We start from the raw sequence: 144,179 nt of genomic DNA on the forward strand, positions 1-144,179 counted from the left end.
ATCACCATGGGGTCAAACAGGTTGCTGGGGACCAATTCTCACCTAGAATCACCATGGGGGTCAAATAGGTTGCTGGGGACCAATTCTAACCTAAAATCACCATGGGGTCAAATAGGTTGCTGGGGACCAATTCTAACCTAGAATCACCATGGGGGTCAAATAGGTTGCTGGGGACCAATTCTAACCTAAAATCACCATGGGGTCAAATAGGTTGCTGGGGACCAATTCTAACCTAGAATCACCATGGGGGTCAAATAGGTTGCTGGGGACCAATTCTAACCTAGAATCACCATGGGGTCAGAAGGTTGCTGGGGACCAATTCTAACCTAGAATCACCATGGGGTCAAATAGGTTGCTGGGGACCAATTCTAACCTAGAATCACCATGGGGGTCAAATAGGTTGCTGGGGACCAATTCTAAGTGTTTCTAACTGGGGTCGACTGTTTCCGGAATATTAGTCAAGGCCTGAATCCGGACACATCTAAAATTCAGTTGATGATGTTAATTCTTTTTCATTTTCGGTTCTGGTACATGAAACAGATCATGGAGTGTCAAAATGCGCAATATTGTCCCTTCACAACAGCATGTTAAAACATGTTCTGCGTTAACATCATATTTACACTGCACAAATCAAACCATTCCTATTTCCAGCCAAGGAAACATATTCTCTTACAGAAATATATAAAGAATATTTACATACATCATGTACAAGGCAAAAATAGAAATGATTAATCGAGAACATTTGCATCTGGAGCAGTAAGATGATGCCATTTGAATTTACAGGTTAAAAGTACACACACAGTTTGGAGCAAATTGGAACTTGGAATGTACATTTCACAATAATAAACATCCAAATTCCAGAACACTGATCACTTTGTACACATTATAAACAGCTACTTTACACACAGTTTTAATATGACATATCGATCCAGTGCCAGGGTTTAAAGCAAAGAACTGAGCAAGTTTCTTGAGACGATGATGATGTTCTGCTGATAATAGCAATTAAACACTCAAGCAACTTGTAATTTATGTATACATGTAAAAAAAAAAAATTAAAATCATCCAGGTCTGTTTTTCACAACTACATTTGCTAGGTCACTTTCAAGAATACATGTATACCGTCTAATGTTACCACTGCATGAGCAGTAGGATTTTGTGGCTACTACCCACATTGATCAAGATGTCAATATTGGAAATTTGTGATCTTCAGAAGGCACAGGAATTTTCCAGAGAAACCTTCTTTTCAATTCTGATGCCTAAGCAAATGTCAAATCTCTCAAGCTTATTGTGAGAAACTCATCTCACTGATCAAAACTAACACAGTTGAGGGATCTTGGCACAAAAAGAAATAAAACGCCCTTATTCACTCATCCATCAAACCATGGTTGTTTAGGTAAACTCACAACTTTTAAATCTCTTTACAGTTTCTATTTCTCTCCAACTAACAAACCCACACATCATAATGAAATCTAATTTCAATGCCATCATATAACATCAATTTCAAATTTCATTTTTATATCTGAAAACGGTTTCGGAAAAAGATGAGCTAAGTATTCATGAACTGAACAGTCAACCCTTCTTGTTCATCTTCTATATGACAAAAAATGGTTATAAAAGATTGACATTGTCAATGCATGAGAATAGCTAGTCTTAATTAGCTGCCAAAACAGATTCTATTTGATGGAAAGGGCAAAATACCTGTGAAACTACAGGATTGGACTACTGAAAATCAATGATGACAACTGGTGTTTGGTAAGCATGTCTTGCCCTACAGATGGCACCCACCATTCACACATCACACAATGTGGATAAAAATTTAAGCATTTATTGCCTCATGCTGCACAGCAGAAACACGAATAAGGCCTGAATTCATGACTAAATTTCTAAAAAAGCAACAAAATATGTGAAACACTGGATCACGTATTTGCAAAGTTCAGTGAACCAAAAGGCAGATCTCAGAATTACATGTTCAAGACATTTGTTTGTTTGATGTTTGACACCACACTCAGCAATATTCCAGCTATATGATTGCGGTCTGCAATTAATCACAACTGGACCAGACAATCCAGTGATTGACATCATGAGCATCGATCCACACAATTGGAACAAGATGACATGCATCAACCAAGTCAGCGACCCTGACCATCCGATTCCATTAATCGCCTATTACGACAAGCATAGGTTTCTGAAGACCAATTCTAACCCGGACTCTTCATGGGAATGTTCAGAAATTAGTTACAAAGAAGATCCTCTTAGAAAGAAATATTCTAAATGTTGATGGTAACATGCATGGAGTGCTATTTGTGTCACACTTCCTTCATTAAGCATCACTGTACCACATTCAACATCCCTAGCACTGTGTTAATAAGAAACACACAAAAAATCTTACATTTTTCGTCTTTTGTCATTTTAATCTTTATCTCCCAAATGGACACTGCTCAGATCAGGATCATTGATACGGTCTATGTTACTACCATACACTACAGGGTATTAGTGAGAATGGAAAATAGGGCGACCCAACGATACCCTTGAGATCACCAACAAAATGGCTTGGAGAATGGCAGTCACAATAAACAAAATACGGTCCTGCTGGAGATGCTAGAATTCCAGCTACAGTGACACTGCTTGCTTCGTCTAGTCTTATCACAGCAGACAATCCCCTGCTAATCCAAGCATGATATTGTCTAATACTATAACAGCAGGAATGGCTAAGCTTCACTAGATAACATTTTGTAAATTAAGCTTATTATGATGAATATAGAACATCTGAAGTAGCTTGTAAGAAGACAATAGATTCAAATACAAGAAGCAAAGAGTCAGCAATACAACAACTAACCATGTTGACATAACCTTTAGCTCTTCAAGCAGAAAACACATGTTTATCATTATGCATTCAAAACAAAGGAAAAAAACACACCATGTCAACTGATTCAGACAAACTGCATAATTAGTGGACTTTTTTATAATGAGTGGAATGCTTATCAAAACACACTAATCTACCCATTTGCACATCTATATAACCATTTCCTCACTGAATATATTTAAGTTTACCTGTTTGGGACATACAGAATAGAAGTGTGCCTTATCACTCAGACCAAAGGTTAAAAAGCAACCAAATGAAGTTCCATACACACAGTTTGTGAGCATCTTTTGATACATGGTGATGTAGCTACACTAACAAACCTTAACGTTCTCCAGCTGAACACTCTATTGGACCCTGTAACCTGTGGTAGCTTAGCCAGCACTGTTGATTCAAGTCTGGTAAGTCGTTCTCACTGTGGGAGGAATGTTCTCAATCCATTCTGCACATGCATCACGTTAACAGGACCATAATATTTCACTTTGATCTAAACTTGAAGAGAGATAATTGCTCAGTGATATTAGTAACACAATGTTTACAGGCCAGCAGTCAGTACATAGGACGGCTGTGATACTAAATCAGGTCAATACAAAACTATAAACTGACTGATCAGATGCAATGATGTAGCCAGAGTCAGAAATGGAGTTGATGTTCTAGTACAGATGCTGGCTTGTTTGTTTCCTCTCTCAGCAATATTCCAGCTATATGAAGTTGGTGTGTAAATAATCAAGTCTGGACCAGAAAATCCAGTGATTGATATCATGAGCATCGATCCACGCAATTGGGATACAATGACATGCATCAACCAAGTCAGCGAACCTGACCACCTGATCCCGTTAGTCGCCTCTTACGACAAGCATAGTCGCTTCAGATGCTGGTGCTTTCATCAAGCATATGTACAGCATCTGTACAAAACATGGCGCCGAACATGAATAAAAAAGTTGACATCCATGAGTCAACTCGTCATTGCTTCTGAACTGCTACTCAAAGATCACATATCTCTGTCGTCTGGTGATCAATAAAGCTCAGGTTGGGCCTACTTGCGCAGAACAATCATAGTCGAAAGACACTGATACTTCAACTTAATACTAATAAAACAGCTTTGTAGAACGATCTGGTTATGATCGAGATTACATAAACTTGACCCTCCACATTGTTGAGAAATAATCGTTGAGGGAAAACATTCCTGAAGGTCCCTCGCTGACTGTAAACTCATACTAATTCTCAGTTTCCAGGACATAGCAAAGTGAAGCAACAAAGTGTCAACAATAAAAATGTGACACTGACCTCTCAGCAGAAAATAATAGTGAAGACTCCTTCACTGTTGATGGGCTGCAAAATTGATGATGATGGTTTCCTATATGTACAGGGGGCATGCATATCTTAAGTAACTCCCTTATGTTCTCAGTCAAGTTGTAAAAATATATCAACATATCAATTTCCCAATGCAGAAAGGGCTGACTACCTTAGAACTACAGTACAGGTGAACAGCCGCTGTCCTGTGTCCGGGGTAGTGAAACAAACAACCACGGAAACCAGGCAGCTGCTGTTCCAATCACTGGAATTCCATCAATCTGTGAAACTGTCACTCCTGAAACGGCTGTAGCTTCTTGTTTGAGAAAACAGTATAGATTAGTATTCACAGAAGTAACGTCAGATGATATTTATCACATTTCTTCGTCATTGCCATCCTGACCATGGCACTGGGTTCAGTTGAGTCAGTGCCATGTATTCTATCAGAGCAGTTGCTTCCAATATTATGCATGCATCTTTGCTGAACACACACAGCGATGCCATCACGCAGGGTGAATGTTACTGGTTATATTCCCTTGTCATGGTGGTTGTCTCGTCTTGTCTTCAATTCTTCACACTGTGGAAACATCAGAAACTGCCACTTTCAAGCACATGGAAACCAGTTCTGTTGAAGAAACCATGTTTGTTTAGTAACCTCCATTTATCTGAAGTATTCAACCATTCATCAAAAATGATTATGATTATTATAACAATGAAAGGGTTAATATATGTGATATATGAATATATCAACATGAAATATCTTATTCCTGTGTTTTTGGCCAACAAGTTATTGCCTGAGAAGCTAAAGTCTTGTCATGTATTTGACCAAGTATTTTAACCACTTATGTCAGTTCTTATTGTGTTTAAGTTTGAACTATATAAGAATTTTACTTCTGATGACAACTCTTCCATCAAGTACAAACTGTAATGGATTTTAAATACACAATAGAATCAACTGATCAAATTTCTACAAACAAAACCCTTTTTAACATATTACCTTCCTTTCTAAAAACAAATACTATTGAGTGAGTGAGTGAGTGAGTGAGTGAGTGAGTGATCGAGTGAGTGAGTGAGTGAGTGAGCAAGCGAGTTTGGTTTAACTCCACATTGATCAGTACTTCCACCATATCACGGCTTGTCATCTTCATGTCAGAGGAAAGCCTGAAGTGATGCAGGACTCAGACACTTGTCAAACCCACAAGCATACCTTTTGTTCTGGTGCTGACAGACCGAGAAACATCATCATGGCAAACCGGGATTCAAACCCATGACCATAGGTGTCGTGGATGTCTAAGGGAAGCAACTCTGCACAGCCGTGCCCCCACATTAGTACTGAGTATTATACATGATAAGTGGAACTATGGAGTTATTCACCTGATGGCACTAGACATTCCTGTATCCCACGGCCCGCATAATCTCCTGTTTATATCTGTCCTTTTGTGTGTTGATAGTGTTGTCTCCGACTTGGCCATCTTCATACCTGTAACATATACACAATACATAGCAACTAATGTCACCGTTACTTAATAGCCTACATACACAATCACATTATCTCTTATGGTGGCTTGATAAATCTCAGACTTGTCTCCTGCATGAGTACACACCCACATGCGAGTAACTAGTTTTCCTTTTAGATCAAAATTGTAGCTCACCTGGATAGGTCGACAATAGTCGAAAAATTGTGACAAAGACAGTCAATTAACAGAAGTGCCCTTCAGGTTTAGAAAACAAACAGGGACAACCTTTCATCCGACCAATCAAAGCGTCGCTTACCAGATCATGAAAGTGACGGTGGGAATGTGTTTTCTAATCATGCAACCACAAAATGTAACACAGTGTATTCCGAATGACAGTTACAGCCAGTACGACTGATTCCGTCAAAATTATTGTATATCTCTCACTTTCGTGGGATAAACATTTGAACGGAGTAGGCGTTGCACAGTATGTGGGAAGAACCGCCACACATTCGAAACTATATATTTGACATCCAGAATGTTCATTTATTCAGTTTTCAAAATTTTAATCGAGAACTGTATCAACATATTTTTCAAGCTTAGTCTGAAATGGAAGTCGCCAGGTTGAAACAAGTGCTGTAAAGCTCAAGAAAGCTGCTTTCTAATTGGCTGATGTCGACTACTCGTTCACAAAGTTCGCAAAAGGTTGTTCTGACATGACCCATAAAGGGATGTCCTCAGATCTTTGTTTAGCAGCAGCGAGAACTTAGATCTGATTTGAGTGAGATTGGAGAACTTTAGACTGTGCATGAAAAATGTAACTGCAAGTAGAATGTTCTGTGTGTTTGAGATCTTGAGCTATAGCTGTCAATGTGGCAACGTGTTTCAAATGTTTTCCCAATTATGGGACTTGGAATGAAATGTTGTCTTAAGCAACATACCCTATTCGACGTAATAAGCGCCCCGCTCTAATAAGCGCCCACAGCGATATTTGCTGATATATTGGCAAGTGAACAATCCCAATTAGCACCCCTTCCGATTGATCAATGTACACAAGACTTATTTTTTTGCGTATAATACACACTCGTGTGTTATATGCACCCTTAATTATGGGCAATTAAATTCTGGAAAAATATATCTGTCGTACATAAACATTTCAGACTGTCACTATAAACCACGAAATTTATCTTTCAACTCTGTTTTTTTCACCAACATAATATTCTAATAAAAGCCCCCTGTTTCTAATTTTGAGAGTGCCCTGGGCGCTTATAACGTCGAATACGGTATTTAGATATTACACACATCCAGTTAGCTTAATCCACAATTGGTGGGAAAAGTTGTTAATTATGTATTGTTGTGGGTAAATTAAAGGCTTGAATCGTTTAAAAAGGGCTATGTTTTATATATGGGGTTTTGACCTCTCCATTTACTTTGGAAAAATAAGGTTGTCTGAGCCTTGGACCCATCAGACTGACTCTCTACTGGTCTTTTCCATATGTAACAGGATTGTGTCAACTTGTCTTTTTCAGATAAAAACATGACAACTTTGCGAAGACCAATTGTTTATAGCAACTAGTGAGTGAGTGAGTGAGAATGGTTTTACACTGCTTTTAACAATACTCCAGCAATATCAGGGCGAGGGACACCAAAAATGGGCCTCACACATTGTACCCATGTGGGGTGACTAGCGATTGCTTTAACCACTAGGCTAACCCTCTTTATAGTAACTAAATTACAAATCAAATACTTAATTTCTAATCACACATATATAGACTACTAGATGAGTGTGTTTCCAAATAAAAAATATCATATATGAGGAATATAAATTGTACTGAGCAAGCCTTTGACAAGGATAACACATATTTTTTATTCCTAAAATATTTGTTTTTTTATGATATGATAACACACAAACGTAATAACCTCTTTATCACATTGTCATATGTACAGTAATCAATGCTTGAGTCACAATTTCTCTCTATGAAGTTACACTTTAGAAACTGAGAATGAATATAGTGTTTGAGTGAATTGCATAGTGCCAACGGACTTGCACTATGTTTGTCATAATCATCCAAACCTCAGAAAATCACAATCAAAACTTATTGGAAACATTTATCATTAGATATTGAGCAAAGCAGACATCAAATCGATGTATGGAGATTAAACTAGTTCCTGCTAAGGGACCTCATTGGCATATTTATCAGATCATGATACCAAGTTTATCAGATCGGTTTATTGCATTCATAACACCATCCATTAAAAGATAAATTAATGTGATGTTTCACATGAATACTGTGGGCAAGAGCACCACACACTGTTCTGCTTCAGATTGGACCATTTAGAATGTATAAGTGTGCATGGTTCAACTTTTTGCCCTCAGTAATACCTTGTGCCATCTCATTTACTATTCATCAGTAAGATGATCTCAATTATCTGAAGTGTTAAGGTTCCAATGCTGCTATTTTGATCACAAACTGAAAGTTGACATTTATTTAATTCACTCATTATAACGGTAACTTACAAATGCTGACACATCTCACACAGGAGAAGAGTGCTGCAGACTCAAGTTCCCCATCCTAATGACCATTTCTATAACGGCAGGAATTCTCCCCTTCCACTTGTGTAATGAATCCAATATCAACCCCTGGGCAATGCATTATTCAAGAAAATCTTTTTTGTTTCTAAAGACTTCTTGCAGGTTGTTTTTTTCATTTTCAGCTTTGTCTTATTTCTAAAGCATATTTCACAGGTGTCAGAAATCATTGAAAAAATGTCAAGGCACTAATGCTCACCTGGCACAGCTGAAAGTTGTTTCAAGTGAAACTTTTAGTCATCAACAAGAGAATAAACAGTCTTGATTATCCAAAGAAAAAGATTCCATTAGGAATAAAAGGAAATTAGAGACGAAAATTAAATGACAATGGGTGTTTGCAAAGGTGTAACTCTCGAGTAATGGAATAATTGATGTTATGTTATCAGTTGAGTAATTTGAGCCGTTTGGTCGGTTTGCTTTGAGAGGACAAAAGGATCTCAATGAAATATTCTTATTCTTATATGATCTCAAACATTCATGTAAAGCCTAACTACATTATGTTCTAAGATGGAAAATATTTCATGTTTGCAACATCGTGAAAAAAGGTCACAGTTGAATGCAGATGATAGTGCCTAAATGAAATGCATACCGTATTCGACGAAATAAGCGCCCACGAAGACATGTGCTGAGATATTGGCCAGTGAACAATCCCAATTAGCATCCCTTCCGATTGATCAATGTACACAAGACTTATTTATTCGCGTATAATACTCACTCGTGTGTTATATGCACACTTAATTGTGGGCATTTAATTCTGGAAAAATATATCTGTCGTACATAAACATTTCAGGCTGTCCGCATAAACCACGAAATTTCTCTTCCAACTCAAATAACTTTCAACTTTCAAATAAGAGCCCCCTATTTCTAATTTTGAGAGCGCCCTGGGCGCTTATTACGTCGAATACAGTAATCATTGTTTCTATCAGCTCCATTACTGTGATATTCATAATTTTTTTCTAAATCTTAAGAAATTGTGTTGTCCTGCTACATATCAGCCAAAATATCAACTCTCTGAATCTTTTGATTTCTGAAAACATGATGCTATTAGTGTTTTCAAATCGAAAATATTTAAAACATTCAATTCTAGGCCATGAGCAAATCAAAGGTCTGTCACTGTTTGTTGGTTCAGAGAAGTCAACTTAACAAACCAGAGATGGACAGAGTGAGTGTGTGAGTTAGGATTTAACGCCGCTTTTAATAGTATTCCAGTTATATCACAGCGTGTCAGCTTAATGTGGGAGGAAAGCCCGAAGTGATGCAGGTCTCAGACGTTTACAACGAGCCCAGGTATGGTGCTGACAAACCTAGAAAAAATTGGGGCGAACCCGGGTTTCGAACCCACAATCATAGGGTTCTGGCGTGTCCAAGGGACACAACTCTGCAAAGTGAATCACGGCACCTTAGACGACTTGGCCACCCGTGGCCCCTAGAGATGGACAGACACACAGAGAACTAACCAGGTTCCATGCTGTACGCACACTTGGACCTTCAGTGATGCAGTGAGCTTAAAACAAAGCCATGCAACATGATCAATTCAGGACTACTTTCCATTCTTCTTCACTGATGTATTGTATTCAAAGCAGATAATGCATATTGAATATGAAATTGAAAACTATCACCTATTAATATTCTAAAAAACTATTCCCACAGACTTCTGTCAAGCATGATGGCATACATTCCTCAAAGTCTAGATATAATATTGTTGAGCCTACACATCTGATCATAAAAGTTTACAACACCATAAAAAACTTTTACTTAGGGTTGAAAACAAATATCCTACTTGATCAGCCTCTCTACATGCTGACACACAAACACTTGACAGAAGAAGACTCAACGAGGCTGACAAACTGACCCACTTACAGTAACCTGGCTTGGAGACGGGCATAGCTCTGTTTATTCTCAGCACTTGTGACTTATTCCACAGGGAGGGATCTAAATAACAGCTGCCCTTATGTTATGATGCTAAAGGGGAAGTGGAGGGAAGAAAGGGTGTTATTACAATCCGGATAAAGACAATCCAGATAAGGATCGTGCATCCTTGTCCAGTAATAACAGTCATGAACACCACTTCCTGATTCTGTGCGGGAAGATGGTATAAGACATTAGGCTGAACATATGAGCAGTGTTCTGCCAAGCAGGTAATCTGGTGTGGGGACAATGAGAAGGGAGCAAAGATTTTGTTTGTTTGTTTGTGTTGTCATGAGGCTAGATGTACTATTATAGTTATACCAATCCTACAACATAAGAATGATAATTTGTTTCCTCATTGTGAATATCTTAAAGGTTTGTTTGTTGGTTAACGCTGTTTAATACTCAACACTATTCCAGCTATGTGATGGCAAGTTTAAATAACCAATTTTGGACAAGACAATCTTCTCAGGCATCTATCAGACACTTCAGAAATTTGTTTTTTTTCAGTTTTCAAATTCTGAATCAAGAATATTTTCCAAAGCATAGTCTGCAACAGAAGTCGCAAATTTTAAACTAGTGCCATAAAGCTTGATAAAGACGTTTTCTGATTGGCTAATGTCAACTACTTGTTAGTCATTTCATTTGCTCAGTCAAAGTTTGCAAAAAGTCATCCTGACATGACCTGTAATGGGATATCCTGAGATCTTTGTAGCGGTAGAAAGCATTAAGGTCTGATTTTAATGAGACTGAAATATACTCTTCTTCTGTTTGATGGATGCAACATTTTTTGTTTTTTGCATTTTCTGCAGGCATCAGGTTAAGTTGTTGGTCTAGCATCATGATACATCGAGCTGCTTCATTTAACATTCTTTGTTGCATTGAAAGAAATCTGATTCATCATAAAGGCATCATCAATACTCTGAAAGAGACTACAGCATTAAACCCATCATCAATACAAAGATATGCACTATTATGAATCTAAATGGTAACAAGAAATAATTCAAAAACTCAATGTTTGAGATTAACCATTTAAAACTGGGCAATCTAGGTCAAAGTACTGAAGGAACGAGCTGCTGTCTGACTAACAAGTTTCTAATGAAGAGAATGTGACAGTGATCCCCAGAGTCAGAGAGTCTATGCAGTACAAGAAGGTTACAGCAAAACACAAGAATGCAACCTATTATTTGCCTATATGTCAGGAAATGCTAGCTCAGCAGATATATTTGACCAGTCATGTTTGATTAACACTGGATCTTGTGAGTGACTCCGGCTGGCTTAGGCTGTCTACCAAAGCCACAAGTCTCCTACTAATGAACAGGTTTATGAAGTGGCTGTAAATAGATAGCACTGACCCACACAAAGGAGTATTATTGGATGCACTGATGCAGCAGTGTTAAACACCAGTCTTGCACAGAGACAGACAGTTTGATGATAAGGTCAAGTAACCGATCACTACCGATTTAATTGAGGCAACAAATAAGGTTTGACACACATTTCTGGTATTTGCAGTAGCATTAATCAGGAAAGCTTGGAAAATTGTTTCCCCTCTGAGACTAATGAATTGTTTTTACATCTTTCTTATTTCTTCAACAATAATCACAGAATACCTTAAATGCGAGTTTTATCTTTTTCCTGAAGCAAATAAACATTGAGCTTAATTTTCCTTTCTATTTTTTTCCTGGCCAGGGAATGCAGGGCCAGTGTAATAGAAACAGAAGCAATCAGAGTTTATGGAACTAGATGGAGCATATGGACTTGGCTCAATACCACTGATCTTAGTCCTTATTCCATTGCTGCTAAGGGCATGTGTATTTTATAGGGGTGAAACTTTACTAAACAAGTGCAAAAGTGAGCGTGGCTCACTAATACCCCCGACCTGCCTAGTGTGTCAGTAGTTACAAATTAAATAGCAGGATAGGGTTAGGGTTTGAAAAATTTATAAAAAAATGGACAATTAATAAAAACAATTTTTTTCTTTTGACTGCACCCGTCCATATGACACAGATTATATGTACTAAGTTTGAGATAAATCCACTGAATAGTTTAAGAGAAATCGTGCGGACAAAGTTTCGGACGGACGTTTGGTTTGAAAAATCATTTTAAAAAATGGAAAATTAATAAAAACAATTTTTTTCTTGTGACTGCACCCCTCCATATGACACAGATTATATGTACTAAGTTTGAGATGAATCCACTTAATAGTTTAAGAGAAATTGCACGGACAAAGTTTTCGGTCGGACGGACAGACAGACAGACAGACAGACGGACGGAACCTTGGTATAACTATATACCCCCGACATTTTGTCGGGTGTATAATTATCTGTGGGTCGGTCTGACTGTGACTCAGGCTTTCTTACACAATGACAGCATATGCTGATGTCTTTGCACATAACTCTGGCGTCATCACACATAAGCTCAGACACCTCGGGAAAATAGGAGGCAAATTCGGAATTAAACCATATCTGAAAGTAACCACTGCAATAGAACACCGCAAAGCAGTTACAAGGCTAAGACTCAGTGCTCACCACCTCCAAATTGAGAGAGGAAGATACTGCAACATTCCAACAGAAGAAAGATGAAATAGAAGATGAGGAACACTTCCTGTTACAATGCCTTCTGTACAAAGACCTGAGACAGGAACTATACTTATCACCCACCTTGGCTATGCACACAATATCTCTAAAAATACTTTTAAATCCACCAGAGCCTTTTGCAAAAATTATCTCCAATTTCATTCACAAAATGTTTAGGCAAAGAAAATCTGCATCTCCTCTGTAGCAATTTAATCATAGCAATATTTGGATTCTATTGTGTATGTCAATGTTTAATTAGTCATGTTCATGTTTTGTACCCTGCCCCCTGTGGGTGTTTATGTACAATAAATAGTATTCTTCTTCTTCACAATGTCTTTCCAGGGGTCTGTACACGAAGTAGACACTTCATTTTCTTTGAAGTTTGCCTGTATACAGATTAAAATAAATAAATGCAGCAAAGAGGGTTTGGGTGATACTGGCTTATGATTATTACTATATTATTAAATGTATTGATTTTTTTAAACTATTTAACATTGACATTTCTGAGCTAATTTGTTATTCATTTGGAAAATTTACTTTTAATAAATCACATTCTGTTGCAAAAAAGGACTGTTGGATGTCAACTGACAGACTACATGGTGACTGATTGACACGGAAGTCAGCTATTTATTGAATTCTCATGAAGAAGAAAAAAATTTACTGATAAAATAATGTGCAAAATTAAATCAAAATCATTTCACACAAAAATGCTTCTTTTCACTCTTGATCCCACTTCTTATTTGAAAAGGAAATCAATAATCATGACACTCACAAGCATTACAGCTCATCATTCCATGTACAAGGAAACATGAATTTCCCTATATAATGAAACTGAGAAGAAAGAGCTGCAACCTACACTGCATCAATGACAGGCCTGCACTACCACAGGACTCTTGGGGACAACAAACAGGGAAAGTATTAATAACCTGGAATTAACTGTCAACTATAACAATTGCATTCAACAACCTCCAGCCAGTCGTTGCTGGCATTTAATCCCCATAAGTTAAAATAAGAAACTATTTCAGGCATTTTTCAAAAGAGAACCTCATAAATTTCTGACATAAACTCAGATCATACATGTCTCCCTCCCTCCCACAAGCCTTTGTTTTGAAAGACGCAAACTAAATCTACCGCCTTACTGTCTGTAAGGCTGAAGCCGTCATCTGAACAATACATTATCCTATTTCGGGCTCATTGTTGATGAGGAAGTAGCAAATAATCATGTAGCTGACCTGGTTATATATTCTTTGCTAGAAAACCAGCTGCTTCAGTTTCTGTTAGAATGGGGTTCGCTCACCTAACTTGGTGGCAAGCGTATTATTTACTAATTAAGAAATAGGGAAAGTGTGATATTCCCTAAACTATTGGCATGCAAGGTAGAGTCCATTCTCCAACATGAGATACACATAAAACTTGTACCGTGGGTTAACGTGTTATTGACATACAATCAAGTCCTGTTAATGCGACATGATTGGTTGCATATGATTATGCCGGATTAATGAGTATGTCAGATAAACAAAATTAAGTTGTATCAACGTTAACGTTCGTGATCGAAAATCGGACAACTACACAATAGATAACACTATAAACCACGTAATCAAAAATATCTGATCTTCATGAGATTGAGGTATTCTAAGCATGGGATTTTTTAAATTATGTTTTGTTTATTTAAAGCATTAATTGTTTATTGCTAAGCAAGCTAATCTGTGCAGCCGTTGTAATATGCAGCTACTAGCCATCAAAACACGGGGCAGTGTACATGCGGGCAGATGACCACGGAGTACGCTGTGTCGGATTAACGAGACTGATTAATGAGTGATTTCTGTAATTCATTACAAATAAGGTGTGTCGGAGTCAGAATGTGAGACTGTCGGATTAACGGGTCTAAATAGCACTGATTTATTTGGTCCCATCATTTGTGTCGGATAAAGCCGATTGTCGGATTAACGAGTGTCAGATTAACGAGACTTGACTGTAATTGCTTTCATCCGTAAATTACAAACCAATATAAAAAAACAGTCAGATGAAACACCTTGTCTGCAACATATCCAGTGAACAATCTGACCTCTCCTATGACTTACCCTGGACCTACCCCATGTAACAGATAATTGCTTGACCATTAGGAATAAACTCTGTTAACGTTTGCCATGGTGCAATGAACATCAAGCACAAATTGCACCATATTTATAGTCATTTACTGACTACATGTCACTAAGATTACTAAAAACAATGAATAACATTGTGTACTAAAACTGAACTGCAGCTCACTGGACATGATGAGTGAAGTATCTGTAAGAGCTTGATCCCTCTAATACTACACCCTAATACACTCAGCAACTGTGTTTGATCTAAGTACCATTCAGACCGACAAATGTTCACCCAGACAGTACAGATAACCCCTTTCTATCCTGGGCAAGTGAGGTATAGCTGTTAGAATCAATTTTAAGGCATGTGGTATTTTTATCTGTTTTTATCGATAGCTCTTGAACAGATAGATACGAAGTTCAGATAGCATTATCTACATAACAGTTGAAGGTTATCATGCTGCCTTGAGAAACTGTCCCTTCATCATTATTACAGTTTTAAGTGTGTGAGCTTTTTCAGTTCCAAGTTCTTTGTTAAAATATATTTTGGAAACTTCATCATGATGATAAATACCTATGATGAATTTCAGCACATTTGGGGCTGACAGTGATGCTTTGAACTCACATGAAAGTCCTTCTAGACATTGCTATTCACTCATTTTGGAGGTTTTGTGGATGGAAATGGACAAAAACACATGGCATATATTTTAATCTACCATAGCAAGGTTAGCTTCAAACTTTATCAAAATGCTTCAGAAGACTATTGGCACTGCAAAAGTTTGAAGAGAAAATTCAGTTGGATACTAACTTACACACAAGAGGTGAACAGTCTAAGCATCAGACCACCTACCACCAACACAACATGGCTGCCATCAGAAAAAGCTATAGAAGCCAGGTGTTCCCCCAGGAGAATGTGTTATCCATAGAGACACCTGTCAGGTGTCGTTAGCTTCTCAGCAGATAACCCTTATTCTGCCAAGGGTTTCTCACACATCAGAATAAAATACTCCTGTGCATTTCGCAAGGAATGCTGCTATCCAAAATGATTTGGGTTAGTAATAAAACTGTCATCAGTTCATCAGCAGTCACTAGCCCATGGTCAGCGAAATGCCAATGTCCACTGGACAATTCACAGGTCTCATCTTACTACAAACAGCTGAACTCTAGCTTCATGGTGCTGATTAGCCTTGCTCTAAGTCTGTACTGAATGATACATCGGTGGATGTATAGTCATTCCATCCTTATATTGGGCAAGTCTAGATCAGCTGACAGTATGCAGGTCTTTTACAGGGACCATGTCTTCGTATTATTTCTATGATCTTGGAATTATTATTTAAAGTAAGACTTGTGTGAGTCTAGATGCTGATCTGCCCCATGAATCGTCTTTGTTAAAAGTCAACAAGTACAAAACATATAAAGAGAAGTCACATGTAACCCATACACACTAAAAGGGATAGACATTAATTCAGCTCGTGTTCTTACTTTCTTAAATTTAGAAACTTTTAAATTTAGAAAAATGCAAGATGTGGTTGCATCACATCTGACTGTCAATTGCCATGCATGCACTTTTCCTTACACATATTTTCAAAAGATATTGAAAAACACTGAAAATTAATTAAAAAGGGGGGAGATCCCCCTGCAACAATGTAATTTTTGTGGCAGACGATTTTGTTTCCAAGTCTGATTCTTTTCTAGGACAATTTGTTATTTTCAAGAAATCTCAGGCAAAACAACACCCCAAATATCCTATTGTCTGTCCCTAATCCCTCTACAGATTTTATTTTTCTCATGATGACGTTGTGTACCTATTGCAGCCTCATCACTGCAGCCTACGGACAACCAGCTCACTGTAGTAACACGTCTGTAACCATAGCAGTGTTCTACAGTTGTGACGAGGGAGCTCTGCTACCTCTGCTAGTGTCGTACTGTTGTACTGGAGAACCACTGTTGTTGTACCATTGTTGTTTTGTTGTTTAACGCCACACTCAGCAATATTCCAGCTATATGCCTGTGGTCTGTAAACAATCGAGTCTTGACCAGACAATCCAGTGAATGATATCATGAGCATCAATCTACGCAATTGGGATATGATGACATGTATCAACCAAGTCAGGAAGCCTGACCACCAGATCCCATTAGTCGCCTAGAACGACAAGCATAGTAGCCTTTTACGGCAAGCATGGGTTGCTGAAGACATATTTTAACCCGATCTTCACGGGTCTATTGTTGAACAGGAGCATACCTACTGTTGTACTCGAGAACCACTATTGTTGTACTGGAAAAACACCACAAATGTCTTTTCAACAAACTCAAGCCTACGCTTCATCCTGACATGCTCAGAGCAATGATAATTCCCAACTGGAAACATCAAAACTAAAATGCATACACAATCAATATCAAGATAATCCTCCTAATATTATTTTGTTGCATGTGTGTCTGCACACAACCTAGACACTGTCTATGAAAATAAATTATTTCTGACCATTCTGTTCACAAAGCCATCAAAATTGCATTTCTTTAAATCAAGCTCCCTATAACCAGCCGTTTAGGCACCAATGTTCATGCCCCCAAAGTGTTTCCTTCATGTGATACAGCATTCTTACAACCCAACTGGACAGGTCTGCGGAGACATGTGGCTCGTGGCTGAGAGACAGCAGGAAGCAAGGCACTACCTAATATGCTGATAACGATTTCTACTAAGCTGTCAAGAGTAAGTATCAGTCATCAAAATCTTTATTATATCCTGTCGGTGTAATGGATGAGGTAATCCATTCTGTGTGATGTCGTGTTTTTTTCTATTATCCTTTCATAAAGCCGGACATCAAACGGTGTACGATGGAGTGATTTTTCATCACCATGATTGAGCAACAAACATTATGTACAATTATGATAGAGAAACACAATTTCCAAACATGTTATCGCCTCCCAAATCACATCAAATGAAACAATTTATACTCAGATCCTAGGTATATTGTCTGAAAATATGAATGAGAAACTGCTTATTCAGCAAAAGCTAGTTATCCTTGTGTTTGCAGAAGGAGGGGGATGGGTGAAGAGGGAGGTGGTGTTTGTGTGTTTTCTCGCCATACTAACTGCCTGGGTTTATTTCCCCTACTGGGAAATCATGTAAATGTTTTGCCATTTCCATTAGGCTCCGAGATAACAGGAGGTGTTTGCGGCTACTCGTGAAAGCAGGACTGTTTAACAACGGTATAAGGATCTGTACCGAAACGTCAACTTTACAGTAATTAAAGAAGTTGATATCCATAAATTGTATCCACTTTGTCATCCGTCAACTTCTAAGTAATGCCTATCAAACACAGGAGAACCCCCTTCACAGCCATATCCTCCAAGATCACAAAATGTTATCATGCCAAGCACTTCCAAACCGAACACATCACTCGTTGACTTGAACCTTAATCAACACCACTTCTTAAGATCCAGTCTCAGGACAGTAGAAGTGCAACAGTAACTGGCAATGAATGATGCAACCATGCTTCATAATAACCTCAAAAAACGACCTTGACCTTTGACAGACTGGTCACAAACATTGCATGGGGTAGGATTTCTAAAGATATATGGAAGCATAATGTTTCATGATGTAGAAGCAACAATGACTCGAAACTGATAAAACATGAAAGTTGACATATAGTACGACTTATTTTGACCCAAACCTTTCCAAAGCATCCTCAAACAGGTACAAATTGAGTCTAGTGACAAATACATTAATACTTTTTGAGAAAGTATATACATAAACGTATTAGGGAGATATTTCTATCTCATGTCCTTGACCTTCTCATACCATATGACAAAAGAATTCCCTGAGAAATAAGTCCCTTATAGGATATCCTCCGATGTCAATAATCTTCAAGAGAAAGTATGATACATTGCACATTTACCTAAGAGATGACCTTGACCTTTGACATATGCAATTGACATGTGACATGGTGGGATTTGGAAAGAAGGTTGTACATATTAAAGTTCCTCCTTAGAGGGAAGCATGTCTCAGCAACTGACAATGACATAATCATATTTTACAAAATCATGAAAGCTGACTTGGACCTGTTACTAATTTAAACCAAAACCATTTCATAAATGGACTAACCTTGAGAAGTTTAATAACAAATGCTTCAATACTTTTTGAGAAAGTGTAACCACAAACCAACTTTTTCTGCCTCGTGACCTTGACCTGGATATAGAATCTGTAAATAATAACAGTGTATGGGGGAAATGCCCTAAGTCATAAGACAGATAGGGATGTTCATGTCATTTCCCAAATGAAGCAATGGTAGTGAATGTGTAGTTGGTTGGTTGGTTTGTTGTTTAACGCCGCACTCAGCAATATTCCAGCTATATGACGGCGGTCTGTAAATAATCCAGTCTGGACCACACAATCCAGTGATTGATATCATGAGCATCGATCCACGCAATTAGGATCGATGACATGCATCAACCAAGTCAGCGAGCCTGACCACCCGATCCCGTTAGTCGCCTTTTACGACAAGCATAGTCCCCTTTTAGGGCAAGCATGGGTTGCTGAAGACCTATTCTACCCCGGAATCTTCACGGGTCGAAACAATGGTAGTGAATGTGTCCTGGGTATATATCATAATAGAATGGAGACATTATACATTGGCTATTCCGGGATGGCACTGTTATTGCATTAATATTGCCAAAACAGTGTAAAACCCTAGTCACTCACTCACTCACTCATTCAAGGCCAGCATCTGTACTCACACAAAGAAGAACCTGGTGCAGACATGGTCCATGCTCGGACACACCCAAATGTCATTGTTCTTTTTCAGGTTGGATGACGTCAACACTGCAATAAAAAACAAAATGTAATCATCATGTTTGAAAGTTTGACAATAAATTTTAATCCTTAATCACCATCACAGATTGAAGACCTCACACTTCTACTGGCATTAACAAAACTGAATCCTATTGTGTTCCTAATCCAGGGATCCAGAAATATGTTTTTGCCAATTGGACATTTGCATTTTGGTCACGCCCACCTCATATCTTTCACTCTCATAACATATATACATGATATATATACAATTTATTAACAATCCAACAACACATAGATCTAATATATACAATGTCAACCTATTGGGATGTTGGTTTTGCTAACTTGGCTATTGAACAGTTTCCACTGTTTAACTGTCTGTTGCGTCTAGCTTTCCAGCATTGCATCATCAGTGTTGAGTTAAAGTCTGTCAATTTTGGTTCACAAAGCCATGAGTAAGTCTGTCCAGTGTTTAGGACCTAAACATCATATTAATTATTCAAATTCATAGACCTTTCAGTTTCTTAAGAAAAGTTCCTTAGGCTTTTTCAAAAATTTACATTTTGTTGATTTAATTTATTTCTGAGTCCTGTTATTGTGATAGACCTCCTTCTGAGGTCTCAGAATCATCCCTGCAGCCGTGACGGAGTAGAAGTCAAAAGTTGACAAACAGACGACAACCAGACAACAGATAATAACCTGCCATAACCTCATTTGGAACTTTGGTTCAGCAAGACTAAAATTTACACTTTTAAAAAGGACAAAATGTCAATTAAATGCTGAAAATAAATATAAGTACAGCAGACTCTGTCTAAGCCTGCATCACATGGGACCAGCTCTGAGTTTGTCAATTTCAAAAGAAAACATCAAAAACATTAAAGAAAAAACAACCTTGTACCACATTTCTTATGGTGTTCAATTCACATCTGTCACCTGCATATTGTATATCTTTAATTCAGGGGTCATTTTAGTGAAAAGTTCTTGATTTTGGCTTGTGATTTTCTGGAATGCTTCTAAAGTGCACATGATTAACTTCAAACAGTGCAACTCAACATCACAAAGAGTTAATACATGGCTTTCTCAGCTTTCGCGATGACAGGTCCCCAATGATCTTGTTTTCCCAACTGACAGTCTAATTATATACAGTAATCCCCTCAAGCTGGCAATCATCTCGTCAGAAAACAATGCCGGTATATAAAGAGGAATTGGAGATTAGGACCAATATTCAGTGCTGGTGTCCTGAATAGACCGATGCCAGAGTACTAGCATCTTCCCGAGACAAGAGAATTAACTGACTTAAAAAGTCCAGTGTCCACCCTTGCTGAACTAGGCTGGTATTATGGAGTTATATTTTGGCTGGACTAACAAGTCTATGCATAGTCCAATCAAAATCACGTAACGAAATCCGGTTCGTAAACTGTTGTGCAGATTTCGGTCGATTGCAAGATTTGCAAACATGTGTACTGCCAACTGAAGGCCAACAGATATTTTCAAAATCTTTTCATGTTTTTAATCAATGTGCTCACATGATTTGATGCACTCTGTGATGTAAGACCCGTTTTAGCACAATAATGATCTTTATTATTGATCAGATCGTCTTGACTGGGTGTCGCCATTTTGTTTGAAGCAAATGTAAGTGATATAAGAGGCGGAATCTGATTGGTCAGTAGGAGAGGCATAGAAGGGAAACGACTCGTAATAACCACTGGTGGCGCTACGATCGAGCCAAGAAATTCCAGCTTAGTTCAGCAAGGGTGGAAACTGGACTTTTATAGTCAGTTAACACCCTTGCCTCGGGAAGATGGATTACTAGTGATGTTTTAACTAAGTATTGCCAAGCTCTGAAATGAATGCTGGTTAATTGAGAGCCCCAGAGCATGCAGATGCGGGTTTCGACAGAGTCCACCTAAGAAAAGATGGTGCTGTAATAATTTTTACAATTTGAATAATATCATTTCTAATTTATGAAAACATAATCATTTTTGTTAATGCTATGAACAAACCCAGTCACATTATCATGACTACTGTCCTACATAAGTTCATAAAGCATTGCCACTGCTTCTCAAAGTCTAAATTTTGAGGAATTTTACCTATTCTTCAAACAAGAAAACTCTTCTTCTAAATGTCATGAACAAGCCCCAAAATATTTCCACACATGATATAAGGAGTCACTAGGTCTTGTAGTTTCAAAGAAGAAGATTAATGGCCTGAATAAATCTGAGATCCCCCCAACAAAGATTCAGCTTCATCATTGTCAGTTCAGAGAAGTTGAAAAGTTTAACAGACAGGTGAAGGACATACCTTCATAAGCTAACCTTTAATGTTTTTTTAAGTCCCTTGACTCATTTCCTACAAAAATAGCATCAGTATCTGATATTAATACCAACCTTCACACAGCGCCACGCACGTAATGTTATCACTCATGAGGAAGCGTGTCTTGGACTGAAACAGAAAAAATTAGACTTCATGACATGTCCCTGGAATGCCGTGACCCAGTGACCCCTCTGACAAAGGCTTTAGCCTGATGACCCTGCCACCAATGTTAATTACCGATGTCACAGTCTAGTGACCCCTTGCATACCAATGCCATTTTACTACGACCAGTTTAACCTCCGCGTACAGGAACTAATTCCCATACTGATTAATAAGGCATAAGAACTAGGTCAATATTAGAACAGGAAAAGCCTAATCAATATCGGAAATAGAACACGAGCTTAAAGTTGAGACCAGGCGAAATGGGGTTAAACGTTGCATTCAAGATACAGTGACATGCATGCATACACGTGCGTGCATGTGTGGTAGTAAGGAAGTATGCCAGTTTTATAGTTCTAACCCACTGAGATACCATGCCGCAGTTGAACAAGGACACCCCACTCAGACACAGTATACTGACTCCGAGCCCACCCGTCTTTATTTGTGTCCTTAATGCTGAGTGACAGGCAGGATAACAACAAGTACTTTTTGTCAACGACTATAGGTATGATGCGTCCAGGAATCGAACCACGGACCTTCCACTCTCCGGTCAGATGCTCTATCCACTATATCACTGTCCTCATCAGGCTATTACCTCTGATAGTCTATTTGTAGGACATGTGGAATGAGTTACCATCCCAAGTTGGTTGGTTGGTTTGTTGTTTAACGCCGCACTCAGCAATATTCCAGCTATAAGACGGCGGTCTGTAAATAATCGAGTCTGGACCAGACAATCCAGTGATTGACATCATGAGCATCGATCCACGCAATTGATCCCGTTAGTCGCCTCTTACGACAAGCATAGTCGCCTTTTACAGCATGCATGGGTTGCTGAAGACCTATTCTACCCCGGATCTTACCATCCCAAGTGAATTAATCTGTACAATACTCTCTACACTGTTAAAAATTAAGCATGCAAGTCAAGGGTTAATGATGACACCAATGTCAACAGATTTAGAGGGTCCATAGATTCAAGTACAGCCAACCTTATGAATCGATATGCTTCAATGCTGTTGTGCTGTGTTTTATAACAGTAATTCTCAATTATACATTCAATATGCTAGAAACACTGATCTCCTACATAAAGATATTCCACTTTATTTCAAAACTGAGACAGTTCCACAGAACAACTTGTGCAATGAAAAAATCATTTTGTCCCAACTGGGTCTAATTGGAGAGTTTAAACAAACAGCTATCAGCTAATTTGATAAGATAAACATTTAAATTCAAAGGCAAAGGAGATATTCTCAATTACAAACACCATACAAAGAACACTGCTATGTGTTATACTTCTATCTCAACCAGAGTAAGCTACAGATCTAATATATCTGTCAAAATGTTTTGTACATTAATCTGTTACCATAAAATTGCATAAGCTATGCTTTTTTGGGTACATACAAATACATTTAATCACATTGAAACATGGAAATGGATTTGAATAATGCCAATGTACAAACAATTCATGTGAGTTGAGAAAATTATTTTTTTCCGGGAGAGGGAAAAATGAATAATTCTTCCAAAACTATGGAGGTGCTTACATTACATGCAACAGCAGAAGCAGAAGAGACTCATCCCAAACTTTTCCTGAGTGTCCCCAAACATTTCCTGAATGTCCCCAAACCTTTCCTGAATGTCCCCAAACTTTTCCTGAATGTCCCCAAACTTTTCCTGAATGTCCCCAAACGTTTCCTGAGTGTCCCCAAACGTTTCCCGAATGTCCCCAAACGTTTCCTGAGTGTCCCTAAACTTTCCCACCATGTATCACCAAGATCATCAACCATTTTGACTCCACCAATCATGCAGGGAACAGCCAACTCAAAAACATTTTTCTGTACTTATCATTGATTGCAAGTGCTGTCTAAAGCTTTTTGTTTGTTTGTTTGTTGTTTAAAATCACACTCAGCAATATTCCAGCTATATGACGACGGTCTGTAAATAATCGAATTTAGACCAGACAATCTAGTGACTGACATCATGAGCATCGATCTATGCAATTGGGATGTAATGACAAGCATCAAACAAGTCAGCAAGACTGACCACCCGATCCCGTTAGTCAATTCTTACGACGAGCATAGTTACCTTTTACGGCAAGCATGGCTTGATGAAGATCTATTCTCCCCCGGATCTTCACGGGTATGTCGGAAGCTACCTAGTACCTTAATCATGTTAATAGCTAAATTATTACCACTTCTTGTTTGGAAACATCAATGACAAATGCAGTACAACAATGACATGCATCAACCAAGTCAGCAAGGCTCACCACCAGATCCCGTTAGTCGCCTCTTACGACAAGCATAGTCGCCTTTTACAGCATGCATGGGTTGCTGAAGACCTATTCTACCCCGGATCTTACCATCCCAAGTGAATTAATCTGTACAATACTCTCTACACTGTTAAAAATTAAGCATGCAAGTCAAGGGTTAATGATGACACCAATGTCAACAGATTTAGAGGGTCCATAGATTCAAGTACAGCCAACCTTATGAATCGATATGCTTCAATGCTGTTGTGCTGTGTTTTATAACAGTAATTCTCAATTATACATTCAATATGCTAGAAACACTGATCTCCTACATAAAGATATTCCACTTTATTTCAAAACTGAGACAGTTCCACAGAACAACTTGTGCAATGAAAAAATCATTTTGTCCCAACTGGGTCTAATTGGAGAGTTTAAACAAACAGCTATCAGCTAATTTGATAAGATAAACATTTAAATTCAAAGGCAAAGGAGATATTCTCAATTACAAACACCATACAAAGAACACTGCTATGTGTTATACTTCTATCTCAACCAGAGTAAGCTACAGATCTAATATATCTGTCAAAATGTTTTGTACATTAATCTGTTACCATAAAATTGCATAAGCTATGCTTTTTTGGGTACATACAAATACATTTAATCACATTGAAACATGGAAATGGATTTGAATAATGCCAATGTACAAACAATTCATGTGAGTTGAGAAAATTATTTTTTTCCGGGAGAGGGAAAAATGAATAATTCTTCCAAAACTATGGAGGTGCTTACATTACATGCAACAGCAGAAGCAGAAGAGACTCATCCCAAACTTTTCCTGAGTGTCCCCAAACATTTCCTGAATGTCCCCAAACCTTTCCTGAATGTCCCCAAACTTTTCCTGAATGTCTCCAAACTTTTCCTGAATGTCCCCAAACGTTTCCTGAGTGTCCCCAAACGTTTCCCGAATGTCCCCAAACGTTTCCTGAGTGTCCCTAAACTTTCCCACCATGTATCACCAAGATCATCAACCATTTTGACTCCACCAATCATGCAGGGAACAGCCAACTCAAAAACATTTTTCTGTACTTATCATTGATTGCAAGTGCTGTCTAAAGCTTTTTGTTTGTTTGTTTGTTGTTTAAAATCACACTCAGCAATATTCCAGCTATATGACGACGGTCTGTAAATAATCGAATTTAGACCAGACAATCTAGTGACTGACATCATGAGCATCGATCTATGCAATTGGGATGTAATGACAAGCATCAAACAAGTCAGCAAGACTGACCACCCGATCCCGTTAGTCAATTCTTACGACGAGCATAGTTACCTTTTACGGCAAGCATGGCTTGATGAAGATCTATTCTCCCCCGGATCTTCACGGGTATGTCGGAAGCTACCTAGTACCTTAATCATGTTAATAGCTAAATTATTACCACTTCTTGTTTGGAAACATCAATGACAAATGCAGTACAACTTTAGAGCTAAAGGTTCTATGCATATAGCTGCCATAACAAAGTTAAAAACTTTGAAAAGAATTTATTAAAATGATTAAATACGAATTAATGAGAAGTCATAAGCAGTTCCCGTCTAAAGATTCTGACCTTCAGTCTTCGCTGTAGTTTGGAAGTATATACATATGACCTATACACTTGACAAGTATAGAAGAAAGTACTTGTCGGGTTATTGATCATTGAAAAATAATCCGTATTAACATGAATTCAAATATAATATTTCATAATTTGGAATGGAATGTCATTGATAATCTTCTAACAAAACACTCTAGTGGTCATAATATAAATGCTCAAGATATTGTGTACATAAAGATTTTGGGATATCTACTTAACCTTGACCATCAATGTCATCCAATCACATGCTATAACATTATTTGTTGCAAATTTACAATGACGTGGTGTTACAAATGTAAGGTATCATACTGACAATATTTTCTGCTGAAAACTTTCTACATGTCATTTCATGAGTGAATACCTTTAATACTATCTGACATAACAATCATGACATATGACAAGTGATATGATATGATATGATAAGTGTTCAGTAATTTACTTGGAGCTTGTTTTAACTCAAAGGAAAACATTTTGATTTTTCATGAATTCATCCGAAATATCATAAAATTTGAAACATTTTTCATAAAGTGACCTCTTGTGACCTTGACCTTACACTGATCACCAAAAAGTTGAGGCTTTCGAGACCCTGACCTAAAGATTGTGTATACCAATTTTAATCAAACTTCCATAATACTATAGTATACAATATACACGAACATTATTATACCTAGTTCATACCAAGTGACCGTGACTTTTAATTGATCCAACTATAGGTCAGAAAAATGTTCAAGACATAAATAGGAAATACATCCTGTATGAACTCTCTGACATCTGCCTGCAGCACATGGTTGGGAAAACTAACTGCAGTTGCAGCGTCAGAGGTCAAATTGAGCAAACACATTAAGCAGCTCCAATTACAGGGGTGTAACTAATAACTCTCAATACAATTCTCAATATTTTCAAGGTAAAAAACTCAACCGATATCTTAAAAATAATTTATGTGCAAATAAAGTCAAAACCTATTGCAATATATTTGTCATTAAGTTAGCTTTTATTGCACTTTGAATAGTTTTTCAGTTATACGAATGGTGACAGCTGAAAGGAAAGCTCCTTGCGGACTTTTACCACTTTGGAGAAACACATGAGCATGGGTATTGTGCAGATAAAACAAGGATCATTAAAGGCCGACCTTGGTCTAACTTTCAAACATCTGAAGCAAGCAGATATTATCAGTTTTATCATTAGACAGAAGGACTTTAGTTTACATGTATCCACAAGAAAACTGTGTTATTACTATCCCCGCCATCAGGCACATCAGACTTGGAGTTGCTAACCTCAACCTTCTAAAATCATGCACAGCAAACAGGATGCACAAAATCTAAAACATGGAGAAAGGGTGGGTAACCCTGGAAAAAATAATGATTACGGCATCAACTTACTAAATCAGTCTTGACAATTATGTCTGAGATAAGCACGTAACATTTCATCCATGTAACTTAAGTAGTTTCGGAGAAAATACATCACTAATGAAGCCACTATGCACAAAGTAAAACAAGGAAACACAATTATATTATTTACAGAAATATCCAAACATCAAAAGTCACCAGTTCTGCTTGTATTTGATACATTTGCAAAGTTTCATAATTTTAAATTACAAGGTTTCCAAGTTATGCCCCGGAAACAAATGCCACACATATTTGAGTCTAGGTTCAGTTTGTCGCCAAGGAAACACAAAGAAATATTTTTTGTAAAAAATACCAAAACATCAACTAGCCCCAGTTCTGCGTGTGTTTAATGCATATGCAAAGTTGCATAATAAAATATTAAACGGTTTCCAAGTTATGCTCTGGAAAAGAAACATTACTTGGGATAAGTAGCCCTGTCCCCTGGAGGATGTCACTCTGTAATATTGTCACTGTTGGTTCTAATGCTTGGTTTATGCAACCAACAAAAAGATAGTTTGATGAATATATGAATGCATTACAACTTCATAATATAAAATATGGCATTTTTAACAGCTTATTTAATAGTGAATCGAATATATAAATCACACTGTCACTAATAAAACCAAATATGCACCTCTCTCATGTACATTGATTATATCTGTATTTGGGGGGAACAAACAAGAAGCCAGATGTCTTAGGCTGTCAATTATCTCTCTCCAACCACAAATCAATGAACTCCGAGCTAGACAGATCAGACACTCCGAGAGACATTGCGTGGGGACAAGACAAAGAAAGATAAATGATAACATTCAGTAGGAGAGGTAACCAAAGCAGTTTTCCATGACCTTGTCAGACTGGAATTAATTAGGTCTGACTTAGTTGATGCAAGTCACCTTATCCCAATTGTGTGGATCAATGCTCATGATGTCAATCACTGGATTATCTCATCCAGACTCAATTATTTCCACACTGCCGTCATACAGATGGAATATTGCTGAGTGTGGCGTTAAACAACAAACAAACTATTACCAACATTGCGAGTCAAAATGTCATTATGTATCTATTACATCTGTAACTGAATCTACATAGTAATGATTCTAAATAAGACATTGAACTATCATAAAAGTTGTTTGAAAGCAATCAAAGTACCCACGCACTATGACCAAAGATGGAGCTTATCATGTTTTGCCTGTCACTGTACCCCACTACTGATGTGACATGTAAGTGTGTCCTTTCATTGGTCATGTGGCGGTGATAAATGCAGCAGTGACTCAAGTGTCCCTGTGTCTGAACAGATGCAGAATGTTCTCAGTTCTCGGTTGACGTCATGCAACAAGCACATCTTGCCAACAACCAATTCCCCACAGGCCTCATCAATTGTGTACAAGATGACGGCCTGACCCGAGGTGTTATCTTACATTAATACCACTAGGGTGCGTTATGTCCATTGTTTCAGAAGGTTGTTTTTCTTTGTAACGATCCCACACATGCCATGTGCCAAGGTTGGATGGTTTTAGTTTGGATGAGAGGTGAGCAACCCTTGGCTTATAAAGCGCATCATGATGCCTTGGCTTATAAAGCACATCATGATGCCTTGGCTTATAAAGCACATTGTGATGCCTTGGCTTATAAAGCACATTGTAATGCCTTGGCTTATAAAGCACATCGTGATGGCTAATAAAGCGCATCGTGATGCCTTGGCTTATAAAGCGTATTGTGATGCCTTGGCTTATAAAGCACATTGTGATGCCTTGGCTTATAAAGCACATTGTGATGCCTTGGCTTATAAAGCACATCGTGATGCCTTGAGCTTTGAAATTCATTTCACCTTTGAGGAGGGCGCTATCCTATATTATAAACCTCTAATGGCGGCACGGTACAGTAACAGAAGGTTCTTCTAAATGTTAGTACCAGGGAACTTCCAAGGTGGGCAATCATACATTTTCAACCAGTCTAACCTGGAAACTCCACAGGGGACAGACATTAATTTCAGGGGACCTAGTCTAACCTGGAAACTCCACAGGGAGACAGACATTGATTTCAGGGGACCTAGTCTAACCTGGAAACTCCACAGGGAGACAGACATTAATTTCAGGGGACCTAGTCTAACCTGGAAACTCCACAGGGAGACAGACATTAATTTCAGGGGACCTAGTCTAACCTGGAAACTCCACAGGGAGACAGACATTGATTTCAGGGGACCTAGTCTAACCTGGAAACTCCACAGGGAGACAGACATTAATTTCAGGGGACCTAGTCTAACCTGGAAACTCCACAGGGGACAGACATTAATTTCAGGGGACCTAGTCTAACCTGGAAACTCCACAGGGAGACAGACATTAATTTCAGGGGACCTAGTCTAACCTGGAAACTCCATGGGGAGACAGACATTAATTTCAGGGGACCTAGTCTAACCTGGAAACTCCACAGGGAGACAGACATTGATTCCAGGGGACCTAGTCTAACCTGAAAACTCCACAGGGGACAGACATTAATTTCAGGGAACCTAGTCTAACTTGTAAACTCCATGGGGAGACAGACATTAATTTCAGGGGACCTAGTCTAACCTGGAAACTCCACAGGGAGACAGACATTGATTTCAGGGAACCTAGTCTAACTTGTAAACTCCATGGGGAGACAGACATTGATTCCAGGGGACCTAGTCTAACCTGGAAACTCCACAGGGAGACAGACATTGATTTCAGGGAACCTAGTCTAACTTGTAAACTCCATGGGGAGACAGACATTGATTCCAGGGGACCTAGTCTAACCTGGAAACTCCACAGGGAGACAGACATTGATTTCAGGGGACCTAGCCTAACCTGGAAACTCCACAGGGAGACAGACAGTGATTTCAGGGGACCTAGTCTAACCTGGAAACTCCACAGGGAGACAGACATTGATTTCAGGGGACCTAGTCTAACCTGTAAACTCCATGGGGAGACAGACATTGATTCAAGGGGACCTAGTCTAACCAGGTAACTCCACAGGGAGACAGACATTGATTTCAGGGAACCTAGTCTAACTTGTAAACTCCATGGGGAGACAGACATTGATTCCAGGGGACCTAGTCTAACCTGGAAACTCCATAGGGAGACAGACATAGATTTCAGGGAACCTAGTCTAACTTGTAAACTCCATGGGGAGACAGACATTGATTTCAGGGAACCTAGTCTATCCTGGAAACTCCACAGGGAGACAGACATTGATTTCAGGGGACCTAGTCTAACCTGGAAACTCCACAGGGAGACAGACATTGATTTCAGGGGACCTAGCCTAACCTGGAAACTCCACAGGGAGACAGACATTGATTTCAGGGGACCTAGTCTCACCTGGAAACTCCACAGGGAGACAGACATTGATTTCAGGGGACCTAGCCTAACCTGGAAACTCCACAGGGAGACAGACATTAATTTCAGGGGACCTAGTCTAACCTGGAAACTCCACTGGGAGACAGACATTGATTTCAGGGGACCTAGCCTAACCTGGAAACTCCACAGGGAGACAGACATTGATTTCAGGGGACCTAGTCTAACCTGGAAACTCCACAGGGAGACAGACATTGATTTCAGGGGACCTAGCCTAACCTGGAAACTCCACAGGGAGACAGACATTAATTTCAGGGGACCTAGTCTAACCTGGAAACTCCACAGGGAGACAGACATTGATTTCAGGGGACCTAGCCTAACCTGGAAACTCCACAGGGAGACAGACATTGATTTCAGGGGACCTAGTCTAACCTGGAAACTCCACAGGGAGACAGACATTGATTTCAGGGGACCTAGTCTAACCTGGAAACTCCACAGGGAAACAGACATTAATTTCAGGGGACCTAGTCTAACCTGGTAACTGCACAGGGAGACAGACATTAATTTCAGGGGACCTAGTCTAACCTGGCAACTCCACAGGGAGACAGACATTAATTTCAGGGCACCTAGTCTAACCTGTAACTCCACAGGGAGACAGACATTAATTTCAGGGGACCTAGTCTAACCTGGAAACTCCACAGGGAGACAGACATTGATTTCAGGGAACCTAGTCTAACTTGTAAACTCCATGGGGAGACAGACATTGATTTCAGGGGACCTAGTCTAACCTGGAAACTCCACAGGGAGACAGACATTGATTTCAGGGAACCTAGTCTAACTTGTAAACTCCATGGGGAGACAGACATTGATTCCAGGGGACCTAGTCTAACCTGGAAACTCCACAGGGAGACAGACATTGATTTCAGGGGACCTAGTCTAACCTGGAAACTCCACAGGGAGACAGACAGTGATTTCAGGGGACCTAGCCTAACCTGGAAACTCCACAGGGAGACAGACATTGATTTCAGGGGACCTAGTCTAACCTGTAAACTCCATGGCGAGACAGACATTGATTTCAGGGAACCTAGTCTATCCTGGAAACTCCACAGGGAGACAGACATTGATTTCAGGGGACCTAGTCTAACCTGGAAACTCCACAGGGAGACAGACATTGATTTCAGAGGACCTAGTCTAACCTGGAAACTCCACAGGGTGACAGACATTGATTTCAGGGGACCTAGCCTAACCTGGAAACTCCACAGGGAGACAGACATTGATTTCAGGGGACCTAGTCTAACCTGGAAACTCCACAGGGAGACAGACATTGATTTCAGGGGACCTAGCCTAACCTGGAAACTCCACAGGGAGACAGACATTAATTTCAGGGGACCTAGTCTAACCTGGAAACTCCACTGGGAGACAGACATTGATTTCAGGGGACCTAGTCTAACCTGTAAACTCCACAGGGAGACAGACACTAATTTCAGGGGACCCTGGATGACTCAGAATCTCCAATGGGAGGTTAGTATCGGTTACTGCAGACCTAGGCTAACCCAGATTCTCCATGCGACGACTGACATTGGTTTGAGGGGACTTTGTCTGACTCAGAATTTCCAACAGGAGATTAGTATAGGCTGCTGGGGACCTAGGCTAACTCAGAAACTTCACAGGCAGTTTCACAATCACCACCGGACTGTCAGCATAACACCAACCAAATGATGGCAAAATGAGTGTAATCACAACATACCTGTTCTTGTTCAGCAGGTTTACTTTTGGAGTTGTAGTATCCGTATCCCATACGAGAGTAGCCGAAGGACACGCTGGAGGAGGGGCTGAGGTAGATGCCCTTGCCGTATGCTGCCCCGTTCATCTGGAACATGGAGGATGCACTCAGTCAGCTTTACACAACCACCTTGCAGCCCAATCACAGCCACAGGCCAGTTCCATGCAGGTAACTTAGTCTGGTGACTGTCGCTGCTTTACCCAGACTTATGATAGTCTTAGCAATACGATCATTTGAATGAGACTAGGGGTGACTATTGGTCTGGAAATCACTATTGCGATAACTATTGATATTGTAAGAAACAATTGCGATAACTATTGATATTGTAAGTAAGAAACTATTGTGATAACTATTGATATTATAAGAAACTATTGTGATAACTATTGATATTGCAGTCATTTTAGATGGATTTTAGAGTTGAATTAAACCTTGCAACTGAAGTTTCCCTTGAATCTGAAATCCATAACAAAAATAAAAAGGAAAGTTTGAGATATGACTGATTTCTTTTTTATTTACCCTAATAATTTAAGAAAAAGAAACTTACTACCACTCATGATCAAAAGAAAAACAAATTTGAACAGCATTGCATGTATTTTATTGATATGGTAATTACAATAGAAACTATCAATATTCCTAACTGAAATCGATACTATTGATCGGAAACACATTTAACAATCTATTTATTGACTTTAAGTACATACCAATAGCAATATATATATATCGATATTTCGATTTATCGTGACACCCCTAAATGAGACCCTTGGCTACAAGTGATCATGATGTTTCTACTGTCGTTAGTCTATGTTAGAGTACAGTCTATAATGAAATATAAAGTCATAACACTGATATCACCTTCAACAAGGTCCAGGGCCCCATTCCACTAAGCGATCTTAGCGCTAACATGATCGTAACGCCGAACATTTAACATCGACTTACGACAATTGTAGCGCTAAGATCTCTTTATGGAACAGAGCTCAGGTCAGTTAGTTATGTCCTCTGTGTCAAACTACCAACCTTTTTATGAGGAGATATAGAACAAAAAAGATCCTATTGTTTGTTATATTCAGTTTTTCTCAACACAAATGCTGTGTTGTATGATCCTATCATCACAAGGTTGCATACACTACGTTCCTTCATCACCTGCGAATATATCAGGCCGATATACAGTGTGGTGGTGATATATGACCAGTCCAATCAGCCAATGAAATAGGGCCGTGAATAACACTTGAAAGTCAAATGAGCCCTACTATGTGCATGACCTTTGTATGACCCCTATCATTGCCTGACAACAAAACAAGTGTAGAGCAGATAACAGAAGTCTATGGCACATCTTGTACACGATGTCAGGCAACACATACCCTTGTGCAATGTTAACCGAGTACTGAGTGAGAGAGTGAGTTGGGTTTAACGCCGCTTTTAACAGTATTCCAGTTATATCGCGGCGTGTCAGCTTAAAGTGGGAGGAAAGCCCGAAGTGATGCAGGTCTCAGACGTTTACCACTTCGATGAAACTCACGAGCACGGGTATGGTGCTAACAAACCTAGAAACATAATCGGGGCTAACCAGAATTCGAACCAACAATCATAGGTTTCTGGCGTACCCAAGGGACGCAACTCTGCACAGCCAATCGCGGCGCCTTAGATGACTGGGCCACCCGTGCCCCCTAACCGAGTACTGAGCCACGTGTAGTTGCATGTGGTCTTGTGCACAGGTCACAAATCAGGTGAAGTTAAGCAACGTCGGTCACGGAATGTCCTTCAATGGGTGACCGTGTTTGGTAGCTTGGCTCTAAGTTTCTAGGGCTTCAGACCTGCCCCACACTGAAGCACATATAACACATGTGGTGTCTCCTTTGGCAAGTGACTTTGTTCGAATTGTGCCTCTGTTCACCCAGCAGTGAATGGGTACCCGGTAGGATGAGATGTCAATGTGGTTGTAAACATCTAGTGCCTAACAGGCAGGTTGGGTTGTGTATTCACAAGTGATGGAGGAACGAGGTGCTTACATACCTGTGAAATATTGACAATTAATGGCATAAAGTAAGCAATAAATTATATAGTAGTTATTTATTCCGATATCCAAGAGCTGTGATGGTTGAGATGTTACCTGCTTGGTGGTCCCTGATGCCACAATGAGTCCCTCCCTGATGATGGAGTGCCAGTTCTCTATACTCGACCCACTGCAACACAAGGTCAACAGAAATAACACATATGGAAAAGTCTGAATAACAAAAGGAACTTGATCATGTAGGATATGCAAATGTGCTAAGGAAGCCAGGTGTGACACAGGGAAAGATGAAGAGAGTTTGGTCAGATATGATGGCAACCTGTCAATTATTGGACCAAACAATCCAGTGATTGATACTATGAGAAATGATCCACATTGTTAGGTGAGTGAGTGAGTATGGTTATTTGCCACTTTTAGCAATATTCCAGCAAAATCATGACAGTGGCTTCACGCATTGTACCCATGCAGAGAATCCAACCCGGGTCTACGATGTGATGCGCAAACACTTTAACCACTAGGCTACCCCACCGCCCCAACACATTGTTCGGGTAAAATGACATGTACACAATAAGAAAGTCACCAAGCTTGTCCACCCACTCCAATATGTAACCTCCGACAAGCAGCACCAATTCTTAACGATAATGCCCACAAAGATGACGTCACAGGAACAAATCTCATGCCTATTGAAATACCCATATATATCCCTATATACCAACCATCAGATATGAGATTCAAAATACACATGTAAGGATGCATATTTAATGCATGAATAAGCAACCCATTTACTGTGGCTGAGTAGAAAATATTCTAATTTTTATCCTACAGTAATGAATACACAGGCAGTCACACTATTGACAATCTCTATTTGGGGCATGGGCAAGCGGAGCTCTACTGAATGAACCTGCTTTCTGGAGCAGATGTAACAACTTCATGTGTAACAATGTTTGGGTAATTTAATTTTCAAGACGTCATGTTTTGTGAAGGGTTATTACAAACAACACAAATATGGCATTACGATTTTGTAGAGAATAATTAACTTTAACACATTTCCTCTATTAGAGGACCAGGCAACTATTAATTTCGCACAAGCCGTTGACCCGGCGTCTATTGGAGGCCAGTGTGTATTAGAGGCCCGGCGTCTATTCTGTTTATTTGCATAGTGGCAACTCAATACCTTTCCAAATCCCAAGTTCTACACTCACACATAGGGTACATCTGCAGGAAACATTTATTATTAATCACCAACATATCACAGAATTAGAGATCCAGCTTCTACAGAGGACCAGCTTTGAAATTTCTGGACAGTGTGTATGAGGCTGGGTTGTATTGGAGGTCCAGCGTCTGGTAGAGGAAATATGGTAGAAAGTTTCAATAATAATGTTCCATTATGCACTCAGAAGCTGGAACTAATCCTTAGTGTTTCAACTTGTCAGGGGCTGCTCAGGTCATTCAGCCCTGAAGAAACAAATGACCTTCCTCTTCTAATCAACATGGGTTCCCTGGTCTCATATTTCGTATGCCTATATCGATACTATTACCACGAAAAACCAGGTCATGCAAAACATTTCCATCAATCTGAAGCTGATAACCCACTTACACCAAGTGAACCTACAGGTGTTTCAAATATTGTAAAAGGCACTGTCAAATGCGTCATTAAACACTGGAAACTATATATGGCATGAAACATGCTCCTTGACATGGGAGTATGACTTACATAAGCAGCTCTTTAGCTCTTATACTCTTAAACTAGGGGGGTCCTCTATCTACATACTCACTGGAAAGCGAAAGTGCTGCCATATTTGACTTTCTCCTCTCTGAACTTGGCTTCCTTGGCTGGCGGACTGCTCATCAACAGGAACTGATGGGGCGTGTGCATGAAGCTCAGTTGCTGTAACAAACAAGGTCACTCAGTTTCTGGCAGCGATCAGTGTCTACAGGACAAGGTCACTCAGTTTCTGGCAGCGATCAGGGTCTACACGACAAGGATACACACAACGACACATGCCATGAACATAATATATCTTATTCTGCATACCACACACTTGCTGCATATATACTTTCATAATGATACATACCATTAGTTTCTTGATTGTTTGTTGTGTAACATTACCACTCAACAATAAACAAGCTATATGACAACAATCTTCAAATAACCAAGACAGTGAGCATTGCCAAACGAGCATGGCCAAATGTTCTTGTTATTCGCATCTTACTACAAGCATGGGTTGCTTAAGGCAAATTCTAACACAAGATTTTATTGGGGCATACATGCAGAATAGATGAGCAATGGCCGAAGATGACATGTTCAAAATGTTTAAAATATGAAGGGAATTCTGTGACTTGATAGATTTTCCACTATTTGCACGCGTTTCTTTTTCTGACTAAGCATAAAAAAAAGACTACTGACTAAAGGTCCCCACTTGTACTGAATACTAGACCCGTGACGATCCGGGGTAGAATAGGTTTTCAGCAGCCCATGCTTGACGTAACGGGATAAGTTGGTTAGGCTCACTGACTTGGTTGATGCATGTCATCATATCCCAGTTGCATAGATTGATGCTCATGACATCAATCCCTGTAGTGCAGCATTAAACAACAAACTGACTACTGACCTATTACCACCCTCATCTGCTGTAAACAGCTTGCTTTAAATTTCCAAATATATTCAGTAAGCCTTTAAAATACTGTCAGTAGATACAGGAAGAAGATTTATGGTTGTCTAAATCTATTTTCACGAACAGTCATATTCCTGTATACCACCACAGACACGCAAACACAATCAAAGGGAGGCTACTCTTGTTAACAGCAGCTACTCACTCTGTCAGGTGGCAGCTTCACTATGTGGGAACGGTTGCTTGCAATAATCCTGAAACAAAACACCAGCAAGTAATGTGTGAGAAATGTTTTATGTGTTTATCAGAAATAATACAGTACAGTAAACTACGGTTATAAAGAACTCACGGGAACCATTAATTTTAGTTCGTTGTAACCGTGGTCCGTTATATCCATATATACAGCATATATATAAACAACAAATGGACGGGACCCCAAAACAGTTTGTTGTATTCATCAGTTCGTTATAAGAGTGCTCGTTATAAATGTAGTTTACTGTAATATAATAGTGAGGACACCAAAATGGGCTTCACATGTGGGGAATTGAACCTGGGCCTTTGGCACTTCAACCACTTGGTTCCCCCACCACCCCTACTCTGTGTGTGACAATGAGATGAGAGTTGACTCTGAAACAACACCACAGCATCGGGGTGTGGGAGGTGGAACGTTGGGTAGTTAGCATCAGTCATTCTTTACGAGTCTAATACACAGGATTAGACTTCATACAATATATGACAGATTCCATCAGAACTCATCTATTACAAATTGCATGCAATCAGTAGCAGAATGACCAAGCCACAAACAGGAGATAAGTCCATATACTATTTCCTAACATGGAAATGAAGACTAGTTATTAACAAGACTACCCACCACTGAAGCAGCGGATATGCATTAGCATTCCTGACATCCATTTCCTTCTTGAGAGTGGTGCTACCAAGTCTCATCATCTCCTGGATAGTGGGGAAAGCCTGGATGATCCTTATCACCTTTGCATAATCCTTGTTCTGAAGCAGAGGATCAATAAGTCATCAGTACTGGGCAGTCTGGACAAGTGGTCGATTGTCAATAGGTAACGACAAATAGGTGATGTAGCAATAGGTGACATAGCTACAGATGGTGTAGCAATAGGTGATGTAGCAATAGGTGGTGTAACAATAGGTGATGTAGTAATAGGTCATGTAGCAATAGGTGATGTAGCAATAGGTGATGTAGCAATAAGTGATGTAGCAATAGATGGTGTAGTAATAGGTGGTGTAGTAATAGGTGGTAGAGCAATAGGTGATGTAGCAATAGGTCATGTAGCAATAGGTCATGTAGCAATAGGTGGCATAGCTACAGATGGTGTAGCAATAGGTAATGTCGAAATAGATGATGTAGCAATAGGTGATGTAGTAATAGGTCATGTAGCAATAGGTGATGTAGTAATAGGTCATGTAGCAATAGGTCATGTAGCAATAGGTGGCATAGCTACAGATAGTGTAGCAATAGGTAATGTGGCAATAGGTCATGTAGCTTTAGGTGATGTAACAATAGGTGATGTAGCAATAGGTAATGTGGCAATAGGTGGTGTAACAATAGGTGATGTAACAATAGGTGATGTAGCAATAGGTGGGGTAGCAATAGGTGATGTAGCAATAGATGGTGTAGCAATAGATGGTGTAACAATAGGTCATGTAGCTTTAGGTGATGTAGCAATAGGTGGGGTAGCAATAGGTGATGTAGCAATAGATGGTGTAGCAATAGATGGTGTAACATTAGGTGATGTAACAATAGGTGGGGTAGCAATAGATGGTGTAACAATAGGTGATGTAGCAATAGGTGGTGTAGCAATAGGTGGGGTAGCAATAGATGGTGTAACAATAGGTGATGTAACAATCTGGACAAGTGGTCGATTGTCAATAGGTAACGACAAATAGGTGATGTAGCAATAGGTGACATAGCTACAGATGGTGTAGCAATAGGTGATGTAGCAATAGGTGGTGTAACAATAGGTGATGTAGTAATAGGTCATGTAGCAATAGGTGATGTAGCAATAGGTGATGTAGCAATAAGTGATGTAGCAATAGATGGTGTAGTAATAGGTGGGGTAGCAATAGATGGTGTAGCAATAGATGGTGTAACAATAGGTGATGTAGCAATAGGTGATGTAGCAATAGGTGATTTTGTAGTAGGTGATGTAGCAATAGGTGATGTAACAATAGGTGATTTTGTAGTATTTGATGTAGCAATAGATGATGTAGCAATAGGTGATGTAGCAATAGGTGATGTAGCAATAGGTAATGTAGCAATAGGTGGTGTAACAATAGGTGATGTAACAATAGGTGATTTAGCAATAGGTAATCTCTAAATAGGTCATGTAGTAGTAGGTGATGTAGCAATAGGTGATGTAGCAATAGGTGATGTAGCAATAGGTAATGTGGCAATAGGTGGTGTAACAATAGGTGATGTAACAATAGATGGTGTAACAATAGGTGATGTAGCAATAGGTGATGTAGCAATAGGTAATGTGGCAATAGGTGATGTAGCAATAGATGGTGTAGCAATAGGTGATGTAACAATAGGTGATGTAGCAATAGATGATGTAGCAATAGGTGATGTAGCAATAGGTGATGTAGCAATAGATGGTGTAACAATAGGTGATGTAGCAATAGGTGATTTTGTAGTAGGTGATGTAGCAATAGGTGATGTAACAATAGGTGATTTTGTAGTAGGTGATGTAGCAATAGGTGATGTAGCAATAGATGATGTAGCAATAGGTGATGTAGCAATAGGTGATGTAGCAATAGGTGGAGTAACAATAGGTGATGTAACAATAGGTGATTTAGCAATAGGTAATCTCTAAATAGGTCATGTAGTAGTAGGTGATGTAGCAATAGGTGATGTAGCAATAGGTGATGTAGCAATAGGTGGTGTAGCAATAAGTGATGTAGCAATAGGTAATGTGGCAATAGGTGGTGTAACAATAGGTGATGTAACAATAGGTGATGTAGCAATAGGTGATTTTGTAGTAGGTGATGTAGCAATAGGTGGTGTAACAATAGGTGATGTAACAATAGATGGTGTAACAATAGGTGATGTAGCAATAGGTGATGTAGCAATAGGTAATGTGGCAATAGGTGGTGTAACAATAGGTGATGTAACAATAGGTGATGTAGCAATAGGTGATTTTGTAGTAGGTGATGTAGCAATAGGTGGTGTAACAATAGGTGATGTAACAATAGATGGTGTAACAATAGGTGATGTAGCAATAGGTGATGTAGCAATAGGTAATGTGGCAATAGGTGGTGTAACAATAGGTGATGTAGCAATAGATGATGTAGCAATAGGTGATGTAGCAATAGGTAATGTAGCAATAGGTGGTGTAACAATAGGTGATGTAACAATAGGTGATTTAGCAATAGGTAATGTCTAAATAGGTCATGTAGTAGTAGGTGATGTAGCAATAGGTGATGTAGCAATAGGTGATGTAGCAATAGGTGGTGTAGCAATAGGTGATGTAGCAATGGGTAATGTGGCAATAGGTGGTGTAACAATAGGTGATGTAACAATAGGTGATGTAGCAATAGGTGGGGTAGCAACAGGTGATGTAGCAATAGGTAATGTAGCAATAGGTGGTGTGGCAATAGGTGGTGTAGCAATAGGTGTTGTAGCAATAGGTCATGTAGTAATAGGTCATGTAGCAATAGGTCATGTAGCAATAGGTGGTGTAGCAATAGGTGGTGTAGCAATAGGTAATGTGGCAATAGGTGGTGTAACAATAGGTGATGTAACAATAGGTGATGTAGCAATAGGTGGGGTAGCAATAGATGATGTAGCAATAGATGGTGTAGCAAAAAGTGGTGTAACAATAGATGGTGTAACAATAGGTGATGTAGCAATAGGTGATTTTGTAGTAGGTGATGTAGCAATAGGTAATGTAACAATAGATGATGTAGCAATAGGTGATGTAGCAATAGGTGATGTAGCAATAGGTAATGTAGCAATAGGTGGAGTAACAATAGGTGATGTAACAATAGGTGATTTAGCAATAGGTAATCTCTAAATAGGTCATGTAGTAGTAGGTGATGTAGCAATAGGTGATGTAGCAATAGGTGGTGTAGCAATAAGTGATGTAGCAATAGGTGATGTAGCAATAGGTAATGTGGCAATAGGTGGTGTAACAATAGGTGATGTAACAATAGGTGATGTAGCAATAGGTGGGGTAGCAATAGGTGATGTAGCAATAGGTAATGTAGCAATAGGTGGTGTAGCAATAGGTGGTGTAGCAATAGGTGTTGTAGCAATAGGTCATGTAGTAATAGGTCATGTAGCAATAGGTCATGTAGCAATAGATGGTGTAGCAATAGGTGATGTAGCATTCGTTGATATAGTAATAGGTCATGTAGCAATAGGTGGTGTAGCAATAGGTCATGTAGCAATAGGTTATGTAGTAATAGGTCATGTAGCAATAGGTCATGTAGCAATAGCTGATGTAACAATAGGTGATATAACAATAGGTGATGTGGCAATAGATGATGTGGCGATAGATGACGTAGACAAAGGAAATATTGGTGTTTGTTGCTACCTTTGGTGACAGCACAAGTTCTTGGGGGTTGGTTGGATCCACTACAGTGGGGAAAGGGTCGAAGATCGTAGCTTTTCTGGCAGAGTTACAGGCTGCTCTTGTCATAGCTATCAGCAACACAACCACCTGGGGGAGAACGGGGAAACAAGTGAAAACAATCCAAAATATAGAACATTTCACTCTCATACAAAGAAAACTTGGAATATGTTTGTATGCATTACTGGTCTGATGAAGTTTGAATATTTAATTATTAACAAATTGTATTGTCCATGCAAGACAGATCTATATGTCTTCAAATCCATCAGCATTCAAAAATCACTGTCATGTGGTCATGCTAACAGAATCAGGAACTACAAATTCCAAGAAGTCAGCTCATTCATGACAGTAACATGATGCTATGCTATTAATATTTCAAATGATAAAGTACATCCAGACTAATTCCTTCAACACAAGCACAAACATTGCATACTCAGTGGGAGGCAACCAAGTAGTGTGCTTTTTTTATACATAAAGAATCAAATACGGCAGAGATTAAGCACAATCAAGCTGTCATTCCTGGACATTTCCCAGCATGTATGGGATGAAGTAACAGAGATCCTATTCACCTAACAGCTATCTGACTGTGTGAAAATACAGATACTATAAGTCTAACCACTGCCTCCAGTGCTGCAGCAGCTGGAGACCTCAGCTGGAGGGAACATCAATCATATGGTAATATCCAAAGTTCACTGACATGTGACCAGGATTATATTATATCATTATCTATAAATTTGACCAGCATACTTCAGAAATGTCCCAACAAAAGTAGGATAAAATCACATCTCACCAATCACATCAACATGGCAGCCCAAGGATATCAGGTAGGCAGTAACCTTATATCTTATCTGACTTTGAAGAAAGCTAGTTACAATGTGTGACATGACTGTGTGCCATCATACCCCAACACCAATCACTGATCAAGGTGGCAGGGACCAATGTGGTTACCGTATTCGACGTAATAAGCGCCCCTCTCTAATAAGCGCCCATGGCGAGATTTGCTAATATATTGGCTAGTGAACAATCCCAATTAACACCCCTTCCTACCCCTATTCGCATATAATACGCACTCGTGTGTTATATGCAACCTTTATTATTGGCAATTAAATTCTGGAAAAATATATCTGTCGAATATAAACATTTCAGGCTGTCAGCATAAACCACGAAATTTATCCTTCAACTCTGTTTTTTTTCACCAAAATAATATTCATATAAGAGCCCCCTATTTCTAGTTTTGAGAGCACCCTGGGCACTTATTACATCGAATACGGTATATACATGCCGCTGTAACATAGGACTATTGGTGACTGCAACATACACTTTGTCACTCAGTCACTTGCACCTAATCTGCAGAACCACCATGAGAGTTTACATGATTGCTTAATGATAAGCATCTCATCTATGTAAACAAATGCATTTACATATTTTAGGTCTGAAATTTGAAACAAATAATTCTGTGCTGTCAAGTGCTATCAATCCTAAGTAACAATAATGATCTCGGATCCTTCCAAAAATACATTTATAGAAACATGTTAGTATGCTGAAAAAAAATAATTCATTTCTAATAACCAGAATCTTTCAACTGCCCACCTCTGTCCAAAACCTGTACATATACCCCACACATACTCAATATCTACCGCAGTCAGCAACACACAACAGCTGAGAGTGTGTTACGAATAGCCTTGGCTTCACAAGTGTTCTCACCAGGGTCTCACCACAACCATGCACCCAAGTGACGTTATTTCCGATTAGGAAGAAACATAATTTAAAGTACAAATAGCTTGTCAAGTTTGTCGGTTTTTAAAAAACATCAATCCTGGTTAACTGATATATTACCTCTGACATAGTGCAGGCTAAAATCTTCATAGATACATGGTGTTCTTTCCTATCTCATCACCTCACAAGACTCTATGCATGATCAAATATTCTACCATGACATTAAAGGATAATAAAATTTGATTGGCTTCTCTTACTAAATTTGAAGTGGTTAATGAGCGATAAAGACTTCTGACCGCATTACTGCACTGAATATGTGCAAGGAAAAGAGTCTGTTTTAAAAAACGCATTTAAGTCATTGTAAAATAGCGATAAGCCAATTCTGTTCTTAAATTTTGATGGTGATCATCATTGTTTAAACACTGTTAAACATTTAGCTATGTTTAATTAACGATGAACCACCTCAAAATTTATCTCTAAAAATAAACAAAGAATAAACATTCCAACCATACATGATCAAGGTAGGATAGGGGTCACGCTGGCTATATTTCAAGAAGGAATTATCACAGTTATCTCCCTTACCTCGGCTCCTGTTGCTATGTCATCAGCAGCATCGACCATGACACCCAGTGTTTGGAAGGCAAATACACACAGCTCTCGCGAACAAACAGCAGGCTGGAAACAAATATTACATACTCTGTCAAGTGAAGACATCACCTATATATTTCCACTTCTTTATGTTTTCAATGCGACATGTTGTTCATCAAGTACTAGTATCTGTACAGAAACATCACAACGAAAAAATATATATAGTTGAAATCCACACAGCACAAGTCTTCACTGAAACTCCAGCTTCTAAAATACCACTTAAAGACCATACTCTGTCAAGAGGGAAGTGTGCAGTATGCTAGTTAAAGCAAATTAAGTTTAACATTTCAAATATAAAATTGGTAACAGTTATCATCATGCTTAGTAGTTCAAAGACAATTAGCATAAATCCTTACCATCATAATTAAATAGTAACCCAACACCCCTGTATATAAAAAACTTGGTAGAATTTCATACTAACAAATATAGAACACTAAACTCGCTCCCATGTAATACCAATTTTATTTAACTTGTGAATAGTTCTGGTATCTGACTTGCTTTTGCTTGTCAGACACCAGAACTATCCACGTGACGTGTTTAGTATTTACTTATTACTTGCCACCTATAACTTTTTAAAAACTCACATGATCAAACTCTGGAAATTACCGTCATAAACTAGGTCAAGTGTATGAATACAATATCTCACTGTCACGTGTAAATAGGCACACATCGACGTGGCACACATCGACGTGATCCACAGTATAATCCATTTGTGTTTAACAGAATAATACAACTTAAAACATATTAAAAGTTGACACCTATTAATTTAATACCATACAACGGCATACCTTTAGAATTTAGCTCTAAAACGTTTACAAACATGTCACAACACCCAATGACATAATTTGTGAACTTTAGTTGCAAGATAAACCGTGAAACAATGCCCTGTGACAGGGCTTTTGTGGTTATCGAGCATGCATAAGCTCCTCTCAGTGATCTATCATCTCTTCATGCAATGTCACTGAATAAGCCCAGCAGTGTTGAGAGTTGGCAATATTTGTTAGTGAAACTAGTTCTGGCAGTACATCAGCATGTGCTTTGGTATTAAACAATGTGAAATACCATCTTATTGTTTTTAAACAGTGGTATCTTCAACGGGCAAGTAATAAGTACTGTTATCCGTCATGGTGTCATACTAAGAGTATCATGATCATATTGACAATGACTTTCCTCCTGATATGATGCAGCTCTGACCCCTGATGAGTCTTGCAGGCATCGAAAGACAGAGAAACAATCACCTTAAGCATGGCTCCGTTTTGAAAGACATGAGGTTCATCACAGACTACACAGTATTCATTGAGGGTTGGGATCCTCTGTCGGACATACCGGAACACCTGCAACATAAATATCAACAAAATGATGTTTCAAACATCATAGATGGAAGGGTAGTAGGGTGGCCTAGTGGCTAAAGTGTTCTCCTGTCACACTGAAGACCCAGGTTCAACCCATTTCTGGTGTCCACCGCTGTGATATTGCTGGAATATTGCTAAAAGCGGCAAAAAACACCAGTATACATGGATACTGATATAGCAAAGCAAAACACTAGACCAGGAAAGTAATAAGCAATCATTCCACAGTAACCAGATGTACAGGGATCACAAAACAGAATCAATCCTCCAGAGTGAGAGTGACTCCTGATTAATGCTGCACTCAGCAATAGTCCAGCTACATCACGGTGGGCTGTAAAACAATCTGGGTCACACAAATCAGTAAGGAGTCAGTGTTCAAAACATGTGCCTGCGGGGTCCGATGTATATCTCGTGTCGGGACTGAAGTTTCAAATTTGTATGGGTCCTGATGGCCAGCAGTAAACTTACCTGTCAATTTATTTGTCACAATAAGCTGCAATTTTTGACATGAGGACCTGAAGAATTTAGTCCGGGCCCACAACTTCTAAACAATAATGATGGCAACCTGGCAATATGTTTTATTTCAAACACTGTGAGGAGCTAGTGAGTGACTTTGACACATTTACCACTTCGGTGAAACCCACAAGCACAGGTACGGTGCTGACAAACCTAGAAACATAATCGGGCCAAACCAGGATTAGAACCCACCATCATAGGTTTCTTAGGTGCCCAAGGAATGGCTTATGCAACTCTGCACACCGAATTGCGGTGCCTTGTTTCAAAGCAAGGTCTTTGTGGGGATAGGTTACTGGAAAACGCGCTGCCTCGCATGACCCCAAAGGCTCAGGCATTGCATTTAATCAATTTACCTTCTTCAACAAATTGCTGAACACTAAATGTTGATATACACTGTAAATGTTTGGCTGTCATTTGACGACATATCTGCAGTATTTTATCAAGAAAACAAGAAGTGAAAATACACAGCCAACTTCTTCTGCAGGTATTAGGGAATGTTAAGAAAATATCAGGCAGGGTGTTCTGTAGTGAGGTGACAGGGATGAAAATCTAATAATGTATATTATAGCTAAAAGGACATATAGAGGATACATAACTGCACACAGAGCTCCAGATAAGCTTTTGGTGTTGTGGGCATTTTACCCATGCATTTTAAAATCATTGGGTATCAGTAATTCTATCTGGGTATTCAAATTTCTGTTACCCACTAGTTTTTACACATGTGGGTATTTAAGTTAAATATTTAAAAACACTATTCATGTAGTCCCTGCAAACTGGTGTCGTGTGGGTTCGAGAGCTTTATAGGATTAAAAAATACGATACTTCCTAAAGAAAGTGTGATGGCAAATGATCATGATTTAACTGTCATCGTGGAGTTTGGCAAGGTTGATGGAATGCCCGTTTATAATTTCAAAATAAGTTGCTGTTTATCTAATCGAATACGCAGGGTTACTTCACAATATTTTGATGATACGCACAAGTTTTATTTTTGTAGCGTATCTGTAATGTTCATTGCATATTTGTTACGCTTGGATTTTATTTTACTGCGTACTTCTGCATTTCTTATGCGTATTTTACGCAGATACACAGCTTATCTGGAGCTCTGTGCACACAATCAGTATGTCTTAGTTCTTGACCCAAGTGCAACCCACCTGAACAAGGAAGCCATCGTGTAGACCTGGCACTTGTTTAGCATTCTTCCCACTAAGTGTGGAGGACGGCAGGAGAGACAGATCCTCCATGGGCGGCATACACAGATTAGGTGACGTAGACGATGTTGCAATGCTCTTCTGTCGACTGTAACCTGATTTCCGTTTCACATGTTTCTTCATGTTACAAGGCACGGGTGGATGGGAATGCTGTCGGTGGGGAGGCGCATGAGATTTGTTTACTTTCTTCTCCAGATTTTGAGAGAGGATGTCAAAATCTGTACAACTGTGCAAAACAAATACAAAATAGAATTACCAACACAAAATTTGAATAACATATGGTGATGTAACTAAATCCCTTCTCCACCATCTGTATCTATTCTGTGACACGACTAGTGACTGAATAATGTTACTCTCTATTATCAACAATAATGGACTTTGAACCAACTACATGCAAGGGATCAGTTTGAAGAGGGATTTCAAACAAATCTAACATCAACAAAAACATAATAGGTAACAAGCTCAGATGATTTCTTACACACCTGTGGGTGAGAACCCATTCGCGACCACTGCGATCATCTGAATAGACAAAATATGCATCGATTTGATGCTAAGATGATGCAATTTTAGAATGTGTAAGAAACTGATGACTGCAGTTGTGACTGTCACATACCAATTATTGAAGAAAATGGCTGCTTACCTTTCTGGGTTAGTCAGTACTAAGTTGAGGGCCTCCTGCACATTGCCTCGTGTGATGATCAAGGCGTTCCTAGCAACCTCCGGGGAGAAGCCCATCTCCACCACCTGTGCTATAGCATCGTCCTCCACCCTGAACGGGTCCGGGTCCTTGTCATCCCTGAAACATTCCCAAACATTGCAAGATGAATAGCAGGCTGGACCAGGCGGACAGTTCCGTAACACTGATCTTAGTGAGTGAGTGAGTGAGTTGTATTTAAAGCCGCTTTTAACAGTATTCCAGTTATATTGCGGCATGTCAGCTTAATGTGGGAGGAAAGCCCGAAGTGATCAGGTCTCAGACGTTTACCACTTCGGTGAAACCCACGAGCACGGGTATGGCGCTGACATACCTAGAAACATAATTGGGCCGAACCGGGATTTGAACCCACAATCATAGGTTTCTGGCGTGCCCAGGGGACGCAAATCTGCACTGCGAATTGCGGCGCCTTAAACGACTGGGCCACCTGTGCCCACAACACTGATCTTAACTGTGTGTATTTGATATAGGAATAGTTTCCTCTACATTTCCAATGAGAAAGAATGGTTTTACGCCACTTTTAGTACAATTCAAGAAGTATCGCAGAGGGGGGACACCAAAAATGGGCTTCACACATTGTACCTACATCGGGATACAATCCCAGGGCTTCGCACAAGCCTGTGACAACAATGCCATTTTGTTCTAATTGACTTCACAGCCAACACGTCATAAATACTCATTCCAGTAGTGTTATGGTACAGGTGTCTCTGTTCTCATCTACAGCCATGTCTCCCAGGCAATGGATGGGCTCGTTGTCTAGGGAACTTCCCCTGAGTTACTTCCCTTGGTTGTGTAGGCATCCCCTGATGCCTAAATCTTAGACCTGCATCACTTTTGGCTTTCCATCCCCCCAAAATGTTGTTTATAGTGGCAATGTGCTCTAAATCAGTCACCTCAACAGGAAAAGACAAAATGCATTATATATACATGATATATATCCTGCCACAAGAAAGTTGGAATATCCTACTTTGATTCAGCCGGTAATGTCATGGACGACAAGGATGATGGAACGCTGAATGACTTTGGGGCTGTCGCCGTCTTCAGGGAGGCATTGCTGAGAGTTTTCCATTGGTCTGACAAGAATACCTCCAATATTCTACAAGCAGAAAAAGAATGTTTGCATTGCTAGTCAGTTTACGCCACTCAGCAATGTTCCAGAAGTATCATGCCACCCCACAAACAATCAAGCATTGATCAGTCAGATCAGTGGTTGATAGCATAATAAACATCCAGTGTCATTGGGGTACAATCATAGGTCTCCTCCCATTAGTAGTGAGTGAGTATGGTTTTACTCCGCTTTTAGCAATATTCCAGCAATAACACCAGAAATGGGCCCTCCCATTAGTAAGACAGCCCAGTTGTGAGACACCTTAAAACAACAATGTCATACCTGGTTGCACATGTTAATCAGGTAATTAACCCCTATCATGAAAATGGACTTGTCTTATTATAGACAAAAGAAATGACTCAAGATGCTTGATACCCTCTTTTACTTTATTTCATTCAACATTTTAATTCATCCATCCCTTAAATCCATTGTTTTAACATATTCACCACTTAGAGTTCAGTTAAAGTTCACATCACAGTTCACATCACAGTTCACATCACAGTTCACATCATACCCAATCATACACAAGGCCCTTTATTGTTTTTGTTGATTTACAGGACCAATCAACAACAAATATGTGAAATAAGGAAAAACAAAAGACATTTTACAAAAAAATATTGTCTGACTTTGTTTTACAATTGGATGAAATGGAAAAAATACACTAGACCTATCACTGCTGTCCCCAAGAAATAGTGAAAAAAATGTAAAATAATCTTCATGCTAACAAAACAAAATAATCAATTATCATTCAGAATCGTTTCACAATCATACTCCTGGGACGGTGTCACCTATGATTTTATCTTTCGTTCATCAGTAGCAGTACTTATCTGGAGGTGAGGTGAAATGGGGTTTAACGTTGCGTCCAAGATTATTGCACTTATATAGCGACGTGCATGCACGTGTGTGTGTGTGTGTGTCTGCTTGTACTAGTCTGGACTGATGCCGATTTATAGTGCTAGCCCACTGAGATACCATGCCGCAGTTTAACATGAATACCCCACTCGGACACAGTATACTGACTCCGAGCCGACCAGTCCTTGTTTTAGCCCCTTAATGCCGAGCGCCAGACAGGGTAACAATAAGTACCATCTTTCAACGTCTTTTGGTATGACGCGGCCGGGGATCAAACCCCGGACCTTCCGCTCTCCGGGCGGACGCTCTACCAGTAGACCACGGAGGCGGTCGTACTAATCTGGAAGTCTTAAAACAACAACATTTGTAACACCTACATTACATTTTAGGCCAAACATTTTGAAAACCAACTGATACAAAATAAAAGGCCCAATGAACCAAGCCACAGAGCCTGACCCAGTGATTTCACTCATTCCTAATCGAAACCAGAATGCCCATAATTAATGTAACTAGTGCCTAGATAACTATGATTTGTAAACTATTTGCTAACTAAGCACTGTTCCTAATCATCAATATAATCAAATTATTCTTTATCAATAATCATTTACAGTCAAACAAACAAACTGAATCTTAATCTGATATCTTACTTTCTTAACTGACTTCCAACACCAAACTTGTCCTTCTTGGAAGGCTGGAATACTTCAACTTTGGGTGGATCTGTAAAAGATATTTATGACAAAAAATGTACATGTCACAACAGTATAACTTACCATGCTTACAGGTCAAGTCCTTTAGCGAAACAATGAGCGGGCTATATCACATGAGACAGCCAATTTGTCCAAACTGTCAGAACTGAGGGTGGGATAATGAAGTGAGGACAGGTGAATATGGGAAGTGAGTGATTACCTTCTAATGAGCTAACATACCTTTAACATCGAGATAATAAAGTGAGGACAGGTGAATACGGAAAGTGAGTGGTTACCTTCTAATGAGCTAACATACCTTTAACATGGAGATAATGAAGTGAGGACCAGTGAATACGGAAAGTGAGTGCTTACCTTCTAATGAGCTAACATACCTTTAACACTGAAATAATGGAGAGAGGACAGGTGAATACGGAAAGTGAGTGCTTACCTTCTAATGAGCTAACATACCTTTAACATCGAGATAATGAAGTGAGGACAGGTGAATACGGAAAGTGAGTGCTTACCTTCTAATGAGCTAACATACCTTTAACATCGAGATAATGAAGTGAGGACAGGTGAATATGGGAAGTGAGTGGTTACCTTCTAATGAGCTAACATACCTTTAACATCGAGATAATGAAGTGAGGACAGGTGAATATGGGAAGTGAGTGGTTACCTTCTAATGAGCTAACATACCTTTAACATGGAGATAATGAAGTGAGGACCAGTGAATACGGAAAGTGAGTGGTTACCTTCTAATGAGCTAACATACCTTTAACATTGAAATAGTGGAGAGAGGGCCAGTGAATATGGAAAGTGAGTGATTACCTTCTAATGAGCTAACATACCTTTAACATCGAGATAATGAAGTGAGGACAGGTGAATACGGAAAGTGAGTGCTTATCTTCTAATGAGCTAACATACCTTTAACATCGAGATAATGAAGTGAGGACAGGTGAATACGGAAAGTGAGTGCTTACCTTCTAATGAGCTAACATACCTTTAACATCGAGATAATGAAGTGAGGACAGGTGAATACAGAAAGTGAGTGCTTACCTTCTAATGAGCAAACATACCTTTAACATCGAAATAATGGAGAGAGGACCAGTGAATACGGAAAGTGAGTGATTACCTTCTAATGAGCTAACATACCTTTAACATCGAGATAATGGAGAGAGGACAGGTGAATACGGACGATGAGGGGCTCCTTCCGATTGAGCTTCCAGGCCTCAGCTACTTCTTCCTGGAAACGTAAATCCGATCTCAATGTTTTCAATCACAAAATGGGAAATAATTGGAAATGTCTAATCATTCAGCTGATAACAGACAAACTATTAAAATTCACAAAATGTTTTCAGGACTAAAGGCGACTATTAACAGGAAGCGGACACCTTTGTTAACATGGGCAAATGTCTTCCCTCATGTCCCTCATCTTAAATGTGAACTTCAATATTTGGGGAAGATGCCTCTTGTTCAGATATAACATGGAGTGAGTGAGTAAATGTGGTTTTGTCAGCAGTGTAACAGTGATCTATCAAGTAAGTCAGACTGGACTACCTATAAAAGTCTAGTTTCGATGCGCGTCACGAAGAAAGACCCATTCTATTACCACATAGATTGGGATTATGAAACCAGATTGTCTTAATTTCTTTAAAGCAAATGCAAGTGATATGAGAGGTGGAATCTGATTGATCAATAGGAGGGACATAGAAGGGACTCGTAACAGCCACTGGTGCCGCTACGATCGAACCCAGAAATTCCAGCTTAGTTCGGCAAGGGTGGAAACTGGACTTTTATAGTCAGTTAACTCCCTTGCCTCAGGAAGATGGGAGTACTAATGTCCAGTGTAAGATTAATATACAGTAACTTACATTTAGAAATGACAGTGGAATGCTAAGTTCAACATCAACTTCGTAGATACTTCCTAATAACCTGAAACAAAGAAATCTTCAATCAAATTCCCATAATGTAAAGGAATCCAGGTCAACTATACAATTACAATATCAAATGTAAACCCCTTTAGAATTTAAGGGGTTCCTGGAGCTTTCTGCTAAGATTTCATAATCTAGGAAAACCCTACATCTGTAATTTTAGGGTTATTACAAGGAGGGTTTGGTATTCAGCAATATAACTCACCTATATGATAGTGACCTCTCTCCATACAGCAATATAACTCACCTATATGATAGTGAACTCTCTCCGTACAGCAATATAACTCACCTATATGATAGCGACTTCTCTCTGTACAGCAATATAACTCACCTATATGGTAGTGACCTCTCTCCGTACAGCAATATAACTCACCTATATGGTAGTGACCTCTCTCCGTACAGCAATATAACTCACCTATATGAAAGTGACCTCTCTCCATACAGCAGTATAACTCACCTATATGATAGTGACCTCTCTCCGTACAGCAATATAACTCACCTATATGATAGTGACCTCTCTCCATACAGCAGTAAAACTCACCTAAATGATAGTGACCTCTCTCCATACAGCAGTAAAACTCACCTATATGATAGTGACCTCTGTCCGTACAGCAGTATAACTCACCTATATGATAGTGACCTCTCTCCGTACAGCAGTAAAACTCACCTATATGGTAGTGACCTCTCTCCGTACAGCAGTATAACTCACCTATATGATAGTGACCTCTCTCCGTACAGCAGTATAACTCACCTATATGATAGTGACCTCTCTCCGTACAGCAGTGTAGCTCACCTATATGATAGTGACCTCTCTCCGTACTGCAGTAAAACTCACCTATATGATAGTGACCTCTCTCTGTACAGCAGTATAACTCACCTATATGATAGTGACCTCTCTCCGTACAGCAGTATAACTCACCTATATGATAGTGACCTCTCTCCGTACAGCAGTATAACTCACCTATATGATAGTGACCTCTCTCTGTACAGCAGTATAACTCACCTATATGATAGTGACCTCTCTCCGTACAGCAGTGTAGCTCACCTATATGATAGTGACCTCTCTCCGTACAGCAGTATAACTCACCTATATGATAGTGACCTCTCTCTGTACAGCAGTATAACTCACCTATATGATAGTGACCTCTCTCCGTACAGCAGTATAACTCACCTATATGATAGTGACCTCTCTCCGTACAGCAGTGTAGCTCACCTATATGATAGTGACCTCTCTCCGTACAGCAGTATAACTCACCTATATGATAGTGACCTCTCTCTGTACAGCAGTATAACTCACCTATATGATAGTGACCTCTCTCCGTACAGCAGTATAACTCACCTATATGATAGTGACCTCTCTCTGTACAGCAGTATAACTCACCTATATGATAGTGACCTCTCTCCGTACAGCAATATAACTCACCTATATGAAAGTGACCTCTCTCCATACAGCAGTATAACTCACCTATATGATAGTGACCTCTCTCCGTACAGCAATATAACTCACCTATATGATAGTGACCTCTCTCCATACAGCAGTAAAACTCACCTAAATGATAGTGACCTCTCTCCATACAGCAGTAAAACTCACCTATATGATAGTGACCTCTGTCCGTACAGCAGTATAACTCACCTATATGATAGTGACCTCTCTCCGTACAGCAGTAAAACTCACCTATATGGTAGTGACCTCTCTCCGTACAGCAGTATAACTCACCTATATGATAGTGACCTCTCTCCGTACAGCAGTATAACTCACCTATATGATAGTGACCTCTCTCCGTACAGCAGTGTAGCTCACCTATATGATAGTGACCTCTCTCCGTACTGCAGTAAAACTCACCTATATGATAGTGACCTCTCTCTGTACAGCAGTATAACTCACCTATATGATAGTGACCTCTCTCCGTACAGCAGTATAACTCACCTATATGATAGTGACCTCTCTCCGTACAGCAGTATAACTCACCTATATGATAGTGACCTCTCTCTGTACAGCAGTATAACTCACCTATATGATAGTGACCTCTCTCCGTACAGCAGTGTAGCTCACCTATATGATAGTGACCTCTCTCCGTACAGCAGTATAACTCACCTATATGATAGTGACCTCTCTCTGTACAGCAGTATAACTCACCTATATGATAGTGACCTCTCTCCGTACAGCAGTATAACTCACCTATATGATAGTGACCTCTCTCCGTACAGCAGTGTAGCTCACCTATATGATAGTGACCTCTCTCTGTACAGCAGTATAACTCACCTATATGATAGTGACCTCTCTCTGTACAGCAGTATAACTCACCTATATGATAGTGACCTCTCTCCGTACAGCAGTATAACTCACCTATATGATAGTGACCTCTCTCTGTACAGCAGTATAACTCACCTATATGATAGTGACCTCTCTCTGTACAGCAGTATAACTCACCTATATGATAGTGACCTCTCTCCGTACAGCAGTATAACTCACCTATATGATAGTGACCTCTCTCCGTACAGTAGTTTAACTTGTTCCATATCATTTGTCAGCAAGTCATTCATCTTATCGGAGTTTTCATTCTCTAGCTGCAACAAAGACATGATAAGTTTTGCTAAAGATGATGCTGGGGCATGGTCCATCTCATCTGGACCAAGTTTCTCCCCAAACACCGGGATTTGTTGAAGAAAGGCTTTATCATTCCTGTCATTGTTTTCAAGTTCTCTAGACCTATAGTTTTTACAAAAGATTTACTATTTTTCTAATTAATGCGACAAACAAAGCTGAGCCCAGTTAGCATGAATAGGGTGCTAGACATCTCCATTAATTTATTCCTTCAAACACTGTCAACTGGTTCGGAGAAGAAACAAAGTTAATGGTTTGAGATATAAAGGGCAACAGGCCATACTCCAAGTTCAAGTAGACCTGCCCTGCTCCTAGTGAGCAAAAATCTGAAAAAAAAGCTCAATACATAATAAATTTTATTACCCAGTGGATGACTATCATCACAAACTTGTGTTATTCATTTCTTCAACAGAGAACTTACTGCAAAAGATTTGTTTCATCCCTTTCATCACAGAAATAGACAATTTCAGACAAGGATGTGATTCCCTGTAAATGTGCCTACCTCTTCCTGCTGCTGATACTGGTGGTAGTAGTCATTGTAATACCCTTCCATGTCATCATCCTCGTCCGAGTCCGCAGACATACAGTCGGCGTACACCGAGCTTCCTGTCGACTCTACGCTCACCAGTCGTTTTAAGGAGGAGGCTTCAACTGGCTGGGCATCAAGCTTGGCCTTCTTGATGTCATCCAGTGTAGGCTTGTATCGTCGAAGCAAGTCTGCCAGTGTGCATGAAGGCAAATGTTGAAACAATCATTTCTAGCTTGGTTTCCATGAGAAAGTGTAACTATTACAGTGAAAGTTTCGTAAATAATTTTGACAAAATACCGTATATGTATGTCATGTCAAATTTCGTAATGATACATACAGAAATTGCTGCGTAATGGGCAAGAACGACATTTTCAATATGGCTGCCAGGAATGCATTGAAGTTTCAGAGAATGGAAAAGGTAGCACTGGATGGACGGATGAGATATTTCATTGCTCTCTTATGAGGATGCCTCATCCCAAAGCAGTTTCTCAGAAGTTACCATGGTTACTAGGGCATTTCTTCTTTGTCTTCTCTTCTAAAATATTGTTTAACAGTTCACATCACGAAACACAGGAGGAGTTTCAGTACTACCTATTTCGTGAGTGAGTATGGTTTTACGCTGCTTTTAGCAATATTCCAGCAGTATCACGGCAGGGTACATCAGAAATGGGCTTTACACATTGTACCCATGTCGGAAATCGAATCCGGGTCTTCGACGTGATGAGCGAACGTCTTAACCACTAGGCTACCCGACCGCCCTCTACCTTTTTAGAATAACTCTATACATGTATCTGTAAAATATCTTATTCTTACTTGCCGCACACCTTTTCAACAGTAAAATATTCATAAAGTTTTAAAAACATTAGTTGAACATTTCAAACTGTCTTTAGCTTACAATCAATAGATAATATTGCTAATATTTATTCATTTATTTAATAAGGGTACCTTTTAATATAATTACATCATGAACATATTTAATTTATCTGTCTGACCTGTCTCTAAACATGGCCACGGTATTCTACACTAAACAATAATATTATTAACAGTTGACACACATCATTGTTACAGTATAATATCACAATAGTTTGTTGGAATGAAAACATCATCACATATAGTACTCTATGCATTTACAAAGCATTCACCTGATGAAGGACTGGCCATACTGAACATATTCTCATGGGTCAACATAACGAATAACATAACTGGTACAGAAACATAGGCCCAGATTTATAAACCAATACACCCTTGAAACAAGCTATTTCATTGGACCACAAATACACCCTTGAAACAAGCTAGTTCATTGGACCACCAATACACCCTGGAAACAAGCTAGTTCATTGGACCACAAATACACCCTTGAAACAAGCTAGTTCATTGGACCACCAATACACTCTTGAAACAAGCTAGTTCATTGGACCACCAATACACCCTTGAAACAAGTTAGTTCATTGGACCACCAATACACCCTTGAAACAAGTTAGTTCATTGGACCACCAATACACCCGTGAAACAAGCTTGTTCATTGGACCACCAGTACACCCTTGAAACAAGCTAGTTCATTGGACCACCAATACACCCTTGAAACAAGTTAGTTCATTGGACCACCAATACACCCTTGAAACAAGTTAGTTCATTGGACCACCAATACAACCTTGTAACAAGCTAGTTCATTGGACCACCAATACACCCTTGAAACAAGTTAGTTCATTGGACCACCAATACAACCTTGTAACAAGTTAGTTCACTGGACCACCAATACAACCTTGTAACAAGCTAGTTCACTGGACCACCAATACACCCTTGTAACAAGTTAGTTCACTGGACCACCAATACACCCTTGTAACAAGTTAGTTCATTGTACCACCAATACACCAATACACCCTTGTAACAAGTTAGTTCATTGTACCACCAATACACCAATACACCCTTGTAACAAGTTAGTTCATTGGACCACCAATACACCCTATGGAAACAAGTTATTTCACTAGATGACCAACACACCCTACTCAGACAAGTTAGTCCTCTGGACCACCAGAAAGCCCGAAGAGTCCTAAATCTCATCATGTTAAGGCTTGAGCTAAATACACTATATCAAGGATATGTATAGGAAATCTCCTGAAAGAGTTTCACTTAAAACATCTACATGCGTCAGTGACATTTACACATAAATGTCTAACACATATTCCTGCATGTTTTGGTCGGACATAAACCTTGGGGATATTTATGACTTCATCACATGATCAACAACCTACCATCCCTGAGTTTTACTAAGATAAACTGGATAGGCTTGTTATGTAGACTAGTTGATTCTTCTCCTTCAAGAACTTGGGTAAGTAAGGTGTTCTCTGAAAAAATACAAATTTCATAAATTGTCATTTCCTAAATCTACAGGCACAACTCTCGGTGTCATTAATTGTACTTTCACATTTGTTTCTTTCAACCACATATATTTGAATAACAATTCAGTTCAAAACCGAATCTCAGCGCTGTTTTTAGTGTTTGGGTGGAGACTTTAACCATTAGGCTCCAAAAATATTAAAAAGTGAAAAAACTAAATGAAAGTAGTGTTGTTTTTAAATCTGCCAACCAGAAATAATCAAATTCTTTATGAAAAAAATCACATTTACTGTCACTATCAACATGATCAATATACATAAATGATTTAAAATAATATAATAGACTATAATTAAAACCTGTTGAAAATGTATCTTGAAACAATAAAAACTTTTAACAACTATTAAAGACGCAACACAATAGGAAATAAAAAATATATATTTGAAATTGGAATGATTATTTCTTTGACCTACCGACCAGAATTTTTTTACCAAAAATCATATATTAAAAAAAAAAAAAAAAATCTAAGCACAGAAATTATTTGATACAAGCGAGTGTGTCCTTGTGGATCGTACCTGGGTAGTCCTCTTCAGACACACACAGCGAGAAGTTGCAGTTCTGTACCTTGTCCCAAGCAAATGTTAATGTGTTGTCACTCTGAGAAAATCCTGAAATGATTTTACAAAAAATCATCAATACTTCCATGCTTATCATTTCATAAAATACTTCCAATGATGTAAATAACTTGGAAAATATTGTTAGTGCTACAGCATCAGTACAATCATTTTTTTTACAGAGGTCTTCTCCCCCTTTTGCAAACAGCCCAACCAGAACATACTCCCTCAACACGATCAATCAGTTAATGATTCCATTTCTGACCAACCATTAACAGAAAAGCAGACCTTCTGTGATTACAAGTTTCCAGTGATTGACGTAATGATCTTCGATCCACGCAATTAGGATACGATGACATGCATCAACCAAGTGAGCGGGCCTGAACACCCAATCCCTTTAGTCGCCTCTTACAACAAGCATAGTCGCTATTTACGGCAAACATGGGTTGCTGAAGACCTATTCTACCCCGGATCTTCATGGGCCTCGATGAAATGAACTATTTAGGCAGGCTATTATTCCTCATGCTGCTGAAAGCACATACTCAGACTGCTGCACTAAAGTTCAAATAAAAAAAAAGGCAAATAAAAATGCAAAGATGTAACTCCTGAATACTCTCATTCACTAAACTTATAAGTTATAGTGTTTGGTGTGAGATCAAAGGGGCTACTTTGCATAAATCTGGATTTATTCAGTACGGACACCTGTTTTACCTCCATAAACACAAGAAAGTACTGAAGTCACTTCTTAAATAGCCTTATGTACTGACAAGACTTCAACATGTTTATCAATAAAACATTTATTTGATGAGGGTAATTTACTTCTAACTGACAGCTCTACCTTGACTCTCCAGGACTTGTATTTCCAAATAAACCATAAAGAAATTTCACATTTTGAACAGGGAATGAGTGAGTGAGTTGGGTACAATGCAATCTCACATTAAAATCAGATCTTAGTTCTCGCTAAAAAAGGATCTCAGGACATCCCATTACGGGTCAAGTCAGACAGACATTTTGTGAATTTTGACCTTCCAGTGGAATGACTGACAAGAAGTCAACATTTGCCAATCAGAAGGCAGCTTTCTCGTGCTTTACGGCACTAGCTTCAAACCGGTGACTACACTTCGAAACATATTTTGACAAATTCTCGATAAAAAAATTTGAAAACTGAACAAAAGAACATACTGGAATGGCTAATAAATGGCCTAGATTGTATGGATTTAATCGAAAAGCCCATAACTGTTGTTCAGAATTTCCCATGTTCATTTTTTCGATGTTGCATGATTAGAAAACACATTCTGACTGTCACTTTCTTGATCTGAAGTAAAGCTCTGATTGGTTGGTTTAAAGGTCCTCCTGACATGACCCATAATGGGATGTCCTCCGATCTTTGTTTAGCAGTAGAGAGAACTAAGATCGGATTTTAATGAGATTGCGTTTAATGCTGATTTGAACAGTATTCCAGTTATATCACAGTGTGTCATCTTGATTGAGGAGGAAAGCCTGAAGTGATGCAGGTCTCAGGCGTTTACCACTTTAGTGACACCACATTTCTAACAGCATGCACGGTCAGGTAATGATGACCTTGAAAAGTAACTACTGTCACAGACCAACACAAATCAAAATGTCCATGTTGAATAAGAAGTATGACAACTTTGAGGGAAATATGAACAGGAAACATTTTCAGAAAGGATGAACACAGCAGCCAGATTATGGTTTCATGTTCCTTATATAAAAATAAACCTTGGGTCAATGATGTGCATCTGAGTCACGGCTAAATATGCCAAAGAGAGCAAGCACTAAAAGGTTCATGAAGATTTTATACAGGCCAATCAAACTTTTCAGGTATATTCTTCTCTTTCTCTGTGTAAGGTGGTTAAAGGTTTTGCATGCCATCTGGTGACTTAATCAATTCAGCTGACAGAAATGGTAACATGTTCTGAGTAAATCCTCCTGTATGAACCAGGTTACAATTTGACACTGCCTCTACTTCATGTTGATGCTGTCTACAACCAGTGAGTCACACACAGGACATGTATGCAGTTCACCTGATAAAGAAGTATGATCCGTATAACAGGTTTTAATCAGCTTCATCAACATGGAAGGTTGACAACAGATATTAACTGCGTTTGAATCATAATTCATTAGACTTTAATAGTTCTAAATCAGGTTGCATATTATACATGACCAACATTATTTTTGAAAATATTGTAGTAACAAAACACCTCATATGATAATTTGATATATAGTGGGCTTGGAAGCTTGCTGTATGATAAGAAACCAGTGGGACTCTTATAAGCAGTTCTGATCATGGTGATGAACATACTACAGCAGGTGGCTGATGTCAAGTAGATGTTTATCAGACGGCTTTAAACATGCTATGTATCTGATGTATATATACATATATATATAGATATGAAAAGAAAACGAAGAAATGACCATAGTTATTCAAGACCATTTACTGGCAGTTTGTTATTTCATCGTCATATAAATATGAAATGTTAGAAACTTGTGTGAAAGTTCAGCATGTTCTGAACTTATTATTTTGTATCAGTAACAGGATCAAGGATCATGATAACTGGTCTGAATATAGAGTATTTCACCTTTTCTATATTTTTTTCCTAGGGTAAATTTAAATCAAAATACTGTATTCGACGTAATAAGTGCTCAGGGCGCTCTCAAAATTAGAAATAGGGGGCTCTTATTAGAATATTACTTTGGTGAAAAAAAAACAGAGTTGAAAAATAAATTTTGTGGTTTATGCTGACAGCCTGAAATGTTCATGTACGACAGATATATTTTTCCAGAATTTAGTTGCCCATAATTAAGGGTGCATATAGCACACGAGTGCGTATTATACGCGAAAAAATAAGTCTTGTGTACATTGATCAATCGGAAGGGGCGCCAATTGGGATTGTTCACTAGCCAATAGATTAGCAAATATCGCTGTGGGCGCTTATTAGAGTGGGGCGCTTATTACGTCGAATACGGTAGTTAAATCTTGCCATGTTGACTGTTTGAATGAAGAAAGAAATTCACTGAACACTAAGAAATTGTTCAGCACCATAATGTGACACATGCCCCACCCATTCTATTATCAGCCCATCAATCAGGAAAAGGTAGTCTGCTAGTGGGCATGGCATAAAAAGATTTGTTTTATAAAGAAATAGCTAGGATAGCCAGTGACATGCTATGGAATCGCTTGCAATTTATTTATTTTGCTACATGATCCAATATAAGCATGTTAAAAGAGAGAGAGATAGAGAGATAGAGAGAGAGAGAGACACAGAGAGCGACAGAGAGATGTATATAGATATGTATATCCACTATCAGGATTCCAAACTTAGTGCCCTTGGCAGGCAAATTAGAAAAATTGTTATTTGTGTAAAATTGGGATCTTTCTAGCATACTTTTTTTCTTAAATTCAGGTGGTTTAATAACATTGCTTTCAATACGACAATGTCTATTCTATTGGTCCTATTATCAGTGAAATACAGGTCAACTCTACACATTCATAGCATTATGATGATAATAGTTATTGCAATATTAACATGAACTGGGAAATTTGTAATTCCAATTTGGGAATTTTTATTGACATTTTGCTGCAGACTTGGGTTGAAATATTGGCCTCTGAAGAGGTCTAGATAAATCACTGATCAAGTTATTATCTCAGCATGTTCAATGGCAGATTACATTGTTATTTTTTATCAAATCAATATTCATAAATATTTTGTTTTATTATCACCTTGTGAAGCGTTACCACAGAGTCTAGGTTAATGTAGTGTTGCAGCACTAACACCCTAAAGTTTAGTTTCAAGCCTAGAACAAATAAACAAGCTGTAAATCTAATTTGTGCTTTGAGCCATGGTTTCATATTTGTAGGCTCATTTTTTGGACATTGACTGACCATTATGAAACATGTCCTAACGACATTAAAAGCTGATAATGACATAAAAGAATGTATTTTCAAAACTTAAATAAAATCAAAGGGTCATGTTATTTGTAATAATTTTGGGATCCACTGTAAAACAGCAACAGTCTTTCACTGTGTTCATAATTTTTGGGTAAGTTAGCACATCGAACTAGATCATACTCATAGAACTTGAAAAAGAAGTCAAATTTGGTTTGTCATTAAGTTGTCCTGATTTACGTTGCATTTTGAATGACATTTAGTGTTTCATAAACTTCATATTAAGAATAAACAGCCCAAACCTGTTATTGTGATTTCATTGCTTTTTCGATAATAAAATTAGCTTATCAAAAACGTGACAAAAATCATTAATGTGATGACCAAGATAATATCTAAATACGGAAAATATGGTTTTCCCAATAGTGGCAATACGTCATGCCTGGTCTAACCAGGATGTACTTGTATTTGTTCAACTATAAAACGAAGTAGGTATTAACTTTATGGTCTGTGTCAACGCTAGTTTGCAAGCAGATAAATGAGTTGACTGTTACTGTCAACGCATTGTCAGTATGACAGCAAGGCCTGCATGGGCGTTGTACTCGCTTGTTTCACCGGCTTGTTTAAAAGGCTCCAATTATTACACACAACCTACCTGTAAATGACCACTTATAATTTTCGCACATAGAAATAACTTCAATACAGTCTTGCTTAAATTTTGCCAGTCTATTGCTGGTAGACATAGTGATCCCTGATGTCCAAAACCTTCTCATACACTACTTTCTATTTGTTGAGCAACAAGATCATGTTTACTTCCGTATTCACTTGCACATGCGTTCATAACACTTCCGGGTGAGACATAGTAGCTGCCAGCAACAAACCACCAATGTTTATCAGTGAATTGATCTGGACGTACCTACACTTTTAATGCAATAAAATCTAACAAGAATTGATAATATGCATAGTGGGGCTATAATTTTATGTTAACCCAAGTTGTTAAAATAAATGGTGCAATTATGCAAAGGATGACTTTAGTTGTAAATCAATGTTGTTCTAATACAAGCACTATTGATACAAAATGCATAAAATGGCTAATTTTGAAATATTTATTTAAAAGTACCGAACCAATTATTATATTTTTTAACTGCTTACTTCGTAAAGTAATTACTTCGAAAAATCCAATCTCCTATTACTTGTGTTAATCGTTAGACGCATTGACCTTGACCTTTCAAATTGACTGAACCTTTCATCAGGGATCCTGGGTGAGCAACAAAGCTGTTGGAATTTGGGGGAAATTGTGGTAATAACTGCATTTGTTTGTATGCATATTCTTACATTAAGCCCACTAGAGGGCCATCGCAAGGGATACACTACATATTAGCCCGAGAAACATTTCCTCGTTTCACATGTTCGACACTCGAGCCTTGACAAAAACAAACATTTCCTGATGGAAAGCTCAATAAAGTTCGTCCCTGATGAACGCTAGGAAACGGAAACTCTAGATTTGTGAATACATAAGATTCATCGTTTGATAGTTGGGTGTGTGTCTTGAAGAGCAGTGATAGCTGATCCGTGCCATGTACACATCATGTCAATCAACATAGTCAAGCTATTGAGGTATGAGTAACAAGGCCCTGTCTACCTTATCATGCTCATGTGACAGCGTGTGTTTTATGTGTTTCACATCTTGCTATGCCATTTTTTGTGTTGAGTATGATGGTAGCTAAGGCATCTAATATCTAAAATAGTTTTACAATCAATTATCTCAGGATGGTGCCAGGGTACAATTGTCAGAATTTCTGGTCTCCCCTGTTATGATATAGAATCTAGCTGGAATATTGTTATAAGCGCCATATCACCATACTCACTCACTAAAACTGTCAAGAGCCTCATTATGTCCTATAAATTTATTAATTAAAGATATAGGGATCCTAAGATTATCATGCTATTACAGATAACCTCAAGGATCCCGGCACTTCCGTAATTTTTAACACTGTTAGTGTAACAATCAGTTGATATAATCCTGACTGGGTTGACTCTCACATGTATGCAGGCTAATGAACATGGAGCCAGCGAGACGTCTGATAAGTTGGAGTATTGTTACTCTTTGAAGGGACAAGTCCTTGACTTTTGGGAAGCTTTGTTTGTAAACAATAGCTGATAATCTTCGAGCTTACGCATCTGCTAGCTCTCGCCTTATTTCGCTACAAAATGTTCTGCTCCAGTGACTACAATGCAGGTGAAGGCTTATCAGACTTTTTCTCTTCTTTGTAATTCTGAAATAAAAACAGACGGGCCTAATGCAAGCCTTTCTGTGGCTCTCTATCGCCTAGGCTTCAATGACAGCATGTGGAGGATAAATACATAAATGGAAATAGTTTTTCATGTTTTACATTTTTTAGGATTTGTTCTCAATGACAGGTATATTTATCTAAATGTGTAGGTTTGTCCAAAATGAAACAGATAAAAACATATGATGGACTGTGAAAGATGTGACGATGTGACGTAGGTACTTGACTGGCCACAAGGATCTCTGGGTAGGGTGATTGGCTTCATATGACCGAGGCATATATATATTGTATACAAGATTTTGATAAACACTGGCTTCTAATCAAGCTGGCAATTAAGTATTGGTAACTCATCCCGTAAGAAAGACACACAAGCTTTCTCTTCAATTGGCCTCTAATATAAAACATTACTGAAGCCAGTTTACTCTGCGCAGTGTTTGAGTTGTCGGCTTCAGTGTGCGGAGCTCCATTGTTTTGGTTTGAGAATTGAATAAGGCATGTGCCGTCACACTCGGAAATTATTTCATGCATGAACACACAGAACCGTGTCCCTTTAAGGTTTGGGTAGGTTGTAATACTTGTATGACTTCCAACCAAGAAATTTGTTGTAAATTCTGAGATTGATAACTGTTCAGTATCATGATATTAATGGTGTTTAGAATTATCCTTGTAAGATCACATGGATGTATTGATCTATTTTTGATTAAGGGTTCATGCCTCATGGCCAGGTGATTGCAATGACTCTTGCCCAATTAATGGCAAAGCATTAAAACAAACCACGTCATGTAGGACTCAGTTGAAGTAGGAGGTTAATATCAGTTTGTTTAATGGCATGTTTGTCTCTCCATCAGTCTGCCATGAACTTTCACTTTTTTAACATGTACGTCTCAAAACCCAAGGCCTGATACCAAAACGCTGCATTGTTAGCAATGATGTTGTATGTAATTTTGAGTACAGTGAGTTGCCAAGGCAACAAATGTTGATTGTTCCATAGAATTTGATTGTGTCAAGGCCACTTTGGTGATTTTCTACACAGTGAAAATGCATGATTGTAAACATATGTATTAGTTTTAACCTTTGATTTTAATGATTTCAGTGACAGTTTTCATGGTTAATGAAGTATGCAATGTACTAGTGCCATAGTTGTTATGTTCCCTTATCATCTGTCACTTCATGAACATGATGAATAGACCGCCTCCGTGGTCTAGTGGTTGAGCGTCCGCCCGGAGAGCGGAAGGTCCGGGGTTCGATCCCCGGCCGCGTCATACCAAAAGACATTAAAAGATGGTACTTGTTGTTACCCTGTCTGGCGCTCAGCATTAAGGGGCTAAACCAAGGACTGGTCGGCTTGGAGTCAGTATACTGTGTATGAGTGGGGTATTCATGTTAAACTGCGGCATGGTATCTCAGTGGGCTGGCACTATAAATCGGCATCAGTCCGGACTAGTACAAGAGTGCGCGCACGCACGCACGCACGCACGCACACACACACACACACACACACACACACACACACTATATAGGTGCAATAATCTTGGACGCGACGTTAAACCCCATTTCACCTCACCTCACCTCACCTCACCTCACTTCATGAATAACACACACTTAGATCTTACATCATGGAAGTCGCAGCGCCTACTGTATCACATCATTGAGTGATGGGACAGGATGTCGGTTAAATTACTTTTTTTAATAACCATGGTTACAAACTATATACACATGGGAATGTTACAATACTCAGACCACTTCAAGATTATCCGGGGCAGTGGGGCAGCCTGGTGGTTAAAGCGTTCACTCATCACGTTGAAGACCCAGGTTTGATTTTCCACATGGGTACAATGCGTGAAGCCCATTTCTGGTTCCCCCCACCATAATGCTTGAATATTGCGAAAAGTGGTGTAAAATACAACTCCCTGTACTCATTCAAGATGATCCATGACTCCACAGCTGTGCTACTTTGAAAGAGATGTTAACTTAAATCATCTCTTCAGTCATGACTATTTAAATGCCGATAATGTTGTAAATATCTAAACAAACGCTACTTGCTGTCAGTTGTTCAGTGCTCGTCTTCTCTTGGTAGTTTTGTGTTCATTGAGTTGCAGTTTACCTGGTGTAGGGTAGGACAATTAGGTATTAAAGATACTGGTTTCACCTCCAGAAACTTAAAATCCTAAGTGCATTAACTTAATACCTACTGTCCTTGAATTGTGATTGAAAAATGAATTTAGGATTATATTAAGTATTGAACAAAATCACTGGTTATATTGTTGTTACTACTCATTATTACTGACAATTTAACTCTAATATTATAATAGATAGGGCTGTTACGATTCACTCGCTTATTCGGTGAATCGAACCGTATCCATTCATGAATTGAATTCGTTATTTGTGGCCACTTGAATTGAATATTTATGAATATGCAATCATGTGCATTTACATTCCCTGTACCTAAAAATATAGATAAGAACAACATATTATATGCATGGATTTCTTCAAAGACAACACTCTCATAACAATTAATTTGACAGTAATGTGGTCACTGGTCATTGTCGCATTTGAGCAGATACTAGTACCTGGATAATTGCGGTATGTAAATGTATGATACATTGATAGTTAACAAACCATGTGAAATAATTTATGTTGTTATTGTGTCACTGAATATAATAAATAATACATCAGCTGCTGACTTGTTATTGTATTCGTGACTAAATATTCATATTCTTTACCCTATGTTATGAATCGTATTCGCCTCATAGTGTATCCGTTGCAGCTCTAGTAATAGTTCAGGGCAAGGCTATACTTTATTCCCTCTCAAGTGAGGGTAGAGACAACTTCTTTTCATAAGTATTTCATGCCGTGGTGTAGCTGTATACCGATCATACCGTTCACCTCTAGCAGTAAGCATCATTGTCTGTAGATTTCAGTGTTATTATGTGAATATTACTGGTTATGCTTACAAGACCTGACAGAATTTTGTTTTTCTCAGTACACAAAAATTATTATAAGTCAGTTTATACATATTTCATAAAGATAATATAAGTACAGATATGTTTAAATGTAACTGATAATATGTCAGGTTCATTACTTGTTAAACACAACCTTTCTTGGGCTTTGGACCAGTGGCTTGAGTCGAAGACTGCTTACGTCCCATTTACACAGCTAAGATCATGTAGATAGGAGGAAGGTTTTTTCCAATCCTAACAAGTTCATTTCCATAATCAAGCTAATGATAAAAAAAACTTGTTCAGGGTAATATTCCCATGTCAGCAGCTTCAACATGTTCCATAGCTGACATACAGGAAGTGGAAACTTAACATGGTGAACAGGAAATGACCTCGGTACTCATGTTGTTGGCTTTTTACATCTTTATGTTTATACATATTAGTTTATTCATGGATCAAAACCTTTTCTAAACTTGTATATAAATGATTTAAATCATGACACTACTGATAGTTCAAATCAAATCAACACAAACCATTAATACTTGGCAGCGGTAGAAACTAACATTTTTAGTCCACTAGTCCTTACAATGATAACATATTGCAAAACCCTTAAAAATGGCAAATATTTACTAGTCCTTATGATACCTTAACTATTGGGCAGTTTGGCCAGGACTATAGGACTAGTGCCAATTTCTAACGCTGCTTGGCAGTAATTATCATGTTGAACAGGTTTTTTTCCAAATTTGCCTGCTGAGGGCACAGTTTTGAATCCTGGATAAATTTCTGATTGAATTTGAGTGGAAGGATCTGTTGACTGGTTTCAGGGGTTCAAACAGTATGGATGCTGAGAGGGTGAAGGCGGCTGCGAAGAACCAGCCCTCTCTGAACCAGGGAGCATCCTCCTCCAGCAGCCAGGCAACAGCCAACCAGACACCTGCAGCCCCACGCGCATCTCCAGCCCATCAGCCTCAGGGAAGCACACCTGGAGGACCTCCAGCATCTCCGGCGGCCTTGGGGACATCAGCTGCTGCTGCTGCTTCCAACACCTCCCCAGCAGTGATACCTCCCCACGCTGCATCTATTGCAAATCGAGATAGTGGTGTCAGCCTGTCCGCCAGCAGCACCGTAGGTGACACTTCCAATGTGCGTAGTGCCAATGCATTGAAGTCTGTTTTACAGGACTCTTCGCCTCCACCTCTGCCACTTCCTGTCTCTTCAACAATTGCTTCTCCTCAGCCTCAGAATCAAGCTTCAGTCCCCTATAACTGGCAGGCCACAAAACCGTCAGTAAAAGAAAGGCTGGCTTTCTTATTCAACAAGGACGTAATGTCTGATATTCGATTCCTGGTAGGAAAGCCGCCAAATGTTCAGACAATTCCAGCTCATAAGTTTGTCTTGTCGGTTGGAAGTGCTGTGTTTGATGCCCTCTTCAATGGTGGAATGGCAACATCAGACAGCGTAATTGAAATCCCAGATGTTGAACCCGCTGCTTTCCTGGCTTTGCTGAAATTCTTGTACTCTGATGAGGTTCAGATTGACCCAGAAACAGTCATGACAACTTTGTATACGGCTAAAAAGTATGCCGTGCCTGCTTTGGAAAGGGCTTGTGTGGACTTTCTTAAAAGAAACTTGAGTAGTGACAATGCCTTTATGTTGCTCACCCAGGCACGACTTTTCGACGAGCCACAACTTGCAGCTCTGTGTCTCGAAACCATTGACAAGAACACGACGGAAGCTCTGTCCGCTGATGGGTTTACCGATATTGATCATGACACACTGTGTGTGGTGCTGGAGAGAGACACGTTAGGGATAAGGGAATGCAAACTGTTTTCATCAGTATGCCGCTGGGCAGAAGCCGAATGTGCCAGACTGAATCAGCCTCCGAGTCCACAGAACCAGAGAAGAGTCCTCAGCAGGTCCTTGAGGCTGATCCGCTTCCCTCTGATGACTGTAGAGGAGTTTGCAATGGGAGCTGCACAGAGCGGGATTCTTGAAGATCGGGAAGTGGTGGAGCTGTTCCTGTACTTCACAGTCAACCCCAAGCCTTCCATCAGCTTCCTGGACGTGCCCCGCTGCTGCCTGACTGGCAAGGAACAAGTCGTGTCTCGCTTCTGTCAGATTGAGTCACGATGGGGATACAGTGGAACAAGTGACCGGATACGGTAATACATGATTCTATATTATTCTAGTTAAGACCTTCTTTGAGGATACGGTAATAGATGATTCTATATTATTCTAGTTAAAACCTTCTTTGAGTATGTGAGGGGCGGTCGGGTAGCCTAGTGGTTAAAGCGTTCTCTCGTCACGCCGAAGACCCGGGTTCGATTCCCGACATGGGTACAATGTGTAAAGCCCATTTCTGGTGTCCCCCGCCGTGATATTGCTGGAATATTGCTAAAAGCGGCGTAAAACCATACACACACTCTTTGAGTATGTGAGGTAGATGAAATCATGAACACTAATGATGAGCCTTTTTCGTTCAGTGTATTTGTTCAATATGTTTGGTCAGCATGATGATTTGGTTATGTGCTTGTCAGAGAATATGTCAACCGTGTGTGTATCAATACCTATTATAAGTGTTCTCCATATTGTAAACATAATAGTTTTGATGTTTACAGTAGTAAAATAATAAAAAAGAAGTTATCATGGTTATAGAACATTTGTTCATATTGCTATAGTTAATCTCTCATGTCATGTCATTTTGAGTGATATATTAATTGAGTTGTTTCTTCCATATATTAAGATAGTTTTGCCTGCCTTGTGATTATTGGCCATTGGTGAATATTTGCTGGGTCTGTGGGAAAGGTCATCACTCCCATCATTCACTGCAGTAAATAGATCTACTTAGCCATGTACTTGGTATATTTCAGATTCATGGTGAACAGACGTATATTTGTCGTTGGGTTTGGGTTGTATGGCAGTATTCATGGACCAACAGAATACAACGTCAACATTCAGGTAACTTCCCTTATTTGTCTGCTAGTTCTAGTAACGCAGGGAGCAGGTAAACATTCATTTACTGCCTTGTAACAAGAGCAAAACTGACAGTAGACACAGGTTTTTGAATAACAACTTCTTTATTATATTGAAATAGGTACCTTTCTAACTGACTGACTGACTGACTGACTGACTGACTGACTGACTGACTGACTGACTGACTGACTGACTGACTGACTGACTGACTGACTGACTGACTGGTGTTTTTGCTGACCCTACTGTTGTTGTGGCAGATTATCCACACCGACACAAGCAAGGTGATGGGGTCCAATGACACCAGCTTCCAGTGTGATGGCTCAACATCCACATTCAGGGTGATGTTCAAGGAGCCAGTGGAGATCCTGCCCAACTCCAGCTACATCGCCTGTGCTACACTCAAGGTAGGAACTGCCCTAGGGCCCCTGGGAACTGTTGTAAGAGGCAATTAACAGGATCTGTTGGTCATGCTTGCTGACTTGGTTGATGCATGTTGCGTATCCCAGTTGTGTAGATAATGATGTCATTCAATAGATTGTCTGGTCCAGACCCAACTATTTACAGTACAATGGAATATGCTGAGTGTGGCGTTAAACAAAAACGCTCACTTTTAGCTGACCAGGGCCAAATGAATATGGCTTGTTGTCAATCATCAGTCTGTCCTCGGTCCATTTCCGTTCGACATCTTGCTTCATAAGATGAGCTGGACCACCAGGAAACCAAGGATTGCAACAACAAGCATCACTCCTTATTTCCCTTCTTTGTGCCAGTGGTCATTGAACTGTTGACAAGTAGCTGGGAAAGCAACTGTAAGGAGATTATGTATTTTATTCATGTTTTTCATTTTATTTTATTTTCTTGCTTTCTAGGGTCCAGACTCGTACTATGGGTCCAAAGGATTACGCAAAGTGACCCATGAATCTGTCTCCAGTGGGAAAGTAACCTTCCAGTTCACATACGCGGCCGGCAACAACAACGGCACCTCTGTTGAAGATGGGCAGATCCCCGAGATTATCTTCTACACGTAGAACACATATACATGTATTCTAGGGCTGCAACCATTCACAACTCGCAGTGCCACGAACTATTGTGCCTCAATAGAAGTACAACACAAACCGATACCTGATATACACAGCATTTATTATGTGGTATGCAAATGATTTGTAAAATACAATTTTCGGGTGGGTTTGTGAATAGCACTCCCAACATGCCCAAGCCATTGTTAGTTTAGTTGACCCAAGTTTACAAAATATGTTTTAGTTAAGTTTTGAAACATTTTCATTGATTATGGAAAACAGACCTGCAAGAGTACATGTCGTGACTCCATAATGAAGATGCATATCGTGTCGCCATAGACGTGGATGGTTACAGCCCCGATGTTTCACTGTCTCCTGATGGAAGCCAAAATATGTACCATGCACTGTGATGATTACACGACCAGGTCCTCAGTGGATCAATTGCTTGTTGCTGTGCATGTTTACCAACATTCTTATGTCTGACTCGGTCATCACTCAGTAGAATTTCTCTCTGCTCCCTAATCTTGAGAATGTACAAATGCCTCATATCTTCAGTGATTAAGTAGTTTTACAATCACTTATGTACAAATACTCGTCAATGTTATGAAGTTGTAGGCTTACCAGTTATACTCAATGTTTCATAGGCAAATGAATGTATTTCCTCTTACACTGATACCAAGGTTAGAACACTTTTCTGAAAGTCTCATTCCTGTGAATAGTATGTGCTCTATCTGTCCAACTTTATACTTGTTTCAAGCGGTGCGGATCTTGGATTGTCTATGATAGATATGCATGCAAACTGGCAGACAACTTGAACTGTCAGAAACTGAAGCTGATGTATAGATAGCATCTCGTTTATCACTGCCCTTTATATTCTCACTTCTAATTCTAGTCAACCTTCACAGTGTTTGTCATCTTTACAGCTATCAATGATAGCAAGGTCTGCCAAAGGTGAAACCTCTGCAGTAGAGCCCTTGCTGGAATACGCATTTACTGCTTCCTGTTCAATGTGGTAGCTATGGCAACAGGAAAACTGAACGATCAAATCTTGCTGTAACAGTATTAGTGTGGTGAATGTTCCTGAGTTTGTTGCAGTCATTGTCCGGCATAGCTGCCTTTTACAAATAACCTGTCAGGGTGAATCTATAATAATAGCAAGGAGGAAAGGATCCCTAAAATCAATATAAAAAAAGACATGTTTGTAACAGTGAAACACGGTAAATACAGAAAGTTTTCGGTTTCCTCTTATATCATCCCGATAACATTACCGTTATATATCTATGTGCATATTTAAAAAATTACAAAAGTAATTTCCAAGGATGAAAAGGGTTTCACTATGTATTAAAGACCTAACTAATACAAACTGTTGGTTGTTCAGTGCATGTTCCTTGATGGTTGCTGGTGCTTTGTTTAGTACATGTTATATGATGTGTTTCATCCAGTGATTGGACGACCCCTTGCTGTTCCGAGTACAAAGTCTGGCCTCTATTATTAATGCTACTATGACTGCACTGTGATACTGCAAAGGGTTATGTATGTCGAGCCTTGTCCATAGTTCATTGAAACACAAAGCAAGAGTTGAAGTCCACACAGTTCAAATAGTCACACGTTATTTCAGTTGAAAAAGGTTTTGTTCACTCTGAACATTGACTCAAATTGTTTTATGTACATGTATGTGTTTTCTCCTGCTAGTGCAAGTTGTACGGATGACACATACATTTTGAACAATAGATATAACTTTATATATTGAGATTTAGTATTTTGAGTTTTGTATTGCTGTAGGTGCAGTATTTTTTAGGTTATTATAACATTGTTTTCCTCCTGATGGCAGTGGTTTGTTGATTGTCATCCTTGCATTGCATGTTATCCTGTAAGAAACAATGAAAACAGGATCCCTGGTTCAAGTTCTCATGTTGTAATGGCGCTGGCGCCGTTCCATCTTTGACATTGTGCTGCATGTCACTCGTAGGTAAGACTATACCTAGGATCGGCTGTCTCATCAGCTCATAGGCTTTTCCACCTGCAACAGTAACAGGTTTTGTACAAGGACAAATAAGAATTTTTCAAAATGTTAAATTTGATAAAAAATTGTCATTGCTTCAAAATCTCAAGAAAACTCACAAGCCGTTTGATCATAGGGAAAGAGGGATGAAGACATAGATTCCCTTGTGATGAGGGATTGTCACACCCTGTTTATTTACCTTTAGGAAAATTGAAGTTGAATTTTTTCTTTCCTATCTCTAGCTTCCATCTTCAAGTTGACGCCAAAATATTGACTTGTAGTTACATTATAGAGATAATGGGACACAATTACTATTTTTTCTGTCAGTTTTTTAAATGGAATGAAAAAATGCTTTTACAGATTTTGTCTACAGAATTTACATGTATATTTGAAATGAATATTTATTAATGTGTTGCGCTACCACTTGCATAAATAAAAATGATAAAATGGAAAGGTCTGAGTTTGTATTTATGTCACCTATTTCGGAGATCCACATGGATTGGAAGTGACAATCCTGGACCAGGTTCATGTGTCATCCCAATAGAGGCCATGTTCCATGTTCTGGAGGAGCTGTGGATGTTCTGGGGATACTCATGGGGCCACATGGTCTCATCTCATGGAGACCGCCCCCATGGCCTAGTGGATAGAGCGACTGCCCAAAAGCAGAAGGTTGGGGTTCGATCCCGGTGACATAACAAAAGACATTCAAATATGGCACTTGTTACCCTGTCTGTCACTCGACATTAAGGGGCTAAAAGAAGGACTGGTTGGTTCGGAGTCCGTATTCTGTGTCTGAGTGGGGTATTAATGTGAAACTGCGGCATGGTTTCTCAATGGGCTGGTACTATAAAATCAGCATTTGTCCGACAAGTATAAGCAGCCACACACACATGCATGCATGTCGCTAATGAAGTGCAATAATCATGGAGGTGACGTGGAACCCCATTTCACGCCCCTCATAACGAAAAGATGTTAAAAATGATATATGTTACACTTCCTGGTGTTCAACAATAAAACAAGGACTGGTCAGCTCGGATTCAGTATATTGTGTCAGAGTTGAACTGCAGCATTGCATCTCGGTGTTCTAGCACTATAAAACCGGCATCAGTCTGACAAGTACAAGCAGCCACACACCATGTGTGGGTCCATGTGGTGTTAATTCATTGTGTCAGGGGATTTCATCATGCCAAAAAACTTTAAAAGATGGTACTTGTTACCCTGCTTGACAGTCACCATTAAGGGGCTAAAACCAGGACTGGCCGGCTGGGTGTCATTATACAGTGTCTGAGTGGGTATTCATGTTAAACTGCAGCATTATAAAAATCAGCACATGTGCATGCAGATCGCTATATAAGAGCAATAATCTTGGATGACGTTAATCCCCAGTTCACCTCAGCTCACCATGTTATGAACACTTGTCTAGCCATGTATGATGTAATGTCATGTCGTGTTGCAAGGGTCACATATACACTACCCACTCTTGAGGTCACACACAGGGGCCACTGCTTCATGAGACTGGTGTTACTGGCTGTTCTGTGCCTTGTCCCCAAACCCTTCTCTGATATACAGAACAAGATGAGTCGGACCCTTTCTGGGCTATTTAATCACCATAAAAGACTTTCAAGAGCAAATAACAACGTATTTCATCAGTAAAATTTCTTGTAATATACTCTACAACATAGACGTAACATTAAACCAACATGAGTGAGTGAGTGAGTTTGATTTTACGCCGCTGTTAGCAATATTCCAGCAATATCACGGCGGGTAACACCAGAAATGGGCTTCACACATTGTAGCCATGTCTGGAATCAAACCGCGTGACGCGTGACGAGCGAACGCTTTAACCACGAGGCTACCTTACGCCTAAACCAACTTGAACATGCTTGCATAAGTAAATAAACTTTATAATGAAGCGAATGCAGGTCAAAATGTATTCTGACCACTCTATATGTATTCCCCCGCTCCCTGTCTGGTATCTTTGTTAAAGTACAGGGTGGCCTTGTGGTCTGAGGCCCCGCAAGTCGATACGATGGTGGTTTCGAATCCCATATTTGGCCTGATTAAGATTATTGAATTGTCAGCGCCATACCAGTGCTCGTGGTTCCCCCAAATGGTAATCTCACAGTTAAGATCATACACATATGTAGAAGACATCCCATGGGAGTAAGTGACTTACTGAGTTTGTATCAATATTCCAGCAATATCAGGGCGGGGACCCATGGTACAGTATATGTGTTTGTATCCATATTCCAGCAATATCACGGAGGGGACACATTGTACAGTATATGTCATGTGTACTTCTATATCTGGGACAAACTAGTAAAATCCATTAGGAAATTAAACAATGTTGGTTTCCATATGACATTAGACAGATTTCTAAAGTGCAACTTCCGCTGTTTAGCTATCCGTGACTCGGCCCACGTGTTTGCTGGTCATGAATTATTGAAGTGATAATAAGGTTTCAGTTGTTATATTACTTTTTTTTAATAAAAGTGTCAGTCATTTCCCTCGAGTGGGTTTGTGTGTGATGATTGCACTTCCGTGACTCACTCACAACTCTCACAACTGAGGCTGTCTGTACACATGGCCAGAGGTAAAGCAAGGATTGAGCGAGTCAAGCCTGTCAGCTGAGTGAGTGGGTTTGGTTAACGCCGCTTTTAACAGTATTCCAGTTATACCACGGCGTGTCAGCTTGATGTGGGAGGAAAGCCCGAAGTGATGAAAGTTTAGATGTTACCACTTCGGGAAACCTACGGATATGATGACGACAAATAATCAGGTGGAACCTGGTATTCGAATCACTGATAGCAGGTTTCTAAGGGAGGCAACTCTGCTCAGCAAATTGCGTATTCTGAGATGTTAAGGCCACTCGTCTCCTCTTGCTTAGGTGAGATTCTGACGTGAAGAATGACGTAGTAAATAAAGCACACATGTTTTTGTTTTATTTGTTTGTTGTTTAACGCCGCACTCAGCAATATTCCAGCCATATGATGGCGGTCTGTATATAATCGAGTCTGGACGAGACAATCAAGTGACTGACATCATGAGCATTGATCCACGCAATTGGAATACGATGACATGCATCAACCAAGTCAGCGAGCCTGACCACCCGATCCCGTTGGTCGCCTCTTACGACATGTGTATATTCTGCGACAATAATAGATACACTGGTTGCTGTTTGGTTATTGTTGTCATGACAACTGAGATAGCATCCCAATCATGTGTATGTATATGTATAACCACGAAGAACCATTAAACAACCAGATATAACGACTGTAAACAAGACCGTTAAGGATGTGATAACCATACGACAAGTACTGCATCCTGAATGGAAAACAGCCTATCTCTACACAGTTTGACGTGGTACAGGATGTAGACATTTGCCACTACAGTGAAACCCATTCGAAAGTCCTGCTGGCAAACCGAGCTTCATTATCGGCTCGAATCTCTGATTCATCCCAAGGCCGTCGATCCAGTCAACTAAGATACGTATACTACAGCGAGGTGTGGTTTCAATACGGTGATCTTAGTGCCAGGGCCGCCATAAGTCTCAGAGTGAATATGGTTTAACGCCGCTTTTAGCAATATTACAGCAATATCACGGCGGGGGACACCGGAAATGGGCTTCACACATTGTACCCATGTCGGGAATAAAACCCGGGTCTTTGGCGTGACGAGCGAACGCTTTAGCCAATAGGCTACCCGACCGCCCCATATATAAGTCTCAGACGTTAACAGTCACCATATGGTGCTAAGATTGTACCGCTGCGATAAACAAATGAATTTCCTTATCATTTCCTTATCTGAGTACAACCAGGGCCGTTTCAAAGTTGGATCCATACTTGTCGTAACATACGACACGGGAAGTAGACACCAGTTGAAGCTTCCAGCGTCCAATATTGTTAAGTGTGGTGATCTTTGAGACGACCCCTAGTCACGACTGATAACCTCAGTAATCTTCAGGTTGAGAACAGAATGGAACTACGTAAGTCCTTTAAGCCCTGACACATTTTCATTCGCCGAGACTGTAAATACACTTGATGCCTGTGTATCTTCAATGCAATACCCGTGGAAATTCTTTTGTCATTATCGTAGCCAAAAACCAGGACCCGAGTAATCAATTTATAGTATTCCCTGACTTGTTTAAATATTATTCACTTGTTTTGAGACGACCCACGCCTATATTCATGAACTCTACATTCTTCAGGCACATATATATACACGTATGAATAATTAAGCCTTTTTTACAGCGAATTCATTGTAACACACTTTCTTCAGTCGCAAGATTGAAAATGCCCGCCAAACGTCTTTATTCAAGTGTCCTCGTGACCTTGGTGTTTATTGGACAATGCCTATCACGTGACCAGTTGAGACTTCTGAGTTACACCAAGCTCGCGTCCTATCCTGACCCCGCCCACCTGGCTCCAGTGTACAGGCTGCATGGGGGAGCGGCTGCAGCAGGTGCCTACGATGCGGATGGCCATGTACTTTATGTTATAGGTACAGTTTATTTACTCGTGTATAACAACATTTTAATAGTTATCACACTATCACAATCTCAAGTTTTCTTCTGCCCATGAGACGTTGTGTATTCTTAGTTCTGGTGTTGTAATATATACTGAACCAAATTAAAAACTTCACAATCCTAAAATTGTAACATTTTGACCAGTTATCATTGTGGGCCCTTATTGTGTATTTAAACAGTAATGGCCACATATTGTCTTCGGAACACCCGTTTTTGTGCAGGTGAATCGATCAAAATCATGTGCAGGGTACTATAGTGGCAAAAGTGGTTTTTCACGTGCAACTGGTCACGTGGCCATAATACCGCACGTGTTTTCAGCCTAACAAAAGTCTTTACGCCATTTGTCATGCCACGCCTTTCAAAAGTGCAACGTGAACGTGCCATCGGCATGTTGCAGACGGGAACGTCCGTAGCTGAAGTCGCAAGGACGATGGGTTGTAGTCGACGGACTGTTTATGATTTACAGACGCGTCTACAGCAAACGGGTACCACCGCTGATCGCCCTCGGCCAGGTCGACCACGTGTGACGTCACATGCAGAAGATCGTCAGATTGTCTTACGTCACCTCCGTAACCGATTTTTGACGGCTACATCAACCAGAAATGAACTGTTTAGGGGTAGACTGAGTGCGCAAATTGTTCGAAACTGTCTGAGAACTGCTCACCTTCAAGCACGACGGCCATACTGCGGGCCGATTCTGACTCAATTACACGTCAACGTCAATTGTGGGCACAGCGACACTTACGATGGACTCAGAGGAATTGGAATCAAGTCGTCTTCTGTGATGAATCCCGATTTAATCTTCGATTTGCTGATGGTAGGGCGAGGGTGTGGAGGCGCCATCATGAACGTTACGCCCAGTGTTGTGTACAGGAAGTTGACAGATTTCGAGGCGGAAGTGTCATGGCTGCTGCTGCTTACCGCGACCAGGTACTGGCACCAGAACTTCTGCCTTTTATGGCAGCAAATGGACCCGGTTTGATCTTCCAACACGACAATACCAGACCACACCTAGCAATTGTGACAAGGAATGTCCTTCAGAATGCGGGAGTCAACGTCATGTGTGTGTGTGTGTGTGTGTGTGTGTGTGTGGTATAGACGTTGTATAGACTTTGTATAGCCGTTGTATTATCGTTGTATTGACGTTGCATAGACGTGGTATTGACGCAGTCAGCAGATCGAAGATTCACATAATGCCCAATAGAATCCCAGATTATTGTTTGTTTGTTGTTTAACGCCTCACTCAGGAATATTCCAGCTGTATGACAGCGGTCTGTAAATAATCGAGTCTGGACCAGACAATCCAGTGATTGACACCATGAGCATCGATCCACACAATTGGGACACGATACTTCTGCCATATCGTGGTGAGAACAGCATATCTTTCGTGAAAAGGTTCTAAATAATGTGCGTTTATTTGCATCCGTTATATTCAGGAAGAATAAGAGACTTTGTATCTCCGCTTTCCATCTTCATATCGGGGGTGGTGGGGTAGCAAAGTGGCTAAAGTGTTCGCTCGTCACGCCGAAGGCCCGGTGTTGATTCCCAACATGGGTACATTGTGTGAAGCCCATTTGTGGTGACCCCGCTGTGAAATTGCTGGAATATTGCCAAAAGCGGCGTAAAGCCATACTCGCTCGCTCACTCACTCACCCCATCTTGATTCCTTGCACTAAACGCGTATTCTGAACGTAGGGGACGTGTCACCTGTTGTCCACGTCCTTGACCTGTCTGACCCCGGATCCCCACACCTGCTTGTCGACCACCTGTTCACGCCGACACAAGGTCAACCACGTGGGGTGGATGTGTGTGGTGGGGAATTGGCTATTGTCATGGCGTCATCATCCGATGTTTATGAGGGTCATGTGATGTTCTATAAGACCTACAGTCAGGATGTGAAGAAGTTGTGGTACCTCAGGACAGTGCCTGGTGAGTAGAGATTCTCTCCTGCTAAAACAACAAATAGTGGCCTAGAGCAACAATCTTTATTCGGTGCGAGGATGCTTCCTTACACCGCAGTCAATCTTCATTTATCCAACATAACACATGTTCAGTATCACTTCAAGTCTCCGGGACCATCAGAGTTATATCACGTTCTTCAGGAGATAAGAGGCTATAACGAATATAACGAATAGAAATATATTCTGCATAGACCATTACGTCACAAATTATATTTTAGAGAGGAAATCGATTTTTAAATTCACCATGGAGACATTCAAAGTCAATGCACCTGCGATTAGAGCAATTATAGATAAGATAGATAGATAGATAGATAGGTAGGTAGATAGATAGATAGATAGATAGCGGAGAAATCTGCATAAGGTAATTATAGTTACTTTTGCAGGGCAAAAGAAAGTATACACCCATGTTTGATAGTGGCTACAAAATAAACAAACAAGAAATGGTTATTTGATTGTGGTGTAGATTTTAGCGTTACCAGTACCAGTCATCCAAGACGCAGACAGTTGCATTTCACAAATCTTAGATGATCAAACGCCTTTGTCCTCCAGTCGGGTCCTCTCCATCCCATGTGCTGTATTCGAGAGACTGCAAGACATTGGTTGTCACAAATGAAGGAGTCCCTGGAAAGGATGCGTCCAACAAGTTTGTGGATCCCGAGGGATCAGTGACCATCCTGAGAAAGGACAGAACGGACACATGGTCAGAACAAACTAGTGACTTCAAGAAGTTCAACGGGAGGTTGGTAAGGCTGGCCGTACATTTATGAATATAATAATAGGATAACAACACCTTCCTTAATTATTAAAATGACGTAATTGTGAATGATATTATTAATACTTAATTCGAAAATGTCTCTTTATAAGACCGGCATTCAAATGCAACTATACGTTGGCAATCGTCATCGTGTTATCATTCTGAAAACGATTCATATTAATGTCCGCCATTTCCGGACAAGGTATAGCCCTGTAATATAAGTTATAGCAGGATCACTCGGGGTACATGGGGTTTTATGCGACCCGTGTTAGGTTTTATACCAGGAGCGGAGGCGGAGGCGAGTGGTGTAACATATAAAACCCGCTGTGCCCCGAGTGATCCTGCTACAACGAATTTATCTTACCGACATGTTTTAATATGACACTGTAAAAGAATCAACATTTTAAATTTATAGGCAACAGCTATTCGATTAAGCTGTTAGCTCGCGATATGTCACGTGACTTTCATTGACTCGGTAAAAAGCGTTTTTGCTTTGAAGTGGGGTATAAGGTATTTATTCTCCCTCTCAGAAATCCACGTGCTGCCTGACTTGCTCGTGGTGGGGTATAAGATATTTATAACCCCGCTGAGAAATTTATTCCCGTCCAAGACGGGATACATAGTATTTATCAAGATCACGTGGACCAATCAGATCTCAGTGACAGCTGGTAATGGTGCAGTCTTGGTTCTTGTCATCTGACATCATTGTGCGATTACGACTTCTTCAACAGCGTTTGTTCAAGCCATCATCCTCTGTATGTACCGGGTCCTAATATTTTACAAGGACATATGAGTAAAGGTACATGCTCAAACGTCTAATCGGAAATCATACCAACTAAAAAGTGGCGTGGACGATTATAACCATGAGTAGTTGCAAATCTATACGAAGCATCATGAATGGCACTCTGTAGGTATCACAGGTAAGACTAAATTCTGAAAACAACCTTTGAAACTCGTTGACATTGTTCGGCCTAAAACAGAGGTCATGTTTCTCGGACGTCAGTTATTTATATTTCCAGATGAATAAAAAAGAAATATGGTTCCCCGTGTCACATGAAGCATTTCTCTGTTATCCACAAAATAAAATGCTTGACAAATGCCTTTGATTAAAGGGCCGAGATATTCTTGGTGACAAATAAATTTAAAGTATTCCTCCTGCATCACTTTCGTTTTCAATAAAACATGTAGTCCAGCCGCCCTCCTCACTTTCGAGAAAAATATGGCCGAGAACCTTTTTTTCATGTAGCCTCACACAGTACAAGATGTTGTTTGAGAAGTCTTTGCCCTATTACAGTAATCATGTCATTGTATTGAGTTGGTTATCAGTCTAGAAAGACATTATTGAGTTTTGGGGGTTTATCTCATTGGCTAAGAGACAAATGAGACAATCACAACCAAAAATGTCTGCTGTCACTTTCAAAACGTAATCCAAATAATTATTAATATGAATGTCGCGGAACGCAGCATTATTTATGAAACATACTACGAGTGGGCGTTGTTTAACGTACAATAAAACACTGCAGGGAGAATAAACATTGAGGGGCGCAGCCCAGATTGGTTTATCTCTCTGCAGTGTTTTATTGTACGCTAAACAACCACCACGATTCGTTTATTTCTTATATGAGATATCAATATTATGTACAGCCTATTTAAGGATGTTAATAAAATGTACAAGCTTTAATAATATTTCGTATTCAAATAATGATGACTTCCTGAATAGAATCAGACCTCGGCAATGTCGATCAAGTCCATTTTATGTGCAGGGTGCTAATTTGGTCTTCCACGCATATTCTCACAATATTCACGTCGAAAATCTGTTTCCTCTTCTCCCAATACCGATTGTCATAACTCTCCCACTTTTGGATGCTATCGTCCGACCATAACGTTTATCTGCGTGGGCCAGCTACATCTACGGGGAACAGCTCACTAGACTCTTCCCACTCAAATGTAACATCGTCCAATTTACAACGTTATCAAGTTGCGAGTGCTCGAATCTCCAGAAATGGCGTCATGATAGAACAATGTTTTATCGTGAAATAAATCACGCTTCATTCTTCATAACATTTTGTCAAACTGAGTGAGTGAGTTAATATTTAAAGTCACATCGGCACTATTTCAGCTATATCGTGACTTGAACAAGTTATGCATTTATATTATATATAAACACATGTCGTCGAAGGACAGTACAGCAACTAGCAATATATCACAGATTATAATTGTAAAACAAGTTTTAGAACAATAAAATGATCAGTTTATGACAGACGACACATTATAAAAACAGGCTAGAGATCACCAACAACTAAAGTTCGACCACCACACCCCGGACCATGGGGACTTACAGTACCTTTGCTCCCTGCATGGACCCCAGCAGGATTTACGTCATCCCTTCAGGTGTTGGCGATTATTGGGAAATTTAGCCGAAATATAAAAGAACACACATTCTACGATTAAAACTATGATAAGAATAACGTACTTTGAATGGTATGGACTTACTATACCCTCTCAAGGTGACAATACTTTTACAATACTTTAACACCGTCAAGTGCACAGCCAAAAACAATCTCAGTTCTCAATTAAATACTACCAATTTAAGAAACAGCTATGTACATCAAAATTTAGTAATTTGTTCAATTTCTTTTAAAAAGCCAATATTTAAATGATAACTAACATTAAATAGATCCTTAAGAGATGATGATTTGAAATAGTTATCCCTTGTGATGGCAAAATCAGTAGTCAAGCAGGGCCAACTGAACTGCTGGGCCAAAGAAAATATAAACCAATGTTTTTAGATGGCTAACAATGAAACAAAGAAGAAATGGTTATTTGATACGGGTCCTACCTTAAGTTTGCAGTGTTTCGGCAGTAGAGTATATTTGCTAGCCTCAAAACCGGTCACCGAAATTGATCCGTTCACGCTAAAAATAGCCCTCCATGATGTAATTTCGAGCCCACGTCAACGATTATAAATAATGTTTATCGATTATAATTAAATAAATTATGGCAAATTTACGAGTTTCGATAATAAGTGCAACAGTTATAACTAATTTTATTCATTTAATTAAATAAATTTTGACAAGTTTGTTGACTCGACCGACAGGCGAATCTACTGTGATATAGTAGGGGGTTATTCCTCGATCAATTCAATTTTTTTATTATGTACTTTTTTGGTTTTTTTCCTGTTGCTATTTATAATCTATAAAGTGAACCATTAACCTGTTTTTTTGTGAGGCATCCTATTCATATTCTCTTATTCGTCTGAGCAAAGTTGTCAAAATCTTTAACATTTTTAACTTTCCCGAAATAAGAAACTTTCAACCCAAAAAGATATTCAAAAAGAAAAGATTGAATAGACATTGGTCTATTTAGTCCGTGAAAATATTACAGTGACACTGTGATACCAATATACACAGCTGCCAAGCCAATAGAGAAGCTGCCATTAATGGTCACCACGCACTATATTCGCTAAACTGTTTACCTCATAAACAAGAAACAATTTTGCGACGTACTTTGATGTTTTACATTCAACATGCCCTAATACATTCACGAAGCTGTTTTGCAATACACAATGAAACATCCTCCTTGTTTTGTTCATGTTCCCAGATCTGATATTCGCCACCCCTCTGCGTGTGTCAATACAACAACCTCTGCAGCCAACTCCAGTCTGTCGCAGGATCTACAACCGTCCTACTCTTCCATCTCGCCCGATGGCCACACCGTGTTCGTGTCCCTGCAGGTACAGTCAGAAACTGGCACCGGTAGGTCTGTTCTTAAAGAAATGGCCGAGATAGAGAACCACCCCCCCCCCCCCCCCCCCCCACACACACACACACACACCCTCACACACCCCCACCCCCACACCCCATCGAAACCCCATTCACTTTGAAAAGAATTAAGCTTCCGTATATATTTCCATAAAACAGTCACCGCTTAAATCGAACTCTGTATTAATTTGCCTGTTGAAAGGGGTCCCTTATCTGACTGGCAGTTTTCAACCGATTTCTTGATGCCATCGTTCTGACTAATCTGTCCTGGGCTGAAGTTGTTGCTCTTTGGCGTCCAGAGCGGCGTGGATCATCGACGTTATGTGTTTGTTGGTCTCGGGCCCACAATCTGCTGGTGACAGACTGAGAAACATGCAGCGTTTTTATTTGACTTTTTTTTATTTGAACTTTAGTGCAGCAGTCTTAGTATGTGCTTTCAGCAGCATGAGGAATAATAGCCTGCCTAAATAGTTCATTTCATCGAGTCCCATGAAGATCCGGGGTAGAATAGGTCTTCAGCAACCCATGCTTGTCGTAATAGGCGACTATGCTTGTCGTAAAAGGCGACTAACGGGATCGGGTGGTCAGGCTCGCTGACTTGGTTAATGCATGTCATCGATTCCAATTGCGTGGATCGATGTTCATGATGTAAATTACTGGATTGTCTGGTCCAGACTCGATTATTTACAGACCGCCGTCATATAGCTGGAAATTTGCTGAGTGCGGCGTAAAACAACAAACCAATAAAGGCTTGTCCCGTTGTTTACTGAACTCTGCTCCCAGAACAGGTGTGTGTAAGCTATATGCATGTCAGATAAGGAACGCTTTTTTTTTAGAAAAAACGTGTTTTCCATTCCTGGTCATTTCTTATGGCGACCTCATAAGTTCCGACCCCGTGTTATAGAATTCTGTTGTTTGTGTAGGCGACGAAATAAATATGATCTCGTGGTCAAGCGCTGTGACTTGGCTGCCTGTATGTCATCGTACCCCCAAATCGTGTATCTCCCACATGTTTTCAGCCACTGGTTAATTTGGTCCATAGTCAGGTCGCCGTGATTTAGCTGGAATACTGCTGACTGCAGCATTAAACAACAAGCGTTGTTTTTTTTATAATCTGTAACGTGCGCTCGTCTGTTTCTCGTGAGGCTCTCACAGTCAGTTATTTAAGGCCACCGTGATTTAGCTGGAATACTGCTCACTACGGCGTTGAACAACATTCACTTACCCCTCCTAATTGTGTCCATCACTTTGTATAACCTATTACAGGGCCTAGTTTAATATATACACAGGACAATAACGCCATTGCGAGGGTATCTGTGAGAGAGGGCGAGGTGACGGGCATCTACAGTCTCGGCGCCAAGAACTGGAACCAGAGTCGGTTGGATCCAAGCGACCAAGATGGAGGTAGGTATGAACATTGTGGAGCTTCTGTCTCAATACTTGTTGACCAGATGTCCTGGAACTTGGTATCAATGTCTAGCCAATTAAACAATACATTTGGCACAAAAATAATTTCTTAATAAAGTTTACACGGGTCCTGATCATAACTCTTGGTGAAATAGTCCTGATGTTACTTTTGGAAGAATATAACATATTTTACCCACCGAATCCTTAATTCAACTTGCTGCAGGTAGCTTCCATCGCCGAAATGTCAGGATGCGTGATGTCACTTCCTTTGGTGAAGTTAGGCTTGGAAATAATAAATATGCACGCTGTTCCAATGTAACCCGTGTCCCAATGTGCCCTGGTCTCGCCTACAGTTGGTATGTCTGTCTGTCTGTCTGTAAGACGTAGAGTATTCCTCGACCTGAAGGTACCCACTCTGTGACGGACCCAATCTCCCTTTGACAACCGCCTCTCTGATCTTGTTCACTGCTGACTTTGGTATAACTGTGTATTCCCCATCCTAAAGGTAACCACCGTGTGACCTATCCCATCTTCCTCTAAAAACCTCCTCTCTGTTCGTGTTGATCCTGATGACCCTGGTGTCACTGTGTAGGCCCCAACCTCGCGATGTACCCTATCTACGGCATGTACCAGCCCCGGGCGATGAAGCTGCTGCAGAGGGGGAGCAGGGCGTACCTGGTGACGGCGGACGAGGGGAGGATCAGGGAGTACAGCGTGGGGAGGCATGGCTTCTCCTGGTCCGAGGCTGCAGCTGCTTCTGTAGGATCTCTGCCAGCGGGAATACAGAACAACACACTGGCGGATATGTTGAGGCGGCCTGACAAACTCGGTAAGCACTCACCCCTTCAGCCCTGGAAGATACTCATATATCTTACACTCACACCTCGGACATGTGTGAGTGTGGTGCGAGTCGTGCGACCAAGGTATTTGGTGGGACCTTTGTTGGGGACAGAATATCTTTCTTAACTGCTGCAAGGCACACAACTCGATTTCAGGACATCCAGCCTCTCCTCACCCCACTCCCCGATTATAAAGAGGCCAGTTCCTTTAATTAGAATATATTTTGGTCTCGCTGATTTGGGTGATGCATGTCGCTGTATCCCAATTTGGTAGATCAATGTTCATGATGTCAATCTCAGGATTGTCTGGTCCAAACCCGTTTATTTACAGACCGCCTGGAATATTGCTGACAACAGCGTTAAACAACAAACAAACAAAAAATGTATATATTAGTCATATTCTTGTGCCCCTATCATTCGCTGGTCTTGTTTGTTCTGAATACAGGTCGCCTATTAATCAGTAAATGTGATGTCATCTCCCCGGGGATTCACAACATAAAGGCGTTTGGTGGGCGTGGCTTTTCCATCTGGGACACTTCCCACCTGACCCACGGGCCTGTGTATAACAGTGGGGGTGAGGTAGAGGAGGTCAATCAACTGCTGCTTGACAATGTCTTCAACACTGACGTCACTTCATCTGTAACTTCATCCCCAGAGAACATGAGAGATGCCAGTTCGAAAGATTTTGTGAGTTTCCTGTAAATGATTCATTAAATTCTTCGAATGATTAACAAACATTCTTAGTTCCAATAAAAGCAAATATAACCGAAAATATTTTGATGAGACACAAATACCTGATCGATACTTTAAAAAAATATCCAAATTGTTCAACCTCAGGATTCCAAACGAAAGTAACGCGGATTATAACGCCAATTATATTAAAGGTGTTCTTGGGGGATATGTTTTGTTAAATATAAAACGCTAACGCCAGTGGATCACCAGTTTCACAGATTCCATTGGGTGTAAAAGGCAACATAGCGGTGGAATGATATGAATGGATCACTGAAAATCAGTGATGACACCAGGTGTTCGCGGAAGGAAGCATGATCTGCCCTACGTACTGGTCATGAGCTTAGTCAGGCGTAATTTCAGGGTCCCAAACTGAGTGCTCTGGATGTAGTGGAGGACAATGGGAAGACCTACCTGGTGTTGGGGAGTCACACCATGGGGAGCCTGTACTTGTACACCGTGGACATGGGCTCGCTGACCACGGATCTCAACCACGTCTACAGGCAGGGCGGCACCAGGCAGACCATGCAGGATATGTACAGGCAGGGCACTGCTGGCGACGTCGGTATCTCGGACATCAGGTGGGGGATATATCGTGTTATCTCATGCAGTCTGTATCTGGGGACGTTCGTATCTCGGACATCAGGTGGGGGATATATCGTGTTATCTCATGTTGTCTGTATCTGGGGACGTTCGTATCTCGGACATCAGGTGGGGGATATATCGTGTTATCTCATGTTGTCTGTATCTGGCGACGTCGGTATCTCGGACATCAGGTGGGGGATATATTGTGTTATCTCATGCAGTCTGTATCTGGAGACGTTCGTGTTTTGGATACAAGGTGGGGGATATATCGTGTTATCTCATGTTGTCTGTATCTGGCGACGTCGGTATCTCGGACATCAGGTGGGGGATATATTGTGTTATCTCATGCAGTCTGTATCTGGGGACGTTCGTATCTCGGACATCAGATGGGGGAATATATATAATGTTATCTTATGCAGTGTGGTTTGTTGGGTGCTTGACAAAAGGTATAGTTGAGGACTTCATATGTCGGATAAGGGTATCGGGTGGTCAGCCTCGCTGACTTGGTTGATGCATGTCATCGTAGGACAATTCCGTAGATCGATGCTCTTGATAAGGAAGAGAATTTAGGGATGTCAACTTCTTTATTATGTATTTTATTATTATTATATATGCTCACTCCTTCATCAGGTGAATGGCGTGATCACCTGATGGAGTAAGCATATACTCCGAAACGTTGTGTTCCTGATTCACCTGATGAAGTAGTAAGCATATACTCCAAAATGTTGTGTTTCTTATAATACAGAAGTTTACATCCATAAATTCTCTTCCTTATGTGTATCACTTCTAGATGCCTTTCAAAGAGTTGATGCTCGTGATATTAATCACTGGATTGTCTTGTTCAGACTCGATTATAGCTGGACTATTGCTGAGCGCGGCTTTATACAACAAGCTTCGTCAATTTTGTTGTTGATATGTCTGGTCCTTTGGGTCAAATATCATGCTTTTTTCAGGGAGAGGCTATGAAATTTGAAAAAAAATGTTTTGTCTTGCTTGAAGAAACATTTTATACACAATTATTCCTCTTGTTCTGTTTCAGGCTGATCTCGTCCAGGCAAACCCCGGCCAACAAGACTCTAGCGGTAGTCATCAGCAATGGATCAGGCACAGTGTCAGTGTATGAGATTGAACCTTCATAGGGACACAATAAACACCTCAAGCATTTATAACTGTGTGTGGTTCTGTGCAAATGCAACCATTAACAAGAGTTTGCCACTAACGTGGCTATATCCCCCGCCCCTGTTGCAGAATTTATGACATAATTAAATCTAAACAAACCCTAACCTTTTTTAACCGAGGTGGAACTTGTCATGGAAATTGTAAAAAAAAGATGAGTTTGGAACCTAAGTCCATCTTGTTGCCATGGAAACGTAAAAAATAAATATTTCTAAAATTTCTAAATATCAAAAGGCACCAGTTCAGCATGTACCTGACAGACCTGCAAAGTTTGAGGAAACAATATTGAACGGTTTATGAGTTATGCTCCGGAAACGAAACGTGACGGACGGACGGCGGACGGAGCCCGTTTCTATATCCCCCACCAACTTCGTTGGGGATAATAAATACATATCAATATCTTAAGCTTCCAAATCATAATTAATTATTAAAGCGCCCTATGTACAACCACTGCTGCTCGGTGGTGCTGTAAAAAAGTATTATCCTGGTATATGGATCAGAGTGCACTCAACATTCATTCTCAGCTCCCTGGGCAGAATACAATCCATGCTGCCTATGAGGCAGCAGAAGGTTAGCAGTCACATTACCATCTCATCCTACCGGGTACCCAGTCACTGATGAGTGAACAGAGGCATAATGTGAACAAAGTCTCCGGCCTATGGTGACCCTAGGTTAATGCGTCAGTGTGGGGCAGTACCGAAGCCCTGGAAGCTCTCAGGGGTCAAGCTGCCAGTCACCCATCCAAGGACTCCCCACAACCAATGTTGCTTAACTTCACCTGATTTGTGGCCTTTGGATCAAGTGTGTATTGGTCCCTAGAAATACATAGGGGAATGAATCATGGATTGCTTTCCGATGTATTGACTTGTTCAGTACCCGACACTTCAGGGCAAAGTAAAATTCAAAGTTTCAAACAGGAAATGGGGGCACGGGCGGCCCAGTCGTCTAAGGCGCAGCGATTCGCTGTGCAGAGTTGCATCCCCTGGACACGCCAGAAACCTATGATTGTGGGTTCGAAATCCCGGTTCAACCCGATTATGTTTCTAGGTTTGTCAGCACCATACCCGTGCTCGTGGTTTCACTGAAGTCGTAAACGTCTGAGACCTGCATCATTTCGGGCTTTCCTCCCACATTAAGCTGACACACCATGATATAACTGGAATAATGTTAAAAGCGGCGTTAAACCCAACTCACTCACTCACTCACTCAAACAGGAAATAAACATACAGTAATTTGCATTTCAGGTTCGTCAGTATTTCTCACTATGTATTATTTGAGACCTCAAACATTAATTTAGAACTGAACAATCCCAGAGAAACTACACTTAGGTATTTGTAACAAAGTTAAATATATCTGACACTGCATCAGTCAGGATTGAGAAATATGTGCTTGATAATAATGGTTTCAAGTTTCAAAGGCATGTTATTGTGATTTGAAACCAAATACTAGTATTGATCAACCGGATCAAAGTGTTCATGGTAGAAGGCTGATCCCTGTTTTGCTGGCAAAGTGCTGATGATAATTGATGCACTAAGCTGAGTGTTTTGAGTAGTTCTCAGGTAGAATGTTTTTCCTGTTGATTAACAATACTACTGGAGACAAAACTGAATTTACAACAATTTTATTCCTCAATTTTGTACAAATATATATGTACATGTAATATATACATTCTCAGACATCATACAGCATTGAACAGAATTCATATAATTGACATTAACATGGTGACAACCAGATTTGGCAATCCGTTGTTATTGCCAGGGCTGACAACGCCATCACACAGATGTTGATGGGAAGTGTGTGTGTGTGTGTGTGTGTGTGTGTGTGTGTGTGTGTGTGTGTGTGTGTGTGTGTCTGTGTGTGTCTCTGTGTGTGTGTGTGTGTCTCTGTGTGTGTGTGTGTGTGTGTGTCTCTGTGTGTGTGTGTGTGTGTGTGTGTGTGTGTGTGTGTGTGTGTGTGCGTGTGTGTGTGTGTGCGTGTGTGTGTGTGTGTAAGCACCAAACCATGTCTAAGACCTGTGTATATGACTGTACACTATAATACACTATAATACACACCTGTGGAATGTAACAAACTCACATATATGATAAAATAGATATTTACAGCAATTAAAAATATTTATAATTTAAACATTCATTTCTTAATTAAGTATTAAATACTGTAAATCTGGAAAGTTTTGTGCCATGAAATTACTGCAAGTGTCTAACAATAGCCTGAACTGCATCTGGAGTTATTGTGACACCCTGCTCTGTTGATAAGTTTACCAAAGATCAAAGCTACTTGTGCAGGTGTTACAGTTGCTAAGTAGTAAGCAGCGTGATGAAAGGGTAGCTCTGTGTCATTCCGTGATTATCAAACTGTAGATGTGTGTGTTGTAGTAGTTGACAAGGTAGGTGGAGAAGCATGTTTATCTAAACAGTACAGATTGGCTGGTGTATGTCTGGACTACTCGGAGTATTGTCAACAACTTGACGAGATGCGGAAAATCACAACGTGTAATTAGGGAACCACAGGATATGAGGGATTGAGGAGATAAACCTACTGTGTTTAGAAATTTGATGTAGTCCCACTGCAGAGTAGATACCTCTTATTTTAATTTGGAATGGAGCACTTTAGCAGTAGGTTTTTCTCCATTCTACCATGGCGGCAACAAAACATTTTTGGCGAAAAGGCTTGAAATATTTGAAAGGGGTTTCCGTAGCAAAAAGGAAACCTCTTTTAAACCAAGCAGAATCAAGCATTAATCAATGTCATGGTATAATATTTGTTTTATCATGTACTGGCTGGTTTGATGTGTGGAAGTGTATTCAAGAAATATGCTTCCTTACGTCTTTTTTTTGTTGATCTGCAAAAGTAACTGTATCATGTAACTATTGCGAGTGTGTGTCGCTCACAGTTGTCACAGTACTTTCCTACTCGCAAAGCTTTCGAGATTTACAGTAGCATATTTATCAATTAAATAGCAGTTATTTTCCTACAACGTATCCCTACTTCGTTGCGATATGATTTGAATCTCAACCAAGATTTATGGTACAAAACAATCCATGTGAACAGCACATTGGACACATAAACAAAGAGTTACCCAAACAATATTTCCAGAAAACATTAGTTACTTAAATAAACAATTGACAACCCTGAGGCATGGCATCAGAAAATAGTACTTCATAACTAACTTCCTACCATATGAAATATCCTTGTAACAAGGCAATACTTGTGTTGATTAAAAACCAAATTTGTTAATCATTATACAACCGTATATTTTACAATGCATCTGGACATAATTCCTATGACAAGTTTCACATCTATCCATTCAACATTGGCACTGAGTTGAGGCCAGGGGAACCTGTAACGTGTAAATAATAAATTGTGTTAAGTTTCATGTCAATGTCGACCACAGACACTGAGCACTTAGTTACCAGACCATCGCGTGGTAGAGCTTGTTTGTAAACTGTCATGCAGATATTGGTCGATTGCAGTATTTACAAAGCATGTGCACCACCAACTCGGTGTCAACAGAAATTTTGCAACATTTTCCATGTTGTTAATAAAGGTGCTCACGTGATTTGATGCACTTCGCGAGGTAAGACCCGTTTTATCACAATATACATCTTGATTATAGATCAGATCGTCCTGACCAGGCGCCACCATTTTGTGTGAAGCAAACGCAAGTGATACGAGAGGTGGAATCTGATTGGTCGAAAGGAGAGGCTTAGAAGGGACATAACTGGTAATAACCACTGATGGCGCTACGATCGAGCCCAGTAATTCCAGCTTAGTTCGGCAAAGGTGGAAACTGGACTTTTTCAAGTCAGTTAACTCTCTTGCCTCGGAAAGATGCTGAACATAAGGATGTCCACAGATCCGAATCTTTACATCAGCAGAGTCTTTAGCAGGTGTCTTGTTCATCATCAGTTTCACACAGTGTTAACTGCATCCCCAGTCTCAGTATTGCACTCGCATATTGCACACTTCATGATCAGCTTCTTCTATTTTCTCCAGTACTGAAAGAAAGAAGTCAATAAATAAATAGATAAGTTAAACATATTTTATTCGACTTATCTTGAAAGGAATTGTAAGCAGGCCTCAGTGGCTCATGTAAATACCACTCCCTGTTACATAAGCCCATCTATGTTGACATCAAAACCTTTAGGTCAAGAAACAATACAAATATGATTTAAATAAATAAGCATAATAATCATGTTTTACACATATTGTTCAACTTCCACAGCTCTGGCTTCAACAAGGGAAAATTCACATGATATCGGAGAGAACAAGTCTACAGGAATGAATATGTTCCGCCCACCTGAGCCATCTTGTGTAGCTGTTCTACCAGGGCGGCCATGACAGCAGATACACTCAGGTCGATGACGTTCTGCATGTAGTGCACAGCCTCCTCATCAGTGTAGTGCAGAACAAACTTCTCCTGCACCTGCAATAGACAAGGTGGTAACAGTGTAAATGTAGAAGTTGTCAGCTATACAGCTGATTGTAAGACAATTAAATAAGACAACACAACCTTGTATCACAATTATATCACATGGCAATATTACCAGGAGATACATCCCAGTATCACAATTATATTACATGGCAATATCACCAGGAGATACATCCCAGTATCACAATTATATCACATGGCAATATCACCAGGAGATACATCCCAGTATCACAATTATATTACATGGCAATATCACCAGGAGATACATCCCGTGAAGATCCGGGGTAGAATATGTGTTCAGCAACCCAAGCTTGCCGTAAAGGCTACTATGCTTGTCTTAAAAGGCAACTAACAGGATCGGGTGGTCAGGCTCACTGACTTGGTTGACTGATGTCATCAATCCCAATTGCATGGATTGATGCTCATGACATTAATTACTAGATTGTCTGGTCAAGACTTGATTATTTACAGACCTCTGTCATATAGCTGGAATATTGCTGAGTGCGGCATTAAACAACAAAAAAACAAAAAAAACAGGAGATACATCTCAATATCACAATTGTATCACATGGCAATATTACCAGGAGATACATCTCAATATCACAATTATATCACATGGCAATATTACCAGGAGATACATCTCAATATCACAATTATATCACATGGCAATATTACCAGGAGATACATCCCAGTATCTAGGGCTGGGACGGGTAACTCGGGTCGGGTGGGTACTGAGTAGGACCCGGGTACCCACAGAACTACCCAGACCCGTGGTTAGTCACATGATACATTGTTTAATGGCAAAAATTATCAAGCACTCTATGTTTAAACTACAAGTCACTAATGTTTGCAGTTCTTTTTTACTATGCGCCCATTCCTTCTGACTTTTATATGTATATAAAACTTCTGTCAACTTCAGATTGTTTTATACATGTATCTAATTACATTTTGCCAGGGCTACAGTCAAACTATTCCCAATCTGAGAGTTTGTACAGCAGGTACCCGGGTAGGGTCAGGTAATAGGGGGGTGGGTACCCGGGTAGAGTCGGGTAATAGGGGGATGGGTACCCGGGTAGTAAATTTGGACTCATTCAAGCCCTTCTGGTATCACAATTGTATCATATGCCAACATTACCAGGAGATACATCCCGGTACATCATGAAAATTACAATCACATTGAACGAAAAAGTATTGAAAAACAATCATTCTGCAATATATTTTGTTCATAAAGTTTAATCACAGAGTCTTCCATGAAATACAGATGGCACAATAAAAAAGAGTTTCTGTGTGGAGTGAATGCAAAGCTGCTGAGATGAGGCTACCCACCTTCTTGACCGTCTTGTCCGGCTCCAGCGCTATGTCCGGGATGTTGGCGTCCACCAGCAGGGAGAAGAGGTTGAGGAAGAGGTTGGCAGACCTGACAACATCAGATCAAATAGACTCAAACAGACTGACATTTCTTACACAAAGCAACAGCATACGTAGTTTCAACATGGCAGTCCAAGAAATATTTTGTTAAAAAAATCCAAAATTACGTAAATGAGAATAGTTATAAATATTTTGTGTTTAAATATATTGCAGCCATATGAATGATGTCAAGGTCGGCCATGTGGACAAGGGACAAGGCAAGAGGAAGCTGTGTACCGTCTGAGAGCCAGGAAGGCAGTGTAGCAGTGCTTCTTGAAGTCGTAGAAGTGTTCCGAGTTGGTCCCTCCCATTGCCTCCACCATCTCCTTGCTCAGCCTCATGGGGGGCGGCATGGGCTTCGGGTCTCGGCCCAGGATGTAGCCGAAGTCAATGTGGAACAGTTTCCCTGATAGGTAGAAGAAACATGTGAACATTGTCTACTAGTATCTCTTGGGGGTCACTGTTGTGTATGGGAGTGCTTCAGGACATAATATGTTAATTCAATGTTGATTTTAGCTACCCCCCAAAAAACAATGAAATCTATATATATCTTTATGAAAACAATGCTTTTTTCCATATGTGGGAAGACTTATCAGTATGTAGTTAAGTATTAAATATAGCTACAAAACTTTGGTACTGGTGCAATGATTGCAGGTACTAGCACCTGTACTGTCACACTGCACTGTTACAATAAAGAAGCTGAAATAATTCTCCTCCATCTTCATCTATAAGATATGGTTACATGATGAACAGGATAATAATCAGTGTGGCTCAATACTGCTTCACATCATGTACCTGTTTTAGTGAGGAGGAGGTTGTCGAGATGTCTGTCTCCGACTCCCAGGAGGTAGGTAACAACACAGTAGCCCGCTGTAGGGGAAAGCAATTGACGCAGTGATACAAACGATGCCACAACACACAGGGCATTCATACACAAACAATCTTAATGACGATTCATCATTCAGAAGACTAGTAAATACTGAGACTAACCTGATACCAAATTGTTCTACCTTTGTCTATTCGCAAGTGACGTACAATCCCTATGAAAGGGAGGTAATCCTGCTGATGGATTTCTCACATCTGTCTATTAACATGGGTAGCATGAGTAATGTCTATCACTGCAACCAAGTGGTGTCTCAGATACAGTCAAGTCCCACTAATCCGACATCATTGATTGTATATGATTTTGTCAGATTAACGAGTTTGTCGGATAAACAAAATTAAGTAGTATCAACATTTGTGATCGAAAATCAAGCACGTCATAAAAAATGAAATATTCATATTGTTATATTACATTCTTAGCAGAATATGTTAACCTCTAAAGCTTAGCACAAAAAAAATGTTAATGACTTATTCAAAATACTTTGAAAAGGATAGTCTGGAATGGAAGTCGCCAGTTTGAAACTGGTACAGCAAAGCTTAAGAAAGCTGCTTTCTTAGTGGCTAATATTGACTTCCTGTTATTCATTTTATTAGTCGGTCAGAGTTCGCAAAAGGTTGTTCTGATGTGACCTGTAAAAAGATGTCATCAGCGATAGCGAGAACTTGTATCTGATTTTAATGAGATTGTGGCAATGTAAACATGTGATTAATCCTGTTTTCTTTATTCAAAGCATTAATTGTTTATTTGTAAGCAAGTTGTAATATGCTGCTACCAGCCGACTCATCTTACATCAAAACACGGGCTGAGTATGCTGATCACAAGACTGATTAATGAGTGATTTCGGTAATTTGTTGCAAATGAGGAGTGTCGGAGTCAGAGCGTGAGACGGTCTGATTAACAAGTCTAAATAGCACTGATTTAATCGGTTCCCATCATTAGTGTCGGATTGTCGGATTAACTGTCGGATAAATGACTGTATTTGGTATATGACGGTTGACTGAATATTTCACAACTAAAAATATTGTTCCAGTGAAAACCTGTCAACTTTAAGTCCAGGGGATATATGTGAGTTATCTGTAGTTAACTGCAAAATGTAGATTACAAACAACTGCATGAATTGCTCCTCACCACAGCTCTTGACATAGTTGTCCATGATCTCTGGCTGGATGCCGTACGGCCCATTCTCTGATGGGGCATGTTTCTTGAAGTAGTTCTGTATCGTGCCCTCTGTACCCAGCACCTCGGCCACTGATGTCGACTCTATGAACTGCACAAAACCTGGGCGAAACAGCGTGGATACTTGATTATTACACTACTTAGGACAGACCAATGTCTTGTCTTTATTCTAATGACAAACTTACCCTAATATTTGTAAAATTAAAAACAATGTTCAAAACAAGAAAAGAGGTATCCAGCTGAAGTCTTTCCAACCCTGATGCGATTGTTTTGGATATGTTTATTTAGCATCATGAGTCTTTGCACATTGACCATGAAAGTCTGCAAATTGAGAAGTTGGAATTGATCTGGTCTATCCAAGTAGTCCTGTGATGGGATTCAAACCACAGACTCTGGCCCCAGATGAATGCCTGTTCCACATGACCAAAAGAGGTTAAACCCGTCAGCAAGCTGATATGGTCAGGATATCATCTGTGTATGACTCCACGTCCTGTTACATAAGCGAATTACCTTATCCGTTAATGCTGTCTCTAGGAGAGAATTCTTTGCGATAGAAAATAAGATTTCCTAAATCTTGCCATCTAAATTCCAACAAGATCAATATGTCAGAAATACATAAATTAGAATATTGAGAAAAGTTGAGTTTTAACAAATACCCAAGGCCACTTGATGTTAGTGCCAATACCCAGGTACGCAAGGGCTTATTTTTTATATGTCAACAACAGCACATAGTCACCATGTTTACTGCTGGTTGCCAGAACCTTGTAGGGAGTCAGCTTGAGATCAAGATTCTCTCTTCGCAACAGCTGAAACAGACACAGTGAGTGAGTTGGGTGTAGTTGATTTAATTCAGCTTCAGCTATAACATGCCAGCATTATGTGGGATTCTAAAAGATATTCAGGTTTTTGTATTCGAACACACTAGCAGCTAATGTAGGGGTGTCAGAAGCTCTACTTACCTGGTCCATGAGCGTTATGATCTGCAGGATGAGTTGATCCTGACGAAGATCATCTCCATGTTTGAAGATCGTCACATAATCGGTCCCTTGCTCAGTGCGGAATGTCAGACGGGATGGCATCATAGCACTCTGTGTGCAACAATATATACAACCAATACAATATATACAACCAATACAACCAACAACACCAATACAACCCACAACACCAATACAACCCACAACACCAATACAACCCACAACACCAATACAACAACACAACCAATACAACCCACAACACCAATACAACCCACACAACCAATACAACCCACACAACCAATACAACCCACACAACCAATACAACCCACAACACCAATACAACCCACAACACCAATAAAACAACACAACCAATACAACCCACAATACCAATACAACCCACACAACCCACACAACCAATACAACCCACAACACCAATACAACCCACAACACCAATAAAACAACACAACCAATACAACCCACAACACCAATACAACCCACAACACCAATACAACCCACACAACCGATACAACCCATCTGTATGAGAACTGTTTAGTTATTCCTTTGTTAACAAGCAGGGACATGAGTAAATGTCCCTTCTGTCCCTTAATATGAATGTTTCAATGCAAATGTCAGTTTTCAGATAACATGGAGGGTTCCCATGCTCACCTTGAACAATGTGGCCTTGTCTGGAATGATGCCCCTGACCTTGACCTCAGGGTCAAGGGGCAAAGGAAGAACATCAAACTCAGCAAAGTTCCTCTTGCAAACCTCTGGATCTTGCAACAATGCCTGAAGTCTTTCAATCTGAAAATTGCATTCAATAACAACATGAATATCAATAAGGGCAAGCTAAGATATATGTACCCTGCCAACTCATTTGCATCTAATCCTATATTGCACAATAAGATTACCATCGCATGGATTACATGCAAGAATTGGTCCTTATGAATCTATGTTCGCTGCACAAGGCGACATGGATCAGGTGGTTAGGCCCTGTGACTTGATTGATTGCTCATCATCATACCCGAGAGTATAGGATGTTGTATATAGTCAATTACTGGTTTATTTGTTTGCTTGATTATGTCCATGCCGTCATCGAAAAGCTGGGATACTGCCGCCCACATTAAGCTGTGGTGTTAAAGAACACACAAACATGGAGGCAATGTCACCGTTGCATACAAGGCAAGTGTGAATCGAGGACACCAGATCATCACATAAGGCGAAGTGAAATGGGGTTTAACGTCGCGTCCCAAATTATTGCACTGCATGGCGACATGCATGCAAGTGTGTGTGTGTGTGTGGCTGCTTGCACTAGTCCGGACTGATGCCAATTTATAGTGCTAGCACACTGAGATACCATGCCGCAGTTTAACATGAATACCCCGCAGTATACTGACTCCAAGCCAACCAGTCCTTGTTTTAGCTCCTTAATGCCAAGCGTCAGGCAGGGTAACAACAAGTTTAACGTCTTTTGGGATGACGAGGCCGGGATTGAACCCTGGACCTTCTGCTCTCAGGGCAGACACTCTACCACTAGACCATGGAGGCAGTCGATTATCACATGAACAATGTAAGATGGCTGCTACTTCCTATGCCCACCTTCTTCTTCCTGTTTCCGCTCTCCCGCGCCACCAGCTTGACCAGGTCCACCAGCTTACTGATGAACACCTGCTGCTCGGCCAGACTTGACCGTCTCAGCCGACACTCCTGGCCCCCCTGCACAAAAGTCATTTTGTTGCATCTAAGTCATCCACAAAGAATTGGGCAAGTGTGTTATGCTGAATTTATTAGGTGAAGTTGAACGAGAAAAAACAAAACCATGATGATAATTGTTATGATATGGAGGCACAGATTTGCTGGACCAGAATTCACTAGTCTGGGTTTGAATCCCCGATGTCATCTATTTATGCTCCTTACCACCATACCCATGCCCCTCAGTGTGACACATGCACGGACTGCACTTTGTCCTTTCATACAATGTGACCCACCAGGAGAAAAGAGGACTTTATGGGTGCTAGGATACAATTGTGCTGTGACATCATAAGGACATTTGAAGTCAACTTATTTCAGTAAAAATCCTTTGCAGACTTACAAAAATATCTTATTTTTATCTTGTTAGTCGTAATGTAACAAAAACATTGTTTAAAAACCATTCAGAATACATGTCTTCTTTCAGTTAATCAGACATATCTAAAATCTGCAATTATTACATCAACAGCTATAAATCTAAAATGTTTGATGCCATGTATCTCTGTAATATATATGAATTGAAGCATGTGAGTGGCATTTTTGTGTTCCTAAGATACAGTAGTCTTGATATATACCGTATTCGACGTAATAAGCGCCCCGCTCTTATAAGCGCCCACGGCGACATTTGCTAATATATTGGCTAGTGAACAAGCCCAATTAGCACCCCTTCCGATTGATCAATGTACACAAGATTTATTTATTCGCGTATAATACGCACTCGTGCGTATATGCACCCTTAATAATGGGCAATTAAATTCTGGAAAAATATATCTATCGTACATAAACACTTCAGGCTGTCAGCATAAACCACGAAATGTATCTTTCAACTGTTATTTTCACCAAAATAATATTCTAATAAGAGCCACCTATTTCTAATTTCGAGAGCGCCCTGGGCGCTTATTACGTCGAATACGGTAATCATTGGAAATTATCTTATCTTCACTATCTTAAAAATCTCCCCCTTTGGAGTCAAATCTCCGCCATTTTTAAGTCAAATCTCCCACATTGTCATGATGAGGGGTTGACAGGTCTGGTAATGAGAAGTACAAATGTGACTTTTCACCCATAAAGTCCCTCATCCCATGGTGGGTCACATATCACTCAAATATGGTTCAAAGCATACGATCAAAAGGGGCATGTGTGGGTCAGTTGTCCATGGCGCCACACTTTATCTGCTGAGTTAGGCCCGCCAGTATCTGATGATCATGGGCTTGAATTTCACCCTGAATTTTTCCTTTGACAGCACTAGACACACAATCACGGCTTTCCAAAAAATGGTAAACCTGGATCCACCCACATTAACTGCCACACAGTGAAACACAAACACTCACTCGACTAACTCAGGAATCAGGAATCTGTGACATACCTTGCTGAGGGCTTTACTGAACCTCTTCATGACTGTGATGTACATCTCCCGCAGTGCACTGTCCTTGGTGGACACTTCCTGGTCCTCACACTCCACTAACAAGTACCTGCACACACACAGTCAATAGTGTCACACTCCACCAACAAGTACCTGCACAGACACAGTTAATAGTGTCACACTCCGACAACAAGTACGTGCACAGACACACAGTCAATAGTGTCACACTCCACCAACAAGTACCTGCACAGACACAGTCAGTAGTGTCACTCTCCACCAACAAGTACCTGCACAGACACACAGTCAATAGTGTCACACTCCACCAACAAGTACCTGCACAGACACAGTCAATAGTGTCACTCTCCACCAACAAGTACCTGCACAGACACACAGTCAATAGTGTCACACTCCACTAACAAGTACCTGCACAGACACAGTTAATAGTGTCACACTCCACCAACAAGTACCTGCACAGACACACAGTCAATACTGTCACTCTCCACCAAGAAGTACCTGACAGACACAGTCAATAGTGTCACACTCCACTAACAAGTACCTGCACAGACACAGTCAATAGTGTCACACTCCACTAACAAGTACCTGCACAGACACACAGTCAATAGTGTCACACTCCACCAACAAGTACCTGCACAGACACAGTCAATAGTGTCACACTCCACCAACAAGTACCTGCACAGACACACAGTCAATAGTTGACACACTCCACCAAGTACTTGCACAGACACACAGTCAATAGTAGCACACTCCAACAAGTACCTGCACAGACACACAGTCAATAGTAGTACACTCCACCAACAAGTACCTGCACAGACACAGTCAATAGTGTCACACTCCACCAACAAGTACCTGCACAGACACACAGCCAATAGTAGCACACTCCAACAAGTACCTGCACAGACACACAGTCAATAGTGTCACACTCCACCAACAAGTACCTGCACACCAACAGTCAAAAGTTGTCGCCATGGTGAGTTCATGGTAGAATTGGTCCCCAGTAACTTATGCTAGTTGTTGGACCGGTGACATACCCAGAGAGCATGGGACATATCATGGGATAGTACCAATCACTAATTTGTTTAATTGTTTACAGGCTGCTGTGACATAGCTGGAATACTGCAGTAAACAATATTCACTAAATCTACAGCAAATGTCAACAAAACATCCAGAATTAGAATCATAAGTGTATACAGTAATAACAAATGTTATGGCTATGATGTAATAGAGGTAGGGTATTCACAAGAATTATAACAAATGTTATGGCTGTGTAGAAGTGACTTTCACTGATCTATTTAAATAAATTGCTTTCTAAGGGCACTTAGTTTGGAATCCTGGATACATCTGCTGCTGTTAATTGATCTTTATTCATGACCAGATATTCAAATTCACAAGAATTATAACAAATGTTATGGCTGTGTAGAAGTGACTTTCACTGATCTATTTGAGTAAATTGCTTTCTAAGGGCACTTAGTTTGGAATCCTGGATACATCTGCTGCTGTTAATTGATGTTTATTCATGACCAGATATTCAAATTGTAGGTCATCTTTCTTGATTCAAACTTGGCTATCAAACTGCCCTAATAATGAGACATAACATTGTGAGTGAATACAGAGCGATTCATATGTGTAGGTATCAGTCCTGTAAATGAGGTCAAGACATTACTCACCAGTAGAAATAGTTGGCAATAGTTGAATTGTTACATGCTTTCCATATGAGAAAGGTGGCAAGATCCATCTGCAATAAAGAAGATTGATGTATAGATGTATGATGTAGTTTGTTTGTCTGTTGCTTAACCCGGACAGAATCAGTCCTCAGCAATCCATACATGTTGTAAGAGACAACAACCGGGATCAGCTGGTCAAGCTCTCTGATATATGTCATCGTATCCCAATTGCATAGATCGATGCTCATGATGTCAATCACTGGATTGACTTCATTATTTACCGACAGCCATCATATAGCTGGAGGATTGCTGAGGGCAGCGCTAAACATCAAACAAAACCAGTTCCATCTGAGTCATAAGGGAGACAACTCACCTCTTTAGCAAGCTTGTTCTCGGGAGTTTCTTCCTTCCCAGGCGGGGATGTTCCCAGGGCGTCGAGGATGGAATCATGGGAAGACGCCCTCGATAATGTGCTCATAGATCGACTAAACAAAAACATTACAACTCATTCATCAACGACAAGAAATGCTGAAACTAGTAGTTCATTAATTAATATTTAACGCTGGAGGTGAGGTGAAATGGGGTTTAACGTCGCGTCCAAGATTATTGCACTTATATAGCGACGGGCATGCACGTGTATGTGTGTGTGTGGCTGCTTGTACTAGTCCGGACTGATGCCGATTTATAGTGCTAGCTCACTGAGATACCATGCCGCAGTTTAACATGAATACCCCACTCAGACACAGTATACGGACTCCGAGCCGACCAGTTCTTGTTTTAGCCCCTTAATGCCGAGCGCCAGACAGGGTAACAACAAGTACAATCTTTTAACGTCTTTTTGTATGCCGCGGCCGGGATCGAACCCTGGACCTTCCGCTCTCCGGGCGGACGCTCTACCACAAGACCACGGAGGCGGTCTTTAAACGCTGGAGTATCTTGTCCAGTGAGAGATAGTCATTTGATTGGCTGGAGTTATATATCCATACTTATATCCTGATACAGTACTTAAAACACTCTGTGTTGCATTTGCCTGGTGCTCCACATTAAGGGGATAAAACAAGGACTGGTCGTCTCAGAGTCAATACACTGTGTCATCTCACCTTCATAGAGAGCTTTGTGTCACATCTAACTAATGCATCACCAGGCCATGCACTTCCTCTAGTAACTGACCTTTCTTTTTCTGAGGAGCTCGAAGGTGTTTCTGGAGAGGGGGCCGACTCTCTCTGTGGCGGGGGAGTATCCATGCCCTCCTTTATCTCATCGAAGTTCTCGTACTTGAGTGCTTGGACCAGCTGGAGTAGGTACAGCAGCAGATCCTAGATACAAACATACACAGGGTCAGTCTGTGCGCGACAATCATACACAGGGTCAGTATGTGCGCGACAATCATACACAGGGTCAGTATGTGCGCGACAATCATACACAAGGTCAGTCTGTGTGCGACAATCATACACAGGGTCAGTCTGTGCGCGACAATCATACACAGGGTCAGTCTGTGCGCGACAATCATACACAGGGTCAGTCTGTGTGCGACAAACATACACAAGGTCAGTCTGTGTGCGACAAACATACACAGACAAACATACACAGGTCAGTCTGTGTTAAGACAAACATACACAGGTCAGTCTGTGTGCGACAATCATACACAGGGTCAGTATGTGTTGAGACAAACATACAAAGGTCAGTCTGTGTCAGTCTCTTAGAGACAAGCATACACAGACAAACATTTATAGTGCTAGCACACTGATATACCAGGCCGTAGTTTAACATGAATACCTCATTCAGACACAGTATACGGACTCTGAGCTGACCAGTCCTTGTTTTAGCCCCTTAATGCCGAGCGCCAGACAGGGTAACAACAAGTACTGTCTTTTAACGTCTTTTGGTATAACGCAGCCTGGGATCGAACCCCAGACGTTCCGCTCTCTGGGCGGAAGCTCTACCACTAGACCATGGAGGCGGTCCCATACACAGACAAACATACACAGAGTCAGTCTGTGTGAGACAAACATACACAGACAAACATACACAGAGTCAGTCTGTGTGAGACAAACATACACAGACAAACATACACAGAGTCAGTCTGTGTGAGACAAACATCCACAGGGTCAGTCTGAGGTCATTCCTGACTGTGGGGTGTGAGAAGGCTGGTGTTCCCCAACACTTACCTCGTCATCAGCTTGCCGCAGCCTGGTGACAGCGTACTTCCTGACCGTGGGGTGTGAGAAGGCTGGTGTTCCCCCAACACTTACCTCGTCATCAGCTTGCCGCAGCCTGGTGACAGCGTACTTCCTGACCATGGGGTGTGAGAAGGCCGGTGTTCCCCGACACTTACCTCGTCATCAGCTTGCCGCAGCCCGGTGACAGCGTACTTCCTGACCGTGGGGTGTGAGAAGGCCGGTGTTCCCCGACACTTACCTCGTCATCAGCTTGCCGCAGTCTGGTGACAGCGTACTTCCTGACCGTGGGGTGTGAGAAGGCTGGTGTTCCCCCGACACTTACCTCGTCATCAGCTTGCCGCAGCCTGGTGACAGCGTACTTCCTGACTGTGGGGTGTGAGAAGGCTGGTGTTCCCCCGACACTTACCTCGTCATCAGCTTGCCGCAGCCTGGTGACAGCGTACTTCCTGACCATGGGGTGTGAGAAGGCTGGTGTTCCCCCGACACTTACCTCGTCATCAGCTTGCCGCAACCTGGTGACAGCGTACTTCCTGACCGTGGGGTGTGAGAAGGCTGGTGTTCCCCGACACTTACCTCGTCATCAGCTTGCCGCAGCCTGGTGACAGCGTACTTCCTGACCGTGGGGTGTGAGAAGGCTGGTGTTCCCCCGACACTTACCTCGTCATCAGCTTGCCGCAGTCTGGTGACAGCGTACTTCCTGACCGTGGGGTGTGAGAAGGCTGGTGTTCCCCCGACACTTACCTCGTCATCAGCTTGCCGCAGCCTGGTGACAGCGTACTTCCTGACCATGGGGTGTGAGAAGGCCGGTGTTCCCCGACACTTACCTCGTCATCAGCTTGCCGCAGTCTGGTGACAGCGTACTTCCTGACCGTGGGGTGTGAGAAGGCTGGTGTTCCCCCGACACTTACCTCGTCATCAGCTTGCCGCAGCCTGGTGACAGCGTACTTCCTGACCATGGGGTGTGAGAAGGCTGGTGTTCCCCGACACTTACCTCGTCATCAGCTTGCCGCAGCCTGGTGACAGCGTACTTCCTGACCGTGGGGTGTGAGAAGGCCGGTGTGAGAAGCTCCAGGGCATCTTCGGCATCCATCGGTTGCCACTTGGACAACAAATCCAGCGCCTGCCTCGCCTCCTGTGCCGTGGACCAGTTCACACATTTCAGGAACTTAGTCAGCGCCTGAAAAGCAGTATCAGTATAATTGAGAATTCTTGCAACAATATTTCAGATTCTAACAGGGTTAATCCAACTAATCCACAGCTCATTTTTGACAGGTGGTTTGTGTAAAATCTCTAGATTTTTGTCACTGACATTCTTTCCAAATGGCATCATACCAGCAAACTTTTTCATGTTTATAACCAGGTCTTGCATATGCCTTTCCTGCAGCTTAAAAAAGATTAATTTGTGTCAGAGATACATATTGTAGGGGTTTTCAGCTGGGGTTGCCTTCACAATAATCATCAGCCTCCCATCAGTTTCAGTGTTATCTGATCACTATTAAACCAAGTCCGTGTTCCATATATCTCAGGCTATGGGGCAGGCTGTCTCACCTGTTTCTGGCTGGAGAGATAGAAGCGGAACTTCCACAGCAAGTCTTGTTCCTCAGATGTCAGTTGCTTCGTCGGTGGGTAGCTCACAATGGTCTGAGAAAGGTGTTGACATGATTATTATTTACAGGCACAAGAAAACAATTCACATGGGCACACTCACCATACTTGAATACAAGATATGACAGCATGTACAAATACACAGAAATCCACTGAAGGATTCCCTAGCACAAGTAGGACATTCTCTAACTTCATACTAGCATTAAGCACATGTAACTAAATCACTAATGTATCATGCTGTTAAATGTCTTGGACCTACTTACACAATGCCAGCACAATGACTGTTCCAAGTCTATATTAAAGTTCCAGCATATCTGGCTAAATGAGATTTGTGCTGAATTTATGATGACATTATGTCCTTATACTGACAAGTGTAGCAATGCATTCACTGAATTCCTAAGGCCACACTCAGCACTCAGCAGTATTCCAGCTATATGACACGGCCAGGAAATAATTGAGTCTGGACCACACAAACCATTTTTTTACATCATGTGCAAAGTCCAACACTGTCAGGCTGTGATGACAAACAATCAACCAAATCACTGAGCCTGACCACCTTATCCATTGTGTCGCCCCCGATGACAAGCACCGGTTCAATTCTACGCAGGAATCCCAACAGGTCAGTGATATAGTGAAGTACACTGAGATGACAACAATTTTGATGAGACAGAGCTGTTATGACTAATACTGAGATGGTCCCTTGTCTTAGCAACACGTTCACTCAATGCTCTCCCTCGTGTATGTGAAACAAACTGTGACGTGACAACGCTGTAAAGACGTACATTGAGATGGTCCCTTGTCTTAGCAACATGTTCACTCAATGCTCTCCCTTGTGTATGTGAAACAACCTAGACTACACTCTAAACACTTACATTGAGATGGTCCTTTGTCTTAGCAACACGTTCACTCAATGCTCTCCCTTGTGTATGTGAAACAACCTGTGACAACTAAACTCTAAACACTTACATTGAGATGGTCCCTTGTCTTAGCAACACGTTCACTCAATGCTCTCCCTTCTGTATGTGAAACAACCTGTGACAACTAAACTCTAAAAACTTACATTGAGATGGTCCCTTGTCTTAGCAACACGTTCACTCAATGCTCTCCCTTCTGTATGTGAAACAACCTGTGACGACTACACTCTAAACACTTACATTGAGATGGTCTCTTGTCTTGGCGTCCGGCTTCATGTCGCGGTCAGTGGGGCCGCTCCTCAGACTCCTGGCCAGCTTGTGGTGCTTGCTCTCTACCAGGTTCTCCTGCAACAGTTGTAGTTGAGTGAGTGAGTGAGCTGGGTTTAGTATTTCAGTGGTATGTCTGCTTGATGCGAGAGCAAGCCTTAGACACTTACAAGTTTTGTGAAGCCCATGAACATGGACATGTCAAGATAGTGCTGACAAACCTAGGACACAATTATTGCAAATCTGGGATACAATCCCACAATCATAGGGTTCTGGCACCCCTAAGGGAGGCAACTCTGAACAGCAAATTGTGGCACCTCAGACAACTGGGGCACACATACTACCAGTTTTCAGTAGAAGACATTAATTGTGTTGTATTTGGTGGGTTGCAACATATGAAACATGCCAGGTCAGCTTTTCCTGATAAATAATTTCCTGAATGGTCACAAACATAAGTGTGAGTGTATCTATCATGAGTTACTATTCAAAATCTGTATGTCACAAACCTTGCATGAATCATACACAATGAGCATTGTACAATATACAGTCTACTTGCATTGTCTGACAAGACTAACTATTTAGTGAATGAGCGAGTGCCACTCAGAGCTCCAGATAAGCTGCATATCTGCGTAAAATACGCATCAGAAATGCAGAAATATGCAGTAAAATTAAATCCAAGCGTATCAGATGCGCAACGAACATAAGGGATACGCTACAAAAGTAAAACTTGTGCGTATCATCAAAATATTGTGAAGGAACCCTGCGTATTCGATTAGCAAATCAGCAACTATTTTGAAATTATAACCGGGCATTCCGTCAATCTTGCCAAACTCCACGATGACAGTTACATCATGATCATTTGCCATCACACTTTCTTGTGGAAGTATCGTGGTATTTTTTAGTCCTATAAAGCTCTCAAAACCACACGACACCAGTTTGCAGAGTCTTGATGAATAGTGTTTTTAAATATTTAACTTAAATACCCACATGTGTAAAAACTAGTGGGTAACAGAAATTTGAATACCCAGATAGAATTACTGATACCCAATGATTTTAAAATGCATGGGTAAAATACCCACAACACCAAAAGCTTATCTGGAGCTCTGGCCACTTTTAGCAATATTCCAGCAATATCATGGCTTGGGACACCAGAAATGGGCTGCACACATTGTACCCATGTGGGGAATCGAACTCTTCAGTGTGATGCGTCGAAGCGCTAACCACCCAGTAGTAGTATGGCAAGCATACCCCAAGTATTATGGACTTGATGTCAGGTAGATGTTAGGGAGGGTTTCACTGTGTATCATATTTACCATAAGAATCTCTGGATCTGGTACTGTGACAATCTCTGCTTGTGTTCGAAACTCGAACGGTCTGTCCGCATCCTGCAATTAGATGACAGACATGCAGTAACCTGGCTGGACTGGTACACAACAGACTGGCAGCACTCGTACTGAGCACTACTCATTAATCTCCACTTCTGAAGTACCTCCTGAATACTGAGTTAGAGAATACATACCTCAAAGGAAAGTGAAACAGTTCACTATTTCAGTGATTAATTATGATAAAGGTATGGCAGAGTTTTGGTGTAGATTCTTACAAAATCTCAAGCTAGAATAACATTGGCGTAAGAATTTATACAGAAATGTCCCCATCGATCAAAATAAGTCATAGTCCAAGAACTTGTTTTTTATTCAATACCAACTTCAACAAACCCATTAAAATATATAACAGGAAACCTTGTTTGCCAAGTTCTACTAAATACTATTTTCTCCTTCATAACCTAATAGTGATGAATAGAGTATGTAAGGCTGTCAACACAAAATTAATGTTGAGTACCTATTACATAAATTTACCAGCACTTTTCTCCAGATGAAAATAGGATCGTGCACACGATAAAACTCCATCATGTCAAATTGTTCACACAACCTGCATTGTTCATTGTTTGTAAGAATATAGGACACGAGCATATGACTGTAAACTGTAAAACAATGACACAGAGTATCATGTTTAACAGGGCGAAGTGTTCCAGCCCTTCAGTTACCAGTGGACTGACCCATGTCGGTATGAAGAGTGGAGAAGTCTTCAGCTTATGGAGTCATTCACTGCCACTGGTGTGGGGTGACAGCTAGGTTAAACACACCCTCATCCCCAAGCTCTTACATAACCTCTGTACAAGCCACGGGTCCCTTTCAGATCAGTGTCAACTTGACCTGTAGGCTTCAAAAGGTTCTTATTTGGTCTAATCAATATGGGTTTATAAGATATGACTAACATACTAATTAATTAGTTGCATGAGGTTTTTATTCTTAATTTTAGGAAAGGACTAGTCTTGTTTAAAAGATGTTCACATTAACCTGATTTAATTCAACAACCACTACAGTAGGGACATGACTTGTTATGTAATAGTTGTATCTTTTCACATCACCAAATAACATATCTCTAGTTTCATGCAATATACACTTAGTAGGAATCTAATGATGAAGTATAATACTTATCTGCAAATATAAAATGAATATTTCACTCTCAGTAACTGAACATTTTCACCAGTCAAGGAGATTATATTTTTGCAGGTCACTTGATCAGTTCATGAGAAAACCACCTCAAATGCCAAGAAATGCCAGATACTCTCTATGAATTGTATAAGTGAGGTTTCTTGCAAGACAGAGTTGGATAAGTCCTCATCTGCATGCTGTTGTGTGGCTTGGAACAATCGGGAAATATGTCTCTTTAACAGTCGACAGTCGACAGTCATTGTTCATGGGTGACACTTAAGGAGCAGAGAAAACACACTGCTACTGCTATATTAAGAATCATTCGAACATAGAGTACCTAGCTGAGTTTACAAGTTAAAACCATTACAACATTACTACACCTGAGTGAGTTCGAGTTTTAAGTCACATAGGCAGGACTTCATCCATATCATGGACCTTATTTATGAGGGTAAACTAATAGATGTGATTGGTGTTTTAAGAAATTCATCATCACTAAAACTTGGAAATTGGAAATCTGGAGGGAAGAATTTACTATGGTATGAACATTCTTTACTTCAGACAACCAACATATAAATGTTGTAATATATCCATATTATTAAGAGTGTTTACAACTTGTTAGACTCAATATGATCATATTTTAATGCAGACAATCAACATCTAATTTGACATATGTAATATCAAGTGTCATGAACTTGCTCTGAATTAAATAAGAACAGTCATGAAAGGGTATGAGTACACAAGGGATTGCAATGATGCACATTTGTATGTTACTTTGTCATCCAAAACAGATACGTAATGCGAAGATCGTACCTTTTCGAAGTAGACGACCGAGAACTGTGTATTTTCGTAGTGGACAAAAGGGAACTCAATCATGAGATACATGAAGTTGGAGTCCCTCTTCTGCCTCTCGTTGATCATCTCGATCTCCCGGAACGTCAGCCGATCCAGCCAGTCCACCTTCACCATGTGCCCATCTCGATGTCTCTTGCTCAGCTGACAATTCATCCAGTACATATCTCACAATACTGACAGGGCTTATTCAAATCCAGGACTTAATCACATCACAGCTACAGACTCTGATCCAGTGATTCATCATTTGGGGCATGTGCAGTACAAATAAAGTACCGACAAAAATAAGGAAACTGATGACATGAAAGTGGAGGTGTAATCACAATAAATGTCTGTAATATTAATTCCGGCTGTGTAGATCAATATCTGGTGTGTCCACCATGTTGGCCGAAACATGCACGGCACCATGATGGCATAATGTTGATTACCGTATTCTACGTAATAAGCGACCCGCTCTAATAAGCGCCCACGGCGATATTTGCTAATATATTTGCCAGTGAACAATCCTAATCAGCACCCCTTCCGATTGATCAATGTACACAAGACTTATTTATTCATGTATAATACGCACTCATGTGTTATATACACACTTAATTATGGGCAATTAAATTCCGGAAAAATATATGTCGTACGTAAACATTTCAGGCTGTCAGCATAAACAACGAAGTTTATCTTTTAACTCTGTTTTTTTTCCCACTAAAAAAATATTCTAATAAGAGCCCCCTATTTCTAATTTTGAGAGCGCCCTGGGCACTTATTACGTCGAATACAGTAACTTGCGTATGGTTGCCCTTGGTATTGCCCACCATTCCGCCTGATGAGCTATCCAAAACTGGGCCATGTTGGTTGGAGCTGGGTCTCATCGTACTTGGTATTGTCAATGAAGCTAAATGAAAGTCATCAGTTCCCTTATTTATTGCTGGTAGTATATATATGACCCAACCAATACACTGTAGTCAAAAGTGAGCCCGAGCTGCATCTGCCCATGATTTACTCAGAGCCTGGGCCATAGGCGTGAGTGGACAGTGAACGGTTTATGATATGGTAAAGCTTTTCATGGGTATTTGGCTGTGCTCTTGCACAGACAGAGGAGTTGTGACAGTACTTTATCAGAGAAATAAGAAACAGTTCCGAGAACAATAGTGCAAGGTGAAGCCAAGCCCAACAACTACACCTTCAGATCCAGATAAGGTCGTCACTTGTCCTCTATTGCTTAGAATTAACAGGATCCACATTATCATAAGGCATATACCGTATTAGACGTAATAAGCGCCCAGGACGCTCTCAAACTTAGAAATAGGGGGCTCTTATTAGAATATAATTTTGGGTGCATATAACACACGAGTGCGTATTATACACGAATAAATAAGTCTTGTGTACATTGATCAATCGGAAGGGGTGCTTATTGGGATTGTTCACTAGCCAATATTTAGTAAATATCACCGTGGGCGCTTATTAGAGCGGGGCGCTTATTACGTCGAATAAGGTATGTTTCACCACGTTCAATTTCTTGAAATATGCTACAGGGTAATTGTTTGATGCAATTTTACAAAGTCTTCGACCTTCAGATAAGTACATGTATATGTTTGTCCACATGGATTTAAGAATGATGCCTATTTTCAAAGCCAACTCATCAGAACCATGGCACTGTTTCAGCCTCTCTTCAATCTTCAATGCATTCATGATTCTTTCAATGCTTGATAACTTAATGTAACCAATTACTTTTGTTCTAAATGCACAAGACAACTATCGAGTACCCCATATAACAAACATGTTCCTAAATAAAGAAGACAAAGAAATGCTTACTTTAGCCAGTCGACTCATCTGATCATTGGCGTCTTTGGTCTTCCCTAGTGTGGTCATCTTGGAGGATATGTCGGCAACAACCTTCGGCCACACCTTCAAGTCATGCATGCCCTGGCGGAATGTCCTACAAACAATCACACCATCAAGGTTATTAAGTGAGTGAGTTGGGTTAAACGCCACTTTGAATAGTGTTCCAGTTATATCACGGCGTGTCAGTTTAGTGTGGGAGGAAAGCCCAAAGTGAGACAGGTCTGAAATGTTTACCACTTTGGTAAAACCCATGAGCATGGGTATGGTGCCAACAAGCCTAGAAACATAATCGGGGCGAACCGGGATTTGATCCAATGATTATAGAGTTCTGACATGCCCAAGGGGTGCAACTCTGCACAGCAAATTTTAATGTTATTTCTCAGGGCAATGTTCTAACCCACCCACTCGATATCAAAGGTATGGATCTGGCGGGTCATCTATTTAATCACGTACATACCGCCTCAGTGGAAGTTCAGTGGTTTTATCTCATACCAAAAGATGTTAAAAGACAGTACCTTTGTTACCCTGCCTGGCGCTTAACATTAAGGGTACATTAAAAGCATGATGAGTCAGCATATTTACTGTCATTTGTAATGAGGCATATCGATATTAAATGAATACCCACGTGAGTGAAGGTTAGGTAGTAGTATCCAGTTTGAACTGCCCCAGGCCAGACACCTCCCCTATAGTGATGTCATCCCAGGCCTAACATCTAGCCTAAAAGCTGCCTGATGGTGATGATATGTTCAATCTCATTAACATCAGATCTCAGTTCTCGCTACCGCTAAACAAAGATCTGAAGACACCCCATTATGGGTCACGTCAGACTGACCTTTCGGGAACTTTGTCTGACTAATGGATTGACTGACAAGAAGTCAACATCAGCCAATCAGAAGGTAGCTTTCTCCTGCTTTACGGCACTAGTTTCAAACTGGCGACTATGCTTCGAAACATATTTCAACAAATTCTAGATTAAATATTTGAAAACTGAACAAAAGAACATTTTGGAATGACTGAAAGAGGTCCTAAATTGTATGGATTCAGTCGTAAAGCATGTAACTGTCCTTCCATTACCCCTTCGAGGTTGCATGGTAAGAAAACAAATTCCGACTGTCACTTTCCTGATCTGGCAAGCGACACTCTGATTGGTCGGATGAAAGGTCGTTCTGACGTGACCTATAATGTCATGTCCTCAGATCTTTGTTTAGCAGTAGCGAGAACTAAGATCTGATTTCAATGAGATTGAGACATGTTTATCTTACCCTCTCTTCCCGAACAGGGAGATGGTCGTCCCACCCACAGGGTGAGCCTTGTTTGTGCCATAAATGTCCCAGACGGTCAGTGCTAGGAAGGCATTTCTTGGAAGATCACTGAATTTCACTGGCAGCTGAATCCACTCATTCCAACTGAAAGTAAACAATATGCATGGTTAGGAAATCTGATAACTAGTAATTATTCAGTCACACTAAGAATCAATACCACTGCACAAATGAAGAGATTTCATCATGTTGTTACTGGAGTTACCTAATGGAATATATATTGTCACACGTCAGCGACTATTTAATTGTATGATTACATTCCTTCCTGTATGAGTGAGTGAGTGAGTATGGTTTTACGCCGCTTTTAGCAATATTCCAGCAATATCACAACGGGGGACACCAGAAATAGGCTTCACACATTGTACCCATGTCGGGAATCGAAACCGGGTCTTAGGCATGACGAGTGAACGCTTTAACCACTAGGCTACCCGACCAGACACATGGTCCCATCACTACTCACTTGCTCAGGTTCAAATACAATCATCATTACCAAAAGTTTCACAAAGTTATACATTGTATCACAAAATATATTTATTTTAGTTTCCGGCTGAATCTGGCAAAAAGGAATGCAAAGCAAAACCTTTGACATTGTCTGTTTGTCACTGAAAAAGACACTTTATATCATTCATTTTATTTATTTGAACTAACCGACAATGTACAATACTTTCTAAAAATCCCTTTAATATAAAATATTTGTATTCTTATTTACCATAAACATGCAAGCCTCTTTCATGTCTTCAGTTCTCCAAACAGAAGCATGGTTACAGTGCTGCTTGTGCAGAATAGTTACTTACTTCCAGCGTGTACTGAAGGCCTTGTAGGAGGTGGAGACAGACAGGGTATAGTTACTTACTTCCAGCGTGTACTGAAGGCCTTGTAGGAGGTGGAGACGGACAGGGTATAGTTACTTACTTCCAGCGTGTACTGAAGGCCTTGTAGGATGTGGAGACAGGCAGGGTATAGTTACTTACTTCCAGCATGTACTGAAGGCCTTGTAGGAGGTGGAGACAGACAGGGTATAGTTACTTACTTTCAGCGTGTACTGAAGGCCTTGCAGGAGGTGGAGACGGGCAGGGTCTAGTTACTTACTTCCAGCGTGTACTGAAGGCCTTGCAGGAGGTGGAGACGGGCAGGATATAGTTACTTACTTCCAGCGTGTACTGAAGGCCTTGCAGGAGGTGGAGACAGGGAGGGTCTAGTTACTTACTTCCAGCGTGTACTGAAGGCCTTGCAGGAGGTGGAGACGGGCAGGGTATAGTTACTTACTTCCAGCGTGTACTGAAGGCCTTGCAGGAGGTGGAGACGGGCAGGGTATAGTTACTTACTTCCAGCATGTACTGAAGGCCTTGCAGGAGGTGGAGATGGGCAGGGTATAGTTACTTACTTCCAGCATGTACTGAAGGCCTTGCAGGAGGTGGAGACGGACAGGGTCTAGTTACTTACTTCCAGTGTGTACTGAAGGCCTTGCAGGAGGTGGAGACAGACAGGGTATAGTTACTTACTTCCAGCATGTACTGAAGGCCTTGCAGGAGGTGGAGACAGGCAGGGTATAGTTACTTACTTCCAGCGTGTACTGAAGGCCTTGCAGGAGGTGGAGACGGGCAGGGTCTAGTTACTAACTTCCAGCATGTACTGAAGGCCTTGCAGGAGGTGGAGACGGGCAGGGTATAGTTACTTACTTCCAGCGTGTACTGAAGGCCTTGTAGGAGGTTGAGACAGACAGGGTATAGTTACTTACTTCCAGCGTGTACTGAAGGCCTTGTAGGAGGTGGAGAAGGGCAGGGTATAGTTACTTACTTCCAGCATGTACTGAAGGCCTTGTAGGAGGTGGAGACAGACAGGGTATAGTTACTTACTTCCAGTGTGTACTGAAGGCCTTGCAGGAGGTGGAGACAGACAGGGTCTAGTTACTTACTTCCAGCGTGTACTGAAGGCCTTGCAGGAGGTGGAGACGGGCAGGGTATAGTTACTTACTTCCAGCGTGTACTGAAGGCCTTGTAGGAGGTGGAGACAGGCAGGGTATAGTTACTTACTTCCAGCATGTACTGAAGGCCTTGTAGGAGGTGGAGACAGACAGGGTATAGTTACTTACTTCCAGCGTGTACTGAAGGCCTTGTAGGAGGTGGAGACAGACAGGGTCTAGTTACTTACTTCCAGCGTGTACTGAAGGCCTTGCAGGAGGTGGAGACGGGCAGGGTATAGTTACTTACTTCCAGCGTGTACTGAAGGCCTTGCAGGAGGTGGAGACGGGCAGGGTATAGTTACTTACTTCCAGCATGTACTGAAGGCCTTGCAGGAGGTGGAGACAGGCAGGGTATAGTTACTTACTTCCAGCGTGTACTGATGGCCTTGCAGGAGGTGGAGACGGGCAGGGTCTAGTTACTAACTTCCAGCGTGTACTGAAGGCCTTGCAGGAGGTGGAGACGGGCAGGGTATAGTTACTTACTTCCAGCGTGTACTGAAGGCCTTGTAGGAGGTTGAGACAGACAGGGTATAGTTACTTACTTCCAGCGTGTACTGAAGGCCTTGTAGGAGGTGGAGAAGGGCAGGGTATAGTTACTTACTTCCAGCATGTACTGAAGGCCTTGTAGGAGGTGGAGACAGACAGGGTATAGTTACTTACTTCCAGTGTGTACTGAAGGCCTTGCAGGAGGTGGAGACAGACAGGGTCTAGTTACTTACTTCCAGCGTGTACTGAAGGCCTTGCAGGAGGTGGAGACGGGCAGGGCATAGTTACTTACTTCCAGCGTGTACTGAAGGCCTTGTAGGAGGTGGAGACTGGCAGGGTATAGTTACTTACTTCCAGCAGTACTGAAGGCCTTGTAGGAGGTGGAGACAGACAGGGTATAGTTACTTACTTCCAGTGTGTACTGATGGCCTTGCAGGAGGTGGAGACGGACAGGGTCTAGTTACTTACTTCCAGCGTGTACTGAAGGCCTTGCAGGAGGTGGAGACGGGCAGGGTATAGTTACTTACTTCCATCGTGTACTGAAGGCCTTGTAGGAGGGTGAGACGGGCAGGGTCTAGTTACTTACTTCCAGTGTGTACTGAAGGCCTTGCAGGAGGTGGAGACAGACAGGGTCTAGTTACTTACTTCCAGCATGTACTGAAGGCCTTGTAGGAGGTGGAGACGGGCAGGGTATAGTTTCTTACTTCCAGCGTGTACTGAAGGCCTTGTAGGAGGTGGAGACAGACAGGGTATAGTTACTTACTTCCAGTGTGTACTGAAGGCCTTGCAGGAGGTGGAGACAGACAGGGTATAGTTACTTACTTCCAGCGTGTACTGAAGGCCTTGCAGGAGGTGGAGACAGACAGGGTCTAGTTACTTACTTCCAGTGTGTACTGAAGGCCTTGCAGGAGGTGGAGACGGACAGGGTCTAGTTACTTACTTCCAGCGTGTACTGAAGGCCTTGCAGGAGGTGGAGACGGGCAGGGTATAGTTACTTACTTCCAGCGTGTACTGAAGGCCTTGTAGGAGGGTGAGACGGGCAGGGTCTAGTTACTTACTTCCAGTGTGTACTGAAGGCCTTGCAGGAGGTGGAGACAGACAGGGTCTAGTTACTTACTTCCAGCATGTACTGAAGGCCTTGTAGGAGGTGGAGACGGGCAGGGTATAGTTTCTTACTTCCAGCGTGTACTGAAGGCCTTGTAGGAGGTGGAGACAGGCAGGGTATATTTTCTTACTTCCAGCATGTACTGAAGGCCTTGTAGGAGGTGGAGACAGACAGGGTATAGTTACTTACTTCCAGTGTGTACTGAAGGCCTTGCAGGAGGTGGAGACAGACAGGGTATAGTTACTTACTTCCAGCGTGTACTGAAGGCCTTGCAGGAGGTGGAGACAGACAGGGTCTAGTTACTTACTTCCAGCGTGTACTGAAGGCCTTGCAGGAGGTGGAGACGGGCAGGGTATAGTTACTTACTTCCAGCGTGTACTGAAGGCCTTGTAGGAGGGTGAGACGGGCAGGGTCTAGTTACTTACTTCCAGCGTGTACTGAAGGCCTTGCAGGAGGTGGAGATGGGCAGGGTATAGTTACTTACTTCCAGCATGTACTGAAGGCCTTGCAGGAGGTGGAGACGGACAGGGTCTAGTTACTTACTTCCAGTGTGTACTGAAGGCCTTGCAGGAGGTGGAGACAGACAGGGTATAGTTACTTACTTCCAGCATGTACTGAAGGCCTTGTAGGAGGTGGAGAAGGGCAGGGTATAGTTACTTACTTCCAGCGTGTACTAAAGGCCTTGTAGGAGGTGGAGACGGACAGGGTATAGTTACTTACTTCCAGCATGTACTGAAGGCCTTGTAGGAGTTGGAGACAGACATGGTCTAGTTACTTACTTCCAGCGTGTACTGAAGGCCTTGCAGGAGGTGGAGACGGGCAGGGTATAGTTACTTACTTCCAGCGTGTACTGAAGGCCTTGCAGGAGGTGGAGACGGGCAGGGTATAGTTACATACTTCCAGCGTGTACTGAAGGCCTTGCAGGAGGTGGAGACGGGCAGGGTATAGTTACTTACTTCCAGCGTGTACTGAAGGCCTTGTAGGAGGTGGAGACAGACAGGGTATAGTTACCTACTTCCAGTGTGTACTGAAGTCCTTGTAGGAGGTGGAGACAGACAGGGTCTAGTTACTTACTTCCAGCGTGTACTGAAGGCCTTGCAGGAGGTGGAGACGGACAGGGTATAGTTACTTACTTCCAGCGTGTACTGAAGGCCTTGTAGGAAGTGGAGATGGGCAGGGTATAGTTACTTACTTCCAGCGTGTACTGAAGGCCTTGTAGGAGGTGGAGACGGACAGGGTATAGTTACATACTTCCAGCGTGTACTGAAGGCCTTGTAGGAGGTGGAGACGGACAGGGTATAGTTACATACTTCCAGCATGTACTGAAGGCCTTGTAGGAGATGGAGACAGACAGGGTATAGTTACTTACTTCCAGCGTGTACTGAAGGCCTTGTAGGAGGTGGAGACAGACAGGGTATAGTTACTTACTTCCAGCGTGTACTGAAGGCCTTGCAGGAGGTGGAGACAGGCAGGGTATAGTTACTTACTTCCAGCGTGTGCTGAAGGCCTTGTAGGAGGTGGAGACAGGCAGGGTATAGTTACTTACTTCCAGCGTGTACTGAAGGCCTTGTAGGAGGTGGAGACAGGCAGGGTCTAGTTACTTACTTCCAGCGTGTACTGAAGGCCTTATAGGAGGTGGAGACAGGCAGGGTATAGTTACTTACTTCCAGCGTGTACTGAAGGCCTTGTAGGAGGTGGAGATGGGCAGGGTCTAGTTACTTACTTCCAGCGTGTACTGAAGGCCTTGTAGGAGGTGGAGACGGACAGGGTATAGTTACTTACTTCCAGCGTGTACTGAAGGCCTTGTAGGAGGTGGAGACGGACAGGGTATAGTTACTTACTTCCAGCGTGTACTGAAGGCCTTGTAGGAGGTGGAGACGGGCAGGGTATAGTTTCTTACTTCCAGCGTGTACTGAAGACCTTGTAGGAGGTGGAGACGGGCAGGGTATAGTTACTTACTTCCAGCGTGTTCTGAAGGCCTTGTAGGAGGTGGAGACGGACAGGGTATAGTTACTTACTTCCAGCGTGTACTGAAGGCCTTGTAGGAGGTGGAGACGGACAGGGTATAGTTACTTACTTCCAGCGTGTACTGAAGGCCTTGTAGGAGGTGGAGACGGGCAGGGTATAGTTACTTACTTCCAGCGTGTACTGAAGGCCTTGTAGGAGGGTGAGACGGGCAGGGTATAGTTACTTACTTCCAGCGTGTACTGAAGGCCTTGCAGGAGGTGGAGACGGGCAGGGTATAGTTACTTACTTCCAGCGTGTTCTGAAGGCCTTGTAGGAGGTGGAGACGGACAGGGTATAGTTACTTACTTCCAGCGTGTACTGAAGGCCTTGTAGGAGGTGGAGACAGGCAGGGTATAGTTACTTACTTCCAGCATGTATTGAAGGCCTTGGAGGAGGTGGAGACAGACAGGGTATAGTTACTTACTTCCAGCGTGTACTGAAGGCCTTGTAGGAGGTGGAGACGGGCAGGGTATAGTTACTTACTTCCAGCGTGTACTGAAGGCCTTGTAGGAGGTGGAGACGGGCAGGGCGAGGGGTCGGCCATCGGCACACACCTGGCAGGTCACATAGATGTCGGAGCATCCTTCCTGATACGCCCCAGAAAACTTCAGCATAGGATCCTCCAGCAACTCCTTGTAGCTCGGTCTGTCTCGCAGACCCTCGAGTGTGCCACTGAAACCATGCAGCATGTCATTGTTACTTGAAATTCTATCTAGTCACATAAATAGTTCATGTGTAGGATAAAGCACATCTGAGGGTTTTTATGATACCTAAAACCTGCACCCATGGGAAATAAACGAGACGCGTCAGCCCCGAGGTCTAATCCCAAAATTTTGGGTTTTAAATATCATAAAAACCTGAGGGGAAGTGTTATATCTAACTTATAAACCTATTCATTGGGATCTCTATTAAGTAAGAGAGTTCTTTCTATAGGCATTAAAACCTATTGTGAGGTTTTACTTTCAAAGTAAAACCTATCAAGAGGTTTTACTTTCAAAGTAAAACCTATTAAGAGGTTTTACTTTTAAAGTAAAACCTATTATGAGTTTTTGTTTACAATGTTTACCATGTAACATTCCCCCTACATGGATTGATATTAGTTTCTATCATGGGCTTATTTTCGGACAATGAAACAAAACAAAACAAGTGAAAAATCTAGATGACATACATCATATAGTCCTTTGAGATCTGAAACATAAGTGTCGATGACTAGAGTTCAACATTCATGTTCAACTGATCGTGTATCCACTAGTATTTGTTTAATGATTTGTTCACACGAACTGCCAAGTGTACAGATCCAGACTAATTGGAGCTTTTGCTGTTCTGGTCGATACTCTCAGTGTCTCTGAAGACTCTGGTATTCTCTGCTTTCACTGGGGTAGCAGTGATAGAAACTTAACAGTTTTAATCCACTTGTCCTTATTATGATAACATATAGCAAAACCCTTGAAGATTTCTACTAGTCATATGGATACCTTGACTATTGGGCAGTTTGGCAAGGACTATAGGACTTCTGCCAATATCTAACGCTGGGTAGCAGTGAGGGTTCTGCCCATTCCTTGTTCGTTGAGACCGGGCTTGATTATCACTACCACCTATTGACACATGGTGGGGAGTGATTACAGGCGCGGTGACTTCTGAACATTAGCAGATGTCACCTGGTGTAACGTATCACAGTGTTTCCGAATGACACGGCTGTCAGGGAGTTCAACTTCACACACGCAACTTGAGATCTTGACAATAGTCCCTGGTATCCTTGCTGACCACTACCAAAGTTGGTGCCACATACAGGGTCACCTTCAGACAGTATCTTGCTTGGCTTGGTCTTTCATGACTTTCTCCGATTCATCTTGATGGATGGAGTCACATGGTTCTCATCACTCCTTCCAAACATAAGTTCTGCTGGCGTTTTTGTCGTTAGTAGTATCTGGTAATGTTCGGTACCTGAAGAGAAAGTGTGATACTTTGGAACACACAGTTCCACCCTCCATCTTTTTCAGACCTTCCTTCAAGGTTTGGGCTGTACATTTAGATAGACCGTTTGACCCTGGGTGATATGGAGCCGTGAACATTCTCATCAGGTTGAGTGTAGAATGGTTTAAGTGTGAATGAGTGAGTATGGTTTTACGCCGCTTTTAGCAATATTCCAGCAACATCACGGCAGGGGAAACCAGAAATGGGCTTCACACATTGTACCCATGTCGGGAATCGAACCCGGGTCTTCAGCGTGACGAGCGAACGCTTTAACCACTAGGCTATCCGACCGCCCCAGAATGGTTAAGGGTGACATCAGGAGTATTTGACGACCATCCGTCTTCTACAAGTCTGCACACACGTGATAGCACTGAATCAGAGTTTGTCCACTTCTCAATGTCCCTTGCCTTTATAGGCATTGACTCAAGGAATTCCATGAAGAATATTGTCTGGTAGTGTGGGTACTGCTGTCAAGGATGCTTACAAAGGTAGACGGCTCATGGTGTACATGAATGAGTATTTGTATGCAGATAGGGTGATCTCTGTTTTCGGGGGGAAGCTGTAGCGGATATACCCTACATCTCTCAAAAAAGGTTCTTCTTTCTTCTTTTTGAGGCATGCCCTGTTGATATGTCCCCTTATGTGACAGTAACTGCACTCAGCATCAATGAGCCTACTACATTTATCTGGTGTATATTTGTTGTACCCACACCTGTAGCAGCATCATCCAATGCCCCACAAACCAAACGATCCCTGATCATGTTTTCCAACTCCCTGCCATACTCACAACAATCGGCTAGACGCCTAAGTTCAGCAATGAAACCAGTGATAGACTGTCCTGGTTGACAAAAGCAGGTGTTGAACTATTCATATAATTCCCAACAAGCCTTGCGCCCGTGAGTGCTTTGTAACTTTCATCTGAAGGAAGCATTAATTTACCATGTTTGCTTTGTAATAATAGGAATATCTTACAAAAATTATGAGTACCATTGCATCAACACAGTGTCAGCAAGGTAATAAATGTGAATACGAGATACTAATTACTAAGTTACTATTAAAACAAACACCATTTGCAAGAGATTGAAGAATAAATCTTCAAAAAGGTTGGAATAAAATATGAGTTAAGAATAACTTTTTGTAGTATTTTGTTATTAAATCACAAAAAGCTGACTGACATGTTTAATGCAGACAGTATAAAGAAAGTATATCTGATAATTTGTCTGTAAGCATGTAGATCTAGAGAAAAGTGAACGTCAAACTGAGCCTGTGACTAGTCATCACTGGGTAACACCGAAAGATTGATTACACATAAATGCCCCTACGGAACATGCTACATGTCTTGATAGAATATAAGTTATGACTTACATTTTGATTTCAACATTCACATCTACATCACAACTGTAAACATAGCAGAATCTGCCACTCGACTCCCCCATAGTTATTCCGGAAATCCACTGTTGACAAGGGGAGGTAACTCTGTGATACTTCAGTTGGCGAACTTTCGGGGATTCCCCTTCCCAAACGTTCGGAAACGGATATATAATATTTTAATGCATATAATTCCACGACAATAATACTTGGCAACTATCGTCTTTTTACCATCATATATACTACTCACCTGCGTTGATTTAACGAATAGAGAGAAAAATAAAATAATTAAAAAAATAAACAATAATATTTTCTATATAGATCTATTTTCATTAAACTCAGTGTCAGTATCCTCGGAAAAAAAAGATTTGTATGTTGTTTTTCGTATTAAAAATAACAGTTGAACAAATGATAATACATTAAACGACACGGAATCAAAACGATTCCCATATTAAAAGGTCTCATACCAGGAACCATGACTAGACGCAAACGATACCATTCCTTCTTTTGATATCTCCATCCAATATTTATTTTGAAATGCCTTCCCCCCAAGAGGTCAAAGAGTTTGGAGTAATGATTAATCTATGTACATAACTTGTTGGTTGCTATTGATTACTTGCTTATCTAGGTAACGATCAAAAGATTTACATCATACGAAGTTTTTTGTTTCTTAACGGTAGACCGCTCATTGCATTACGTAACGCCTAATTAATTATAATCGGTCATATACTTCAATTTCCACACTATTCATGTTAGGTACATGCCCATTTGTCAGACACCCTAGTCATCAGACAGTGGAGTAGAGAAGTATTTGTGTATTTGACCTCATCTGCAATACACGAGAAAATCTTCTAAACTTTGGCACGAGTTTAAAAGGGAACCATTGTCCGCTATCTGTTGTTCATTCCTGTGTAGATCTAGATCACAGTGCCTTGTGTGCAGTGGATACTATTGTCATTTTATAGTTAGAGTAATTAGAAGACAAAGTAAGTGAGATTTGGGATGCTTGGAGCATACTAGATCTTCTAAAGCCAAGAGATGCAATAGTGAATGCCAAACTAACTCTATTTCTGAGAGATGGACAGCTACTCGTATATAAACAGAGCAGCCAAAGATAAAAATGAAATTATATCAATATATAAAAATAGAAATTATATCAATACCAAAACAGAAATTCTGTGAATACCAAACTCGCAATGGATATGTGTGCCCTACTCACACGCATGAGTCCCAAAGAGGGACAGATCAGCCGAAATTGCCAAGGCAGAAGGCGACCTCTAAACACTTAATGCAACAACAACTAAGGTGCCAGTTGGTCTGGTCGTGCAAAGACTATAGATCTATATACGTCTTTGGGTCGGGAAATGAATGTGTGTTGTATGGATGTTTATTTACTCCTTACTGGTACGTTTTACTACAACTCATACTACTGTGTTAGTATGTACACCGAAACGTCGCATTCATTGTTATAAAGAAGTTGTGTATCAAAGAATTATATGTGAAAAGTTTGCCTTGTCGTGTTTTGCCTGAAATTATACATTTACCGTTTTCGACAGAAATCTCTTGTTCCGTTTTCTTCATTAAAATAATGTCCGTTATCATATGATACCCTGAAATAATTGATTAGAGAAATCAGAGACCATATACCGATATGGCCTCTGGAGAAATATACTTATTAAAAATACAACAATGTCGGGATGGCGTTTCTAATGTGTTCTGACATTTTTACACCTGTATACAGTCCCTGCAGATTTGAGGATTGTATGTCTGTTACAAATACTAATAATACTACTAACAAAAAGATATGAAGATTAATAAATGACTAGAACTATGTTAATATCTGTTTGGCCGATAATTCTATGTAAATAGATAAACGGGATAGAAGAACTGAAAGACTTCTAGTCATAATAACGGACAGGCAGTTATATTCAAGCTAAGCCGTAAGACTCCTCCAGAAAAGTAATCCCTTTCCGTATTAGCCCTACAGCGCACTTGCTCATTTTAGTACTAACCGACGATTCCATAATCATTGCTGCCACTTCCGCCTGACGTGTAGTCGTGTGATTGTCCATGCATCATGCTGTTATTCCGCCGTATGGACAGCTGATAGCCACATTTATATACTTTGTGACAGTGTGTTAAATCTATAAAATGGAGAAATCTACGATTTTGATCATCAGTGTTCTTGTAATCCTACTCGAAGTGTCTTGTGCTTCATTGTCCGGAGATTCGAACTTGAAAAGCGTCAGGAAATCAGTTCCAGACCAAGCAAACAGCGTGACTGTGCACCAAACCTCCACTCCTGCTGCTCTACCTGAGGTAGCACACAAAACAACAACTCAACCAACGACGAGTTCAAATGAAACATGTCTGAATTCAACAGACTGCACGAAAGGGTCCGGCAACGGTTACTTCAACAGAGTGTTCGATCAAATTACCAAAAACAAAGACATGCTTCTCAGAACTATGTATGTTTTAGTCGGAGTGACAGGCATTGTCATCATATATTTCGTGGTACGAGCGTGGAGGTGAGTTTGAGTGATTTATGAATTGTTATCTAAATGCACCCAGTAATGTAAAAGTGGGAGGGGCAGGCAGCGTTAGAAATTGACACTAGTCCTGTAGTCCTTACCAAACTGCCCAATAGTAAAGGTATCCTAAGGACGAGTAGAAATTAGCCCATTTTAAGGGTTTTGCTATATGTTATCATTATAAGGACTAGTTGGCAAAAACTGTTAGTTTCTAACCCTGGCAGGTAAACATGATGCTGAAATGATGAATAGCTAGGCTCTGCATGATGTTTACTGAATTAGCCAACTCATACAGTAACAGAATCCCTCCTACCTCAAGATTCATATGGGGTTTGATGCTGATTTTCAACTCAGAGTAACAGAACTATCAGAAGCCATCCGATCATAAAATCCCCTTAGAGATTGATGTTGATTTTAAGCAATTTTCACAATTGCAATCAAGGTGCACATTGGAGAATATCACATTTCATCTGAGAGGAACAGGGTGCCTTTGTACAAAACAACCTTAGCCCTACGACTGACGTAAGACTATGTTAAAGTATGGGAGTTACGATCACCTTAGTGCTGTGATCCCTTTGTACAATGGCACCCAGAGCTATACAAAGCAGATACTGTAGTTATTTATTTCTCCTGGTTTACTATAAAACTTAGCTTATACATAGCTATAATTCACACCTTCGTAACATTCCGCTGAACACGCTGAAGTCTCATGCTGATTTTGCACTGGCATTTACAGGTCTGTCAGAATGCAATGACAGAATAGAATTGTTATGGCCCTTGTTCCCAAACCATTTGATAACTTCTTTGATTGTCCCCCAAATTACACATGGCACTGTTCATGTTTGTTATATTTATGAAAAACCATAGCTCTGTCAGAACAGAAAAGTTTTATTTAGGCATTATAACATGTACTGATCATACTAGAACAGGACTCGTGAAGATTCCGGGGTATAATAGGTCTTCAGCAACCCATACTTGCCGTAAAAGGCGACTATGCTTGTCGTAAAAGGCGACTAACGGGATCGGGTGGTCAGGCTCGCTGACTTACAGACCGCCGTCATATAGCTGGAATATTGCTGAGTGTGGCGTTAAACAACAAACAAACAAACTAAAACAGTTTCCGTTGACAACTTACCAATGCCTCCCTTCCTGCTGTTATAAGTTTTGGCCCAATACATAATAAATATTGCTACAATGAGTTAAGGGGCCGATATTCAGAACTTCTAATAACAATAACTTCATAGGTATGAGCAAGCCTGTGACCCAGTATGAATCTTTTATCATGGTATCATGTACATCTATGAAAATCAGCTTGTGTCAATGACTTGCTCATGTTCAAGTATTATAAATAAATGTGTCATGAAAACCTAAAGTATCAGGCATTTTAACACATTTTGTCACCATCTGTGCCAGTATTTCTCAACAATACAATTATTGAAATGAACAAAGTTTAGTTTACATTCATATGAACACATCTGATAACTTTCATAACAATTTCTAAACATTTCGCTTAACTTTGAAGTTATGCTTCTTGTGGATTATGTTGTTATTATCTATGTCCATGTGAATGTTATTATTTTCCTCTAAAAATAATGTTTTGTTAGAACTTATGGAACAGTGTGTATCACTTAGATGCAAAGAGTATCAAGCTTATTGTACAAGTAAATAACATCCTCAGCATATGCTGAGTGGTCAACCCATAAGACCACCTGGAGATATTTGCTACATGTATTTGCCTGATAAGGGTCCCTAATCCTTATTCATATGGATCCTGAATTTTAAACACTTGACTACATGATTTAGTATTATCAATGGTCATGACATTGTTAAGTGTTAGGAAACCTGCATCATGTAGATATGACATTTGCTGCAGGGTCCGGGTGTGAGTTGTTGTCTGAATATGGCAATTATGTTTACTACCGCTGTAAAAGGCAGTCAGCTGGCAGTAGGGGTAATTTGACAAGATAAGTGCTTTACCTGATGTGATTCATTGTACAGTGATGACTCATAATTCCTGTAATTGATGGAGATGTCACAATGAGAAAACTGTATTGTTTGTATTACAATTTAGAAATCCTAGCTTGATGGTCATTTGCCCAAAGGCAACATTTGTGAGTCAGAGCTGTAGGCCGAGCTGTAGGTCCAAAAACAGGAATGAGAAATATGAAATGTTAATCATGTTGATACCAACTGTGCAAGAGTAGCAGTCCTCAATCAAACAGTCAAGTTTCGGTTGGGAGGAGAAAGATTGCTTAAAAAACTTCTTGTGTGTCTAATTGCCACTGAAACATGGTCATGCGACGATGAAAATCATGAAAATGAAAATCATAGTTGAACTAGAACTAGTTCATGTATTGTGGTATATACATGATATATATGTGTTATAAAACATTGTTCACTGTCTAGACATAGTAGGCAGTAGACATGGTGAAGCCATAGGTGTACAGAATTACTTCAGATTTTGCTGTTATCATCAACAATGATCATAAACAATGTGTTTTTCCATCAGTCTTTACTCCAAACTTTACTCTTTGTATTTGATTAAATTACCATAGACATACTATAATTTCAATGTAGGGGCTGTTAATCAATTTAATGACACTATTAACTAACTTTAATTTAGAATTCAATTGTTAACATACCTCAACATTGAAAAACAATACCCTTGTTTGTCTCCATTCTTCAGCATGCTCAATGACAATATTAATCATCACCTTAATGCTGATAGTAAACAGTAGAGTAAGGAGTGAAGTGGCATGTTTCGAGTTTATTGTTTTGTTACCTACCTGCTAAGGCCTTTTATTTTTTATGAGTTTGTTTTAAAGAATTTGGCATACGATATGATGTAGGTGGTCTAAATTTAGAAAATCAAATGTAACTTCAGGTACTGCTTCCAATGAAAGAAACAGACTTTAGGTCACACCATCATGAAAGTATGATTGATAGTATTTTTGGTTGGAATAAAAAAGTTATTCGTATTATTCACCTATTCCTTCTAACAGTGGGGATAAAGTCTCATGGGTTTTTTCATCTCACCAAATTGTAAAATACTGTCCGCCAAAACCAACTAACAAAAAAAAAGTCACCATTTCCTTCTAACAGTGGTGATAAAGTCACATGTGTTTTACATTTCACCAAAGCGTAAAACACTGTCAGTCAAAACCAACTAAGTCTGAGGCCTAATGGCAGTATTTGAAATGGTCTGCCAGCTTTCCCATACTTATTACTTCAACAGTGATGCAGTTGCTTGAATCAGATCAAGTTCTTGTTATTTCAGCTGTTTTTGTGTATATATTAGGTTGACACCTACATTTCGCATGCAGTCTGTCTCCTATAGCATCGACAACTGTCACTTCACAAACCTAGTAATGATTTATTGCATCACCAGTTGATCACGTTCAGTGTTACAAAGTGATGTTGTCAGGCAGAGATTTATCTAGACCTGCTCATAGACCAATATTCGTTCCTAAGTATGAAACAAATGTCTGTAAAAAAGCCCAAATAAGAATAAAGTCATGTTATTATTATTGACTACTCTTATGGCTGAGTAGAGGTGACTTGAATTTCACTGATAACACGACCAATATGTACAAGATACTATAATCGTCAGTTTTACAGGTTTTGCTTTGAATGAATTACTAAGATACTAGGGCTGGACGAGTCCAAATTTACTACCCCGATACCCTACCCTCTATAGCTGGGAACAAAATGTTTGATTGGGAATTGTTTTACCACAGCCTTGGCAAAAACTATTTAGGTACATGTATCAAACAATCAGATCATGCATTCACTGAAGTTGACTGAAGCTTTATCTTTACTCAAATATATACAAGTCAAAAGGAATTTGTGCATCGTCAGAAAGAAATGCGAACATTAGTGACTTGTAGTGTAACCACTGAGCTATAGTGAGTTTTTGTCATTAAACAATATATCACGTGACTAACCACAGGGTCCGAGTAGTCCTGTGGGTACCCGGGTCCTACTCAGGACTAGGGCTGTTACGATTCATTCACATATTCGGGGAATCGAACCGTATCATTTCATAAATTGAATTCGTTATTCGTGGCCACTAGAATCGTATATTTAAGAATATGCAATCATGCGCATTTAGATACCCTGTACCTAAAAGTATCCATAAGAACATATTATATGCATAGATTTCTTCAAAGACAACCCACTTATAATATTTAATTTGACAGTATTGTGGTCACTGGTCATTGTCGCATTTGAGGAGATACAAGTACCTGGATAAGTGCAGTATATATATGTAGAACAAATAACATATTAATTATTAACATACCATGTCAAATAATTTTTGTTGTTTTTGCTTCACTGAATATAACTAATAATACATCAATGGCTGACTTGTTATTGTTTTCATGATTTGATATTCGTATTTCTTACCCTATATTTGTGATACGAATGGTATTCACCTCATACTCATAGTGTATTCGTTGCAACCCTACTCAGGACCCACCCAACCTGAGTACCCGAGTTACCCGTCCAAGCCCTATACCCTGAATTAGAAAAGGAGGACTCTTTAAGAAGTCGATCAAAAGTGAGAATCAACACTAGCCGACATGACCACTAAAACAAATAAATACCCTTCTTTGCACTGGTTGTCATTTCTGTACTACTCAAATAAAGTTAAGGACCACCCAATTCTTTGATATTTCTTCAGTAAATCTGTCATGCCACATTGTAATTAATCTGTCGTGCCATGACAAATTAACTATAGTAATATGAAGAATCGGGTGGTCCTAAACTTGTTTTGGGTAGTATGTCAGAGCGACTGATTTACGACACCCATTGTAGTCTGGAGAACATTTAATTGCAAAGGCTCATTACCCTGGAGCCATAACATCTATATGCCTTGAAGCACTTAATTGCTGTTATTTATAAGATGCTAATCCTAATTGTTAATCCCCATTTTTGTGTACATCGACCGTCTGTCATCCTCAACGAGATGTGCAAGTATGTCACTGATGAATTACTGTTTATATTTATATTTATTACTTACTAAATGTCAGGTGTTCTATATAAGCCTTGGTCCAGAAGGAAAAGAAGAGAAAAGAAAGGTCTTACCCTTAGCCTAGCTAGGGTTAGGCTAGGTGCTCCGGGGCACCTAGACAACAACCACTACCACTATGTGCTGACCTGGCACATGGGTGTCGTAAATCAGTCGCTATAACAAGTATATTAAATGTTATGTAATGATAATGATGAGTATATCATTAAAAATACTAACCTGACTTTGAGAACTAGCAGAGAGCCCTCAGTCATGTCTGTTATTTCTGCTGGTCACAAGGTGAAGAAACAGTGGTACAGTTTTTAAAAAATGGATACTTGAATCCTTTTCAATTGTATCACTATCATTATCCTGATTATGTAGGTTGTTTGTTTTCAAGTTTGGATGTGGGTACAGTGTGCAGTTATTAACTGCTAGTTTTATCAAAGCCTAAGCCTGGTCAAAAGTTTTTTGGCCCTCAGCTTTTGATATTCAGTATATTAATACCAAAATCTAATATTATATTGCCAAGAGACAATTTGGGATAAGCAGACTGATAAGATTGTGACGCAGACTGGAGTAGTGTTCTTAAGTTGGTCAGTTCCATATTCCTTTTGTCTCATTGACACCTGTCTTGCTAGTGTTTGTATGTCTGTACGTACAGGTGTGGCATAGAGGATCAATGATACAGTCACGAAGGACTCGGTGTGTGACAGATATGGATATATAGATATATAAATAAAACACAGCAAGAACCATAACTCTCATGTAGAGACTGCTGTGGGAGCATAGACAGTATATATTGCTTTGGCTGTGCAGCCAGACTAACGCCATGAACGCTTAGTCTCTGAAAATATATAATTTTGATAGAAACATTTTTAACAACTCCATTTAAATTGAAAAGGCGCCTAGTGAGAGAGGAGATTCTGAACCCGTGGAAAATATTGACCTGCTTCATTTTATTGTTGTGCCGATGGGAAAATATGGTTCAGGGACTGTGAGACAAACTACATTGCACCTTAAATTGGTATAGTGCTCTTGTCTGATTAATTGAATTCATCGACAATTGTTTGGAGATAATCAAGATCATTGATGGAATATGTGTTTAATAATTATCCTTTTTCCAAAAGTTTGGAAGTCTGATTACATGAAGGTTTCAGTTAAATGTCTGAAATGTAAAGCGCCTTTCTCACAATGCTTGCTGGTTCAAAGATTGATCAGTTTCTTAGAAATCTTGTATACAGGTAAAATAAATAAACTTACAATAATTTATTAACTCCAAACAGCACAACTGAGTATTGTAAAAATATTTGTGTGTCTTTCTTATTCAATTAATTATAAACATAATAAAATGAATCCTCAGAAAAAATACCTTTAATATCAACAAATACATGTACTTGTTTTTCACATTTATAATTAGTCAATCGCGAAAGTTAACCAATTATAAACACAGGCACAATATGGAACATATGTCTCTCCTGCAATCTTTGTGTGAGCGTGGCGTACTGTGTAACTGTAATTGGGTCACGGTTGTACACCACGTGGTCCTCACTGCCAGTCCTTGTCTGCATGGCGGAATGTACATCACTGCCTGTAGGATGGCGTCACAGCTTGTGTATGAAGCCGATCTCGCTTACACATGAAATGAATGTTAAAATCAATTTATCTACATGACGGGTCTGTACCAGCTGTGTAGTACTGAACTGTATCAATTATTCATAATGAGAACCATATAAGGTTACAAATTCACCTAAAAGAGCAGATATATTTTTTGTCACTGGCTATTATGTTCTTACAGTGCCATGCAAAAAGTATTCTTTGCAATCCAACATAGTGGCCCTCATAATTCATCTCAAAATTTCAATTGTGATAGACATGATCAATAAAAGATGTTTGACCTGAATATTTTGTAAGGTGACATTTACTCTTAAACAAGCTGTCATCGGTGTTGGTAAGGAATTGTAAAGATTCCGTATGTATTTTGTCTGGGATTTGACCATAGATCATGAAACACTTGGAAAACTTTGTTGGAGATGTTGATACATGTTGACTGAATGATTGTTTTATCCAATGCCACAGAATTTCAATAATATTCAAGTCAGACGATATGATGCACCATATGTCTTTGTCAGACTTGTATTCAATGATATTAATACACTTCTGTGCGTAAATATTTTCATCAATTTTGCAATGTGTCTTCACACCATGCCAGGGAATGCATCTCCAGATCATGATAGACAAGGCAGATATATATATGCACTCTGGACTGTTGGCCTCAGTGGCAGGAATCACTGTACCATTGTCAGTCTGAGATTCATCACTGAATATTAGACAATTCCAGTGATAACCAACTGTCTATTTGTGATGTAAACACCACATAGTTTTTTCCTGTCCAATTCCTTCACACACAACACATTTTTACTGGAAAATCTTATTTTTGTGCAGAGTTCTCTAAAATGTCTGACTGAACCTTCAACCTTCAACCCTCTTCATTAGTGTCAGCCTTTAAAACCTTTCTACAATTCATTTTTACCAATCTTAGTAATGATGCTTCATTCATCTCACTGAGGTCCTGATTTCAAATATTTCTTCCATTATGTTGAAGATGTAGCCTTTGGTATTTCTAACAATCTAGATATTTCTGTATGTGTTTACCTGAATATTTTAGCTCAATAATCATCAATTTAACATTGATGGACAGCTCAGCATACTTAATCTTGGCCATGTTTACAATTTTTCATCTCCTTTGACATAATGATGATCATCACGACATTATTTTTCATGTTTGTAAAGTAAATTCTAAATTTCTGCTCAAATAAATTACAATTGTGTTAATAATCTGGCAAATGGGAATTTGATGAGGAAGTGTGAAATTTTTTTATATGAAAAATATATTCAAACATCGTTTTTAAAAAATATCAAACCATGTGAAAATTTAATTGAGGATTTATTGGGGTAACATTTACAGTTATTGTATTTCTTCGAAAAATTCTTGCCTTTTATCTTTGCTAATGCATTTGCTGTGATGTTTTTACGTTTGGACTAATAGGTACAATTAGGCAAGGCATGTTTGACAGTTTGCGGGAAATTTGAACAGGATGTTTCCAAAGTCCTTATCGTTGAGTATATACTGAGCCTTCACTCCCCCCCAATCTCTCCAAACTGCTGTATGTGGGTTCCTTTCAACAGTTTGGGGAAGCCAAACATCATAGAAAGAGAGTTTCAATATTTCAGACCAATGTATCCATTTGAATTTTGGCTTGTATAAGATGTAGTGTTTAAGTTATTGGTCTCAACCCATTTCACGTACATGTGAATTATTTCTTACTTATTTCTTGTGACCATAGAAGGCCTCTGTTGGCAGAGTAAATTAAGCGATTACGGGTACGTTTCACTTCTCTGAATAGTTTTCGATCAAATCATGATTGAAAATCCTTTTTCTCAGCTGTAGTAGCATCCCTGTGCTGTTTTATGTTAAATAAATGTATTTTATCTATGATCTGCAAGATGGTTTATGAATTTAGGAATTATGTCCTCAGATTGTGAATGATCTAATTAGATATGATAATAAGTGAGTGAGTATGGTTTTATGCCGCTGTTAGCAATATTCCTACAATATCACGACAGGGTACACCAGAAATGAGCTTCACACATTGTACCCATGTGGGTAATCGAACCCGGGTCTTGGATGTGACGAAAGAACGTTTTAACCACTAGGCTACACCAAGATATGTTAATCACTTGGGGCACCTACAATGGGATGATCTGAATGCTGAATGATAATTATTGTGACTGCTCAAGGAATGCCAGTTTTGTGATGTGACTATAGGAATTCTGGTTTGAATTATGAACTGTCATAGATAGATCACTCATTATTACCGTACATTAGTGGTGTTCTTTGTTTTTCTACCTGCTGTTAATGTAAGCACATTGATCTCAGTGTCTGTATATAGTATGCTAGCGTTCCTCTTTTAAATATTCATGATGACATGAGCCATGTGTACATGCCATCTGTTGTCAAGGCCAAGCTGTTGCCGATCATAGACACACGTAGCTGTTCTCACAAGTAGAGACTGATTAGAAACTGTTGCCATGGCAAATTTGGTAATCAATTTTAATCTACAAAATGACGGTGCCGTATATAATTAATAAATGTCTTCATTGGTGTCCTGGAATGTTAGCATAGTCTAGACTTGATTATTTACAGGAATTCAGTAGACGGTGGTGTCAATCAACCTTCCTACAGTCACTCTCTCTAATGTGATGTGCAGCCATTGTTGATACAGTGTTTGTACAAATAGCTGATACTGCTGCACAGATGATAACTGAAGAATAACTGATGGGGCCTTACTGAACAGCATCTAAATTCATGCTAGTCCACCAGCCTTAGGACAATAAGTGTTAGAAATCCGAGTCCTAGTGTTAGAAATTGTCCTGTAGTCCTTGCCAAACTGCCCAATAGTTAAGGTATCTTGAGGACTAGTAGAAATTTGCCATTTTTGATATATTGCTGTATGTTATCATTATTAGGACTAGAGGACTGAAAGTAGTTTTCATCACAGCAGTCCTCATTGACATAAGTAGCATTTGAGGGCTATTATTCTGAACCAGTCTCAATGCTTCTATTTTGGTACAGATTGGAACTGAATAAAACTGGCAGAAAATGTGAACGTAGTAAACATTTTTTGTCTTGTTCAAGCAGGACTTTTAAGCTTCAAACTGTGAAGACCCGAAAATAATGTTAACACCAGTCCTTTGGGCGAGTCTTTAAAAACATGAATTTCTGAGGATGCTGAATTTTGAACATATATATACCTAAGATAGTGGCGTATGATAACTTGGGTAGATTGAGCAGACATTTCAGGATTACAACATTAGTGACAAGCGCTTCACAGCGTTAGAAATTGACACTAGTCCTGTAGTCCTTACCAAACTGCCCAATCGTAAAGGTATCCTAAGGACGAGTAGAAATTGGCCCATTTTAAGGGTTTTGCTATATGTTGTCATTATAAGGACTAGTGGACAAAAACTGTTAGTTTCTAACCCTGCTTCACTGTGCACCTGTCTCGCATCTCCAGGGTTAGAAACTAACAGTTTTTGTCTATTAGTCCTTACAATGATAACATATAGCAAAACCCTTAAAATGGGCCAATTTCTACTAGTCCTTAGGATACCTTTACTATTGGGCAGTTTGGTAAGGACTACAAGACTAGTGCCAATTTCTAACGCTGAATATTCTCATGTACGCCTATATCTGCAACAGATAACCCTAATACTTGCTAGCCCTCAGGGTACCTTCAACATGAGACAAACAGATTAGTGCCAGTGGACTTGTGCCAGTTTGCATCCCTGCATGTGATGTCAACAGTTCAAGGGCCACAGAGCCCTGATAGCATCACAGTACAGTGACGCATACTCACATGGCTTCACTAAGCTTCACCTGTAAGGTGTAGACTAACACTCAGTCTCTGAAAATATATATTAAAAAATTGAAACAAGAAACTACATTTTAAGTAAATAGGAGCCGCAATCAGATTTGGAGATAGAGAACCTGTGGACAATCTAGATTTCATTTAGGACAGTTGATAACATTACAGAAAGGGCTGGATGGAAGAGAAAATAATATGGTTCAGGTACTGTGTGACAGACTTCTGTAAAGTGTAATGTTTCTAATTAGGGATTTATTCCGTTAGCAAATATTGATAACATTTGACCCCCGATATGTTTACATTATCAGTGATAATAGAACATATGGACTACAGCAGAATAGTCCAACAATTCAAAGAACAAGTCTTAAATAATTGTGTCAAGTAACCTTTTAGAATCTAAAAAAATTAAGGTTACGTCAGCATTTTGACTGATTTATTGGCTCCTACTATCTACAGCCAAGACTGCAGCTGATAGCATTTTTTCCCTAACATATTAACTCAAAACTGGTAGTCCGCAGTGTGTGTGTATGTATGTATGTATATATATATTGATTTCTTATTTTAGAAGTGATTATTATTTGTATGATAAATGTTACGCTTTCATGTTACACTATCAGACATCTGTCATGCTGTGACAAACACATAGATGAGCATGATAATATCATACATATTCATATTGCGTTGTTCCCAACCCACCCTGTTGCCTTAAACAGATAAGTGAGCATTCAAATAGTTTTCTCATTTTGACATTTCAATACCTCCAAATTGACGACAGTAAACCCCCTCTCATCACATATGTGTCCTGCCTGACATGTGTATACATGTCTGGTCTAAAAGTTCCTGTCTAAAAGTTCCTGTCTAAAAGTTCTTGTCTAAAAGTTCCTGTCTAAAAGTTCTTGTCTAAAAGTTCCTGTCTAAAAGTTCCTGTCTAAAAGTTCTTGTCTAAAAGTTCTTGTCTAAAAGTTCTTGTCTAAAAGTTCCTGTCTAAAAGTTCTTGTCTAAAAGTTCCTGTCTAAAAGTTCTTGTCTAAAACTTCCTGTCTAAAAGTTCTTGTCTAAAAGTTCTTGTCTAAAAGGTCTTGTCTAAAAGTTCCTGTCTAAAAGTTCCTGTCTAAAAGTTCCTGTCTAAAAGTTCTTGTCTAAAAGTTCTTGTCTAAAAGTTCTTGTCTAAAAGTTCACCGAAATGTATAAAGGCCTGGTCTGTAGGGTGAGGAAATGCTTTATGTGTATGAAGCTGGTGAATACTGACAATTACATTGTGTAAATGCCAGCTTACCAAACATCCTGTTTTGCTGAATTTCCCTTAGGCCACACGTTTTTTATTTTTCGCTTCACGGCCCGCCGCTCCTGCTGAAAAGCGGCCAGTCCAGAAAAAAATCAAGCATAAAAATATGTATTTTTATTATGTATTCCGCTTGCAATATAGGCCCTCTTATGCAATAAAACATGTTACTGAGTATATAAATTCCATTAAATTCCATGTCTACATCACTATCAGTGATTCAAGAAGCCAGATCAGCGTTAGAAATTGGCACTAGTCCTGTAGTCCTTACCAAACTGCCCAATAGCAAAGGTATCCTAAGGACGAGTAGAATTTGGCCAATTTTAAGTGTTTTGCTATATGTTATCATTATAAGGACTAGTGGACATGAACTGTTAGTTTCTAACCCTGCAGATGCAGTTTTAACTCCACTGAAAAATGACTTTCATATTCATAAATAATTGACATAGCTGTTTATTTTTATTTCGACCTTGTGTGGAAAAGCTACAATCTGTGCAGCATTAAAATAAAAAAGTGTGGCCTTCCTGTGTGTAAACTGCATTTCCTGTTTAACATTTGAATCTATCAGGGATTAATCGAGACAAGCTCCGAGGCTGATCTTCAGCCCCAAATCTGTAGCAAATGTCAGGACAAATTACCAAATTGGAATTAAGACTTTTCCCATTCATGTTTATATAGTTATGGCTAATATTATTGCTTGTGGAAGTGGCATGTATGTCATTTATTACACGGCCAATAAAGAGGATAAGGCATTATTGTATTGATTATTGAATCATAATGTGATGTTTGAATAACTCTGAACTTGAGGAAATATTTAAAATGAAAACTTTAAGAAAGAAATCCCAGTAAAAAAAATGATTTTTGACCAATTTTGCCTGCCAATAGATATGATTGACACAAGTTTAAAATAAACTTGGTAATGTTGCTCAGTCACTGGCCACATTATGTATCTGGCGTAGTGTCATGGTGATAAGAGCTTTTCACTCAAGTTAAACAGATTTCTGTCAGTTAAATTGCAAACAGCCTCTATTACATATTATCCCAGGGCATGCATTATATAAGGGCTTGAATTTCCGTTTGTCTTGAAAAGGCCTTCAATCGACATTTGCCTTGAAAAGACCTTGTGAGCACATGTTAAGTATTATTTTACTATTCATATCAGAAATACAAACATGCTTGTGAATATCCTAGAACGTGTGCAATAATGCTCCACGATAACATATAATTTTTACTTCATAGCTGAATTTGCATACCTCATTTGCTTGATGATTGCTTGACTTGCGAGTATTCTACCGAATGAATGCGATTGCCATCCAGGATGATATTTGCTTTGTAAAGGCCTTGAATTTGTTGAGGACAATTCTGTACCAACAGTCTATCAGTTATTGAGTGTTATGATGGTGTTTTTATCAAATTAAACAAGTATGTTAATGTACTCTGTACCCAGGTTGGTGGTCCCCAGCAAGCTTTGCTGGTCGTAAGAGGAAACCCAATGGTTAAGATGGCGACTTGGTTAATGGCATACCCCGACAGCATGGGTCTTTGCTCATAATGTCAATCACTGGATTAACTGACTATAAAAGTCCAATCAACCCCAGGCGATTTGGGCTGGAATTATGGAGTTATATTTTGGCTGGACTAACAAGTATATGCACAGTACAATCAAAATTGCATAACGAAATTGTCATTCGGTTCCTAAAAAACATCGCAGATTTGGGATTTGCAAAGTATGTACACCATTAACTGGGCGTCAACAGATGTTTTCCAAATGTTTTCATTTTTTTTTATCAAAGTGCACAAGTTATTTGATATACTTCGCGAGGTAAGACCTGTTTTATTACAATAAAGCTCTTGATTATTGATCAGATCGTCTTGACTCTGCGCCGCCATTTTGTTAAAAGCAAATGCAAGTGATATGAGGGATGGAATCTGATTGGTCAATAGAAGAGACATAGAAGTGACATAACTTGTAATCGCAACTGGTGGTGCTACGAACAAGCCACAATATCCCAGTCTAGTTCAACAAAGGTGGAAACTGGACTTTACAGTCAGTTAACTCCCTTGCCACGAGAAGATGATCACTGGATTGCCTGGTCCAGATTTCATTATTTACAGGTCACCGTCATATAGCTGAAATATTGCTGAGTGTGGCGTTACAAACAAATCAAATTGTTAATTACTCAAACCAGGCTATCAATAAGATCAGGCCTACACATTCTCTATTACCATGATGTTCATTACTGGGAAAAGGGTCAACCTTCACATGATCATGGCGGCACTACAAAATCAGCTGTCTTGTTCTGCTTGAAGACGACTTCTCAACAAATGTTCCTCGGTGGAGAACGTGATTTAAACCATAGCACTATTGACCCCTAAGGTGTGAGCTTCACAAATGACCACAAATGAGTTAACATGAAAGTAGTCATGTTGAGTCTGGTCAGGATTTGAGGATAACTCCCGTGACGCACTCGACACATTCTGTCAGTAAATCCATTATCCTCTGGACAGTCACCGGTGGAGATGCTCAGCATTGACTTAGGAAATACATTGGCAGGGAGGGAGCATTGATCATTGGCTGATTAAGGTTGCCGGTTTACAAATATGCTACAGTTTGGGTTTATACATTTACAAGCAATTTTGTAATTTGTGACTTCGTACACGCAACCATTTTAAGAGGGACTGTGAAAGATGTATGACATATAAATTAGGTTTTTGCAGCAATTCTTTCTAAGTACGGTTTGGGGCATGGGAGCCCAAGTTGCGTCCTTTGACCTATGATTGTGGGTTCAAATCCTGGTTTGCCCTGATTAAGTTTCTAGGTTTGTCAGCACCATACCTGTTCTTATGCATTTCACCAAAGTGGTTATGTCTGGGACCTGCATCACTTAAAACTTTCGTCCCAAGTGGATATAACTGGAATACTATTCAAAGTGGCTCACTAACTCATGTTAATCACACTCAGTGTAGATACTTGATGTGAATTTTTAACTGGTCCAAAGCTAATTTCAGGCCAGCGGTTTGTTAAATGACTGTTTTTAGAGAAGCCATGTCCCAGTTGTTTTTTACTTTTGGACAAGTAGCTGTCTCTAAGCTTGTATAGTGTTTTAAAATCTGTCAATACTTCTTTTCCTGTGATTGTCTTTCAGCTGTTGATGGTATTTCTATAATTAAGAGTGGTGTCTGTTACTCCTGACTAATATGAGTTTGTCCTTGCAGACTGCGCAGTAGAAGAAGGAAGGCCAGAAAGTATGGGATCATCACAACACCAGCATCTGACCTAGAGATGGCGCCACTGGGGCAGGGGGATGATGACGATGATGACGAAGATATGACAGTGTTTGAAATGAATGGGAAGAGACTGAGATAGATTTAGGTAACAATTCTTTATTTCTGTAAACTGTGAATTCTTACAAAGGCCAGAACTATTCATTTTCTTGTTTAAAGTACAAGATTTTACTAAATTTGGCAAAAAAACATTTTCTTTTTCTTGTTTTAATGTCAAACTTGTCAAAATATCAAATGACTACAGTTTTAGTTTAGGATACACACAGGAATCTTAATCTGCATATAAGACAATCCCTAGCAGAACATAAATGGTAAATCATCATGTCTGGGGAAGTTTTATCTCAAATTTGAAATTTGTATTGACCAAGTTTAATTGTTATCACCGAGCTGTTCCTTTACCTGAATTTGCTGAAGGGATACGATATAATTTTGTTTCTGTTAAAGACAAACAGGTTTTTATTGCAAATGTAGGGATTGTGTTTGCGCTGGTGATGTGCTTCATTTCAATTCACTTTATAGACAGGGTATATAAATGAGCTTTTTCAGGGGGGTCACCTTATAGGCGGGGTCGCATTATGGACAGTAGCGAGCACCATCTTGACAGCTGACAGCATGCAGACAATAGGCTGGCTCGCACCGAGAGTCGGTTGTAGACCAGTTTACAGCATAACGTAAACATTAAATGGCTGTGTGACAGCTGATGTCGTGTCAGTACTCTAAACATTAAAAAAAAAATCACTCGGGCAAATAAAATTAATTGCAGGGGGTTTCACCATGAGTCAGGCGGGGATGATGATATAGCAATTAATTTATTATGACCTAATGTATTGAAAATATATTTTTGCCGAAAATAAATAATCTGCTTCAAGGGGAAACTTTTGATTTCCATCCAATACCCATTAACTTCTTATACATTAGACACTCTGTAAACAAGTGTTGATTAAAACACTTTCCCGTTTCTCTTCTCCGCTACTGTCAGCCATCTTTCACGCGCTGTTACGACAGTATATGTTGTTGTAGTTCTGCGAAATGCAGAATTTAACGGATATGGCCGTATATTTTCAGTTTCGGATGCTTTCATTTCCAAAAGAGGATGTGTGTTGATTCCAATTCGAACCGCTGCTATATCACATTTGAAACATTTCCTTCTCACTTGGTGGCTATTCATGAAATATTGCAAACATTAATTCTGATAATGATTCTTTTTATTCAAATAGATTATTTTCTGTTTACATGTGAATCAGATTGATGTTGTATTTTCAGCTGTAATGATGGTATTGTTTTGTGTGTGGTATGAATGTTTTGTCATGGCAGTGTGTGAGTGATTAGAATGATGTGTGTCAGTTGTATTAATGGATGCTCATGAATAACAACGTTTACTTGAAATAGCGAGTTCAATTGTCTACCAGTAGAAACAGTTTGCGATGTTTTGAATGAAATTAGTGGGAAGATGTAACATTTTTCTCCCGGATATTAGTTGTGTCCAAGTATATTGTATAGCCCAGGGCCCAATTCTGCAAAGCTATCATAACGCTAAGGGGATCGTAACTCTCATACTTTAACATAGACTTACGACTGTCGTAGCGCTAAGGTGATCGTAACTCTCATTCTTTAACATAGACTTAAGACTGTCATAGCACTAAGGTGATCGAAAGTCCCATACTTTGACATAAACTTACGACTGTTGTAGCGCTAAGGTGATCATAACTCCCATACTTTAACATAGACTTACGACTGTTGTAGTGCTAAGGTGAGTATAACTCTCATACTTTAACATAGACCTACGACTGTTGTAGTGCTAAGGTGAGTATAACTCTCATACTTTAACATAGACTTACGACTGTCAAAGCACTAAGGTGATCAAAAGTCCCATACTTTGACATAAACTTACGACTGTTGTAGCGCTAAGGTTATCGTAACTCCCATACTTTGACATAAACTTACAACTGTCGTAGTGCTAAGGTGAGTATAACTCTCATACTTTAACATAGACTTATGACAGTTGTTGTACTAAGGTGAGTATAACTCTCATACTTTAACATAGACTTACGACTGTTGTAGTGCTAAGGAGAGTATAACTCCCATACTTTAACATGGACATAGGACTGTCGTAGCGCTAAGGTGATCGTAACTCCCATATATTAACATAGACTTAAGACTACGTAGCACTACGATCGCTTTGTAGAATGGTGTCCAGCTTCCATGTGAAGGAGGAAATGAACCTTGCTTTTGTTTCTGCAGTTTCATCTGTGAGCTGATGGCCTATGTAATGCAGTGAAGCTGCTGTTGATGTGCTTGACGATGAGAAGACCCAAGATCATCATATTAGTTGGTGGACAAGTTCACCAATACAGGAAGTGGATGAACTGTATCATCAGATCTGTTTCTGTCTCGGACATTGAACATTATGCATTTTGACATCCCTATTGTTCATTGTGTTTGAAATGTGTGAAATGTGTTAAAGAGGCACACTCAGTTCCATATGTTTTCAACAAGAGCTTACCTGAAGTACATACTGAACGTTTTGATATGCCCTACTGCTTCTGGTGCTCATATGTGATACAACTTCGTACGACTTACAGGATGATGAACTGGAGTCTGGTGCAAGATCAGATTGCAAAGGTTGTTTTCTGTCTCCGTTCAATCTGATTCCTAGCTTAACATTCACTCCCTGTACAAAGATATCCTGCACAGACTGACCACAAGCAGGCCACTGCCAAAAAACAGATTAATTAAAATATAATCCACCTCTACCTGACTCAACAAATAAACTGCCTAGTATGAGGATGGGTTAGCCTAGACCTGGGTCTGTTTCACTGTATGAGGATGGGTTAGCCTAGACTATGGTCTGTTTCACTGTATGAGGATGGGTTAGCCTAGACTGTGGTCTGTTTCACTGTATGAGGATGGGTTAGCCTAGACCTGGGTCTTTTTCACTGTATGAGGATGGTTTGCCTAGAACTGAGTCTGTTTCACTGTATGAGGATGGGTTTGCCTAGACCTTGGTCTGTTTCACTGTATGAACATTAGGTAAGCCTAGTCTATGGTTGTTTCACTGTATGAGGATGGGTTAGCCTAGTCTATGGTCTGTTTCACTGTATGAACATTAGGTAAGCCTAGTCTATGGTTGTTTCACTGTATGGACATTGGTTAAGCCTAGTCTATGGTCTGTTTCACTGTATGAACATTGGTTAAGCCTAGTCTATGGTCTGTTTCACTGTATGAACATTAGGTAAGCCTAGTCTATGGTCTGTTTCACTGTATGAACATTAGGTAAGCCTAGTCTATGGTTGTTTCACTGTATGGACATTGGGTAAGCCTAGTCTATGGTCTGTTTCACTGTAT

At 40.2% G+C, this 144,179-nt stretch overlaps 4 protein-coding genes across 8 annotated transcripts; 2 read left to right on the forward strand and 2 right to left on the reverse strand.

Annotated features, from left to right (window-relative positions):
* Positions 1-295: 295 nt before the first annotated feature.
* Positions 296-63,142, reverse strand: LOC124136694 (protein mono-ADP-ribosyltransferase PARP6-like). Its single transcript, XM_046502685.2, has 23 exons — positions 62,964-63,142; positions 58,366-58,458; positions 57,709-57,801; positions 55,430-55,644; positions 54,796-54,890; positions 52,263-52,323; positions 51,544-51,634; positions 50,353-50,422; positions 48,713-48,841; positions 47,671-47,826; positions 46,974-47,256; positions 45,196-45,291; positions 43,892-43,984; positions 41,558-41,683; positions 37,864-37,997; positions 37,198-37,246; positions 36,156-36,268; positions 34,480-34,552; positions 32,337-32,459; positions 21,942-21,996; positions 19,503-19,587; positions 5,528-5,633; positions 296-4,778 (listed from the first exon to the last, which is right to left on the reverse strand). The coding sequence occupies exons 1-22, from the start codon at positions 63,079-63,081 to the stop codon at positions 5,537-5,539; spliced, it is 2,448 nt and encodes an 815-aa protein (XP_046358641.1). The 5' UTR covers positions 63,082-63,142; the 3' UTR covers positions 296-4,778; positions 5,528-5,536.
* Positions 60,167-73,982, forward strand: LOC124136695 (BTB/POZ domain-containing protein 1-like). Of its 4 annotated transcripts, none has more exons than XM_046502687.2 (5): positions 60,167-60,246; positions 68,363-69,700; positions 70,409-70,496; positions 70,769-70,915; positions 71,381-73,982. In XM_046502687.2, exons 1-5 carry the CDS (start codon positions 60,182-60,184, stop codon positions 71,537-71,539), a joined length of 1,797 nt encoding a protein of 598 aa, XP_046358643.1. In that variant the 5' UTR covers positions 60,167-60,181; the 3' UTR covers positions 71,540-73,982. The 4 variants fall into 4 exon arrangements, with proteins under 4 accessions (XP_046358643.1, XP_046358646.1, XP_046358645.1 ...); XM_046502690.2 differs by lacking the exon at positions 60,167-60,246 and adding an exon at positions 63,431-63,570; XM_046502689.2 differs by lacking the exon at positions 60,167-60,246 and adding an exon at positions 63,479-63,608.
* Positions 73,983-77,376: 3,394 nt separating this feature from the next.
* On the forward strand, positions 77,377-89,256 carry LOC124136693 (mesenchyme-specific cell surface glycoprotein-like). 2 transcript variants are annotated; one of them, XM_046502684.2, is made up of 10 exons: positions 77,377-77,514; positions 77,780-78,029; positions 79,750-79,983; positions 80,565-80,754; positions 84,370-84,502; positions 85,820-85,934; positions 86,530-86,766; positions 87,222-87,463; positions 87,869-88,086; positions 89,130-89,256. In XM_046502684.2, the coding sequence occupies exons 2-10, from the start codon at positions 77,822-77,824 to the stop codon at positions 89,227-89,229; spliced, it is 1,677 nt and encodes a 558-aa protein (XP_046358640.2). In that variant the 5' UTR covers positions 77,377-77,514; positions 77,780-77,821; the 3' UTR covers positions 89,230-89,256. The 2 variants fall into 2 exon arrangements, with proteins under 2 accessions (XP_046358640.2, XP_046358639.2); XM_046502683.2 differs by having other exon boundaries at positions 77,808-78,029.
* Positions 89,257-92,975: 3,719 nt separating this feature from the next.
* On the reverse strand, positions 92,976-123,422 carry LOC124136691 (phosphatidylinositol 3-kinase catalytic subunit type 3-like). The gene is made up of 23 exons (XM_046502682.2): positions 123,298-123,422; positions 120,442-120,630; positions 114,341-114,484; positions 113,049-113,172; positions 111,204-111,386; positions 109,212-109,283; positions 107,872-107,976; positions 106,661-106,753; positions 106,104-106,289; positions 104,103-104,248; positions 103,306-103,417; positions 102,936-103,003; positions 101,254-101,359; positions 99,738-99,854; positions 98,805-98,942; positions 98,124-98,252; positions 97,901-97,970; positions 97,117-97,266; positions 95,901-95,975; positions 95,343-95,511; positions 95,025-95,115; positions 93,567-93,692; positions 92,976-93,264 (listed from the first exon to the last, which is right to left on the reverse strand). Exons 1-23 carry the CDS (start codon positions 123,366-123,368, stop codon positions 93,250-93,252), a joined length of 2,679 nt encoding a protein of 892 aa, XP_046358638.1. The 5' UTR covers positions 123,369-123,422; the 3' UTR covers positions 92,976-93,249.
* Positions 123,423-144,179: the final 20,757 nt, after the last annotated feature.

This window comes from Haliotis rufescens, unplaced genomic scaffold (genome assembly GCF_023055435.1).
Source record: "Haliotis rufescens isolate VD_foot unplaced genomic scaffold, xgHalRufe1.0.p SCAF_1, whole genome shotgun sequence".
In the NCBI taxonomy this organism is placed as follows: domain Eukaryota; kingdom Metazoa; phylum Mollusca; class Gastropoda; order Lepetellida; family Haliotidae; genus Haliotis; species Haliotis rufescens.

Excerpts from the sequence above, each read along its gene's own strand:
- LOC124136695 (XM_046502687.2), top strand. The coding sequence starts at position 60,182 with ATGCCAAAGAGAGCAAGCACTAAAAGGTTCATGAAGATTTTATACAGG. Across the intron at positions 60,247-68,362 it reads AGGCCAATCAAACTTTTCAG|GGGTTCAAACAGTATGGATG; the intron begins GTATATTCTTCT and ends GACTGGTTTCAG. Across the intron at positions 69,701-70,408 it reads GGAACAAGTGACCGGATACG|ATTCATGGTGAACAGACGTA; the intron begins GTAATACATGAT and ends GGTATATTTCAG.
- LOC124136694 (XM_046502685.2), bottom strand. The coding sequence starts at position 63,081 with ATGAGAAGGTTTTGGACATCAGGGATCACTATGTCTACCAGCAATAGA. Across the intron at positions 48,842-50,352 it reads GTTGGAAGTCAGTTAAGAAA|AATATTGGAGGTATTCTTGT; the intron begins GTAAGATATCAG and ends TTCTGCTTGTAG. Across the intron at positions 19,588-21,941 it reads GTGCGTGGCGCTGTGTGAAG|TGTTGACGTCATCCAACCTG; the intron begins GTTGGTATTAAT and ends TTTTTATTGCAG.
- LOC124136693 (XM_046502683.2), top strand. Across the intron at positions 78,030-79,749 it reads CCATGTACTTTATGTTATAG|GGGACGTGTCACCTGTTGTC; the intron begins GTACAGTTTATT and ends TTCTGAACGTAG. Across the intron at positions 85,935-86,529 it reads TCCAAGCGACCAAGATGGAG|GCCCCAACCTCGCGATGTAC; the intron begins GTAGGTATGAAC and ends GTCACTGTGTAG.
- LOC124136691 (XM_046502682.2), bottom strand. The coding sequence starts at position 123,368 with ATGGGGGAGTCGAGTGGCAGATTCTGCTATGTTTACAGTTGTGATGTA. Across the intron at positions 120,631-123,297 it reads GTGAATGTTGAAATCAAAAT|TGGCACACTCGAGGGTCTGC; the intron begins GTAAGTCATAAC and ends GCATGGTTTCAG. Across the intron at positions 109,284-111,203 it reads CGGTCGTCTACTTCGAAAAG|GATGCGGACAGACCGTTCGA; the intron begins GTACGATCTTCG and ends ATCTAATTGCAG.